The sequence below is a fragment of the Choloepus didactylus genome, chromosome 11, assembly GCF_015220235.1.
Source record: "Choloepus didactylus isolate mChoDid1 chromosome 11, mChoDid1.pri, whole genome shotgun sequence".
NCBI lineage: Eukaryota > Metazoa > Chordata > Mammalia > Pilosa > Megalonychidae > Choloepus > Choloepus didactylus.
In genome coordinates this window covers 15,675,171-15,801,299 of record NC_051317.1, presented here as the reverse complement: position 1 = coordinate 15,801,299, position 126,129 = coordinate 15,675,171, and the positions used below count along the sequence as shown (strand labels likewise).

Below are 126,129 nucleotides of genomic sequence, written 5' to 3'. Positions count from 1 at the left end.
ATTTTTCCTAAATTGCAAGTACACATTAAAATAAATATATGGCTACTGAAATTTAAAAGTGTGTCTCCATACTACCTGCAAATGCCTCACATGCCAACAGTGATCAATGTACTTTGTGTTTACAAACATGGATATAATCTGTGTGTATGCTATTTAATACACACAGTTCTGTAATAAGATAATCACATCAGCAAAAACAGTATTATAAAACAATCCCCTTAAGTGGGAAGAGTTGGGGTCAGTGACTGGAGGGTTTCACACTCAGGGCGATGAAATTATTATACTTGCAAGAATTTCAACACCAAAGGTCTTTCTAATAGCCATAAATGTGTAGATATAAAACCTAATCCTTGAAAAAAATTCCAGGATTTAATTTACATCTAGCTTTTGTTCAAGAGTCAAGGCTTTTATTTGCAGTCACCACTGACACTATCATTAACATGGTGCTTCTTACACATCTTTATCATTATCACCAGATTTATGATAAACAAAGCACAGATATGCAAAGCAGATGTGTTGACTGCACAACATCTTTGTTCCCCTCCAATTGGGAGCCAGTTCACACTAATCTCCCTGGTTGGCCAGTTCCTTATGGAGAAAAAAAATATAACACATGGTAGCGTTGGTAATAAAAATGTATTCTATAAATAATTGAGCATGTTACATCCAATCCAGTTATGAAAATGTGTACTGGAGGACAAATACACATGCAAAGACATGCACACACACTTGAGCCTCTCAGGGGTGAGAGATGGCCTGGCCACTTGCATTACTTAAAGCTTCCGGTACATGGAAAAGTAAAGAAATGTTGAAGAAGAGTTGTTAAAGTTATGGTATATTTTTAAAAATTCCAGTTGCACTATGGACAGCTCTCAAGTGTCTCTGTGACTGGATGTGTGGCTTCATTTAGAGGGAAAGCTGCAAGCCTGTACGTGGGGTCTTTCGTGGAGGTGAGGTCCAAAGAGCAATCCTTCCCCACCTCCATATCAGAGACATGAGCCCTGCTGGGGAGGATTGACTTAGAGCATAAGACAGAGCATAACATTTTAGCCATGTGGAAACAAAACGTCAGCTACAGTATGGAAGTGTTGGAAGCTGAATAGCTTTCACTTTCCTTCTTGTGTCTCCCTTACCTTGCAGATTCTTGCCGCAACCACTCCTGTCATTTCAGCACTGCTTCAGTTATCCCACTTTTATAGCTTTCTCATCGTCCTTGGAGAGCTGCTAATTGGTAGCAAGAGGGCCAGACCATTTTATAAGTGCCAGTAGACTTACCCAGATCAGAAAATCAAAATATTAAGAAGTGAGAAAATAGTTACAGCTTTTCTCCCATCGCAAATGGCCTGATGAGTACTTTAGCTACAAGTACTACTTCAAATAACTGCCCACACACAGTCACACACACAAACACACTCACTCACACACACACAGTTGGGAACAGGTAAAGGGCTCCATGCCATTATCATCTACAAAATTCTTATTGTGCAATATTTGCCAGAATAGTAAGATTGTGTATTCTGAGAGTGTTGTGCATGTATTTAAATAAAATAGTATTAAAATAGTATTTAATTGAAATAGAAAAATAATCTATTATAACTCTGTCTGTATGTTTTTGTTCTAAGACTGATGCCTAATTGTGATCTTTGCCTCTTAGTGCAGAAAGCAATTAGTTAATTTGATATTCTGGGTGAGTAATCTGGGTCTGATGCCAAGGCCTCTTCTCTATGATTGCCAGGTCCAATTACACCTCAGCGGGCCCTCTCACCCTCCTCTCCCCCTTTCACCAGAACCAATCTGAGCACATCTGTTGCTCCTTGAAAAGTATTTTGGCAGCACCTGCCCTCCCTGTGCTGGGAGTCATCTGTACTGACTGGCTTAGAACTGTTTTCACATACTTTATTTAAATATATACATATACACATGCATTTATATATTAATCTATATATGTGTCCATTTTAATAGGGATACCAAAGTTATGCCCTCAAACCAAGTATGATATAGAGAAGGCAACTTCAAAAAGATTGGGAGACACTGTTTTAAACCTTCACATGTCAGAGAAAGAGATTAGAAGGACTCCGAATATCTCTTTCCCACTCTACCTTTCATTTTTCCTTCCTAGATATAACCCTCAGCGATTATACCTCAAATCCAGGCTCTCATGAACTGAGTGAATATTCAAAATTCAGTACTTACATTTCATCTTGAAAAATATTAAGCAAGGACCTAGCAGAACCATCTGAGGCCATAGGGATCGTACTGGGAAGAAACAAACTTGGGGCTGCATCCTGCACAGGAGTGCTGAGTCACAGCAGCCCGAGTTACCTAATTGAGGCCTCAGCTCTTGGGGCAGCTGGAACCCCGGGGTCAGTTACCTCCAGGCTCAAGCATCAACAGCTTCATCTGAGTCCTTCACGGGTAACCAAATGGAGCAACATATGGAGGTATGGCCCACATCCTGGAACATCAAACCTGATGAGCCTGATGGCATCCAGGTCATTATCCTCCAGGCTGATGAGCTGAGCAGCAGCTAAGAAGTTGCCCCAGGTCCAGAAGCCAACAGTAGTGTATTCAAGGGCCCATGACTGCTACTGAAGGAGTTCGTGTTCCTAGTGCCCAAGATGCCAGGACCTGCTACATGATCTACAGGGTACAGTGCAAAATGAAAATGTGGGGCCCTTTGTCCAAACATTAGTAAGAATTTCAAGATGGCCACAGCAGAGAATTAAACCAGGCATGTTGTCCTTCTAAGCGTAGGGCCCTCTGCAACTGCACAGGGCATGGGCCCTGAAGGCCAGGCCTGGGAGAAGCACAGCACCAGGCCGAAGTGGGTCCCTTGGCTGTGCAAGGAGAGGTCCTGGCAGGCAGCAGGCTGAGTCTGCCTTCATGTATATTGGCTCCTTCCCTCTGTTTATGGCTGACATGCCCATTTAGTGGTGTCCAAGTGGGCTGTGCCCTCTCACAATGCATTTGTGGTCTATGAATTAGAGCATCATAATTATTTTGAAAAACCTTATTGGAGAAAGTGCCATTAAATTTGAAATCCATTCACAAAATCACAAGGAATTTTGACATTGCAATTGTCAATGAAAGAAAAGGAAGAGCTATCAGATCCTTTATATATGATGAAAATGTGTAAAGTTTGGAATGGTTTCAAATATGTTCTAATTTTTTATATCACTTGTGTTAACAAAGTTTATTGTTAGTGATGACCATCAAGTGATAACTGGTAGAGAGTCTCTGTTTGGAGTGATGGAAAAGTTTTGGTAATGGATGGTTGTGATGGAGCACAATGTTGTGAATGTAATTAACTCCACTGAATTATGTATCAGAATATGGTTAAAAGGGGAAATTTCAAGTTGTACATATGTTACCGGAATAAAATTTTAAAACACCATAAACAGTGAACCCTAATGTAAACTATGGACTATAGTATAATTACAATATTATTGTTTCATCAATTGTAACAAAGGTACCACACTAATGCAAAGTGTTATTAAAAGGAAAACTGTGTCGTGGTGCAGGGAGGATATACTAGAGAACTCTATTTTCTCCATGATTTTTTTGTAAACCTACAACTTCTGTAATAATACCTATTTTTTTAATTTTTAGAGCTTATCATTAAAACATCTTGATTAGATTTAAAGTCTTGATCAGGAATTGCTATTTCAAGCATAAAATCTGATATTAAAAAGTTATATTCATAAAAGCAAATGCAATCTCATTAAAAATTGAAAAGATTATTTTTTGAAAATTTTACACAAACTCAGCATTAGTACCTTCCCTAAAATTTGAATTTTATTTTCTTACAATTATGTAATATAAAGAAAGAGCCTTGAAGACTTTTGTCAAACCCCATACAGATGCCCCCAATCCCCTTCAGTTTTACCCAGGTGTGTACCTTAAAATATTATCATATTTTAGAGCTGTTATGATGTGAAAAACGTGGGAAGCAGTAATCTAGCATGGAATCTGAGGATTACGAGGCAACTCATCTCCTTTTTCCCACTGGCGGAAGAAGAAGCTACTGAGATTTGACTTGAGGAATCAAGCAACAGCTGAAACAGAATTCAATCAGGGGAACAAAAGTACTTCACAGAGCTGTTAGAATGATTGCAAGAGATATTGCAAGTGATGTGCACAGAACAATGCCTGGCTTATAGGAAACACTTAGATAGTTAATCAATTGACAAATTCTCTTAATTTAGGATCTTATCACCACTCACCTGGACAATTATATCAGCTTCTTAATTTGGCTTTCAGCTTCCAGTATATTGACCTGTCTGGTTCAATTAAGATACTTTAGGTTGCAAGTAAGAGAATTCCCAACTAAATTTTATTATTTCATATATCAAGGCATCCAAAGTCAGGAGGTGACAGAGTTAGTTCAGAGACTCCACAATATCAGGACTTATTTAGGGAATTTAGGGAGTGTGTGATTTTTGTTTTATTATTATTAATATTATCATTATTATTATTTGCCTTACCCTCATGATCTCAATATGGCTTCAGCGCCAAGTATCATTTCCACTCTCAATGACATCCAAAGGCAGGGAGGAAAAGAGTATTCTCTTTTTGTATCTCTTTATATCGGGGAGGAAAATTCTTCCAAGAAGCCTCTCACAGTTCCTCAGAACTCATTCACTTTAAACCAATCACAGGCAAAGGGGAATGGGATTACAATAATTGGTTTAGACTTTTCGTTCATTTATTCCTGGGCCTGGGTCTACATTCCCTGAGCATAGTCCTAAATCCAAACAGAATTGGGGTTCTGGCAACCAGGAAGAAGCAATGGCTATGGCATAAACAACCAACAATTTCTGCCAGTCCTTCCTATACCCCACATCAGACTCATCAAGATATCTTCTGCTTGAACAAAGTGTCCTCCACAGCCCTCTGAGTGAAGTCCCAGTTCCTTCGCCTGGAATTAAGTAGTCAGTCCCTTATCTACCAGACTACGTCAGCTCTCCCCAGCAGAATCCTCTTGGAGCATCCTATGCTTCATAGCCCACTGTCACCTTTTCATAACTGTAAGTGAATTTGGCGGACTATGTGACTTGTGTCTTGGTCCTCTCCAGAATGTAGATTCCGTTAGGCCAGGGACCGTTCTGTTTTGTTCACTCTTTGTTCACCATTACACCCAACACCTAGCGCAGTACTTAGACATAGCAGGTATTCATAAACCTTTGTTGAACAGACGAATGTACATACCTGTCAAAGGGAGCAAGTAGAAGCTTCAACAGTTAGATATTTAATTTGGCAAAAGCAGGTTTCTCCATGGCTGTCAAAAGAAGTTGAAAGAATTGGGTACCTCCACGTCATCAACATTTTGTTAAAAGACTAATTGCCAAGCCCCATGTGCACGTGGGACCATTAGTAATTCTGTAGCTATGCAAATTAAAATGGTGATGTATGATTTATAGCTTTAATAACATTCTGAAGGCTCTTAAATTTTAATCACTTGCAACATCCTTTTTAATATTCAATTACTTTATTAACTAATTAGGTCACTTGCTGAAAAAGCACATAAGGCTGGTGCTATTTTAGTATCAGCTGAGCCTCACAAAATACCTTTGAAATGGTGTAAATGGTTTATTTATTTTAAACAGATCATTAAGACGTTATAATTAATAAACCAATTACGAAAAGAAAAGGCCTGATAGTGATGGATGCACAAGTACGATAGCAGTGTCCGATGGATTCGTTATTCTTATATACATACATCAAGGGGCAAAACTTAAATGAAAACCCGCGGTAAAAAGTGCTTTCCTAAATAATTAATTTGTGCAATGACTGATAACCCTATCACGGCAAACCTAACTTGAGGCTTGTTCATTACGCAAACCTGTAATGTGTACTTCGTTTCATCTAATGACACTCAGGAAGGAAAATCCGCAGCAAGCTCAACTCGGTGTTTCTTGATTACTTACAAGGGCCTTAATTTGCAGATGGAGCTGGGCACTTTACTACTCATCAGTGCGTTGAAGTGAGGCGAGGCTCCCAGAGGAGAATCCGAAAGAGACACATAAAGGGTCAGCAGCATTCCTGCTTATTGATTTCTCAGTGCCGCGCTGAGGTCTCCAAAGCAAACAATGTGAACAAAGAAAGCAGAGGCCAATCCTGTAGGGGTTTTCACCCAATATTCTCAAAGGAGACTGGGGATCACAGCCTTAACCCTGCAATGCTAATGCTCAGAGGTTGGGACTGTGACTGGGGGCGGGGTGGGGGGGGGCAGCTCTCAGCTGGAAGTAGAATTTTATTTCTGGGATCACAGTGAGGCAAGAGGAACTGAATCCTTTTGCTTGGCTGGGAAAGAACACTGTCATATCCTGAGGCTGGGTAATTTTTTCTGGCTATCAATAACATAATAAAAACATAATAACCACCATTTATTAAGTGCTTACCATATACTAGACACTGTGTTGATTGCCTTCGTTATCTCTTTGAAAATGCTTACAAATATCAGATGGACCAAATAATTCACTCTAGGGGTCCTGCCAGCTCTAAATTCTGTAATTTTATCTGCTCTCCCCTTCTTTTCTAGGTCTTATATAGTTCAGACCTTTTTTTCTAGGTCTTATATAGTTAGTTGACATTTATTTGGCTGAGCAACTTCTAGGAGCACTGGGGATCCTGAGTGAACAGGGCAGACGTTTCCTGCTGTCACCGTGTTTACATATTATTGGGGGCGATACACAATCACAAGGAAACAAAATGAATGCAAGAACTTTAGACAACGCAAAGTACCATGAAAAAAATAAAGCAGGAGAACGTGATGGAGAGTCACTGGGGCAGGTTTTTGTAATTAAGTCATCAGGGAAGGTAGACAAGTGACGTTTTTAGTAGCTCTTTTAATATGTAAGATACATAATTTCCAGATTTAACTTCTGAGAGTTTAACAATAATTTTCTCCTTCAATAATAGCTATTCAGTTTTTTCCCTGATATGAAACAATATATACTACAGTACGAGAGCTTCTGTTGTAATAGAATTCTTTGGTAAGTCTAGAAAGTACTAATATTGCATATAAGTTGAAATAAATGATTATTGTTCCTTTTTTGATCACTCTGTTTTTATAAGCTTCACATGCAGAATACTTATGCATTATTATTCTCAATCAATATTTTCTTTGAAAGCAAAAAGCGATCCTATATAAAGTGATTTTTTTACCGGACACCAAAACATCATTTGTTTTTTCAACATTTATGATACATAAAACAGCAAGAAATAAAATAATTCGAATACAACATTCTCATCATAATTAATGAAGACAGTTAAAGAAGCTCATACCAGTATGACTGTAGACAACATCAGTAATACAAAGAATGTTCCATTTCTTTTTCAATTTTTCCACTAGCTGTCCAACATCATTGCTGGTATACTTTTTATTAGGCCTTGGAAAGGCAGGATTTACTTCTAACTGATTAGCCAGGTAGTAGCATGACCTAGATAGTCCAAGAGTCTGCAATGGGGTAAAAATAATCATGTTTTAACCCCGATTCCATTGCAACCCTAAGACTGCTTTCCCACTCATCAAAGGGGCCCAAACCCTTAGCTAAAAATGGAGGTAACAGAGTCCGAGGATAAGGTGATTATCAGCACCAACACCTAAGACAGGCTGCACAGCTCGGTAACCTCCACCACTCTTCCAGTGCCTTGAAGGAAGTAATACTTGAAACGATCCAGCTTGTTGAAGACTGAGTTTACAGTATTTATCAGATTCATCGTTTCTTTCTGTTGGACTTTCCCATTCCAGGGAACGGAATTTTTCTCGATTACATGTTTCTCCAGGAAATGGATAACTTGTATACACGGTGACTGCTTTCCCCTGTAAGGTTGGGCCTAATCGGAACTGTAGTTCAAACCCTCGTTCACGTCTGAAGAGGATTTGAAATCTTCCAGAAGAATTAAAGGAACTCCGAAAGCGAATGAGTTGCCCAACAAACAAAGTATACGTGCGGCTTCCGGGACACCGCTGGACCCGGAACACCGGTGCTAGAGGAGCGGGAGGGAAGAGAAGGGAAGCAAAAGCGGAAAGGCGCGCTGCCCAGGGGCGGACAGGAGGCCCAGCCTGGGGAGGAGCGGCGCGGGCCGGGGCGGGAGGAGCGGGGCGGGAGGAGCGGGGCGGGCCGGGGCGGGAGGAGCGGGGCGGGAGGAGCGGGGCGGGCCGGGGCGGGCGCGGGCGGGCGAGGACGGCGGGCGTGGGGGGGCGCTGCTTCGCCGCTGCGCCTCGCGGAGGAGGGGTGGGAGCGGACGCGTCCTCTCGCCCGCGTCCTCGTTTTTCGTTTGTTGCTGTTGTGTGTGTTTTTTGTTTGTTTGTTTGTTTGTTTTAGAAAAGCGTGCATAAAGCAGTTATTTTCTGGTTTGTGTCTTTTTCAAGTAGAGGTAAATGGGAGAGGGTGCAAGAGTGGCAGGTAAGAGGCTCAAGGAAAATGGTAGATGGCGTTACTTTATTGCCATCATTATCTTTATTATTTCGAAAGTGTGGGTGTTTCTTTGCAATCGGACTATAATATGAACTTATTTTGTTATGTGTGCATTGGCAGGTGAAAACTGCGGAGAATTGTTTGTCTTACCTTACTTCTTCCTGCTACCGTCATGCCCTGCAAGTGGTTACATCTATGTTTTTATGTTTTATGTATTTCGCATAGGTTTCAGCACCTTTATGATGTGTGATGGACCTTTAAAATATTCATATATTTCCACACTGTCCCATGGGAGCTGAGATCTTTGTAAGGAGCAACCCAGCCCAGACAATAAATCTGATATGGGTGCAGCTCAAATCCATGGACAAAAAAAATATCATGTCACCTGGGTTCCTAAGAGGGGACAGCAGAAAGGGCCCCCATAATCTCTTCATTGTGAACAAAACAGCACTCCAACAAAATGTGGCCCTTTCCTTTTTGGACCCCTTCTCTAGTGGATAAAAGGAATTTTGTTTATACTTGCAGGGATTGATGATATATACCCAATTTCCAGCAACAAGCTGAATTCTCTCTCATAAGTGTATTGAAGACATTCTTTTGAATTAGAGAAGAAAAGGTTAAATGTAAGCAGACCCTTATATTAACAAATAACTACTTTAGTGAATGAAATTCCATTGAAGTCAAATAAACAGTTGTGCTTTCAGTCTTCACCAATCCAAAATGGATCCTAATCATGAATGTAAGTGAAACAAGTGTACAAGTCATACTCTAGAATTCAGAGCTGTAAGATTTGCAATGAGTTTGAATGAGAAAAAGCTATTTCTATCTATCTTTAATATTTTTGAAGCAGACTAGAAGTCCTTTTCAGTCTTCACAAAAGTCTCTATTTCTCATTCTCCTAGCTTTCTCTAAGTACCACATGGTTCGAAATATACTGTTCCTAACTTGATTTTTTTTTCAGTTCTTCACTAGTATTGTAACAGCATTATAATATGTAAGTTTTCAGTGCAAATGTCTATTCCTGCTACATTGAGAATTAAATAGTTCCTGTCTTAGAAAATAACTGCTGTAAAACATTTTTTATAGGAAAATAAATTCTGAGTTATAAATGACTACTAAAAACATTTTGGGACACTTTTTGTGTCACATCTTACCTTTTATAAAATTTGGAACTGATCAAGATGGTTGGGTTTTGAGATCTTCAAAGGAGTGTAAAAAATGGGCTGTGGTCCTTCAGATCTGAGTGGATTCTTCAGGGCTTTTTGCCCTCCTTCACTTGATCCTGTCAGGCATAGAGAGGGTGAGAAAGAGCAAATGTGGCTGGAGCAAACAGCCCTCAAACCTACCGATAGTGCACGGCCAGGACCTTACCAACCCCTTTCTCACACCTAGTAGTAACCAAACTTTTTGGTTGAACATCTTATTGGTTAAAAGTTGTTTTTGTGTGCCACCCCAAAATGTGTATATTTGTAAAATAGATACCTGTGCTCAATCTGTATATTAATTATTAGTAAAATTTAATTAACTTTATATTTTAGATAAAATAAATTTGAATGGACATTCAATTATTTTCGTGCCTCAGTGGATCATCTGGCCATCCCCCAGGGCTTGTATGGACCTACCTCTGAGGATCACTCTTTGAACAGCTGAAGTGATGTGACAGGAACATGGTTTCCTGCAGAAATGTGCCCCACAGATGGAACAGGTCTTATCCTAAGAGCACCTTAGGAGCACTTTGGGTCTTACTTGGAGTGATCTGGATGGAAAATGCACTAAAGAGAATGGCCTGGCCTGTGTCTATCTTTGGACCTTCCCTAGTACTCCTCTTGTGAACACTGGTCCAAGCTTTCCAAGAGATGTGCAGTCCTTTCAGATGCCAGCGTTTCCCCCAAAGTCTACCCCTCTCATGGCACCATCACAATTTTTACCATGTCAGAGTACTTCTAGTATTGTTATTGCAGAAATATTTTTCTTTATATTTTCTCATTTTTACTTAAATTAATATATTTCAAAAGGAACCTTTATATCACTGCCATTAATGGAATGCCAGCATCACTTGTTTAAATAGAAAGCAATAAAAATAAATTGTGTGTAGTTTTTAAATGTAAAAGCATTTATCTACGCGCTAGCAAAGCCAAACCAAAAAACAAACAAAAACCAAAATATTATACTTTGGGATATATTGCCTTAAGCTTTTTACAAACTAACAGTGCATTTGCTAGAGCTTGCTTTAATGGGTTTCACTAGCTGACTTGATGCCCATAAACAAGCAGCATATTATAGCCTCGGCTCCATTACATGCTTTCCGTTTCCATTCTGGAGGCCGTAAAATTTACAGGACCCAGCATTCTCTCCCAGGATGCCAGGCTCTGGCCTAGCCCTGCCTTGACTGACCTACTGTGTGGGGCAGGGCCTCAGTTCCCCCCACCCAACAACTCATCTGTAAGCATCGCAATTACTGAGAAGTCAAGGTGTTATTCTCAGGCCTGGCAAATACCAATGGGCTCTTCCCACATCATAGGTTCTGTTTTGTCTTAGGAAAAATGATCCCATTTGGTGTTGGTGGTACTGAATTTTTGAGAATTTACTTTTATATTCTTTGGAAATACTCTTCCCCTGGCTTTATCAGCCATGTTATAGGGCCTCTACTTCTCCTTCTGGAAGATGAGGCTAACATACTGTTTAGTCTGGAAACATGGTGGGCAGAAGAGTCCACTTTTTTAAGAAGAGAAAAAGTATGCTTCCTGAAAACAGAAGAAACAATCTGTGTAATCCCCAGTCAGCCCACTCACCACATTTCCTCAGCAGATATGCATTGAGTACTGGGGCTGGCAAAGGATGGACTCAGTGACAGAGACAGTAGGGCCTCCAGGCTCCACAAGTGTACTGTCTTGGAGGCAAGACACACAGATGAACTACAATTGGAGGCAGCATGTGGTAAGTGGCATTCATGTGCAACCAGAAAGGGCCATGCCTTCAGCAGGATGGGTAACAGCATGAACCTGGAGTGTGACAAGCCCAGTGCACGTGCTGGTACTGCCAGGACCCGGGGCTGTGCTCCTTAACACCCTGCACCCCACTTGGCTCCAGAGGTGTAAAATGGGACCTGCGCCACAGAGTCACGTAGAATTTGAGTCTCGGTTAAATACTGCCAGCTCTTCCACAGCCCCTTCTCCTTCATGCCTGTTACGCCGGAAGGAAATGATGGGAGACCCGAGCCTGCTGTTTCCTCAGTTGGGTTCAGTTGCCACCTGCTCTCATAATGCGAGCTTTGAGTATATCCTAGTGTTTGAAGACTCAGTGCCACAAAATTATACTTCACTTAGATATGCTTGATCATATTTTGTATGTAACCTTATATGTTTACACATACATGTTTTTTAAGTAGGGTTATGTACACAAAACCATGTGCAATTAAGGGAGTTTCAAGGGCAATTCTGTCCCTACCCAACCTTTTAGCTACTTAAAAGAATCAGACTTCCACAGAAGTTATAACTTCACTATCACCCCAGCTCACGGGTTCTCAGGAGAATTTGACGCCATCAGGTATGTAAACTTCTTAGCACAGTGCCTGGCACATAGCTGATAATAAAGGTTAATATAACCTTATTCTTATATTATTCTTATTTTTATTATTGTTTTCCATTCAGAGAGGGAACTATCAGCAATTAGTGCCTGCTCTGCAGTTATTATTAATATAATTATCCAAGCAGAGGGAATTAGAGATGAAGAGAGAGGTGTTGGTTCCCCGGCTGCTCAGTCTTTATAGAGAATGGCTGAACCTGAGTCTGAGTCTGGGTGAAGGTCCCCAGGGTGCTGGGGGGTGGGAGGCACTGCCCTGGATGAGATTGGGGAGGAGAAACAGGCACTGAGTGAGCCAGTTGGAAGGAGTTTGGTTAGGTTGGCACAGGTGGGAGGGGACAAGGGATAAAAGTTTGGAGAGGTAGCTGTTGGTTAAGAGGGTGTTGAATACCTGGACTTTGTTCAGTTGGGAATGGGGAGCCATTGATAATTTTTGAGCAGGGGAGAGATGAACAAGACATATGCAATTAAGGAGAGGCTAGAAACATAGAGACCAGTTAAGAAGCTGTTACATTTTGTGAAGAGTCATTTTGAGATCAAACGAGAGTGGTAGTAGAAGGAAAGGAAAAGATATTTGTTGATTTAGGGCAATGATAATCCTGTGTATTTTCTGAGCAGATCTTGTATATTTTATTGTTCTTTCTTATTACAGAGTATGTTCCTCTCTTTTCAAAAAAGGTTTTTATATGTTCTTTACCACTCAGCAAGGAATTTACAAAATCCTTTTCAAATATAAGATGCAGAATTTTGAGGTTACAACTCATAGGGATTTAAGTAATGACTTAAAGTTAGTGCAGAATTCGCAAACCACAGCACTGATGGCTGACTCCTGAAAATGCAACTGCTATAGGAAGTCCATGGAAAAACCATCAACATGGAGCCTGGGACCTAATGACCTGTATTATTTTGAAGTATTTCCTCAATGCTAATCTAGTAAATGGCATTTTACAATTGCTGGCAGCAAACGGGATATAGTTTGTCATCACCTGTTCTTACACAAATCTGGCCATAGCTGTCCCTATTGTTATCACTTTATTTATTGTTATCAGCATTTAGTTGAATTGTCATTTAAGCTGTCTTCAAAAAGTTATGCAATTAATTAGCAATTAAAATGAAAAGTTATTTTTTATGCAGAAAAGACCAAAAACAGAACAGCAGGACATGAATTTGATTAAACAAATACCTGTCTTTGAAGAAATGAAAACATGACCATAATCTCATATTTTCCTGCAAAGTAATACTCCAGTGCTTTACAGGAGCTAAGAAAGGATGTTGTGGCTGAAGCTATTACACTTTATTACTGAAATATCTGCAAAAGAGTTACCAAGTGCATGCAAAGCAAGAAGGTGCTAGCATCGAAACTTGCCCACTGGGTTTTAATGGCTGGAAAGAAAATCCAGGAGACAATAATGAATACATTTCTAACAAATGCTGTATCACCAACCCTCTTGATCACACAGAGGATAGAACTGTATGGACAAACAGAGACATTGATTGGTGACACTTAGTTGAAATGTTTTTCAGAATAATTGCACTATGAATGTGAAGAGGTTCTAAAAATTCCTCAACCAAATGATTTCACTTATATTTCCCTTTTTGCATATTATCCAAAGGTGATATTTAATAAAAATCTATTCATAAATAAGTCTAAATGGGCTCTTTTAAAAAGTACTACATAAAAATTTTAAGGAATGAGAAGGCATCAGTTTAATCAGCAACAGTTTTGTTTTCATTTTTCCTTAGTGTTACAAAAAACAATGGTGCCTCTCAAAATTGATGGCATTTTAGATTCAACAGAATTCAATAGTTCTTAAGTAAGGTAGATCAAGTTGTTAAATGCCTTTCCAAGAGATCACTTCCTGTTTTTGCCCCACCAAAAAGAACATGTAATGCCTATCTATCTAAAAAAATCTTTGCTTGAGAATCATGCTTGCTATTTAGATTTTACGAAGGATTCAGCTACCAGCTTCTCAGGGACCTAGATGTGGTAGGAGACTCATGTCTGGACATCATCCTGGGCTCACAAGTTCTTTTTCAAAGGAAATAATGGCAGGGGTCTCCTTACTGGGGTAGGTTCACTGAGACTTGGCTGCAAGGTTTGGGCCTCTCAAAACCTGGAGGTGGTGGACTGGCTTTGGTGCCCAGGACTTTCAGATTGAAGACTCCCACGTTCCGGCAGACGGCAGCAGCAGCATGAGGAACACCTCAGTATTGTTTGTCACTGCTTTTAATACGGGACAAAGAGAGCAAAATCCTTTGTGCCAGCTTCATATTGTCCTGTAATTTTCCTCCCATTATAATAAATGGATTAAAAAACCGTGTTGTCCACATCCCAAAGTAATTTGGGCAGATAATAAAAATATATATGCAGCCCCCCCACCCCCACCCCACCTCAAGGAGCTGGGGGAAAATGCGGAGGTGTTGGACTTCCTCACCTGGGTTGTTGCTGATGTTCTCACAGACATTGAGGACTGATGGTTTGGTGTGCAGAGCCCTCTATCTTGGGGCTTGCCCTTACGAACCTCGTTACTGCAAAGGAGACTAAACCAGCTTATAATTGTGCCTAAGAGCCTCCCCCTGAGTGCCTCTTTGTTGCTCGGATGTGGCCCTCTCTTTCTAGCTAAGCCAACTCAGCAGGTGAACTCACTGCCCTCCCCCTACGTGAGACCGGACTCCTAGGGGTGTAAATCTCCCTGACAACATGGGCTATGACTCCCGAGAATGAATCTGGATCCAGCATCGTGGGATTGAGAACATCTTCTTGATCAAAAGGGGGATGGGCAATGAAACAAAATAAAGTTTCAGAGGCTGAGAGATTTCAAATGGAGTCAAGAAGTCACTCTGGTGGACATTCTTATGCACTACATAGATAACTCTTTTTAGGTTTTAATGCATTGGAATAGCTAGAAGTAAATACCTGAAACTATCAAACTGCAACCCAGTAGCCTTGACTCTTGAAGATGATTGTATAACAATGTAGCTTACAAGGGGTGACAGTGTGATTGTGAAAACCTTGTGGATCACACTCCCTTTATCCAGTGTATGTGTGTATGGATGAGTAGAAAAATGGAGACAAAAACTAAATGAAAAATAGGGTGGGATGGGGGGGATGATTTGGGTGTTCATTTTTACTTTTATTTTTTTATTCTTTTTCTTACTCTTTCTGGTGTAAGGAAAATGTTCAAAAATAGACTGGGGTGATAAATGCATAACTATATGATGGTACTGTGAACAGTAGATTGTACACCATGGATGATTGTATGGTATGTGAATATATCTCAATAAAACTGAATTTAATAAAAAAGATTAAATGAAACAAACAAAAAAGTGTCCAAAAGGAGGAAACATCCCTAATTTTGGCAATTACTACAACAGCCACACCCTTCACAATTGCCATATGGTTTACCAGCCCACAAAATCTTTGTACCCAAGCTTCACTTCTCTCTCAATCTCTCTCTCTCTCTTTTTTTTTTTTTTTTGCATCAGTCTCATTCCCAACCTTCTCAGTTCACAGATGAAGATAAAACGGACGACATCTCCCTTATAAGTCTCTTGGCAGAACGTTTTAGGTGACTGTGTTCATCCTGTTATCTGAACCCATTAGCTCAGTGTCTGGGCCCTAAAGACAGGGCTAACAAACCCACAGTTCTAGTTTTGACTCTGTTAAGTTTTTTAATGTCATCCATTCATACCCCAAGGTCGGTTAACCTCGGACACAGAAAAAGGCCATGGTCCCAGATTGTATTCCCAACCTAAATGGACAGAACCTGCTTCAAATTAATTTTGGAGCTTGGAATGTGTGTAAATCAATAATAAAAGGAAGTTGGTTTGCAAATATGTTACAAGGGGTGAATGAAGGTATTATTCACATTACCTGGGTTTAAGCCATGTATTTGCTGGTCTCTAAGCTATCTAGGTGTAAAAGATGCATGCCAACTTTATGAGAAATTTCTTTTCATAAAAAAGAACAATTAGCTTTTCAACATACTTGTATTGAAAATGATACAAGTTCTAGTGTCTGCCTGAGTATGGCATTGGAATTCTTCCAGATAAATATCTTCCCGCTCACCCAGGGGTAGTAGACTTTTATTGCATTGATAAATATATAATTTCTACTGAATTATTGTACAGACTATTACCATATTTATATGCACAATATATGCTGTCCTTCCTGACAAAACCACTTCCCTCTGTCATTGAGAGCCAATCCATCATTTCAAGCTTCTGGTGTTTGACCTTCCATTTGTAATATGAACATATTAGATGGAGTAGTGGTCTTGATGGTAATTTTTATACAGTTTTGGGGGAAAAATAGATCTTATTCTCCCACAAATAAAGTAATAATATGTGTAGGAATTCAAGGTGATGTTTTCTTTTCTTTAACAAAGGAGTTGCTCCCACAACTGAGAGCTCACATGCTTTCACGTATGCATTCAATACTGTGGATTTTTTCAAAGACCAATTTGAAATTGGTCTTTGAAATTTCCAATTCCCATGGTGTGCATTTTCATTTATTTTCCAGCTATAAAATGAGGGGGAAAATTGAAATAAAAAGAATAAAGTTTAAGATCTCATTGGGCTTTCTCCTTGAAAAGGCTGAGGGGAAAAAACAAAGTGTGATCGAGGGCCCTGGTTCAAGGTAAGCAGAACAGGAACCCAAAGTGAACCAAATGAAATACAGAAGGTAGTTTAAAGAACTCCCCCAACAATTGAATTTCCTGGTCTTTGTCCTTGCCCTTAATATTCCCCCCAAACATATTTGCAAGCACTATGATAAGAGCAGAGTGATGGGTACGTGTTTGGCTGTGAGAGTGCAGGCTCTTGTAGGTCCAGTCTCCACCGGCCTAGGATATAATCTCCAACAAGTCTCCTCTGATTACGTCCCGCAAGACATCTCAACCAATAAACCATGGGAAGTGTGTTCCCGAACACACACCTGCTGCAGGAGTGCACAGTTTACTGGAGGGTCCCATTTAGAATGGTTCTTAACACAGGATTCACTGGCTGCCAGGGGAGAAAGAGGTGCCCCAGATGGACTCAACAAATAATGTTCCCAAGTTTCCTGCAGACACAAAATTCATTCTAGGAATTTTCTCATTCACTTCAAGTCCATCTCGCATAATTTGATCCTGCTATTTCCAGCCTTTCCCATCTGTAGATGACTGCTTTGTTTCAAAGAACCTTGGCAAACACATGATTTAGTGGGACAAAATGGAAGCCATTTTTGAAACACAGACATTGTAAGCCTCACATCAGGCTCCAGAAAGAAATGTACATGAGAAATGCGGCCACCAGTTTAGGAAGAATGTTAGCAGAGGTGTAGAGATAAAAAGACATGAGTAGCTAACAGTCGACTGTTAACCTCCGAAACGCGATTCAATGTGACAGTGACACTTCACAGCACATTGCACCCAATCTCATTTGAAGCTGACAAAGATTGCTTCTGCTTTACATCTATTGGTTTATTAATGGTCTACAGCCTCTTAAGCAGATGCATATTCATTAGGTAGCCAGCTGTTAGGAGGTTCCCAGATGTCGAATGTAACTCTGTCTTGGAACATATTTTTTTTTTCCCTCACCATGAAACAAAGTAATTGAGGCCTTATTAAAGAACCCGTTAATTACTAAAGCAGCACCTTATGGCACCCTTTTTATCATTCAGATCTGAGAACTCTTGGGGCAGCTAAAAAATTTGGTGAAGAGACAGTATTTAAGAGCCAACCTTTATTATGTATTTACATATATAGACAGATCCCGTATGTGTGGTTATATGCATATACATACTCACATGTTGGAAGAATTAAAGACATGCAAAAAGTTAACCACTGACAGATTTCTCAGCTACAGTATCCTTTCCTTGGTTCATTATAGGAATTAGGTCCAACAGACAAACTCATAAACCTAATTAAAATGAAAGGCACTTCAATAATATTTCTTTTATCTAATCTTATCACTTTCTTCTAAAAGATGACTTGAAAAATGGTTCTTTGTGTAACCTGTGCCTCAAACCTAGTTTTATATTTTCTATTAAAATAGTACTTTTTCCCATTAAAAACAAAGAAGTTCAAATATTGGCAATGGAAGTAGGGTTTTTGAAATGCCAGTTATTTGTAAATGCCCTCTGGAAACCTATTCTAAAGATATCAATTCAAATATTCCCTTAAGGACACCTTAAATCTAGAAATTCTATTTCTACATTTATTTGGTGGCCTGGCATCTCAATTCTGTTTCTCAAATGTGTGAATCACAAGGGCAAAAGGAAAAAAAAAATTCAAGAGCACACAACTCTAGAAAACACTGCAGTCCATTTTCTGAAATGACACCTAACTAGCACTCCTAGGTCTTTAGCCCATGGTTTATCTGAACATATCTTTTAATCACCGGATTTGCCTTTGTATTATGCTTCTCCAAATCGGCTGGATTTTTTGGCTTTCAGAATATGGCTAATGTCTTATGCTAAATTATGTCAACATTACTACAAAACAAACAAAAAGGTTTACCTTTCAAAAGAGCTAAGTTTTTGTTTGCTCCGTGGCTCATCTCCCCACTGGTGACCTTTAGGAAATACAAATAGATTACAAAAACATTTCAGCGATTCCCTAAAAGACATATTAGTTAACAACCACGTACTAGTTGCCTACTATGTGTGGAACATTATATGGTAACTGGTCAGAAATGGGGGATATACGAGAAAAGGCTGACAGGTTATCTGTACGACACATACAATCTTTAAATTAAAAGGTCTCATATAGTAATAGAGGAGTAATGAGGGAAGTGGAATGAAATTGGATTTGGATTCCAAAGACTGTCCTAAGAAACCTGGCTTCACTACTTATCCTTGATCCCTCTGAGCCTCAGTTTCCTCAACTGTAAGGAGGGGATAACTGTCTTACCTTCTTAGCTTAGAGTTACTGTGAGCACCTGGGAGGAAATGAGTGTGAGTTCACTCTGTAAAATAAAATATGCAAATGCAAGTTATCACTATTTGAAATACTCCACTTGCATTTATAAATGGCCCCTTGGATATTTAAAAAACCCCACATCTTTCACATATAAATTAATTATTAATGAGTGTATTGAGGATCACATAAATATCAAATTATAGCCAGTTTTCCACTTCTCAATCACCAAAAAATGAATCAAGGAAAACAATATCAAAACAGTCCGTTCTGAGGGCCCATTTGCTACAGAACGTTCAAGGAGAGTGAAGTCATTACTCCTCCCAGCACCCCAAACACCAATTATTACATATCCTCTCCAATTCTCTCTCCAGTTTGACTCCTTTTACGTTAAGCTACAGCCACACTAACTCAACTTCTGACAGTTCCAAAACCATCCTAAGTTTTTTCTCCACTTGGGATCCTCACATGTGCAGTTCTCCATGGGTGAATGACTTTTCTGGCCCAGCAGGGCTAGCTCCTTCCCCTCATTCTTCAGACTCTGCTTAAAAGCTACCTTCTCTGAGAGGCCTTCTGGGTCACTCTACCTACATCAGGTCTTCTCCCCCTCTTCTCTATCACAGCTCTCTGATTGTCTCCTTCTTAACACACATGCACACAATGCCACACGGTGATCTTATGGGTAAACTTCTGTTGTAATTACAACAGCACATAACAAAAGGTTGTGCAGGCAGTAGGTACATGATAAACATAAACACATTAAAGGAAATTTGGGTAGTGGTCCTCTCTCCTTTGCAGCTGAATCTCATTTCCTACCTTGGAAGATTATGATTGTTTTGATATTGTTTTCCTTGATTCATTTTTTGATGATTGAGAAGTGAAAAATACCATGAAGAAAAACCTATGAATACTGGAACTCAGGCCAGTACTTATATTTAATTGCATTTTTAAAAGTTTAATAAAACTGGATTATAAATTATTAGAGACCTAAGGTCACGTCTTTTATGTTTCATTCATTAACAAAAATTAATTTTGTGCCTACTATGTGCTCTTGTTTTTGAAGTGAAGCTCTTGAGATGAGGACTTCTGCCTGGGATTTCCTTCCTCTTTCCTTGGTTACAACCCTGCCAAATGGACATCCTGAGGTCCATTATACACTGGTGACTAGTTACTGGAAACGAACCAAGTCTCCATTTTGGGGACCCTGCACAATATTCTCAAAGCTACCTTTGCCCATTTTATCTGACTCTTCTGCTCTGCACCTATAAGAAGGAGGTCATTGTTTTTCATAGGTTATGAGAATTAAGCAAGTTGATGTTCACAAGATTTCCAGTACAGAGCTTGGTACTGCTGTTTCCATGAAACGGATAGAAAACTTGCCAGATTATCCCCCCAATCTCAGGGATCATATTTATCTAGGATTACATAAATACTGTGAATATGGATGTACTATTTCTATAGCAACATCCTCCCGTAAAGTGTTTGTCAGAAAAATACAAAGTATACAGTGTCCAGACCCCTTGCAAACAAGTCAAAAGCCTTCAGGTTTGACTCATTTTAATCTCACCTCTCAAAGGACCTAAAACGAATTTTGAAAGATTCACAACTCACCAAGTGTTCAAGACCCAGTCCATTTTCCAAAAGAAACCAAAGTGGGTAAGAAACTTACTTCTTCACAATTATAAAGGCTAAGAAGCATGCACTGTGTATCAAAAGAAATAACCTTGAAGACTGAGAAAAATCTATGGTGTCTTTTTTTTTTTTTTTTTTTAATATTCATCGAGAGAGCAATTTCATATGACAGGCAGTTTGTTTTTGCCTGAAGTGAAAGGCAAAACTAAATTCTTTGTATCTTATGCAGATCGCCTTGTATCCAAAATAAACCAAGTAAATGGACACACAATAATCTAGGAAACATCCAATCATATATCTTAATTCTCTACAGCAGTGGTTTGCAAAGGGCGGTCTAAGGACCACCAGGGAGCCCCAAGACCCTTTCAGGAAACCTGGAAGTTTCTCCCCTTTCCAGCCACTTATCCCTGCCAGACAGTTTTCATATAATTTCATCAAAACCATGTATCACAGCAGACTGAATGCAGAAGCAGGTAGAACAATCCATTAGTATTCTATTAATTCAGATATTAAAGAAATTTATAAACATATAGTTTTTAAATAAAATTACAAATTACAATTTATATTAACATGTAATGAGTTTGCAATTCTAAAATCATAAACTAATATTTTTAAAGTTACTCAGTTTCCATGTCTAACACAGTAAATACTGATAGCTATAACCCACAGAGGATCCTCAATAACTTTTAAGGATGTAAAGGGGTCCTGAGATAAAATGTCTCCATATTACCAACTCTAAGCATTCTTACCTCACTACAAAATTAAAAAAAAGTGCAAGACATACAGTTAAGAAACATCAAGTGAAGAAATAATGTAGGGCTTTGACAGTCCAAAACTCAATTATTTAAAAATAATGACACTTATTTTAGAGTTGTAACAAATGAAGCCCATTTTTGCCCACCAGGAATTTCCAATCTCTCCAAAATCCCTAAGAAGGTGAGCATCTGAACTGACCACCTGATTCTCCACTCACTCAGGCAAGTACACTTCAAGCAAAGGTGCCAGGAGCTACCTTATTAGGTCTGAGAGAGAACAATGACTTGGCAACACTGTCATTACTAAAGAAGGAAGACAAGAATTAAACTAAACAGCAACAAAAAGTCTTATTTCATGGATTATTTTTGTTAGTCTTTATATCTGATTGCTTACCCGGGTATTAGAACAATAGCAAGATCTTAGTTGACAAAATTGCAAGAAGTTAATGAATAAATAAAAACAAAAAACAAAAACAAAAACAAAAACCAGTGATCCCTACTGCTTCTAAAAGCTGAGAACAACCTAATGAGGGTTATTTGTGGGGCAAACACTGAACCAAGAGGATCACACTTCCCTTCACATCTGCACCAATGTGGTAAGAAGTCAATCAATATATTCACAAAACAGCACATTTACAATTTCCCTGCCCATTTAAAAAAAAGTGTGGAGTTAAATTCAGACAGATAAAATCCTCAATTAGAAGCCAATTAAGTGGAACCATTTCTCAAATTTTCTTAGCTATACGCTGCTTTGGGAATAAAGCAGGGATACTAAATTTTGGGTTTGCTGCCTGTATTAAAAGACATCCAGGGACTGGCATAAATAAAGTTCTCAATAGGCCAGCACATTTACATAAATAAACATAAGAGGCAGAGAAACATTTCTAGCATGTTAGTGTGGGTCAGTCTCATCATTTTATTTATCTCAACACTTCAAGATTTTTTAAGTTCGTTTCTGAAAAAAAAATTTATTAGGGCCCAGAGAGGTCAGGTAAATTGACCAAGGTCACACAGAAAGTGAGTGGTTGAAATGGCATTAGATCTGCTTCCAAGCCCATGCTCTTTCCACAATGCAATGCTGTCTCCCAGGAGAGCTGAAGTACAAAGCTAGATTATTTCAGAAGTCCACTTAATATATGGACTGCTCTGTGCTTATTTGTCTTCTTTCCTAATATCATAACATGCACCATGACTGATCTTCATGATGAGACAATTTAAAGTCCTGAATCAAGGAAGGATTTGGGATTAATTCACCTGCTAAGGAAGGAAAACTACTGTGTTTCATAAATATTTGAGAAAAAAAATTAACCCTTTCCTTCAAATATAAGTAATTATACGCTTCGGCTTACTAGCAACTACCCCCAAACCAACAGCATTAAGGATATTATCATTCAAGCAATTTATTTTCACCATAACAGGAAACATCCAACCAAAGTACTGGACAACAAAACACTGTGTATTTAGGGTTGCTGAAGATCTTACCAGAAGTAAAAATTAAGAGAAGGGAAACAAAAATGAATCTGGATTGGCTGTGAGTCTACATTACCATATATACATTGCTAAAACTGACTTATTTTGGCCCCCACCTGCCTGACATTAGGCAGTGTGAAATACAGATTCAAGCATAGAAGCTTGGGTTTAAAAAGGAAAGTGGTATAGGATGAACAGAAGGGCCACAAATAGGTTATAAAAGAAACAAGGAGTATTTTCTTGTCAATTCCAAACGTTTTCAGGGTATTTGTGCCTTTCTTCAAAGTATCACTTAGTAACCCTTTCAGACAGAGCAAATTAAATTGGACAGACCTCCAAGTGCGGCGATTCTTGTTTTTTCTTTCACAGGCAAAACAAAAAATACAGAAAAGACAGCAAACTGTATGTTGGGGTTCAATTAAAACGGAGACGGGAGCTCCCTTGTATTCTCAGAAATACCACATAGGAAGGCATGGTATGGAAAACACCTTAGAGATATAGTCCAATTTTATTTTTAAAAGTTCCTCAAGCACAGAGGTTCAAAAACAAAATATCAGTGAAGATATTCTATGCCACCACCAGAGCTCGGTTTGATTGCTCTGAAGTAACAACATTTGAAAGCTCCTATACTTTGAAACTAATTTAAACACACTGAATTGCTGAAAGATTAAAAACTGCAGTCAGCTAATTACACTCTCTCATCTCTTATTCAGCAAATGAATCACTTTTCATTACCACTTAGCTGAAGTACATGAATTTCCGCCTAATTAGAAATGTTGTAGATGGAACATTAGCAAGAATGGAGCAGGTCAGGATATCTTTGCTGCTTCATTTTTAATTCCTAACAGTAGATTCTGATAGGAAAGAATAGAGAAGTCATTAAACAACTTTAAATTATTTATAAAAATTACTTTGCCCAAATTATAATTATTTTTTCCCCAAACGGTCTGAAATGTCTAACAGAATGAAAGGAAGAGCAGTTCAATATTGATTTTAATGAACATTTTAATGTTATGTATAACAGAACATTATGAATACAATGGAAACAAAGTTTTATCAATTTAATAAAAAATTTTCAACATAAAATCAGGAGGTAATAATTTGATATCTATATTATAGTATTTGTTTTAAAAAATATTCCCAGCTTGAGGGAGAAACAATTAATTTTGCATTCCAAACTCTAGAATCATGATTTCCATGTGAGCTTAATGAAGAATTACAGCAGGAAAACAAAAACATTTTAATTAATTTCCTTTATTTTTCATTAAATCAATAAAATCTTTGACTGCTACAGGTCTCCTTTAATAATATATATTTAAGTCCTCTCTAGTGGAACCATAGCTTGCTAATGCCATATTATATACACTCAAAACCAAAACAAAACAAATACTGCGAAAAATTTAAAACCCAACATTGTTGACTTTTAATATTTATATTTAACTTAAGGTTTTAGTGGATTTCTATGTTTTCAATTTTTTGAAAATACACCAAAATAAAAAATAAATATTTTTCTTTTTTGACTGGCATTGACTATTAAAACGATGGCTACAGGGATAATCACCAAAGGAAGCTTTGCCAAGTTAATCACTGCAAATTATAAATAATGGCTGCTAAAAAACAAACAAAAAATACTGGAGGTTTCATTTTTTTTTTATTTTTATTCATTTTTTTAAAGGAAACCATACAGCAGTCCTGAAAAAAATATTTTTCCTACTTCTGCACAAGATAATTATAGCAGAAGATGTGGGAAAAGCCCCCTAGCTATCACCAATTGTTTAAAGAGGTTTTGTTACAATAAAAATTTGGATAATACAACAGCAGTGTTGCTGGAACATTAGCAAAAGTATATACATTCCAGTTACCTTTGATTTAGCCATAATCACATATGTATGCCTTTTTGGACAAAAATATATATATATATTTTTTTATAAAAAACTGATCATCCAACTTTAATGATTTCATATATGGATTCAAGAGTGGTAGTAAAAGGAATAGACCTGATTGTGACAAGGCAATTCAGGGACAGAAAAATCAAGTTCCTCAGAAAACAAAAAGTACAAAATTAGAGATTCAAACACATTTATTCAGCCCTATACCAGTCTTCCCACAAATGATGTTAAAGCGGGCTCTTCAATTTATAAAGGCTTTCAATGGTCTCACTACACCATCTGTGGTCTATTCTCACTGGGAAAAATGATTTGGACTGCCTTATCTAAAGTGCCCTTGCCTGTCCATCTGGAATACTACGCTTTTCACTTTCATAAAACAGCCTTTTTGGTTCTTATGTAGGTTTATTTTAATTAATTGATAAAAGAAAGGGGAGTTGATTAGCTTCTTCCATCCCAGCATCACCTATCTGCACAGCTAAAAATCCTTCATTCAATCTGTTTCATTACAATCTCTTATTTGCTAAAGTTGGCGAAATTTGCAAAGGCATCTTGCTTGGGTTGCACAGTTCCAGAAGACATGGCTACGTTGGGCATGCCCATTCCCATCGTGCTGGTCAGGCCCATCCCAGCAGTTGACATCCCGATGTTCATGTTCACGCCCATCATGCCCTGATTCATCATCGGAGCATTTCCAAGAGGGGCCATTCCCATGGTGCCAGTCATCACACTGGGCATGCTCAGAGGCACGGCTCCCGTCATCAAAGGGTTGGTTTGGGGCCGGACAGGAAGCATGTTCGATGGAGAACTGAGGTTCACAGCTCCAAAATTTTGCGTCATCACATTCATAGGCTGTTGCAGACCTACCAGAAGAGAAAAGAACTTAACCACACTGAATGCTTAGACTCACAGAGCAGAACTATAGCATAATCTTTCTGACCACCAATAACTTCTGGCCCCAATAAAATTCCTTTATAGGAATTTTATAGGATAAGTCAATTAACTTGCACTGATTACTCGAGAAATACGGAGTGACTGCTAATCCAAGTTTCCCAGACAGATACAGAAACAGTAAGAGGAGTGGGGTAGGAAAAAACATGAGACACTTTTAAGTCATTCCTACAAAATCTATTGTTGACTCCTACCTAACAAGTTGTTAAGAACTATTGTGTATCAAAAGCCTTAAAAAAGTTTATACCTATGACTCAGTAACTCTATTTTAAGAACATTATAATAACAAAAAATTTAAGGGCAACGATTTACACAAAATCATGGAATTATTTATAATAATAAAAAACTGGAAACAATTTAAATAACAATGGCAGAATTGTACTTTAATATGATAGAATACTATACAGATCTGAAAGTCAGCTTTTTCCTAAAAATATCCAATACAGGAAAAATGCTCATAATTTAATGCTGAATGAGAATAGCAAGAAACAAAACTATATGGACAGAATGATCCCAAGTATTACAATTGTGCTTAGAAAAGACAGAAATATGTATTAATAGTGATTATTTCTGGATTGTGGAATTCAGATTTCTTTCTTCATCATATTTACCTATATTTAAAAGAATTTTTGGAACGAATATATTTTATTTTAGTAGCAAAGACAGCTCCCCAAACTCACAATACAATAAACATTACCATGCCAAGAGTAGAATACAGAATAATTTAATGTGCCAGAAGAAACTGTCAAGTGAGTATTATGTGAAAAGATCTTAAGTGAACGCACACTCAACTTCACTACTGTTTATGTTATGTAATTTTATTTCATGGCTTGTAGTAGTCCTGTCATCAGGGCAAAAAATTACAAGTACACAAAGAAATGGGATGTCTTGCAGTAACTTACTCTGTTGTTGAATCATTGTATTAAGCGATGGCTGCTGGGGTTTGGAAGGCTGCATACCAGGGAGTAAGTTGTCTAGGCTGATGTTTACACTGGGGTCAGACCAAGTGGAGGGCAGGGTTTTGCTGACTGATTTCTGGACCATATCTGTATTCTGATTATAGAGAGGATTAGGCTTCTGCAGCACTGTGCTAACATTTTGCAAAGGCTGGAAAATACAAAAATGTTCTAAAAATTAAGCATCTATTCACGTTATCAGTCGATGAAGATTACAGATGGCAAATTAATCACAATAATTCCAATTATATACTAGACTGTGCAATGAACTCCTAAAACCAAAAAGAAATGCAAATGGTCTACACTAATGTCTTTAACAATCTGAATCACTAGTTTCTCAAAGAGGTTCCTCTGAATTCGAAATCATGTTTGGGTGGGAAAAAAACCAACACACCTACATTACCAATTATTCTGCCATCACCCATAGTCTAGAAGTCACCATTTCTGGCAAATGTTATCCTTTGTCCCAAATTATTTAGTGGTATAAAGAATGCCCAAGGTTAGTACCAACTCCAGCTTCAAGGAAATACATAAGTGGAAACTGATTCTTACAAAACAGAATTCAGGTTATAACATGTTATAAAAGGGGGAAAAACATTAGACAGTAAATTATTATTATATATACCTTGACTGGCATTTCCCTGCTCTGTGTATACTACTACTGCCTACAGTGAGCAACATTTGTAGAAACTGATATGTGGACCAACTGAGGACAAAGAAGAAATTCAGGAGAAAGAAGCAGAGGTGCCTGGTGGTTACTGGGAACAACCATGAAAGGGACAGAAAAAGGAGTAAGAAAAACAGGAGTAGGAAGAATAATTTAAAATATACCACTGAAAGAATTGCAACACCGTTACAATTAAGACAGCAAATAAAGCAGACTGTGGCTTTATGGTTCAGTCACATAAAAGATACTCAAAGAATAAACTGGCTTGTTCAGAGCTGCACAGTCCAATTTATTGGTGGGGGTATATGTTTCATGTCCTTTTTCTTAACGGACATTCTAACATCCGTTATACAGAACAGTTCCTTTCTGCTTCTTTCTTCTCTTCTTTTATCCTAACACCCAAAAGAGGAGAATCTACACATTAAAGTTAGTAATTAGCAATATAAACAAATATTCTCAATCGTTTGAGTCAAAAAGTAGTAAGTTCCTGGTAAAACTCAAACACCTATATTTAACCCCTGCCTTACCTGAATTCTAAGTTAATATTAGGTAATTAACTATAAAAAAGTGAATTAAAAACCTCCCATTTTAGTTGTTTTCCTTAGGAAAATGACAGAGTTGAAAGAATACATAGCCATACAATGTTTATATAATGTAGAGCAGGCCCAGAATAGGGAAAAACATTCACCATTTGAGAGAAGGATTTTCTACATTACCAGTAAGAATGCTATAAAGACATGACCAGAGATTTTACTGAGTGAATGTTTGCCATGGGTGAAGCAGTACCTCTATTCCTTAAGAGAACTTTTTTTTCTTTTTTATTATTATTAAATACCAGTTTTGTCACAATTCAATAAATTTTCAACATGTGCCTCCTCTGTGCAAGGCACCATGTTTGGCTTTGCAGGAACTACAAGGAAGACAGGAAGACCTTGCTCCACAGAAACCCAAATGACTATACTAGGGAAGAGTGAGGTTAATGCAATGTGAAAAAATAACATACATAGAAATTGCTTGTTTTTTTTCTCTGCATTATGCTAATCTACCATTAGATTATTTAGAATATCTCAAAGATCAAGAACCATAATTTCCAAGGAAGTAAGTGGACAACTTACCTGTGATCTTGACATGGGCAAACCAAGTCCTACAGCATTAGTGCTCATCATAGAGAAATTCATACTCTGGGAAGATGTCATGGTTGCTTGGGATGTGCCCATAAGATCAAATAGGTCTGAAGAATTTGAGGCAGCTGGAGGTGGTCCTAAAGCTGGTTGTGAGCCACTGAAGAGTTCTATAGCTGGCTGTGAGGCACTACCAAAGAGCTCGCCACTAGAAGCCACAGGGCCTGATGGGGCTTGGTTGAAGGCACTCCAGTCACCAAAGTCTCCATTTCCACTTGTTGCCACTGCTAAGAAAGAAAAAACTAAAAGGGTAGCAGACTTTCCAAAATACACAGAACCTATGAACTGAAACAAATTAGAGCTGATCTGTTTCCATCCAGATTAACATCTGTAGGTACCATCTCCATCTGGACATCATTCTTTCTCATGAATATTACATAAGTGTTAACAAGATGACAAGAAAAAAATAAAACTCCCATATAAAAACTAAAATCCATCTCTTGGCCAGTCTGCAGGTGACACGCAGAAATTACAATCAAAACTTCCCTTCAACCAACTTTGCATATCAAATATGATTCCAGCTAAACAACTATGGTCTAGCCTGGGACTCTGAGAAGCAAGAAGGAAACTCTAAATTGGTTATACTTCTTGCTGGGAGCCCTGGAATTCTCAAATCAAGAGAATGCTCTGAGCTCACTTTTAGTTCATTTTTGGAACAGTTAAATAAAAATCAAACTACAGTCTATACTCTCCTAAGTAAAATTTAAGTAAAAATCCAAAATTTATGAGATTAAATTTATTAAAAAAAAAAAAGTCACACAGACTAGCATAGAGGAAAATAGCCAATAATATTAAGAGTAGAGCTAGTAAATTTCTGTATGAACTTTTTACTCATTTGGCCATGCTTTTATTGACAAAAGAAGTGCTATATTCACAACATCACCTTAGTACAATGTTTGCTTCAATTGGGATTGTTCAAGCTATTTATTTAAGTAAAAGGGGGCAGGATATTGTTTTAAGAGAGGAACTCATGCTAATAAAATAAAAACTGCATACACAAACAAAACCCCATCACTACACTTGAAAGTGTAATTTTAACAAGTTTAAGGTTGAATGCATTCAATAATATAAAACTGATAACAGTTTTATTAAGAGTACAGTGGTCAAGAGCATGGATTTTATACCTTACTAGCTGTGTGACCCTGGGTAAGTTACTTAACCTCTCTATGCCTCATTATTTTTTAATTGTGCCATTTAAGATTTGCTATTGTTACTTTGGGTTAACTGTGAAAGTACAGGTGAGAGTCAAGGCACTGTACTTTCTTTCCTTTAGGTATGCTACATAAAAGTTTAAATCATGCCCTTGGGGAGACTGCTGCTGCAAAGGAGAAGCTAGGCCTCCCCATAATTGTGCCTAAGAGCCTCCTCCCAAATGTTTCTCTCTTGCTCAGATGTGGCCCTCTCTCTCTAGCTAAGCCAACTTGGCAGGTGACATCACTGCCCTCCCCTCTATGTGGGATCAGACACCTGGGGGAGTGAATCTCCCTGGCAACATGGAATATGACTCCCGGGGATGAATCTGGACCTGACATCGTGGGATGGAGAACATCTTCTTGACCAAAAAGGGGATGTGAAAGGAAATGAAATAAGCTACAGAGGCAGAGAGATTCCAAAAGGAGCCAAGAGGTCACTCTGGTGGGCACTCTTACGCACAATTTAGACAACCCTTTTTAGGTTCTAGTGAATTGGAGTAGCTAGCAGTAAAAACCTGAAACTATCAAACTACAACCCAGAACCCATGAATCTCGAAGACGATTGTATAAAAATGTAGCTCATGAGGGGTGATAATGTGATTGGAAAAGCCATATGGACCACACTCCCCTTTGTCTAGTTTATGGATGGATGCGTAGAAAAATGGGGGAAGGAAACAAACAAACAAACAAACAAACAAAGGCACCCAGTGCTCTTTTTTACTTTAATTGCTCTTTTTCACTTTAATTATTATTCTTGTTATTTTTGTGTGTGTGGTAATGAAGGTGTCAGGGATTGATTTTGGTGATGAACGCACAACTATGTAATCGTACTGTGAACAATCGAATGTATGCTTTGTTTTGTATGACTGCATGGTATGTGAATATTTATCTCAATAAAATAAATAAAAAAAAAGTTTAAGTCAAGCTTCTGTAAATCCTGCATTAAAGCATATTAACAATTTACAACACAATGAATATAAAAGCCAGAGATTCTTTTTCATTCCAGGCCATACGTGAATCTAAGCAAATAAACCTTTCCTTAAGAAAAGTATAAACAGATGAATATGAGTTAATGGAACCGAGAATACAAAGGTGAAGAAAGAGCTACACATAAACTGTCATTAGAAAGCAAATAATATGCATTTCCAAGTTAATTAACACCATCTCTTTGCACCATGTTCACTTGTAGCCTGGAAATACATTTGTCTAGCCTAAAAGGCAACCAACCACTGCAATACCGTATCCCATTATGCTAAATATCAAAAGAGAACAATAATGTGAGTCTTTAAAATTATATGCTTCTATTACCATACTAAAATGCAAGCACCCTCAAAAGAGAAAATAATTCATTTACAAACATCAAGCTCTCCCAATAATTTAATACAAGAACTAGGCTAATATGTATTACCTCAGGGTTTCACTAAAACATGTCTTGGACTGTCTTTACAGAAGAGACTGCTTTAAGAGTTTTTGAATTAGTTCTATACATTAAACAATTTAAACTCAGTTTAAGTAAGCCTCCTGGGTAAAGGTAAGCTTTATGATTATTTTCTATTTGTTTGATCTATATAAAATAGAACACGAATGGAAACTGGGGCAAGATGTGTTGCCCCATCTGAAGACTTTATCTGAGATGATTAATCATGGGAGGAAGAGATTTCTAGTGGGTACATATTGTTCAGAAATGATTAATCAGTCTTGCAACAGTTTCAACCCTTTGTATAATGGCGATCAGGTTATATTAATCACAATGCATACAGATAAAGAGATGGATTACTTAAGCAATATTAACATATTTGAATTATTTGCATAGTAGGCAACTTCATATACATAAAACTTTGATTTACCTAAAGTAAGATATTAACCCTTAGGAGGTGTAATTGCATTTCCAAAATGAAGTAGTACTCAACATTTCTGGTTTCTAGGAAATACTTGGAATTTACAAGTAGGCTGTCAAAATAACCCCAAACCACATTAAGAACTATGCCATCTTTCTTCCTAATTCCTCACAAGCCTAAACCAGACATTACTAAATGTATATTTTAATCTAGTTTAATAAAACACCAATAGTTAACTCTACTTGAAATAAGACTAAATCAGTTAAATTTTATCCTTCCTCCCTGCCTCATTTTAAGATTTTTTACAGCTAACTTCTTATATTATCTCTCAAACTCCCACTGACCAGCATTTTATAAAACACCACATCCCCTTCACAACCTGAAAAAGATTAAAAAAAAAAAAAAAAAGGGACAATGCACTTAATTACTCCCTGTTCTACACACTTCTATAGAAATTATTTCATTCTTATTGTAAAAAACCATGGTAAGAAACATTATTCCTAATTTTAGAAAGTCGAAGACTCAGAGACTTTCCCAAAGTTAAACCACTTACCATAGTATATGGCAGAGATAATAAGATAAAATTACTAAAACAATAATGAAGAAACAATAATGAAGAAAGCCCTTACACATCAATCCTTAACGTTTATGCCTTTATTCTGCCTGATGTTGTTATTTCTTTATTTCTAATCCAACACAGAATGAGCTAGCTTTGCCTGAGATCCAGCCACTCACTATTTTAGGATGTGTCACAAGGAATTTCAGTTATTTTTCACAGAAAAAAAATGTTCTTAAGACATCTAAATAATAAATGAATGAATTTTATCCAATCCCAATGGCCCTGAGTTCCATTTATGAAAATCATATAAGCTAAACATAAATCAGAATATTCTTGTTGCTAAAATAAGATTATTTATATTTATTCATACCCACTCAGCCCCCATCCCCAACCCCAAAGTTGCACAACAGTCCACTTACGAATAAGTGCAATTTTCTTTAGGTGAACCTGAGTAGTTTGCAACCAAATTAATTCATTTGGCAACTTTTAAGACAATGACCTAATAAAATTCCTTTGTGAATAAATTCTTTAGGAATTAAGAACCGCAAACACAAGGAGAAAAACACCAAAAAGAAGCTGATCTGGGAAGAGGAGGGAGTTGTTTTGTTTTGGTAACCTTTTCATTTGCCTCTAGATACCTGGCCAATCAAATCGAATCATACCTTGGGAAGGGAAACTGCCTGATGCAGCAGCTGAGCTAAAGTCAGCAAATCCTCCGAATAAATCAGCTGATCCTCCTAGAAATTAGGTATGAGGAAAAAAATACTTTCAGAATCACAGAACAATTGATAGCAATTTCAGGAAGTCATTTTAACCCCCTATATAAAAAATACCCAACATTAGAGCCCTCAGATCCATCACAAAAGCTAATTTGTTGACCTAGGTTTTCATGTTACCATGTTCCCTTTAAGCTACCAGACTCTTCCATTCCTCAGGCCTATTTCTAGTAAGATACATGACACTACATCTGTAAAGTTATCCCTCACTTATATTTGTGAACATAAGGTGGGCATGCAGTTTATACAGCCAAATGTACTGTTATTAATGTCAAGGTTCAGACTGAACATATTTAAAAATTCATGATTTCATACTGATAAGACAAAAAACTTTAAGTGGAGTTAGGGAGAAAAGAGAAGAATACCAATTAATAAATTTGTAATTGACAGGATCAGAAAGTCACCATGAATCTACACCTATGCTAAAATCTGGGTAAAATTTTGCTGGGGGATATTATAATCACATAATCTCAAAATATCACCCCACAGATTACTTGTTAATTACAAAGGGATAAATCTACTTTTACAATGGAGAAGCCTGGTAGATACAATAGTGCTTTAAGCCAGTGATCAAACTTAATACTACTAATAACAGGAAAAAATTACTATTTGGGTCTTCTAATGTGAGAGACTGAAAAGGACTCCACCACCCATGTAGAAATTACTGCCAAAAAAATTTAACATGAATCTAATCAGGAGAAATTAATCAACAAATACAAATTAAGGGACATGCTGCAGAAGAACTCTCTGGACTCTGCTACAACAAAACTGACATAAAAGAAACATGACAAGTAAAGGTAATGTGTGATCCTTGACTGGACCCTAGATTTTTTAAAAATGCTATGCTGAAACAACAGAATTGAGACAATTGGGGAAGTCTGAATGTAGACTCTATATTAGACAGTAATATTGTTTTAATGTTGAATTTTCCAAATAGGAAAATTATATTGGGATTATATAGGGGAATGTCCTTGTTCTAAGGAGATATATGTTGAAGCAGGTTCAGGGCAAAACGTCAATGTCTTTTGTAACTTCCTCTAAAATGGTATGATTAAATGAACCGATGTGTATGTGTGGGTTTAAAAGAACTAGACAGCAAGACAAAGAAAATGAGACAAACTTTATAGGTTTGAATTTTTTTTTAAAATAGAAAATTAGGGAAAAAAACGTGAAGTTTACTTGTACAAAAATCAAGTCTTGACAGATACAGGGAGAAGAAGCAATGCGATTATTTCAGCGGACTACTTTTTTCTATTGTTTACTTCATGTACAAGTATTTTTTTTTTTTTACATTTTTTATTGTGAAATATAACATATATACAGAAAAGCGATAACTTTCAAAGTACAATTTAACAAGTAGTTAGCAAATTTCAAAGAATGTTATGGGTTACAGTTCCACAATTTCAGCTATTTCCTTATTGTGTACGTATATTTTTAATGCCTGGAAAAAACAGCTTTTTGCTACTTCTAGATAGCTGTTTTTAAAGGGGTGAGATTCAAATCATAAGTATGCAAATCAATCTCTGTATGCATAACACCACTTTCCCATAAATTCTTATTTGTAACAATATTAGTAAGAAGATTCACTTTATCTACAATTTGACCATTATTTCAAGTTCTAATACTTGATTTCTCTCCAATTCAGTTATCAGTTAAATAGCTGAAGGATCTAAAAACTTAAGTAGTTGTCCTTATTTTTGTTTGTCTTTAAAGATTTCACCTCTTAAAAGTCACAACCTTAGAAGTCTAGAGCAGCAGCAGTTCAATTATGGTGCTTCTAGCGTTATGCGAACATTATATAGGTTACATCACAGCTGCTTGGCCTGCAGTGCTTAGAAACTAGCCAGGTGGGACTGGAACATCTGGGCTGCACTCAAACACCACAAGGGATGCTTCCAACATCTGGTGTCATTTCTGAATTGTCTTATCGCTGTAAGACATTCTGTCCTATCTGCCACACTCAACTAGGTTAATTAAAGTAGAACCATCTCCCCTTAATAAATGGCCAGCACTAATAAAAGGAACAAATCGGTTTCTGATATGTGTGTACTTGGTACTTCTTTTTAATGCACATTTACTGTAGTCAACTATTAGCAGGCATAACTAATTCCTTATTCCTTCCCCCATTACAGATGCACATACTCAGATATACTCTCAATATTATCAGCAACTCCCATGAAAACCAAGGTCCTCCACTCCTAACCAATACTACATCTCATCGGTCCATTTTTTATTTCATCATGGGATATCACAGTGATTTGGGTTTCTCTTCCTTAAAGGTACAGACATCATAATAAAATGTGATGAGACACATGAAAGATCAATGAACTATATTTTAAACTATATAAACCAGCATATATATTAAAAAAGATGAACAGGGAAATGAATGTTGCAAGCAGTTGCTGCTTAATAGTCATAAGTTTGCTTTCTGTAGTGTTTATGTTCACAATGTTGATTAAAGTATACTGATGGGTAACAGAATGACAGTTAATCACTTACTATAACATTAAAGATTTGAAAAGTGGGGATTATTTTAATTTGGTTCATCCAAGTTGCAAATAAACATCATTAAACAAGTTAAGGATTTTTCAAATCTTATCCAGTATGGGCTACAAAAGAAAATTCATGTTAAGGGTAAAAACACTGAATCATGTAGATTACTGACTCCAACATTGGGAAATATCTTATTTTTGCCACATCCTGAGTTTGAAATTTCAGATAACTACCTAATTTGATTATTCTGCTGCTCTAACCTTTCACCACTTAAATGGAAATTATCCCATGTCCTAACTTACCTACTGTAAATAGTATCCCTCTCCATCCATACTAGATTTCAATAGGGCTAAATTAAGAATACTGAGTATAAGAAAGGAAACAAACACATAGACATTTTACAAATAGAAGCCACCTTTCTTTTAAAAGGATCTAACTTTTCTCTAATCTTTTTTCCCTCTAATCTTTTGACATGCCACAGATTATACTTCTACTTGTACACAATGTGATCTTCAACTGAAAACTGTCTCAAAAATTAAAAATTTATTTAGGAAGTTTCTCTCTCCTAGGTGAGACTACCTATATACCTATTTGTATGATGTCATTCATCCTAGTGCCTTAAATTCAACAAAACTTTTCTATACTTAAGCATTTTCCTAGATAACTTCTATCTAAGGGAATTTAAATAAAACAATCTACCAAAAATTGCTGCATATGGAAGAACGCTAAGTCTCACAATGAGCTATCCTTCAAGATTCCCACATGAGAGCTGTCATTATAAATGAACCATTTCCATCTGCCTTTTCAGGGCAGCAAGGAGGTTATTTACAACCACCAGCTGGGAATATGTATTTTCCAAAGCAATACTGTGAACAGGAAAAATACAGCAAAACTAGACATCGCTTAAACTATAAAATGGAAATTATCACCAATAAAAAATTAATCTAGATTACATTAAAACAAACTTTTGCATAAGAAAACCTTACACAGAATTAAAAGAATTGACAAAATACAGAAAAATATTTGCAAATACATGACAGTTAAGATCTATAAGGAATTTTTAAAAATCAATGAACAATGAATACCCCCACAGACAAAAATGAACAGAGAGCATGAAAAGACAAAAGAAATACAAACGGCCTATAAAAATACGAAATATTCAAACTCATGTAAAATAAAATGGAATACTCTTTTCTCCTAATCCAACCAGAAGATTTTGAAAGATACTACTTCCCTACTTTAAAATAAGAGAAAAATTTGGAAAAACAAAACAATGTCCAAAATGTCCAAAAATAAGGGACAAATCGGTTACCTACACTACATCAAAAGAATGTAAGAGTATAAATCAATGAAAAGTTTTGTAAAAGAATACCAACAATAAAAAAGAAATGGCTATGAGATGTTGTACGAAAAGTAGTTTACCAAAAACAAATCAACAATATTTGGAAATCTGAAAAATATTTGCCATAGAAAGGTGATTAGAGAAAGGTACTGACTGAATGTACAGAAAAAAGTATCAAAAAAAAGAATTCACCAAAATTAATAGTTAAATTTATGTAATTCAATTATGGTGGCTCATCTGTTTTGTTTTCCACAAAAAGCATGTATTACATTTAATGATCAGTGAAAAGGAGAATATGTTAAATTTTTTTAATTTTATTAAACTTGCCTTTAAAGTAGAGACTTCTCCAGATTCTCATATATAAATTATTATACTGAAGATGTAACAAGATGAATCATATTCATGTAAATGTCTTCAATTTTAGTTAACTAGGTTGACAGCAACAAGTTCGAATATAATGAAAATTTTGGTTTTCATAAACCTTAATCTTCAAAAAAATTTTACTAAAAACAAAGTAAAATCTGTTTTTAAACAGATTGCAAGTCATGTAAGGTATTTATGTGTAGACTAGTGTATTTTGTCTTGAATCTCATTTACTGTACTAAAACTATCTTGTGTAATAAATAGTATCTTAATCAATACCTAAATTCCTCAGGGACAAAAGAGGCAATTTGGACTTCTTTTTAAAGAGGTGAGATACATTAAAAAATGAAACAATGATTTTCAGCACTCTATTTCTAACTGGCTTATTTTCTAATACTTTAAATCATTATTCAGTTCTTAAAACGTTTACTTAGAAATGTGCTGTATGTAAAAGCCACCAAAATATCATTTGAATATAGATTTTAAAAGAATATCAACTAATGAATGATGTTGATGGTAGCACAACACTGTGAATGCAATTAACACAGCTTAAGTGGTTAAAATGGGAAATTTTATGTTGTATATATATTACTGCAATGTTTTAAAAAAAACATACAGCTGTACAACAAAAAGTGAATCAACGTAATCTATGTAATCTTGATGAGTGGTCAAGTTCCACGTGCATATTTTTAAACTTGGCAAAATAGTCTACAGTAATTTTACCACATATACTTTTGAAGACACTAACAAGAAGGATGTAATACATAAAAAAATCTGAGCATCTAAAAAATCAGAGGAGGTATTTATCTGTTGAGCAGTACAGATGTCATATCTGTTTAGCTTTATAGTTCATATCCATATTAGTTGCATGATGGTATTATTACAAATATGGGCACATGTGGTAAATGGCACCCAAATGGTATTTCAAATTGCAGTGTTAATACGGCAGTATCTTATACTTTCTCATGTGTACATGGTAAAGATTTAATATCTAATTTTCTTTCACTGCTGAATTCAATTTAAAATATATCATTAAAATATTTAAATACAGAGTCAGGATAACTAAATTTATGTACTGATTGAAGGGGGTGGTCCATGTAAACTGGTTTCAACATACTGTTTCGAATAGGCGATAACTTTAAAAAATAATTCTGATCACTACCTACATACAGTTTCTTTTTAAAAAAGAATATTAGGATAAAATATACATTGAGGCAAGAAACCTTCCAGATTTTATTCAGACTCTTCTCTCAATCACTGTATTAAGATTAACTGCTACTTATATTTAATTAGCCAACCTCCTGTTTGCACTGGAGAAGGAAAACCCTCAAAGGTTTTTTTTACCAAGTAAAGGAAGCATGTTTGTATTTACTAATCCTCTCTGTTCATAGCAATCTTGATATATAACCAAGAAAAAAAGTTGCATCCACTCATCTAAGCTTCCTAGTTAATCCTTCTCTGATTGTTCCATTAAACTTTTCACAGATGCATGAAAGGTGCTATTTAATGTTTCATGCCAGGAAATCCAAAATGGCTGATATTCTGTGACAATAAGTCTGCATTATGTAACTAAATGCTAACTGCCAGTTAAAATTACAATTCAAATCTTAAACTAAAACAAGACAGCAAATAAACTGTTAACTGACTAATGTAGCTGTTTATAACCTTGGGCATGATGGTCCAACAAAGCATAAAGCATAATTTTAGGAAGAGTTACAGTTACAAAAAAAGGAAAAGGAATTGAAGAACCTCATTAACTAGGTGGAAAGAGATACCTATGAAGTTCAGTTCCCAGTCCAAGAATTTTACGATAGTAGGCAAGGAGAAGGAGAAAATAATGGAGGACTTCATATTAACTACATGTACTAAACTAATTTTATCAATGAAAAGTAGTATTTATTGCAAATTTCTACTTAAATACTAATGTAAAAGTTTTAAAACAATTTAGCTTTGAAAAATCGTTACACACAACTAGGAATAATAGATTTACTTAGCATATTAATTATATACCAATCTTACTGTCTACATTTTAATGTGAAATGAGTTGTATTTCCTGAGCTGGTTTGACTTGTAACAGTTTATTAAAACTCCATAATTGTCAAATGCAACCCTATAAAGTGTCAAATTTCTTGAAAATATGAGGAATTACTCAAAGAAAATCTAGTGTGTGCACATACACAAACAAAATCTAGCACATACTGGAAATCAAACTGAAGGAATCATCAATCCCACCTATGAGAAAATCTTGGTAAACTGACTCCCACTCTGCCACAGCCCTCTCTCTTTTCTTTTAATTAGAGAAGTTGTAGGTTTACAGAAAAATCATGCATAAAATACAGAGTTCCCACGTACCACCCAATTATTTACACCTTGCATTAGTGTGCTACATTTGTTACAATTTATGAAGGAAAATTTTTGTAACTGTTCTGTTAACTATAGCTCATCATTTACAACAGGGTTCTTTGTGTTGTACAATCCTGTTTTCTTTATAAAAAATTTTTTTATTCTAGTAACATATAAACAACCTAAAATTTCCCCTTTTCAGTCCTCTTAAAACGAGTCAGGTAAATGTTTACACACTTTCATAAATGCACTTTTCCTCCAAAGTACTCTTTATATTTGTAACTAGGTAACTATTTGTGACTCCTTGGTTAATGATTACTTTTCCCACTTGACCCTCCCATGAGGGCAAGAACTCTGTCTTCCTAAGCATTCATTATACCTCCAAGCATCCAGACCAAAATCTGGTTCAATAAAATATTTGTTGAATAAATGAATGAAAAGTTAAATGAAGTTTAGGCAAGATTTAGGGAAAGACAGTAAAATGAGCAGAACAATACAGTTTGTGTATAAAGAAAACAAAGGATCCCAGATACTCAGGTAGTTTTAATTTACATTATTAATAGTATCTTCTTCGTATTTCTCCAGATAAATTTTTTTTTAAATTAAAAATCTTTGATCATGCCAGCCATTTGATGCTGAAGGACTACATAATGTTTAGGATTGATTGCATAGATCCAAAAATAGATAGCATAATACTGTGTGATGGTAGCACGGTATTGTAAGCACACTGAACAAAGATGTCTGTGAGTAAAGCTGAAAGATGTGGGATAGGAGAATGTATGACACCAGAGGTAAAGACAGATGATAAAGACTGGGACTGTATAACGTGGCAAAAACTGGAGTGGCCAATGACTGCTACTAAATATACAAATATAAAAATGTTTTTGCATGTGGGAAAGCAAATGAATGTCAACCATGTAGAAATTTGAAAAAGGGATGGTATTCAGGAAACAACATAATCAAAGCAAACTGGAGTCTATGGTCAACAGTAACATTGTAATATACCTCCATTAAATGTAACAAAGGCAATATGCCAATGCTAAATGTATATGAGAGGGGGATATAGGGGAGTAATATGGGATTCTTGGTAGTGGTGTTATTTGCTGTCCTTAGTAGTATATTGTATTGTATGACATGTTATTTTTCTTTTTATCATTTTTTCTTATTGCTAAAAAAAAACAAAACAAAACAATTTTTCTTGTAGTAATCAGTATGTTCAAGTGCTGATTGTGGTGACAAATGTACAACTTTATGATGATACCATGAACAACTGATTGTACACTGTGGATAAATGTATGGTATGTGAACATAACTCTATAAAATTGTAGGAAAATATATATATAGGAGTAAAAGTGTTGGAGAAAACATGGTGAGAGGGATGATGCCTCACCAATATGGACTAACTACAATGTGTAAACTCAGAATTGAATCTTAGAACACAGCCTAACGTGGACACAATAATTGTAATAGTCCCTAGATTGTAAGCTCTTACAGCCGTTAACTCTATCCCTGAATTGTAATGCCTATCTCTAAACTCTGAGATGCTGATCCCCTAGCGTATAACCTGATTGGTCTCTGGAACAATGCATATCTCTGAGACACCTGAAACTCAGAGCTAGAGCTCAGCAGATATGAATGTCAGTATTAGTGCATACAGCCACTGTCAAAAAAAAAAAAAAAAAAAAAAGCTGAAAAAGAGCCCAGACTTTAATTAGTGATATGAATGAAGCAGGTCTGGTTAAGACCAGGGCAAGCCAGGCCAAAGGGTAAAGGTTGAAACTGATTGTGTTTTAAAACTTCAACTTTCATATGAGACCAAGGGAATAGATATCTATTTGGTACAGGATCTAAATTTTCTAAACGGTACAACTCTACAGTCGATTTGTTCAAACACCACAATTGCATGGAACTTTGAATAGGAAGTGAGATACGGTAGGTTAGTATAGGCTGGAGTGAAATAGTGACACATCCCAGAGAAATTTGGGCAGATAATAAAAAATATATTTACTGCCTCCCCCTCCCCAGCCCCGAGGACCTGGGGGAAGGTGCAGATGTGTTGGACATCCTCACGTGGACTGCTGTTGATGTTGTCACAAACATTGGGACTGGCGGTTTGATGTGCTGAGCCCTCGAGCATGGGACTTGCCCTTATGAAGCTCATTACCACAAAGGAGAGTCTAAACTTGTATGTAATGGTGCCTCAGAGTCTCCCCCTGAGTACCTCTTTGTTGCTCAGATGTGGCCCTCTCTCTCTCTAACTGAGCCATCTCGACAGGTGAACTCGCTGCCCTCCCCCTACGTGGGACCCGACTCCCAGGGGTGTAAATCTCCCTGGCAACGCAGAATATGACTCCCTGGGATGAATGTGGACCCAGCATCGTGGGACTGAGAGTATCTTCTTGACCAAAAGGGGGATGCAAAATGAGACGAAATAGTTTCAGTGGCTGAGAGATTCCAAATGGAGTCGAGAGGTCACTCTGGTGGACATTCTTACGCACTATATAGATAACACCTCTTAGGCTTTAATGTATTGGAATAGCTAGAGGTAAATACCTGAAACTACCAAACTCCAACCCAGCAGTCTGGACTCCTGAAGACAATTATATAATAATGTAGATTACAAGGGGTGACAGTGTGATTGTGAAGACCTTGTGGATCACACCCCCTTTATCTAGTGTATGGATGAGTGGAGGAATGGGGATAAAAACTAAAGGACAAATGGGGTGGGACGGGGGGATGATTTGGGTGTTCTTTTTTCACTTTTATTTTTTATTCTTGTTCTGGTTCTTTCTGATGTAAGGAAAATGTTCAGAGATAGACTGTGGTGATGAACGCACAACTATTTTATACTGTGGACAGTAGATTGTATATCATGGATGATTGTATGGTGTGTGAATGTATTTCAATAAAACTGAATTTAATAAAAAAAATGTATACAAAAAAAAATCTTTGATCATGGAAAATTTCAGAACGCACTGAAATACCATTTATTATTGATTGGGGGGGGTGAACCACTATATTAGATAGAGTGAGCCATTAAAATACAATTCTTATAGTGATTTAAGGATAGTATTATTACTGGCCAGTTGTTACTGATGAGCTACCACAGATAATGTTTTGCAAGGTCTGAGGGTCAGAAAAAGGTGTGAAACGGTGTATTTCTTTTAAAGGATAATTGGGTAAATGGAGCATGTAGAAAAGGATAAACAATAATAACAATATGGTAATTGTAATGAGTGGTAAAGGCCATAGGTGCTAAAGAAATTTAACAAGATGGAGATATTATGAAATTATCAGCCAAATATTTAAGCACTCTTCTTCCTTATTTTAACCAATTAAACAATTCCTCCCAATAATGTTCCAGACTAATTTCACATTTAAAATATATTAGTGCAAATAAATAGCAATTTTCTTTTTCATTCTTTCTTTCACTTGGCATTTTTAAACAATTGTGAAACTAAGATTATCAAAAAGAAAAAGCCAGTGTGGAAGCTTACCTGTCGACTGGCTGGTGCCATCAAAGAGATCAACAAGGTCACCAGATGACTTGGTGCTAGGCACTGAAGTCTAAAAACAAACACAAAAGTAGTAAGCTTAGAAAACACATTTCTACTATTTCTTCTAAAAGTCTTCAATGAGAAGAAATTGACTTGTAAATTTTAATCTGCTTTACCCATCTCTAATTCCCAACTTAGATACAAATACCTATAATTATCTTAAGCACAGATTCAATTCCCTTAAAAAAAACAAACAAACAGTAGTGACCTTGAATCCTTATGAAAAGACAGTATGTTTAAGTAATTATATTTCCAGCACTGTAAACATCCCTAACATGCACACCCTATTTTTTCTAATTCACTTTTTTTTATAGTGCATTTCCCTCTGGAAAACATACCTTTCAAATCCCCCCTCAAGTCTTAATGCTAGGTATCAAATCATTTGTGTGACCTATAAAATTAATATGCCTTAACTCAATCACAAAAAAACTGATTAATAATTGTCCAGGATGGGGATTTAGCCTGTATAATCTTTTCGAGCTCCACAGCTAATTCTAATACATAACAAGGATTTAGCTCCTCTGCACTAGAGGTCAAGATCCTATCCAACTTTAAAACCCTATGACTCTATGAACTTTGGCACCATGTATTCTTTGTTTACCACACATAACAGTATAATTCCATGTTGTCTGACATACTTTTATTTCCAAAAGTTTTATAAATAGTTCCCAAACTGAATTGTGGGGCTTGGACTCATAATGCTAAGCATCCTGATGCCTATGTCCTGTATGTTCAATATATACATGCTAAATTAGAAGTGCACTGCTAGGCCAACAGGAGACACTACAATTTCCTAGGCATATTAATTTGACTTTCTTTAAAGATAAATACTATACTGTGGCTCAAAACAGCCTTGTGACTGAAAAACATCAGATGTAGCTGGGTAACTCTTCAAGAACCTCAGCCTTCTAGATATTTAATAATAGAAAACAAAAACAAAAAGCTTAAAACAAAAATATAAAATATTTATGCATACTGCAGTACTACAAAATGCTATTTAATATCCCTTTAATGAGGATACAAGTCTCAAATTATTGTAAAAATAAAAACAATTATACAGTTTTGATGATTTTCCTCACGAAACCTTAAATGAGTTACCCATATGACAGCTATCATGAATTTGAGTTCTAAATTCATTATTTTGACTATCTGTAGATTCCTAAACAGCCTTCAGTAAGATAACTGTATCCACAGTAGGGGAAATCTAAGAACATAAAGAAATGACAGCCACTTCCTCTCTTTAACTACAAATAAATCTGAGTTATAATTTTGAGGTTTTCATCAAAACTAAAAAGAGCACAAGATGGGTGAAATTATACACCAGTTCAGAAGATAGTTGGCAAAAGTTAACACAGTGCTTGTCCTTGCCATGAACTAGGAATAGGTCTACTTCTAGAGTTACCTACCATTTGCAAGACACATTAAAAAAAAAAATGTTTTCCCCAGCTTTTAGCTACTTCTGATGCAAAGATATAAGTTTGGTAAACACTAGTGGGGGCAAGTGACAAAAACAGCAGTTTAGTCTTCGTGGCAAATACCCCTCTTTGTCAGGTTTGTCTGAAAGATTAGCTTGTGACCAGGTCCCCAGTAGGTAAATTTCATTTCTATGAATAAAAATAAATTAGGAAGGTATGAGAAGCAGTGCTTCCTATACTGATTGGCAGTGATCACCTGGCAAGTAAGACTCCCTTTATTGGCATCATCTTCACGTTAAATGAGGTTATTTCCCTCATATATGGACTTAGTCCCTCTTTTGTCATTTCTAGGAACTTCCAAATACTCCTCTATTTTTCTTATTGAATCAAGTTGTGTTTGGTAACTAGTGGTGGTTTCTAGAAGGAAACAGATGCTGTCACTACCTTCTGATTCACAACCTTTTCCAAATCAACTACTGTCATAAAAAGTACACAGAAAATTATTCAGAAGTTGGACAGATTCCTTCCCCCAAAGAGATTTCTTATTACTAATGACTATGAGTAATACATGCCAGATAACCTGTATTACTTCCAAGAACTTCCCAAGTTTACTAAGGCAGGAATTCTTAAATTAGTTTGTAGGATTAAAACCATGCATAATGTGTAAACTCGTGCCATTCCCACCTTAACAGAAGACTGAGGTGTATGGGTTGAAGCATTCTGATCGGGACTTGCTTTGTCCCCTGTGTAATGTGCTGCTGCTCCTAGATCAATGGTTTTGGAAGGATTTGCTGTGCGCTTGTGTCTGGTTGTGGTAGTCTCTGTGGCCTGTGTGATATGGATATGCTTTGTTGTCACAGTCTCCTCTTCATCTTTGAATTCACCTTTGGGAGATCTGCCTCTTCTTGCTTTCTTTTCCTCATCGCTGTCACTAAAAGATATTAAAAATGAAGCAAAATAAAAAAGATTCGGAATTATTTTAAAATGGAGTCCTTAGTGATTTGAACTAAAGAATTTCAAATGCAGTAACTCCAAAATTCCATACTTCGACTATTTACATAAATGTGTACAAATAAAAAATGTCTGAAACAACTCGAATCTATTTATTATAGATTTAAAGCTTAATTAAAAAAATTAAAATAGGAGGATTACTGTCATATCATAATCAACCAATAAGACCCTGGTATTTCAAATATCTGCATTTTATGATCCTTTTCTTGAACTGGATCATATGCAAAGGGCTACAGTTCCGTTTATATAATGTAAGTCTGTTATCAACTCTCATGTTCTAATGCACATACACAGTAATATACTATAATTTCAATGGCTATCTTTTATATATTATTCTGTCTTAATTCAAATGATTAAACTCACCTATAGATGCAGAAAAATGTGACAGAATATACTTTACAACAACTGTGCTCTATTTTACTATTAGTATCAGGAGATGAAAACTGTATATAACTATGGAAATTGCTTTATATAAAACAAAACTATATTTAAAGTGTTTCTGAAATAATTCCCGTTAGGGTACACTAAAAAATTATTTGTCTTAAAGAAAAAGCCCTAATGGGCAAAAAATTGGGTTTTTCACATGTTGGGAATGAAAATGTCAGCACTACTCTGTTCTCCAGAAAGAAGGCATTGGTTTTCTTCTGGTTCAAGAAGGACAAAGAGAGAGAAATTACCTGGAATAGACTCCATTACTTAATTTTAGAGTAGGTTGTTTAATTTGTAAATATCCTGGGATAAAATGCTTAAAATTCTCCTTTAAACTATGACCATTATCACTGATGCAATTTAACTTAGACTAATCTAAAGCAATTTTTACTTAAATATAAACCAATTTGGAACTTGCATAAATCAAGCATTAAGAAGAATAGCTTCTTGCATAGAGCAAAGGGGCTAAATGTATTTTTATACTCAAGCATTTTAAGGAACCTATAAGTTCTGGTAAGTGTTTGACAGCCCTCGCCACTTACTAGTTTCTCAACAAGAAATGATCTAAAGATTACCACTATCAGTTCTATAAGTAAAACTGAAATTCCTTACCTTTTTGCTATCCAATTTCATTTTAGTGAAAGAAAATTTCTTTTACAACTTGAGAATATAAACCTGCTTAGCACACAATGAAACAGAAGCTTTGTATCTGATCAATGTTTAAAAAATCCTGAATCTAAAAATGAACTAGTAAGTCCAAAATTCTGGCATCATGCCAGAAAAGTCATATGCAACTTGGTCTCAAAATCTATTCTATTCTCACAAATTCTCCAAGATGTAAAGTCTCCTGTGTACCCTTTAGTTACTATGATAAATCGCATTCTACTCTTGCAGATCCTGTCCCTGAAGTAACATAGGGAAAAAAAAAAATCAAGGGAGAAACAGACAGAAAGGAAAACAAGAGTAGAAAGATAAGGCAAGGAAAGAAAATCTGAGGAGGGAAGGGCAAAAGAGAAGTAACAATACAAGAATGTACATAGTTAGATCTCTAACCAGACTATATACCTGATTCCCACACTTCTTCAGGAAGTACTGTCAGAATACATGGCCACCATGTTTTCCAAACCAAACCCAAAACTTATACAGACTGGCCACATTAATGAGGGGAAAATAGTACAGAATATCTGAAGTTAAGCACCATTTCCCAAAGTTAAGTATTCATAATTATAATATGCATACCACTTCAAAATAAAGGAACTAGAAATATAATTACAAAATAATTTATACAAAGTACTAAATAAATTCTGGCTTTTAAGAGATCACACTCCAGAAGTATTCTTGAAATAGATAGCATTTCCAGGATTTTGGAAACATACTGAAAAGACAATTCACAAATATTTCAAAACCTGAATAGGTTCAATTAGCTTATATTTTTATTTGTATTTCTTTTTAATGACCATTAAATCTGAACTATTAAGATATTTTTCTAGGTAGGAAAAAAAGAAATGGTACTTATAAGAACTCACTTGAAGTCATCAACTACATTGCTTAAGGCAAGTTCCACATAGTCTGATTGAGCATCAGGGTTTTACTTTTGAAAAATAAGGGTAAAATCGTTGCTCTACCAAATCTAATAGGGACACTGTAAGGCACAAATGAAAAAAACTTTGTAAAATTTCCTTTGCAAATTAATTGCTAAATGCATCCCCCTTTCTATAGGCAGAGAAACTACACATGCCATATTGGTAACTAAGAACAAAAAGTAGATGCTACAAAGTTTTAAGACACTGTTCTTTGTAAAATGAAATATAAATACTCTACTGTCAGAAAATGTAGTTTATGAAAATATAGGTCTATACTCTCAAAAACTTCTTGGTCCAAAAATCCACTTGGATTTTTTTTTTTCTGGTACACGATGACACAGAATCATAACGAAATAACATACGAAGACTTAAATTCCAAATCTTTTAACTTTTGTTTATACTTAATATATTATGTATAATAATGAATTTCATTATCCCTCAGCAATACCTTAAAAATCCCTGGATCATCTGATATCCAAAAGCAAAATAAGCTGTAAAAGTTTATACTGGGGAAAAAAATATTCCAATGGATAAGTAGCCTGAATAAAAATATAGAGGAAACACGATCAACTTTAGAAATGAATTGACATAGACAACATGGAAAGTGCATCAATACTAATTATATACCATGTTTGACCTAGCATTTTAAAAAGAACTACAAAATGTAGCACCCATTCCAAGAGACCCAGGAGACAAAGTGTTAATACCTGCATCTTTCTGGAGAGTCTTCTCTATCTTTCCTCCGGAATTTGCTGATGGTGTCATCAATTGTGCTTCCAATTTTATCACTCAGTTCACCTAATTTATCACTGAATGGAAAAGCACTCTTGTTTTTATCCCACTCTTCATCCCATTTTGATTTGGGCTCAGGATCGTATCTTTCACCTATATAAAGCATTAAAAAGAGAAGCAACTCTAAGGTCATTAAATTCAAAGGATGTCTCCAGCTCTTACTTCTGAAGCTTTCCTCATAATAAAATAGTTTTCAAAGGAAAACAAAAAGCTCCTACAGTGCTGAATCAACACAATTACAGCAAGGCACAGCATGTAATGCCAGTCATTAAGTGCCAGGAACGCAGATTCAAAAGCTTTTGTTTATGAAAACTCACACAACCTTAATGCTAAGCATAGCATTTCAGAAGTTCTTAAATGCTTTTGAAAGGAGTAGCAGAAAAACACAAAAACCAACCCAAGCTACATAAGGCGAAAGAGAAATGGCAATCTTTTTGTTTTCACAAAAGTCACTTAGTGCATTATATTTATTTCCAGTCTCTTAACGGCTTTTTAATTATTAGAAAAGTATTGGAAAGTAACAGTCTCTTAACAAACACAAACTAAAAGAAACTACTCTGAATGCTGCATGCCCCAATAAGCTGAAAGGACCCTGTAATCATCTTTCTTTAATATCAAACTAGAAAAATAACTCGATAGATTTTTACAGCATGTAAAGGCATTTTGAAATTACTGTAAAAAGAAAAGTATAGTCGAACTAACATACTAGACTAACAAAGTATGCTCAGATAGTTCAGAATAGTGATAACTTATTCTATCAAGTCCTATGCTTAAACTGGTGGAACCCAAGGAGCCTGTTGGAATTTAAAAATGAAGAGAATAGAGCATGGAAGTGAACAAATCTCAAACCAAAATGTCAAGATTTGTTTTAGTCCCTGCCCTTGGGGACCTAATGTAGTGATAGGAATTATGGGCACTAAATGGAACCCTTCTATTTCCATGTCTAAATGCAACACAAGAGTGAGCATGGAAGTTATAGAGAAATTACATGAAGTTTAAAAAAAACAAAAGGTAACACTGAAAACTGAGGCAGGTTGGAGAGAAAAGAGCAACGAGAAACAGTAAACAATCAAAACGGGCCAACCAAGCTTTTGTTTTGAGTTTCTGTTAACAAGTTGTGATAATATGGAAGCCCTTTGGTGACTGAACAAAATCATTTTGCTGAATTGCCTAAGAAAACTGTATGAATAAAATTTTCTGCAAGATTTTAAGGATTTTAACACCATACTAAATTAGTGCTTAAGATACTGGATATTGGTAAGACATCTTGTCGAAATAGAAAAACCACACAACATAGCTAGTTGATTAGTTTAAGTGCCTGAATAATTAAAAAAAACAGTAAAAATAATTTAGCAAAGAATGTGATGCAAATACACAGCTGGTCAACTCTACCTCTAATGCAGATCCTGCAAGTAGTTCACTGTGACTGAGTCTGAAAACTTACTCAATATTCTAAATGTATCTGATGTAATTATATACTGTGCTGGTAAAAAAAAAATGGATGCAAATAAGTAGAATGAGAAAATGAGTTTTAAACAGCAATTTCTACCAAAAACACATTAAATTGCTATAACTATGTTGAAAAAGTGAAGAAATAAAATAATTACTTAGTCAAATAGTTCAAAACCTCTTGCTCCACCCAACAAAAAACTCCAAAACTTATTTAAAAACTTTAAGAAAAATCAGTGTTACCCAATTCAAGAACTGACTTTCACGTGATACTGAGACATTCAGAAATTAACTTTTCAGCTATTAGAAGCACCCTTCAACAGTAAATAAAGTGCAATATTTTTTTCTTTGAGGGAGGAAAGCAGAGGAGTGAGGATATTAAGATATATTACAAGTAATCACAAAAAGGAAATCAAAGATTTTTACATGGTTCCAAAGAAGGAGTATAATTCATACATAAACAAACTTAGATACGGGTGGGGGGTGCTATAGAGCCCCACATGCACCTGCTAAGATACACTGGACTGGCCTGTCTATCTATACACAAAGCTACCAGAAGATTGTCAGAGCTCACAGGAAGACAGAACAACTCTGTGAAAGAAATACTCCTTATTTCTGTACTATTTCAAGCACTAAGTGTCCTATTTTAGGGAAACCACATTATACTATTACATTCAAAGTGAACATGAAAAATGAATGTTCTAGGTGTAGTATTAGGAATAATAAAAATATATTAGGAATTACCAAAAAAATAGGCCTAGATGAAAAACTGATGGTATCATTAGTCATCTTTCTCTATGTCAAGGTAACACTTTACACATTGATTAATTAAGGGAAAAGAGACTGGGATTGGACAGACTTACAGAAAGCTTATCTATTTCTAGACAAAAATAAGGCTATTGTGATTTAAATTAGGAAGATGAATCTCTTCATCAGACTTTTTATTTTTATGTTCTAAACTGTGAGTTCAAAAACTTATCTTTTTTTTTTTAAGAATGGTAACCCTAAGAGAAGAGGGTATATATTTGTTTTATTCTGTATGTCAACTCAAAGTTTGCAGTCATTTAATTAATCATTAGGGGTTAAATCATATTCCTGAGCTCACAAAAATAAAAAGTAGACAGGAATATTCCTAAGATCCATGCAGTAGGAGCAAAAATGAGTATTACATATATTTTAGTATTCTATGTATTCCTGGAAAAAAAAAAATGGCATTTTGGTCTTTAATATTCCCGAAGTAGCTAAACTGATGTTTAGGTGGCAGGCTGTCTTTGATACTCACTGTATCTGAATCCTCCAACACTATCTGAGGAAACCCCAACATATTTGTCTTTGTTCTTCTTTGCTTTCTTTCGCTCTTCACGAAGCCTGTCGTCATCCTGAGCAAATTCAACCAATTCTTTCACCTTCTGGCGAATATTTATACCTTGGTCCTTGCCATGCTCATCTGCGACAATGGTAAGGGGAAAGAAACCTTAAGAATTCACTTAACATGTATCAAACCCCTTAAGACCGAAAAAAAAAAAAGCATATTAAAGTTTCCACATTATAAGAAACCAACTTTAATGTTTTCAAAAATAATAAAGAGGTAAATTGTGTTATTTAACTTTGTCATCTACTCTTCAGCAAATTGTAAAGTCTGGCTTATAAATTCTACAGAGCTAAAAAGGAATACAGATAATGGTAATAATATGCAAGGTCAATTAAAGATCCACTGAAAAGGGTTACTGATGATGACCATAAAAAACACTCATATCCATAAAAGTTTTCTTTTCTACTGTATTTCAATAAAACAAAACAAAAACTAATGTTTTCTGAGTGAAAGGCACCTACATGCCTTGGTTTCACCAACAGAAGTATGGAAACACTAATTATCAGGGTTTAGTGTGGCTGAAAAACTGAATTTTTAAAGTGCTTTCAACTTGGGGTATGCTACAAAATGAAATGTGCTTCATTCTCTAGCCTCTTTCACATTCAAAACACACTCTGGCCTTGCTGCCTTTGTACAGTAAATATTATTTGGTGGGAGGAAAAAAAACCCCAGCTTCAAACAGATGTGTGTGTTTTGGAGCTCTAACCTTTTCTTCCCATATGATTAAAGCTATTCCTTTATGGACACCACAGGGGACCAGTCTCCAGTGCATATTTTAATATAAACCCGAACACTCATGTTGTGTTGGTTCTGTTGTTATTAGCCAGTCTTTTCTGCAAGTTCTTGTCTTCACTAATTAATACTCTAGGGCCCCATGTCTTGGATTCTGCGCTCGTCACACAACCAGCAACAGTCACATTCTAATTAGAGCAGAGAAGCTTCTAAGCTGGTTCAGGTGACTGACAACTCCAACTACTGTTTTAATTTGCTTATAAGGTTTTCTATTGCTCACCTACAAAGTGGTAATTTTCCAGGGATCGCAAATCATAAATGTGTTCTCTGGCACTTGTAACAACACGCTCTGATCCGTTCCTTATGAGGTAAGCTAGGAGCAGCAACGACTGTTAAAATACAAAGCACCAAATGATTTCACTAAAGAAATTCTGGTAGAGCTTTGGTAAGTGCTTAAAAAATAACTCCAACATTAACAAATAAATAATCTTCATGTGGGTGGGGAGGGGCACTTTCTTTACCTTACACTAGACTTTACACACATAGTATAGAACTTATTATCAATTTGAAGCTCTTCTTATACCAAGTATAATAAACAATCATAAACTATCCACTGGATACCATGTGGTAAAAGCTTAAACAAAAAATCAGAAATTCTGAAGTTCAAAAATATCTGAATATCTGAAAATGAAGAATAAGCCTGGAGAAACTGGCTCGGTTTTGAATTTTCATTTGGGCATTAAGGAACCATGAATTCCTAGAAATATCAGTTATTAAAGAGAACATTTGGTAATAATATGATACCATGGTATTTTTCCAGTTAAATATTTAGTTTCTGAGGTAAATTATATAACTTTTGTTTCAAAAACTTGCTGTCAACAAACAAGAAAAAAAAATTGGCATTTAAGAAAATTTTGCTAAGATAAACGTAGAACAACTGCTAAAATAAGATGTCTTTTTGGGGTGATAAATATTCTGGAACTTTGTGAATATGCTAAAAACCAATGAATTGTACATTTTAACAGGTGAATTTATAGTATATGAGTAACATCTCAATTTTTAAAAATTACGTACCCATAGAGTAAAAAAATAAAAAGACTTAACCTTACTTGGAACAAACATCCCCCTTTTAAACACGATTATATACATGAAAATCTAAGGATGGTTGGTAAAACTGAGGGGCACAAAACCTCATCCTAATAGAAATATTTTCTTTAAAAAAGTAGTTTACAACTCACTGTCCTCCCCGCTACGTGGGACATGACTCCCAGGAGTATACATCTCCCTGGCAACGTGGGACATGACTTCCAGGGATGAGCCTGGAGCCAGCACTGTGGGATTGAGAGAGTCTTCTTGACCAAAAGGGGGAAGAGAAATGAAACAAAACCAAGTCTCAGTGGCTGAGAGATTTCAAATGGAGTCAAGAGGTCATTTGGAGGGTATTATTACGTGCTATATAGATATTTCTTTGCAGTTTTCAGTGTATCGGAATAGCCAGAAGGAAATACCTGAAACTGTTGAACTGCAACCCAGTAGCCGTGATTCTTAAAGACAACTGTATAAACTATATAGCTTAAACGGTGTGACTGTGTGATTGTGAAAACCCTGTGACTCATACTCCCTTTATCCAGTGTATGGACAGATGAGTAGAAAAATGGGACAAAAATTAAACGAAAAGTAGGGTGGCATGGCGGGATGGGATGTTTTAGGTGTTATTTTTTACTTTTATTTTTATTCTTATTTTTTTTTTTTTGGAGTAATGAAAATGTTTAAAAATTGACTGTGGTGATGAATACACAACTACATGATGGTACTGTGAACAACTGCTTGTACACTGTGGATGACTACATGGTATGTGAATATATCTCAATAGTTACCTTGTTTTAGAATTTGAATATGAGATGAGAATAAAATGAAAGGAATCTGATAAAAACTACCTATTTGCAAACTTAAAACATTAGAATTTAAATGTTTTAGAATCCCTAATTACTGTATTTTAAACTAATATGTCAAATATTTTTTTTTTGGTTCAGAATAACTGTGATAATAAGAAGCTACAAATTAGGCAAATAATATGTAGAGATGACAAACCACATTAGACTGGGGTTTTCATGTTAATTGCTCATAGATTAAATATGCATATCATAGATCCATCATATTTTTATATATACAAATTATATTTAGTAGGAAAAATTTTTAACAAAAGCACAATATTCAGAATTCAGAAGTATTACTAATATTAATTTTAAACACCTTACATTAAACATAAATAGCTGTTTATTTTGACTAGAAAAACAGAACACAAATAGGAATTCTACTTCTTGTACCTGTACTAGAATATTCTAAGATTTAATGTGCTTCAAAATCATTTATTTACATACAACTTAAGTTTCAAACGTGTTTTCAAGCATTCGTGTCAAATAAAAACAGACTTATGTCCATACCTTATAAACTCTTCTCCAATTCTTTTTGTTGTCTTTTAACATTCGTGACCAAAGCATGTTCATCAGTTCTGGAAACTGTTCATACATAAATGTAGCCCTGAAAAAAATACATTACTTAAGAATTTGCAATATGTTAATTTTGACAGTAGATGGCAGGCTGGTGCTAAGTAACTCTTTTCCCAAAGAGCTTAAAAAAAGTTAATAAGTTTAATTCAAAAAAAATTTAGATGATACACTTCCTTAAAAATGTTTTTTCCTATATTTTGCATAATACTTTAGCACATTTAAAGCTCCACTATAATTTATATCATGCTTTACAAGCCCTATATCTACTCACACAATGGTCCAGATGTTCATCAGGAAAAAAATATTCATAACTTTACTTCAAGTTATTTCATATGCATTCACCAAGCTACAGTTAAGTCTAAACTTCATTGAAAAACAAAAATTTTGTTTTACTTTTTTAGAGATGATCTTTAAAGGGAATATCCTTATCTGAATGATTACGCAAAATTCATATCTGTCAGCTGAACAGTTTAAAACCGAAAGCAAATGTCATGTTTCTGGGTAAAGATACTTGGATTCTTTCTGCACTGCTGCGTCAAATTATCACTTACTTGGCAATGTCTCCCATGAGTTGCCCAGAAGGTCCCCAAGGATCATCATTCGTTGCTTCTCGAACCTTAGACTCGATCTCTGAATAATTCATAACCACATTGGTGCTGCAGAGGAAAAAAATGTACACACATACGCACAAAGATTAGCATCAAAACTGAGAAACACATGAAAACTTAATAATGATACTACTGGGTGCTCTAATGAGATACCTCTACAGGGTGGGAACAAAACATCTTTCGTGCACAGGCTACCCTGAGGATACTATATCATACATTTAAGTTATCTTTAAGAAGATTTTATTATTCCATTAGCCTTCAAGAATACAGATGAGAGATGACATTAGAACTGGCATAAGTCCAGAAAAAAATGGCTTTGGGTTAAATTAAAAAGGCAACTGAACTGACCAGATCTGGTTTACACATTTTTGTTTCCTGTTGATAAAAATCCTGTAAATTAATGAACAAAATTATGTAACAGATGAATTCTCTAAAGATGTTTAGAACCACTATGAACATTTAATTGTAATTTCTTAAATCTTTTTTTCATTTATTATATCATACACATTTTTCCATGTCATTACATAGTTACTATAATCCTCATTTTTATCCACTTGATGGATAACATTCCATCAAGAGACTGTATTTAACATTTCCTTAAGAGTCCAACAATGGTCAAGAACATGGGACAAAGAATCAAAAAGATCTGACTCCAATCACTTACCTTGTGACCTTTTCCAAAATTATTTCAATTATCTGAATCTCGGCTTCCTCAAACGTAAAATGGGAATAAGTAGGAATACCTATATCTCAAAGGATTTTACAGTATATCGAATGATACTTAGCACAGTGCCTGACATATAAGAAGTGCTCAATAAATGTTACCTATTATTAATATTAAAGATAATAACCATCTATTATGAGAATTTTAAAGGTTAAATAATGTGTTTCTAAGAAATAATTTGCTTTGGAAAAATACTTTAAAATAAAGACATGAGACGGCAAAAAATTTGGTTGTTAAAACTGAATTTCTTGTGCCTACAGGAATTTAAGAATTTGAAGACATTCTGAGAAAGAATAAAGAAATACTGTGAAAATGTGACATACTCCAGGAATATTCATTTGATTTCTAATGCTCCAATTACTACCAAACAATTGTTATCACAGATGCCTATGAATACGGTAATTCAAATCTTCCACCTAAAATTAAGTCTTAGAAATAGTGAAAAATCACAATTTGGAAACTATTACTCATACACACATACATACACTTTTGTGTATGGTTTTTCAGTCATCAAAAAGTTCTACTTTTTTTAAATAAGGACGGTTTGGCTGAAATTGTCATGCAAATCACGAAAAATACAAAATATAAATTCCAAATTTAGTGCAAACACTACAATTTCTTTACGTAGGAAGAGATCAATAAACAGTTTTGAGTCAAATTTTAGAAGAAGCATTATGCATATAAGTGTGACTTGCCAAAATGTCAAATAAATCTGGGACCTAGGTTTATATATTCAGAATACAGTCCTACTAAGGAAGAAAAGTGAAATCCTATTTGCTCTCAAATCATGAAGAGAGCTGCCTCCTAAAATATCAACCAGATTGATAAAATAAATTCAAATTTTTTCCCTGGGATTAAAATAAACCCCAAATCACCACTGCCTCCTGCAAATTTTAACTGTTAATGAATGAATTTTCATAAAAATTCAGTAAAAATTCTACTGGCAACTCTAAGTATAAATATAGAAGAAAAATAACTTTTTTTTCTAATTTTGTCAACAACAGAAGCAAAGTAAAACCAACGCAGCCAATGTCAGGTCTGCAATTTAAGATGCCACAAAATGATGGATTTCAGAATGCTTTTGTTTATCCTGGTGGCTGAAGAATGTGTGGTTTAGGCAGTTAAAAATGTCAAAATGAACAATAGCAATTGGGATTATAATTCACCCAACCATTTCATTACCAAGAATGCACTTGAAAACTGTTTTCATTGTTTCATTTGGTGGAGAACAACATGAAAGGAGTTAGTCTCCAATCCATGTACATGAAATATTTTTACTAGAACCTTCATAAAGCTATAGCTTTCAGAACACTACTTTCCTTATTCAAGCTACAAGGCCCATGGGGTCAAATAAGAAAGATCCTGTTTCCATAACCATTCACAGGATTCTTAGTTGAAGGCCCGTGTATTTGAGTGTTGTACGTTTAGAGGGAGAAGTGGCAGAGAGCCAATAATTTTTAAATCTCCTTAATTCCTTGGTTGAAAAACAATGGGGACTATGTAAAATGACAATATGCCATTACACATACTCACAATAAAGTTATAAAATACATCTACAGAAGAATCTGGCAACTATAATAACAAAAAGTAACAAAAAGTAACAAAATTAGAACACTTAAATGAAGACAATCAAGCTCTATTTTAAAGCCATTTTCCAACAAAATTGACTAGAAAGAATGCTCTCAAAATGAGATCTGATGGCATCAAGAATTCCAAAACAAAGTATTTTTAAGCTGCACTTAATTCAGAAACAAATGCAAACTAAAACAAAAACAAAATATGCTGTACAGTTTGGTTGTATTCCAGGTCATTTAAAAATAACTTTCTAAAAAGGTAGAAACGGCATTTTGATCCTTCCTTTCCCATGTTTTCTTCTGCCCTCATTCCATGCCCTACCCATAATTCAGGTGACCTTTTTAAAAAAAGAAAACAAACAAAAAGAAAAGAAAAATATAAAATTTATGTCCAGATGTGAAAGGAACAACTAATTTAATTCCTAAAATTTCCTATGATTGACATAAATGGTTAAAGACAGTCTATTTCCGACGCTAGAGGGGGCTCTCTCATCAGTTCAGTTTATTTAAAAGACATAAAATTCAGACAAAGGTCTAGGATCTGTTCTGCAAAGAAAATCATAGGAAAATATCAAGTTTCCTATCATTTGGAGTAACACTATAATCTAACAAGTAACTTCAGGAGTTTCACCAATCCTAAATTGAAACTCGTAACTTAAAAAAAATTTTTTTTTTAAATGATCTCTTTGCACTCAGTTTTAAAAGAAAAGTACAGAGCAATCATGACCTTATGTTATTGGATATAGGCTTTTTCTACTTCTATTTCATTTCATGCAATTAGTATCACACTTAGAGAAGCCAACAAGAATACTCTTGATGACACTGAAAAATTTTTCTGAATACTATTTTAAACCAGCTTGGCAGTAATATCAAAAGAAAGCTATGAATCCACAAAAACTTCCAACAATTGTTAATATTTCTGTTGATCACCAATAACTGCTTTCAATATCCAGGTTTTTACCTGTACTTAATTTCCTCAAACATATACAGACATGAAAATGTAATAATGAAGGAAAGAAAGGAAAAGAATGAAAGTAAATTTAAGAAATGTAGCAGTATTTTTGGAATTTTTTCTATTTCTTTGCTAGCATTAAAAATTATCTATAATTTTGAGAACAATCAACAGTCAACAGAAAGCTTGGTCCTCCTCACATGTGTCCTAGTTTACTCATTATGTTAACTTTCTCTTTGCTTAAGATGGTGAAAAGAGGTGACTAGAAGTAGGCATCTCTGCTCTGACAAAGACAGATAATGAAGATCACAATGTGTAAATGAAACAGTACCTATTACTGGACAGTTCAGCAATACAACTGCTAACACCACCATTTAGGCCAAAAAGAATAAAATAAAGAAAAGAAAGAAGGAAGAAAGGAAGGAAACCAAAGAACAAAGAAAATAAGCTGCTCACATTTTGAAAAACAATTGTTAGCCACTGCTTTTTCAAAGGATAAAATCTACAAATGCAAACAGTATTTATATTTGTAAAATTGTTCCACAGTGCTTTTTACCAATTTCTACACTTGCTTCTCTTGGCACCCCAGCAAAAGGTAGGACAGGACTAAGAGATTGTCCAATGAGAATACTTTACTCTGGACAGACCAGCACGCTTTTCACTGGATCTTTAATGTCAATTGCTAAATGTTCCTATCCTCAAGTTCTGTAAACATGCTTCTATGGCTGTGTGAATGTAAACAACATTCATTTAGTCAAGGGTTGATTATTCGATTTGCAATTATCAATGTCCATTATTGCCTACCTCTTTCTCCCCATTTTCTAGCTTATTTCATCACTTGCTACTGATGAACTACCAAGCTATTTTACTTGGTAAGTTTGGGCCCAGCTTTTAGAGGAAAAATCAATTCAATAAAAAAGCTAAAATGGGGCTTTTACTTACAGATGGTCAGTGCTGCTTTTCTTTTTTCTTCTTCTTTTCTTTTCCCTTTATTAGAGAAGCTGTAGGTTTACAGAACCATCATGCATAAAATACAGGAGTCCCATACACCATCCCACCACCAACACCTGTACTAGTGTGGAACATTTGTTACAACTGATGAAAGCACATTTTTATAATTGTACTATTAACTAAAGTCCATGGTTTAACTTAGGGTTCACTACATAGTGTAGTTCCATGGATTTTTATTTTTATTCTGTTACCATCTATACAATCTAACATTTCCCCTTTTAATCACATTCAGGTATATATTTCAGTGCTGTTAACTGCATTCACAATGTTGTGCTGGTCAATGCTTCTTCTAATATGCATTAAGAATAATAAGTAAAATGAGTGACAGGAAAAAAACTTTAAGAGCCTCTTTTTACTGATATTTTTTCCTGCCAAAAATTCAAGAATACGCTTTGCTAAATAAAACAAAATATAGGTTTAGTGTCAAGTATAAGTATAATCCAGGATAAATGCCAACTAAGGAATAAGGAAATTGAAACAAAGATCAACGTAATTTTTCCCACTTTGCCTCTTTAATTTTATTCTTTTTTCAAATAGTGACATGCATCTAAAATTTTTATATGGTTTCCTTCTTTCTGTTTAAGCGTATTACAAAGATTTCCCTCACCCTGAGAGCAGTAAAATATTTGCCAGTATTTTCTTTTAGACCTTTAAAAGTGTGTTTTGTCATATGCACACATACATACACCCACACTCAGACACAGACAGAAAGAGAAATAGTCAGAGGCAACAAGAAACAGAAACAAAGATAATGTTCACAGTAATGGCTTTAAAATAATGGTATATTTTTCTTTATACCTTCCTGTATTTTCCAAATTCTTTCCCATGAACATTATACTGTAACCAAGGGAAACACATTAAATGCCATTAAAAATATAAATCAAGTACTATATCAACATTAGCTATATTTTAACTATTTATAAGCATCTATTTATAACAATTTAAGCATCATGGTAGACCACATGAGTATTATTTGTACTTTCAACATCTTGTTTTATCAAGGTATTAAGTGCAACAAATGAGTAACTAAAATATATGTATACATTTCAAAATATGTATACCAATTGCTATGTATGTAAAACCAGAGGAAACAATTTAAGTACCTAATAGTGGAATTAACATTATTTTTAGAAACTGTATTAGGGAGAATGATTTCCAACATCAAAATCTATATTTAAAAGTCACCTCTTGTCAACGCCACAAGATATGAGAAAAGACACTTTTAAAATGAAGGTAAAACTAGTACGCTCCCTGCAAAATAGCAATCTTCAAAAAAAAAAAGTTTTAACTATAAAATACCTATAAAGCAAATACTGAAAAAGAAAGTTTCCTCAGGTAACAAGTCACTTAAACCAGGAAAATCTGTTCCTTCTTTATGTTTGTAGCCAAAACATAAGGAAAAGAATTTTTAAAATACTTGCTCTAAAAGTTTGATAATGAACCATGTGATGTGCATTTTTCATCAGGGATGGATGGCCTCTATCATATTATTCTTATTTGCAAGCTTACCAATTGATAGGTTTGATATTCATATTTTAAAACCAAGTTACTTCTTATTACATCTTGTGAATGGTATCAAATTTACAGATGGTCAAAAACCAAAATGTCTAGTATTCCCAAATTCAATAGATACATAATTTTCATTGCTAAACAGAAAACTGTAGGCACTATAGGAATGGTGTGGGCAGGTGGAAAAAATGATTAGTCCACCTATCAAAAAATATTTTTTTCTTGATCTAAAAACAAAACACAGAGCAATGAGAAAATATCTTAATCCAAGCAATAATGTGGAAGAGTTAATATTCCTGGTGCAAATATTATATTTGATTTTATAGTATCTCAGCAATAAAATAGCTACAGAGCTAAGCCAAAAAATAAAACTACAGTACTCCCTCTACAACATAAAAAGGAAACCAATATAGCAAGTGCTGGATAGTACAGAACAAACATAACAACCCTAACACTGGCTACTTTCTCTCTAACAATTTTTAAAATTAATAGAATAAAATAAAATAAAATAAAAAATTGAGTGATGAGAAAGGAAAACTATTATAATAGCAACATGTTAGCAAAGAAATGAAATTAAATAAACTCACTGAGGATGGTAAAATTAGTAATGGCAATAAATGTTCAAATTTGGTTAGATTTTCCAATTCCAAAGCCTGTTTTCTATTATGCCATAATGCACTGAAATCAAAAGAATTAGTAATATTATCTAGACAAAATGAAAAAAGCCAGTATTACCTATCAGTTACTATATAAGATACTAAATGCACCATTACAAACTATGCCACTAAAAGAACTATATAATGAAATAACATTTTAAAAAGATATAATCTGAGTTAGGGAAACTGCATTTTCTTTGGTTTTAGCAAATATTAAATACAAATATCCAACTGAAATGGGGCAGGGGGAGGGACAAGGTACTTTCCACTAACACCACCACCTCCCCGTCAAACCCAGCCACACACATACTCTTAAAAGCAGAGTAAAGAAAAGACCCTAGTTTTGAATAGGGAAAAACTGAAATCAGAGACATGTAAAATCAGAGGCTTTCTTATCCACTCTTCTTCAAGTAACAAAATTTCAGAAAGAGTGATCTGGTTACTTAAAAAATGTATACCCTATTTCAATCCAAGGATATCATATGCATATGGGATGCTTATGCGCATTTTATTTATGACTTCAACTATTACACAGAGGATTATGCTGGATTACGCACCTTCTGTTTTCCTCTTTACTTTTCAAGAGGGAACATTAAAATGCTAAATGCTGAAACATAACACTTTCTGCTTATAAAAATAACCATCAAGAATTTGCGCTGAAATATTATACCTCAATTTCTAGCTATCTCAGTCAAAAATTAAAGAATATTAAATAAATAAAAAAGCAACTTACTGCCAGGTTTTACAGGGGAAGAGGAGAAGCCCAATAGTTCTTTTTAAAGCTTCTACTTCTAAGAATAATTCTGGATACTCAAAAAAGATCAAGTTAGGTAACTATAACTGGATACCTAAAATATTTTTTTACATGTAGTACAGACAGAAAAACTGCGTTAAGTCCAAACTGAGGCTACCTAATGTTAAAACCACAGAAAATATTGTCTATTGTTCAAAATACCATTTCCAATTGTTCCCTTCCCATATGATGTAAGACAACAGAAAAGTACCCCTAACTGGTACAACTATTTTTTAAACTCTTAATTGTTTTAAGTTATATCAGAAAATTAAGGACTACAGTCTTTCCTAAACCAAAAGCTATCCTAACTCCAATTTTTCTATCAAATCCTTTATTTATTACTAACTGAGACTGGCCTTCAATTTCAGTAACAGTTTACCTACCACTTTCAATATTATCATGGAGGTAGGAGGTTGAACTACAGAATTAATCAATCTTGATGTTTTCCCACTACCGAACATTGCTGACTGATATGGCTCAATGATCTTGGAATCCCAACTCAGATTTTTATACTGCATTTGTACTACTTACAGATAATGTGAAAATATTAATATTGTAAAAGTATGCTTCAGTATTTTTGTAGGGGGACGGAGGAAAGAAGGGGACCAAACGAAACACAGAACAATACTCTGTAGGTGGCAAAAATAAAGCTCTGTGAACAAAGACCTAACATTCTTGAAAGGTTAGTCGAAGACCCTTCTGTAGCTTCAAAATTATGAAGATGAAAGTGTTTGTACAGACTCCTGATAATCTCCCAGAGTTGACCAGGAGTTAAAAGTATCCTGTGCATATTTCCTCACCACAGGATAACTATATCTCGAAGTTTTATTTCTCAGGTAAGAAATTTCTGCATGGCAGAACACTTTTCATACTTTTTTTTCCCCAAGTCCACACAGATTTGATTGTGTCACTCATCGAAGCCATCACCAAACCCAACGTGCTCCTTTTTAAATATAGGTAAAACTTCTATTTTCTGTCAGTGACATATCATTTTCTTAGACTCTGCCACATTCACTATCAGGACAGGGGTTTTGGCTTTCTTTGAGTTGCTTTTTTTTTTTTTTAAACAAAGAAATAAGTTGTTACCACAGTTCCAGAACTGAAGAATAACAAAGGTGAACTGTGAGGTAGATGCTAGTACCTGGATTAGGACTAAATGACCTGCTCCCACGCATGCAAGTCAAATTTGGATCATAACAAAATTATTCACTATTACCTGTTACAAACCTTCTGCATCTGTTTTTAAAAAGTCAAAACTTGGAGCAGAAAAACTTATCAAATAATCTACCACAATTCAGAAAGAAAAACAGTTACATGGTAGGAAATGAAATACAAAAAAAATGTAATCTCAGAACTTTTATCAGTAACCAACATTAACCAATTCACATCATACTTTCCTAATCTCTAAAAATATCCATTATAGATGATTGGTTTTCCAAATAAAAATCTTTTACTGAAAAATCTGAAGCTTAAACACCAGCATTGCAAATGCCCATTAAACAAATACCTGGCCCCTTGCTTATAGAAGTGTTACTCTAACATTCCTTGAAAATTTCCAGCATCAATTCACTATATATTTGGATGGGGTAAAACTAACCAGACTCACATCTAAAATTTCTGAGATTCCTCACAACTGCTTTGCTGTTTGTCATTTAAGTATAAAGTTGTCCCAAAATATAACTAGCAGAAGTAATATATCATATTGTGATTTTCCACTAAGAGAAACCACAAAAAAATTTATGGTTTACATAGTATTCAAGTATGGAAGAAGTTAACATTCCAAATTTAGTTTCAAATGGCAAACTGACAAGGTACTAGACTGTAATGTATACATAAACTGATATTTGAAAAGATATAAACTTACAGAAGCAGGAACTAAAATACCTCATTTTATATAAAAGGTCATTAAATGTTTATAGTCCAACAAAAAGTCTTCTGGGAGACACTAGAAACCACTTATAATTATTTTAATGCTTCAAAAAATGTAGGAATTGATCCAAAACAAAAAATACTTAAATCAGGATGGTAGTGGGATTTCTGCCCCTCAAAGACTGTTATTTAATTCCTCTTTCCAAAAGCTACTGACTTCTTGATTGTCATTAAGTGTGACAAACTGGCAACTTTCAAGGAAATAGTTTAGTAATTTAAGTAACACATATGTAAGGAATATGTGAATGAGATACATGAATGAGATAAGCCAAGAAAAACATCCTGATGTCCTCAACTAAATTATGAACTGTGGGAGGAACAAACTATAAAACTATTACCCTTTCTTTACAATTTCAGTGGTTAGCTATACCAAACAAAGTAACCCATTTGACAGCAGCCCAATTTCAGACATTAAAATGGGCCTTGACTTCAGGAATTACTCCAAAACACTGGGCTTATGCTAAAGATTTATTTCCATTTATGTCTTTCCACAATCTTTTTCATCTTTCATGCCTATCTTGTGTAAAAGCCAAGTAATATGTATATTAGTTGAACAACAATTTATTAGAGATACTGGGCCTAAATCTTGTCTCTGACATATACTGTCTGTTTCTCTGCAAAAAGCAACCACTCTGTGCCCTAGTTTCCTCTGAAAAGTAGTTCCTATGTATTATTATTTTGGAAATTAATATATGTAAAGGATTTAGCACATGGAGTTACTAGTTTTCTGCTATTAATTATTTTTAGGTTGAAGATACTCTTTATATGGCCCTTTTTAAGCGGATTGGCATAATACTTAACTGCTTACCAGTATCCCATGCATTGTTGCAGAAAGTCATTGTAACCAGCTGTTTTTCTGACCCACAGTGCAGACACTGAAATTAAGATTTTAGGGAGAAAACTATTTTCTATAGTAAAGCAGAAACCCACTCTACTCCTTAAGAAATGACCAAAGAGTAGGAAATGAGTATCACTAAAGACAAAATAGGTATTTATTAATATAAATCCCACAACAGAAGAGCTGCTATCTTATGCTGAAGAGAGCTTTTATTTTGAAGTTTATGCTCCTTAATAATCTGGAGCACCACAAACTGTAAACTAGGCTTTTATTTTACATTAAGTAGCAATTTCTCCCTTAGTGGTAAACTACATCCCTGATGAAAAAAAAAAAAAGTCCATAACTTTATTGGACTCGCCATACTAAATCATACCATACTTAATCAATCTTGATGTTTTCCTATTACTGAACATTGCTGACTGATATGGCTCAGTGATCTTGGAATCCCAACTCAGACCCAAAGTCACACATCCCAAAGCAAATTCTGCCAAAAAATAAGACTTTTAAGCCATAAAAATAAGCATGAAGTATGTATTTAAACCTTAGAATTCTGAAAATACAAAATGACGAAAATATGGCCCACATATTCACTACATGAGGTATCTCACTGAACAATGAAGGGCCATGCTATCTAGTTCCGTATCCTGTTTTCTCTAAAAGAACCCAAATTCTAGAAATTTTAGGAAATGCCTTAAGGTTCATTGGGTTTTTTTTTTGCTTTATATGGAAGCCTTCCCACTCCCTCTCTAGTGCCGGTGCTGCTGTTGTGATGACTTGTGCAGCAGGTGACAGGCCTACAGGAAAGCTGCCCCCAAACAGGCTAGGACCATGATGCTAAGGAGTTATTTTCCAGAGAGGCACTCTGGAGGCAATAAGATCTGGGGGTAGGGGTGTTCTATGGTTAGCAAAAACAATGAGTAAGCTAGGTTTTTTCAGGGAAGTGGGATGAATAGTAACTTCCAAAATGTGGCAGCAATTGTTCTTGGAACAATGTAGCAGAAAGAACAAGCAGAGGCAGCCATTACTAGAAAATTCTACATGTAAAGTCACAGAAAAAAAAAGCTTGCACAGCACAAAATTGTATGAACAATGTAACAACCATATAAAAACACGTGGACAAAGCCTAGAAAGGGAAAAAAAAAAAAACTATGAAAACGGTTGTGTTAGGATGGTAATAACTACAGTGGAAGAGATGGAGTATTTGTTTAATTTTTTCTTTAATATTTATTCATACAATGAAAAAAAGAGACCTTTTTTATTCTTAAAGAAAAAAAATAGCTCTTGTATACAAAACTTCTTTTCACTTGTTAGTGACGTAACCCGCTGCCGCTGGGGATTTAATTGTGCTAGGGCTCATCCCCCATTCCCTTGGCTCACCAGTCTGTGTTGTATCAGTGCAGATAAAAGCTGCAGTCAGCTTTGGAAAGAGGGCCAGAAGGGAAGCATGTCAAGTTGCTCTCTACCCTTTGGCTACGTGCAGAACTTTGTTGCTTCAACAGGAGACTATTCCCAAGGAATGTCAGTCCCAACCCCAAACTATTTTGTTTCCAGCCTACCCCCCACCCCACCCTTTTTCACGTATTCCTGTAACTTTCAAAACTTTCTGAGTGTTTTGTGAAAAATACTATGTTTGGGAGATCTTAGTAGGTATCATGTGAGAAAAGTGTCGTATGGTGAGGTCCGGGAAATGTTAGGTTAAACAAGAGCAACTTTAATACTGCAACACTTCTCAAAGACTTCACTATTCTAATGCGCTTTGTGAATCTCTAAGAGGGGATTGTATCATACATTTCTAAAACTTCTGGACAACATATCTCTTTTCCTGGAACACCTTGCTAGTGTTCCCAAGAAATCCACAATGGTATATGCTATTCTAAAATACTGCCTTTAAAAAAGAAATTGCTTTTTTCCAAACCTCCAAAAGTACTGTCAGTTTATACTTTTCATCTCATCATTCTTGTTTTTAGAATCTGTGATTTCTTTTTTTTAACCTCATGGATAGCTTTTCCTTTAATTTTTATGTTTTTAACCTCTTACCTTGTTGGCTGGCTTTCAGCCTTTTATCTTGTTTTAGATCTCATCTACTTTTTAGTATTAAAAAAAAAAACTCTTTGCTTCATCTTTAGTGTTGATTTTAGTTTCCTATTTTATTTAAAATCTCATCTTACTATTTTCATACCCTTTTTTACAATGGGTTCAAAAACTATTCCAATCCTTTCAAATTCCTCACTTCACTTATTTTTAGCGTTGTTTTATTTTCTTACTCCTCATTTAATAACCTTATTTTAACATCTTTCTCTTTTTTTTCTTCACATTTTACTAAAGAGGGCAAACAGCTCAGGATAAAAACCAAACAGATGGGTGGCCTCTCCCAATTGTCCCCTACTCTCAGACATGCAGCTGCTTACTGGGCTTCCTCATACAAAGGCAGAATTTTTTGGAAGTGCAAATTAAACACATATATAACATACTCAAAAAGAGTATTAGCTTTACTGAGTCCTAAAGGTGAAAAATGATTATTCTTACAAATAATTGGAGCTACTTTTTAATTAATAAAGTGTTTCTATGTATTATTTGAGAAGTAGCAACATCAAGATCACTTTACTATCTTTCATCTTTAAAAATTATCTCAGGGGGTGTCGGGCAAGATGGCGGCATAGAGAGGAGTGGAAGCTAAGTAGTCCCCCTGGAACAACTACAAAAAACCAGAAACAACTAGTAAATAATCCAGAATAACTGTGGGGGGACAAACAAGACCATCCACTCATCATACACCAACCTGAATTGGGAGGAATGCCCGAGAACACAGCATAAAATCTGTAAGTAAAACGTGCGGAACCAGGTCGGGAGACCCCCTCCCCCATAGCCCGAGCTGCGGAACCGCGTGGTGCCACAGAGAAGCTCTCTCCCAGCAAGCGAATACAGCTCAGCTGAGCTCCAACTGGGGTTTTAAGTAGTGAGTGTGAACTGCTCACTACAGGGACGCAGCCCCAAAAAACAGACAGAGGCTTTGGGTGACGACTGACCTGGGAGAGCTGGAGGGTTGCCTTGGACTGGGTCTGAATGGGACTATCTGTTTCTTTTTTGGCTCAGTGGAGAAAACCCCAGTCATTTTCAGTTTCCAGGGCTGTGACTCTGGGAAGAGTGGAGACACCACAAGCAGAGAGCCAGACCATTGAAATGCTACTGACCTCCACCTGAGGGGTCTGTCTCCTCTAGGAGGAAATGGGTGGGGCCCTTTCCATTCAGAACCAGACCCCAGAGCCTGGGGGAACACGGCCATACCTCCTCACACCAGTCAAGAATTACAGGCTAACAGGCATCACCTGCTGGGCAGAAAAGCACAGTGACCTGAGGCATCAAAGGGTGGAGCAATTTTCTAAGACACACCCTCAGGGAAACCAGATACTGAATATTTCTTCCCTCTGGGACCTGAACCTGTTCTGGTCTGAGAAAACCTGATTCGGATAACCAAGGAAACCATGCCTAGACAACAGAAAATTACAACCTACACTAAGAAAAACAAAGTTATGGCCCAGTCAAAGGAACAAACGTACACTTCAACTGAGATACAGGAATTTAAACAACTAATGCTAAATCAATTCAAAAAGTTTAGAGAAGATATTGCAAAAGAGATAGAGGCTGTAAAGGAAGAACTGGACATGTATACGGCAGAAATCAAAAGTTCAAAAAACCTACTAGTAGAATCTATGGAAATGAAAGGCAGACACAAGAGATGAAAGACACAATGGAAACATACAACAGCAGATCTCAAGAGGCAGAAGAAAACACTCAGGAACTGGAGAACAAAACACCTGAAAGCCTACACGCAAAGGAGCAGATGGAGAAAAGAATGAAAAAATATGAGCAACGTCTCCAGGAACTCAAGGATGAAACAAAGTACAATAATGTACGTATCATTGGTGTCCCAGAAGGAGAAGAGAAGGGAAAGGGGGCAGAAGCAATAATAGAGGAAATAATTAATGAAAATTTCCCATCTCTTATGAAAGACATAAAATTACAGATCCAAGAAGCGCAGCGTACTCCAAACAGAAGAGATATGAAGAGGCCTACACCAAGACACTTAATAATCAGATTATCAAATGTCGGAGACAAAGAGAGAATCCTGAAAGCAGCAAGAGAAAAGCAATCCATTACATACAAAGGAAGCTTAATAAGACTATGTGCGGATCTCTCAGCAGAAACCATGGAGGCAAGAAGGAAGTGGTGTGATATATTTAAGATACTGAAAGAGAAAAACCACCAACCAAGAATCCTGTATCCAGCAAAGCTGTCCTTCAAATATGAGGGAGAGCTCAAAATATTTTCTGACAAACAGACAATGAGAGACTTTGTGAACAAGACACCTGCCCTACAGGAAATACTAAAGGGAGCACTACAGGGTGACAGAAGACAGGAGTGTGTGGTTTGGAACACAATTTTGGGAGACAGTAGCACAACAATGTAAGTACACTGAACAAAGGTAACTATGAATACAGTTGAGAGAGAAAGATGGGGAGCATGTGAGACACCACAAGAAAGAAGGAAAGATAACGACTGAGACTGTGTAACTTGGTGAAATCTAGAGTATTCAACAATTGTGATAAAATGTACAAATATGTTCTTTTACGAGGGAGAACAAGCAAATGTCAACCTTGCAAGGTGTTAAAAATGGGGAGGCATCGGGGGAGGGATGCAATCAGCATAAACTAGAGACTGTAACTAATAGAATCATTGTATTATGCTTCCTTTAATGTAACAAAGGTGATATACCAAGGTGAATGCAGATAAGAGGGGGGGAGAGGGGAGGCATGTTAGACACTTGACATTGGTGGTATTGTCTGATTCTTTATTCTACTTTAAGGTTATTTTTCCTTTTGCTGCTTCCTAGCTGTCATTTTTTTTGTTTCCTCTTTCTTTTGCCTCTCTACCTTCGACTCTCCCTCCTGCCTTGTGGAAGAAATGTAGATGCCCTTATATAGATAGTGGTGAAGGTGGTGAACATATAAATATGTGACCATGTAGAGAACCATCGATTGTTTACTTAGGATGGAATGTATGGTGTGTGAACAAAACCATCTTAAAAGAAAAAAATGGGTTGATGACAAAACCTCAAGGGCAATATTCTGAGTGAAATAAGCCAGACACATAAGGACAAATATTGCAGGGTCTCACTGGTAAGAACTAATTATAATATGTAAACTCATAGACATGAAATATAAGGTACCAAGATACAGGACAAGGCTTGAGAATGGGGAGCAGTTGCTTAGTATGAGCAGAATGTTCAACTAGGATGAACTTAAATGTTTGGAAATGAACAAGGTGTCGGTAACAAGACGTGAGAATAACTAACAGTGCTGAATGGTGTGTGAATGAGGCGGAAAGGGGAAGCTCAGAGTCATATATGTCACCAGAAGGAAAGTTGGAGGTCAAAAGATGGAAATGTATAAAACTGAATCCTATCGTGGGCAATGTCCGTGATTAACTGTACAAATATTAGAAAACTCTTCCATGAACCAGAACAAATGTATGACAATACAACTAGAAGTTAATAATAGAGGGGCATATAGGGAAGAAATATTTACCTATTGCAAACTGTATACTACCATTAGTAGTATTTCAACATTTTTTCATAAACAGTAACAAATGTACTATATCAATACTAGGAGTCAACAATTGAAGGGAGTTGGTTAGGGATAGAGGAGGATTAGAGTTTCCTTTTCTTTTTTTCTTTTTTCATCTTTCACTTTATTTCTTGTCTGGAGTAATGAAAAGTTTCTAAAAATTGAACAAAAATTAAGTGTGATGGATGCACAGCTGTATGAGTGTACCCAGGGGCAAGTGATTGTACACTTTGGATCTTTGGATAATTGTATGGTATCTGAACAATCTCAATAAAAATGGAAAAAAAAAATTATCTCAGGGCACATAATAAAGCTGGGACAGGCTGTGGGCAGTCCTTGGAATAGTTGGAGTTATTTGGGGGAGTTTTTCATTTCTGGTGCCTACTTCCTCTTAGTTTTCAAAACCTGGTAATTATGAATTAAAAATAGAGGCACTCACCTCTAGCTTAACAAATCTCTCCATTTCTGGTATATCCTCCTCCTTCCTTCATTCACCTTCCAAATCATGGCCAGATTCATCTTCCTACTATTTCATGTTAGCCATGTTAGTCTACCACAAATTCATTACCACCTTCTCCCAAATGTTTTCCTCCTCCTTTATCAGTGGACAGTACCAATATAAGCTAGGACTTGCGCATCCTCCAATCCAACATTCAATCCATTCCCAGGCTTTTTAAGTATCTCTCAAAAACGTCCATCCACTTCTCTACGCCCCCCCACCACTACCTTAGTCCAGGGTCCCCACCATTTCTTGCCTGTTTATTGCTAATAGCTTTGTAACTAGTCTTCTTCTTCCAATCTATCACACACAAAGCTAGAGCCAACAGTGAGCTCTTGCTGAAACAAAATCCTAATTGAGGCCTCATTTTACATCCAGCAAAAGCTCCTTATTGCCTTCAAGATAAAGCACAAATTCCTTAATATGATATAAAAGGCCTTCATATGAGATACAAATTACTTCCTCAGCCCCATCTCTGCATCATTCCCACCTCCAGACCTTTCCCTACCAATCACTGCCTCGTTGCAAACTCCACCTCATCATCAGGTTTTAGCTTGAAAGTCACTTCCTCTAAGAAATCCTCCTTTAACTCCCAAAACTGAGTTGGGGGTGTTCTTCATAGTCCCTGCACTTTCCACTATCTTGAACTAAAACTAAAACCAGTGTACTGTAACAGGGATTTTTGCTTGCTTGTCTGTCTCTCCTCTGGACAGGGAACACAAAATATCTTGGTCTGAGATCCCTAGTGCCTGGCACAGACTTGGTGACAGCAGATGTTCAATTAATATTTATTGAGTAATTGAACATACGAACTAAAACTCCCTGATTACAAAAGTCACAAATGAATTAGTGAAGGACCAGCACGATCTGGCCTCAACCTATCTGTCTAGCCTTTACTCCAACCACTTATGTTTCATTTTCTTTATGAGATAATCATACTTCATTACTAGCTGAAATTTAAACACCCCCTTTACTCTGTTCATTCCTGGAATCCCCACTCCTCCTCCTTTCAGTTAAACTGTGATTAACTGTACAAATATAAAAAAGTTCTTCTGTGAACTAGAGCAAATGTATGACGCTATTACAAGGAGTTAATAACAGAGTGATACATGGGGCGAAATGTACCTATTGCAAACTATGGACTATAGTTAAAAGTGATATCTTAATAGTCTTTCATCAACAGTAACAAAGGTACCACACCAATACTAGGGGGTCAATAATAGGGGAGGATAAGGAGTTTGGAACGTTTTGGGTTTTCCTTTTGCTTTTTCTTTTTTTAGGAATAACAAAAACGTTCTAAAATTTTTTCGTGGTGATGAATGCACAACTATGTGATGATACTATGAGCCATTGACTGTATACTTTGGATGGACTGTATGGTGTGTGAATATATCTCAATAAAATTGCATTTTAAAAAAATCAGCCTTCCTGATTCTTTGTGATCCATGATCTCTCCCTTCCCCTATGATCAAATCTAGCCCTAAATTCATGACTCATGTATTATATTCTACCTTGTAAAATGGCTATGTGTGAATTTCTTAATTCCCTTAATACAATGCATTTAATTATCCAAAGTAAAGCTAATGGCAGAGGCAACTGAGCACATTTTATACCACTTAAACACTCTATTCCATGACACAGCCATACATGCTTATTTATTAGTTTTTAGTATTTACATAATTCTTTGGGCCAGGCATTTTCCTAAGCCCTTCACAAGCAATTAATTTAATTCTCCTAACAACCCCATGAGCTAGATATCTTATTATTATCCCCATTTTACAGACGAGGAAACTGAACTCAGAGAGGTTAAATATCTCTGTCACTCAAGGCCACACAAGTCTCAAGTGGTGTACTCAGGATGTGAACCCAGGCAGTCTGGCTCCAGAGATAAAGATCCAGTGATCATGCCTCTAACTGCTATGTTGTGATCCTGATTTTAACCCTTTACTCCTTCTTGTCCCCTCTTCAGTCCATTATCCAACTCAGCACCAAGGGTGAGCTACATAAATGGGATCATTTCACTCCCTTGCTTATCAAAATTCCTCACTGGCTTCTTATTATACTTGGAAAAAATCCAAATCCCAAACAAGGGTCTACAAATCCCTTTTAAACTATCCCTCTTCTTCCATGCTCTTGCCATACCACTCTCCCACTTTTCCACAATCTTTTGCCCACTCAAGGCCTTCTGCTCATTCGGTAGTATCTTCTCCTGAATAAGATATTCTCCTGAATACTTTACTCTCTGTACAGCTAGCTACTTTTAATTCTTTAAATCTTAACTGCCACATTCTCAGAAAGGCCTTCCTTGACCACCCTATTTAAAGAACCCTCTTCATCATTCTCTACCTCAACCCCATTTCTTCATAACACTTAAAGAATTTATACGTATTTTGTTTATTTATCTTTCTCTACCAAAACTTGTTTGTAACTGTATTTCATCTATCTAAAATAATCTGATGATCAATAATTATTCATTAAATGAATAAGCCAGGCTATTCTGTAGCTTACTGTACTCCCTGGTGCCACAGCTTATTCCCCTTGGGATACAAGTACCTTACATGAGAAATATATTTACAATTTGAGTCTACTTTATCAGTGATTATATAAACATTAAGAATATAATTAAACTTGTTCACTAAAAGATGATTATCATCTATTGTAAGAACTCCTACTTGAGAAACGCATCAGTTTAAAAGGGAATGTTAATTATCATTTTCAAATTACTCCTTATAAAGCCCAAAAGGATCAAAGGGATAGTACCTATGTTAAATGCAAATACTAGTATTGTATGTGTAGCAAATTTCATGTTCATATTCCAAATGATTCATATATTTGGTGTGGTTTGGGGGTAAAGTAGGTGCAAGTCTACACTTAAGACATATACCTTTAAATTATCTAGATAACTGATCTCAATACTTCTTTCTACAAATTTTGCAAACATAGGTATTTTACACTTCTCTCTGCTAAACAGACAAGTGCCAACATTCAGCATTCTAATTAGAATACTGTTAGCATAATTAAGTGAGAATCTTAAATTACTCAATAATCAGCTGCTAGTATAAACAATTAAAAGCCAAACCTGGATTGTAGTAAGACAGAAGTATGTAAATTAAGGGTAGAAGACTATAACAGGAAAAACCATTAGGAAGAACACATTCTTATGAGAGCATTTTATTGACATTATCAGAATAACTATCTACAATACATACATTTGTATAGCATACACTTTGCTTTGTCTGTCCTTAACTGATTTAAGGAAAACAAATTACACTGATGGAAGTGGAAAACCAAGAACAGCAATGTAGGATTTTCCATAAATTTTGTTCTCTTAAAATTAAAAATAAAAAACAAAATCTTAAATTTTAATTATCCAAAAGAAACACACCCCACCAAACTTTCCCAAAGGAGGTTTCTAAGTCCTCTGTCCCATGTGCCAACTCTTTGTACTGCATAAGTTCTAGCAACATCTTAATTGCCACTATATATTAAAATGTACTCACACAGCTGGATAATCCATGGAGGGTGCAATAAGTTTCTAAAACCAGCTGAAATTTAAAGGTGATTGTCTTAATTTTATCCTTCCATGAACTCTTTACCTAAATAACAACTTCCTAAGAGTAACAAGTGCACTGCAATCAAAATACTCAAATAACAATGACCCAGTGAACTCTTAGTTCCTTGCATTTGTGCATGAAAGGGCAATAATAAAAAAAAAAAAATCCTAGACTCTTACAGTCAATCAGGAGTTTATAGTTCATCTAATCCTAAACCCTTGTGGAAACTGAAGTCTAGAGATGGAAAGTGGTATTTCTGAGGTCACTTGACTAGATACTGAAATAACAAGAACTAGCTTTGGTTTCCTAATCCACAAAGTACGGTCTTCCTACAAACTGTTTTTTCAGTATATACAGACATTCAATCCTTGATACCGTGTGCACAAATATATAACTCAACGGACCTGGTACACATACCCCTATTTACCAAGGGCAATTTAAAAGATAATTAACATACACAGTTAAAGAAATTTTAAAAATAAATACCCTTAGGGGATTATTTAAGATTTGTAAACAAAGCATTCAAATAAAATACAGATGCAAGGTATCTGATTTTATGTGTTATACTATAAAACTTTGTACATATGATCCAGTTCTCTAAATGTGGCCTGCAGATGCCTGGGGGTTCCTGAGACCCTTTCTGAAGTTCATTTAAAGGCAAAACTATTTTCATGATAATATTGAAATAATACTTTCTGCCCTTTTCATTACTGATATTTGTACTTACGGTACAAAAGCAATGGTGAGTAAAAACTCATGGCACCTTTGCCCAAATCAAGGCAGTAGAACATAAATATACTAGTAGTCATTGTGTTCTTTGCTATCATGCACTCATAGTTTTAAAAATAGTGTTTCAATTAAGAGTGCCTTTGATGAAGCAGAAAAAATTAATTTTAATAAGTATCTATCCTTGAGTAGCAGTAGTCTTTTTAATATACTGCATGATAAGATGAAAAATACCCAAAGCATCTCTGCTCCATACTGAAGAATTATAGCTGTCTTGAAAAGTACTTCTGGAGAGGCGGGGCAAGATGGCAGACTGGTGAGCTGTATGTTTTAGTTACTCCTCCAGGAAAGTAGGTAAAAAGCCAGGAACTGCGTGGACTGGACACCACAGAGCAATCTGTCTTTGGGCATACTTCATACAACACTCATGAAAACGTGGAACTGCTGAGATCAGCGAAATCTGTAAGTTTTTGCGGCCAGGGGACCCGCGCCCCTCCCTGCCAGGCTCAGTCCCGGGGGAGGAGGGGCTGTCAGCTCCAGGAAGGAGAAGGGAGAATTGCAGTGGCTGCTCTTACCGGAAACTCATTCTACTGATTCAAACTCCAACCATAGATAGACTGAGGCCAGACACCAGAGACTCTGAGAGCAGCCAGCCCAGCAGAGAGGAGACGGGCATAGAAGGAAAACAACACGAGAAGCTCCAAAGTAAAAGCAGAGGATTTTTGGAGTTCTGGTGAACACAGAAAGGGGAAGGGCGGAGATCAGGCCTTGAGGCGCATATGCAAATCCCGAAGCAAGGCTGATCTCTCTGCCCAGGGCACCTTTCCTTAATGGCCCTGGTTGCTTTGTCTATTAGCATTTCAATAACCCATTAGATCTCTGAGGAGGGCCGTTTTTTTTTTTTTTTTTTTTAAATCCTTTTTGCTTTTTCTAAAACAATTACTCTAAGAAGCTCAATACAGAAAGCTTCAAAGAATTGAAATTTGGGCACGTCAAGTCAAGAGCAGAACTAAGAGAGCTCTGAGACAAAAGGCAATAATCCAGTGGCTGAGAAAATTCACTAAACAACACAACTTCCCAAGAAAAGGGGGGTGTCCGCTCACAGCCACCATCCTGGTGGACAGGAAACACTCCTGCCCATCGCCAGCCCCATAGCCCAGAGCTGCCCCAGACAACCCAGTGTGACGGAAGTGCTTCAAATAACAGGCACAAACCACAAAACTGGGCGTGGACATTAGCCTTCCCTGCAACCTCAGCTGAATGTCCCAGAGCTGGGAAGGGGGAGCAATGTGAATTAACAGAGCCCCATTCAGCCATCATTTGAGCAGACTGGGAGCCTCCCAACACAGCCCAGCAGCCCAGAACTGCCCTGGGGGGACGGCACTCACCTGTGACATAGCACAGTCATCCCTCAACAGAGGACCCGGGGTGCACAGCCTGGAAGAGGGGCCCACTTGCAAGTCTCAGGAGCCATACGCCAATACCAAAGACTTGTGGGTCAGTGGCAGAGACAAACTGTGGCAGGACTGAACTGAAGGATTAGACTATTGCAGTAGCTTTAAAACTCTAGGATCATCAGGGAGATTTGATTGTTAGGGCCACCCCCCCTCCCCGACTGCCCAGAAACACGCCCCACATACAGGGCAGGCAACACCAACTACACACGCAAGCTTGGGACACCAATTGGGCCCCACAAGACTCACTCCCCCACTCACCAAAAAGGCTAAGCAGGGGAGATCTGGCTTGTGGAGAACAGGTGGCTCGTGGACGCCACCTGCTGGTTAGTTAGAGAAAGTGTACTCCACGAAGCTGTAGATCTGATAAATTAGAGATAAGGACTTCAACTGGTCTACAAACCCTAAAAGAACCCTATCAAGGACAGCAAATGCCACGAGGCCAAAAACAACAGAAAATTATAAAGCATATGAAAAAACCAGACGATATGGATAACCCAAGCCCAAGCACCCAAATCAAAAGACCAGAAGAGACACACCTAGAGCAGCTACTCAAAGAACTAAAGATGAACAATGAGACCCTAGTACGGGATATGAAGGAAATCAAGAAGACCCTAGAAGAGCATAAAGAAGACATTGCAAGACTAAATAAAAAAATGGATGATCTTATGGAAATTAAAGAAACTGTTGACCAAATTAAAAAGATTCTGGACACCCATAGTACAAGACTAGAGGAAGTTGAACAACGAATCAGTGACCTGGAAGATGACAGAATGGAAAATGAAAGCATAAAAGAAAGAATGGGGAAAAAAATTGAAAAACTCGAAATGGACCTCAGGGATATGATAGATAATATGAAACGTCCGAATATAAGACTCATTGGTGTCCCAGAAGGGGAAGAAAAGGGTAAAGGTCTAGGAAGAGTATTCAAAGAAATTGTTGGGGAAAACTTCCCAAATCTTCTAAACAACATAAATACACAAATCATAAATGCTCAGCGAACTCCAAATAGAATAAATCCAAAAAAACCCACTCCGAGACATATACTGATCACACTGTCAAACATAGAAGAGAAGGAGCAAGTTCTGAAAGCAGCAAGAGAAAAGCAATTCACCACATACAAAGGAAACAGCATAAGACTAAGTAGTGACTACTCAGCAGCCACCATGGAGGCGAGAAGGCAATGGCACGATATATTTAAAATTCTGAGAGAGAGGAATTTCCAGCCAAGAATACTTTATCCAGCAAAGCTCTCCTTCAAATTTGAGGGAGAGCTTAAATTTTTCACAGACAAAGAAATGCTGAGAGAATTTGCTAACAAGAGACCTGCCCTACTGGAGATACTAAAGGGAGCCCTACAGACAGAGAAACAAAGACAGGACAGAGAGACTTGGAGAAAGGTTCAGTACTAAAGAGATTCGGTATGGGTACAATAAAGGATATTAATAGAGAGAGGGAAAAATATGGCAAACATAATCCAAAGGATAAGATGGCCGATTCAAGAAATGCCTTCACGGTTTTAACGTTGAATGTAAATGGATTAAACTCCCCAATTAAAAGATATAGATTCGCAGAATGGATCAAAAAAAATGAACCATCAATATGTTGCATACAAGAGACTCATCTTAGACACAGGGACACAAAGAAATTGAAAGTGAAAGGATGGAAAAAAATATTTCATGCAAGCTACAGCCAAAAGAAAGCAGGTGTAGCAATATTAATCTCAGATAAAATAGACTTCAAATGCAGGGATGTTTTGAGAGACAAAGAAGGCCACTACATACTAATAAAAGGGGCAATTCAGCAAGAAGAAATAACAATCGTAAATGTCTATGCACCCAATCAAGGTGCCACAAAATACATGAGAGAAACATTGGCAAAACTAAAGGAAGCAATTGATGTTTCCACAATAATTGTGGGAGACTTCAACACATCACTCTCTCCTATAGATAGATCAACCAGACAGAAGACCAATAAGGAAATTGAAAACCTAAACAATCTGATAAATGAATTAGATTTAACAGACATCTACAGGACATTACATCCCAAATCACCAGGATACACATACTTTTCTAGTGCTCACGGAACTTTCTCCAGAATAGATCATATGCTGGGACATAAAACAAGCCTCAATAAATTTAAAAAGATTGAAATTATTCAAAGCACATTCTCTGACCACAATGGAATACAATTAGAAGTCAATAACCATCAGAGACTTAGAAAATTCACAAATACCTGGAGGTTAAACAACACACTCCTAAACAATCAGTGGGTTAAAGAAGAAATAGCAAGAGAAATTGCTAAATATATAGAGACGAATGAAAATGAGAACACAACATACCAAAACCTATGGGATGCAGCAAAAGCAGTGCTAAGGGGGAAATTTATAGCACTAAACGCATATATTAAAAAGGAAGAAAGAGCCAAAATCAAAGAACTAATGGATCAACTGAAGAAGCTAGAAAATGAACAGCAAACCAATCCTAAACCAAGTACAAGAAAAGAAATAACAAGGATTAAAGCAGAAATAAATGACATAGAGAACAAAAAAACAATAGAAAGGATAAATATCACCAAAAGTTGGTTCTTTGAGAAGATCAACAAGATTGACAAGCCCCTAGCTAGACTGACAAAATCAAAAAGAGAGAAGACCCATATAAACAAAATAATGAATGAAAAAGGTGACATAACTGCAGATCCTGAAGAAATTAAAAAAATTATAAGAGGATATTATGAACAACTGTATGGCAACAAACTGGATAATGTAGAAGAAATGGACAATTTCCTGGAAACATATGAACAACCTAGACTGACCAGAGAAGAAATAGAAGACCTCAACCAACCCATCACAAGCAAAGAGATCCAATCAGTCATCAAAAATCTTCCCACAAATAAATGCCCAGGGCCAGATGGCTTCACAGGGGAATTCTACCAAACTTTCCAGAAAGAACTGACACCAATCTTACTCAAACTCTTTCAAAACATTGAAAAAAATGGAACACTACCTAACTCATTTTATGAAGCTAACATCAATCTAATACCAAAACCAGGCAAAGATGCTACAAAAAAGGAAAACTACCGGCCAATCTCCCTAATGAATATAGATGCAAAAATCCTCAACAAAATACTTGCAAATCGAATCCAAAGGCACATTAAAAAAATCATACACCATGACCAAGTGGGGTTCATTCCAGGCATGCAAGGATGGTTCAACATCAGAAAAACAATCAATGTATTACAACACATTAAAAACTCGAAAGGGAAAAATCAATTGATCATCTCAATAGATGCTGAAAAAGCATTTGACAAAATCCAACATCCCTTTTTGATAAAAACACTTCAAAAGGTAGGAATTGAAGGAAACTTCCTCAACATGATAAAGAGCATATATGAAAAACCCACAGCCAGCATAGTACTCAATGGTGAGAGACTGAAAGCCTTCCCTCTAAGATCAGGAACAAGACAAGGATGCCCGCTGTCACCACTGTTATTCAACATTGTGCTGGAAGTGCTAGCCAGGGCAATCCGGCAAGACAAAGAAATAAAAGGCATCCAAATTGGAAAAGAAGAAGTAAAACTGTCATTGTTTGCAGATGATATGATCTTATATCTAGAAAACCCTGAGAAATCAACGATACACCTACTAGAGCTAATAAACAAATTTAGCAAAGTAGCGGGATACAAGATTAATGCACATAAGTCAGTAATGTTTCTATATGCTAGAAATGAACAAACTGAAGAGACACTCAAGAAAAAGATACCATTTTCAATAGCAACTAAAAAAATCAAGTACCTAGGAATCAACTTAACCAAAGATGTAAAAGACCTATACAAAGAAAACTACATAACTCTACTAAAAGAAATAGAAGGGGACCTTAAAAGATGGAAAAATATTCCATGTTCATGGATAGGAAGGCTAAATGTCATTAAGATGTCAAATCTACCCAAACTCATCTACAGATTCAATGCAATCCCAATCAAAATTCCAACAACCTACTTTGCAGACTTGGAAAAGCTAGTTATCAAATTTATTTGGAAAGGGAAGATGCCTCGAATTGCTAAAGACACTCTAAAAAAGAAAAACGAAGTGGGAGGACTTACACTCCCTGACTTTGAAGCTTATTATAAAGCCACAGTTGCCAAGACAGCATGGTACTGGCACAAAGATAGACATATAGATCAATGGAATCGAATTGAGAATTCAGAGATAGACCCTCAGATCTATGGCCGACTGATCTTTGATAAGGCCCCCAAAGTCACCGAACTGAGCCATAATGGTCTTTTCAACAAATGGGGCTGGGAGAGTTGGATATCCATATCCAAAAGAATGAAAGAGGACCCCTACCTCACCCCCTACACAAAAATTAACTCAAAATGGACCAAAGATCTCAATATAAAAGAAAGTACCATAAAACTCCTAGAAGATAATGTAGGAAAACATCTTCAAGACCTTGTATTAGGAGGCCACTTCCTAGACTTTACACCCAAAGCACAAGCAACAAAAGAGAAAATAGATAAATGGGAACTCCTCAAGCTTAGAAGTTTCTGCACCTCAAAGGAATTTCTCAAAAAGGTAAAGAGGCAGCCAACTCAATGGGAAAAAATTTTTGGAAACCATGTATCTGACAAAAGACTGATATCTTGCATATACAAAGAAATCCTACAACTCAATGACAATAGTACAGACAGCCCAATTATAAAATGGGCAAAAGATATGAAAAGACAGTTCTCTGAAGAGGAAATACAAATGACCAAGAAACACATGAAAAAATGTTCAGCTTCACTAGCTATTAGAGAGATGCAAATTAAGACCACAATGAGATACCATCTAACACCGGTTAGAATGGCTGCCATTAAACAAACAGGAAACTACAAATGCTGGAGGGGATGTGGAGAAATTGGAACTCTTATTCATTGTTGGTGGGACTGTATAATGGTTCAGCCACTCTGGAAGTCAGTCTGGCAGTTCCTTAGAAAACTAGATATAGAGCTACCATTCGATCCAGCGATTGCACTTCTCGGTATATACCCGGAAGATCGGAAAGCAGTGACACGAACAGATATCTGCACGCCAATGTTCATAGCAGCATTATTCACAATTGCCAAGAGATGGAAACAACCCAAATGTCCTTCAACAGATGAGTGGATAAATAAAATGTGGTATATACACACGATGGAATACTACGCGGCAGTAAGAAGGAACGATCTGGTGAAACATATGACAACATGGATGAACCTTGAAGACATAATGCTGAGCGAAATAAGCCAGGCACAAAAAGAGAAATATTATATGCTACCACTAATGTGAACTTTGAAAAATGTAAAACAAATGGTTTATAATGTAGAATGTAGGGGAACTAGCAGTAGAGAGCAATTAAGGAAGGGGCAACAATAATCCAGGAAGAACAGATAAGCTATTTAACGTTCTGGGGATGCCCAGAAATGACTATGGTCTGTTAATTTCTGATGGTTGTAGTAGGAACAAGTTCACTGAAATGTTGCTATATTATGTAACTTTCTTGGGGTAAAGTAGGAACATGTTGGAAGTTAAGCAGTTATCTTAGGTTAGTTGTCTTTTCCTTACTCCCTTGCTATGGTCTCTTTGAAATGCTCTTTTATTGTATGTTTGTTTTCTTTTTAACTTTTTTTTTCATACAGGTGATTTGAAAAAAGAAGGGAAAGTTAAAAAAAAAAAAAAAAGAAAAAAAAGAAAAAAGACAAACAAGGGAAAAAAAAAAAAAAAAAAAAAAAAAAGATGTAGTGCCCCCTTGAGGAGCCTGTGGAGAATGCAGGGGTATTCGCCTACCCCACCTCCATGGTTGCTAACATGACCACAGGCATAGGGGACTGGTGGTTTGATGGGTTGAGCCCTCTACCATAAGTTTTACCCTTGGGAAGACGGTTGCTGCAAAGGAGAGGCTAGGCCTCCCTGTATTTGTGCCTAAGAGTCTCCTCCTGAATGCCTCTTTGTTGCTCAGATGTGGCCCTCTCTCTCTGGCTAAGCCAACTTGAAAGGTGAAATCACTGCCCTCCCCCCTACGTGGGATCAGACACCCAGGGAAGTGAATCTCCCTGGCAACGTGGAATATGACTCCCAGGGAGGAATGTAGACCTGGCACCGTGGGACGGAGAACATCTTCTTGACCAAAAGGGGGATGTGAAAGGAAATGAAATAAGCTTCAGTGGCAGAGAGATTCCAAAAGGAGCCGAGAAGTCACTCTGGTGGGCACTCTTATGCACACTTTAGACAACCCTTTTTAGGTTCTAAAGAATTGGGGTAGCTGGTGGTGGATACCTGAAACTATCAAACTACAACCCAGAACCCATGAATCTCGAAGACAGTTGTATAAAAATGTAGCTTATGAGGGGTGACAATGGGATTGGGAAAGCCATAAGGACCAAACACCACTTTGTCTAGTTTATGGATGGATGTGTAGAAAAGTAGGGGAAGGAAACAAAGAGACAAAGGTACCCAGTGTTCTTTTTTACTTCAATTGCTCTTTTTCACTCTAATTATTATTCTTGTTATTTTTGTGTGTGTGCTAATGAAGGTGTCAGGGATTGATTTAGGTGATGAATGTACAACTATGTAATGGTACTGTAAACAATCGAAAGTACAATTTGTTTTGTATGACTGCGTGGTATGTGAATATATCTCAATAAAATGATGATAAAAAAAAAAAAAAAAGAAAAAAAAAAAATCACTTGAAAAAAAAAAAAAAAAAAAAAGAAAAGTACTTCTGCTGCTGTTTGAGTTGTGAGCTGAACAAGCTACTTTTTTTTCAAGAAACACTATTTTTACTTGAAAGAGTAATTGATACTACAGTTATGCTTATGTACCTGCCACTGTGAGCTTGACACATTTCCAATATTTAGACATTTTTTTTTATGAGAATGGTGCTGATATTAATGAGTTTGATTTTTTTTATATTTTATAATGAAAGTTGTCAACATCTGGAACATGTGCACAACTCAGGGAACTAGTATTTTCCAAATGACCAATGCATGATGTTACAAAATCATGCAAAGGTAAAAAAAAATTCTCTCAAAGTACAAGATAGATCAATGGATTTTAATGTAACAGTTTGAGAAAAATTCACTGATATCATTTCTGATTCCGAATGACAACTAGCTCTTAAGAAAATATCACTTGAGTTCGGTGCATAATCAGAGAATATCCACAATAATCTCACATATACTTAAACCAAAGCAACATATAGCAACAAACTAAATGCAGAATCAGATATGAGAATCGTGTCTTCTATTAGCTAAACATGAAAGAGATCTGCGAAAAGATAAAACAAAATTTCCCATTGTAACCATGAAGTATGCAACTGAGTGGCATTAATTACATTTAGTGTTGTGCTACCATCACCACCCTTCCTTAAAAAAAGTGTGATTTATGTTAACATGTAATGGATCTTTTTAACAAATTAATAAACATATATTGAAAACATTTAAAGTTTTAATTTCTAAAACATAAAATATCAATAGCTATAATCTACATAAATAAAAGCTCTTTGGGGCCCTTGATTTTTTTTTTTTTTTTTTTTTTATTTTAAAGAATCAACTTGCTATTAAAGAAGGTACCTAATGAATTCAGTTCATGTGTACTGTCAAATTCATCTGATTCTAGCTTTAAAGAAAAGTATTTGTTAATTGCTCATGAAAAGTCATTTTTGCAGTTGTGGAAGATAGAACAGTAAGAGACATAATTTTGGCCCCGAGAAGATTACAATATATGAGATGAGACTCATTATCCCAAAAGATAGCCAATGGGGGACACCTTACCCACAGCTCTGGGCACACCTCATTCTTTAGTCTCATGGAGCCCTCAATTTTTCAGTGTAAAGGAGTCCTGAGGCCAAAGTTTGAGAACTCTTGTCCTATGGTATAGATTGCTATGACTATCTCTGTTTAACTAAAATTAAAACCAGAAATTGAAGGGGAATATTTAAAATTTTGCACGAGGTCAGAAAAAATGTATTAGCTCAGTTTTCAATAGAATGTTTAGCTCAGGAAGCCATGCTGTTTCCCAAGATCACTCTATAAGTTCCCTTAGTGCTCAAAGGCATGACAGAGTTATACAGGAAAATCCCCAAAACTCAGGGTGCAAAACTGATGCTATTATATTTAATCTTATTCTACTTGCAACTTTGAGCAGCATTATAATTATTTCCACACATATTTGTTGGGGGAGAAAAATCTCTCAATCAAGTTCTCAAATAATTTATTAATGGAGCTCAAATAATTATTTTGTACCTGAAAATCTGCTTGGAAAAGTTGCTAAGTTAGCAATCTCATAAAAATAATTTTTGATGCATTTCATTCAACTATCTAAAAGAATTTCAGAATTTTCTGAAGGTTTGAAACTACAGTTTTAAATCTGTCTCACCATTAAAAGGAAATAAAATCAGAGGTCCTTGAAGAAATGGCTGATTCCAGGGCTGAAGCAGTAAAAGTATGGAATGGGCCTGAAATATCTTGTGCCAGAAATGAGAAAGTGCTAAAAAAAGAAAATTGTACAGCATGTCAAAAGGATACTGGCCATCTAGTGGGTACTCTTATGCACTATATAGATACCCCTTTTTAGGTTTTAGTGTATCGGAATAGCTAGGAGTAAATACATGAAACTATCAAACTGCAACAATTGTATAACTATGTAGCTTACATGGAATGACAGTGTGACTGTGAAACCCTTGTGGATCACACTCTCTTTATCCAGTATATGGATGGATGAGTAGAAAACTGGGGACAAAAACTAAATGAAAAATAGGGTGGGATGAGGGGGGTGATTTGGGTGTACTTTTTTACTTTCATTTTTTATTCCTATTTTTATTTTTTCTGATGTAAGGAAAATGTTCAAAAATAGACTGGGGTAATGAATGCACAACTGTATGATGGTACCATGAACAGCTGATTGTACACCATGGATGATTGTATGGTACGTGAATATACCTCCATAAATGTACACCATGGATGATTGTATGGTACGTGAATATACCTCCATAAAACTGATTATTACAAAAAAAGGACACAGGCAGCTTGAAGGGGCTCCCAATAAAACTGAATATATAAAAAAGGACACAGGCAGCTAAGGGACTCCCACTGGCCAAATTTGTGACAACTTGGTATCAAAATAAATAAGGACACTAATGGATTACAACCCACTGAATAAAATAAAAATTCATGTGTCCATATGGGAGGAAAGGAAGAAGGGAGGGGGGAAGAATAAGTGACTAATAGGTCTTCCTTACAGTTTTCCGATATGGAGAGAGTGGTGGAGTTGGAAAAGTTGGGAGTTCATGCAAAAAGCATCAGTTGATGCTAAATTGGGGGGCGGGGGGCAGTTTGATGAGGAGAGGTCTCAAAAGTATTTCCCTACAGTTTGCTTATTAACTTCAATTAGAAAAATAGTAATAACAGGGAGGAACCAGATAACACACTGATTAGATGATCAAAATTAACATCATCCATGAGGGGCATACAGTCATCATGTTCATTGTGTTCCTCAAAAGAACACTCTACTACTAAATGTATTCCAACTCAGAATACATAACCTGAGGAAATATCAGATAAACCCAAATTAGGAAACATTCTATAAAATAACAGGTCTCTAGTCTTCAAAAATGCCAATGTCATGAAAAACAAAGAAAAGCTAAAAAACTGTTCACAAAAGGAGACTGAAGAATCACATAAATTAAATGTCATATAAGATCTTGGACAGAATCCTGTAATCAAGTGGGGCAACTGACAAAATCGGAATACGGACTATAGATAAAAATAGTGTTTCAATGTTAAATTTCCTGAATTTGATAATTACACTATAGTTACATAGGAGAAAAATAATCCTTCTTAGGAAATATAAACTGAAGTATTAAGAGGCAAAGGAGCATATATGCTTTTAAATGAATCTGAAAATAATGTGGGTGTGCATGCAAACACAGAGAGAAAAAGACAGAAGGGGAAGTAAGAGAGACAAGTAAATATGGTAAAATCTTAAAAATTAGTGAAACTGGGTAACGGGATACAATAGCATTCTCTACTTCTCTTAAAACTTATCACAAAATAAAGTTTTTTAAAACTCTGCCTCACTGAACAACATTGTGAATACAGTACACTGAATCATACACTTAAAAAAGGTTAATTCTATGTTATGTCATAATCTGCCTCAACAAGTAACACACACAACTTGGAACAAAGTCAAACTTAAGGAAAAGGATTGCTTGGTTTATTTTCTTTTTATCTTGAGCTGTCATTTTCTTGATCCTACAATCTGGAGAACATTTATTTCAAAGTCAAACTAGGCAATAGCTAGGTCTCCTACATGTCATCATTCCCCCATGAAAGTTAAGATGCAAAGTGAACATCATGCTTTTAGATAACAAAAGACTTAAGTTTTACAGTAAAGGAAAGCTTATCAGAGTAAAAACACATTACAAAATTTAGGCTTACCTGACTTTATAATTAGCATGATTTTAATTTTACATTTATATTACTGTAAAAGAAACAGTCGGTAGTGTAAGCTACAGAGATTTTATTCTTTGGAGACACCTAAGCCCTGGTTCATGTTATCATGCCAGTCTTAGTATTTATGAATAAGAAAAATTTAAAGGTCAGTCCACTCAACTAATAAATGGGGCAAAAAATACCCTCATGAAATTTAAGTTTGCAAAGCTCTTATGATTGTTCTGGTTACAAAGTTTTCATGTGACAAAGTAACCTATTTAATGACAAAAAATATATTTAATGACAAAAGTTAATAAAAGCTAGCAAAATGTTATTTTTAGACATAATGGTAGTAGAATATATATGGCTCTAAATAACTATCCCCACTTACTAGAGTACGTTTTAACCAAATACTTAGCATAAAATATTTATTTTAAAGTTGCTTTGCAAACACTAGCATTACAAATGTATATCCTGTGGTATACACTATCAATTCAAGTACAAGATCCTCAAATGTAATGGAAAGCTTAAGCTTCCTAATGGGTACAGTGTTTCTGTTCGGGGTAATGCAGAAATTCTGGTAACAGATGGTGGTGGTGGTAACACAACACTATGAATGCAGTTAACATCAATGAACTGTATACTTGAAAGTGGTTAAAATGGGAAATGTTATGGTATATACACATTACCACAATACAATTAACAACAAAAAAAGTCCAAGTTTTAAAATATACTATTCCTATACAACAACCAAACAAACTCCTACTCTGCAAAGCAGCTTCAGACTAGCATTGCTTACACGAGAAAGCCTGTGAAATATTCTTTCCTATGGCTAATAGTTTCTGAAGGTCACTTGCATAAGTTAATTGCTTCAGTAATGCTTTTTTCTTTTTTTAAAGAAAGGACAGTATGATGTTTTTCTTGCTAAGTGATATCATATATTAAACTGGTTTCACTAGCAGTTCAAATATCCAAGTTATTTAAAAATGAGTACAAGTGTAAGAGTTTTAATTGCAGTATAGATTCCAATCCTAGTTTTTACAGACATGATAAAATAGCCACTTAATTTTAATAGAAAAATTTTCCTGTTAATGGGTTTAAAAGTTTATAAAATACATTTTAAAACTTTTTTATTCCTATTAATTAGAACTAATCTAAGGAATAACAGTATTTGTTCACCTATAACTTAGTACTGGGTTACAACTTTTAAAGATGTGTCACAATGGCAAAACTAGAGTACAGAAACAAAATTAAAGAACTAGAATTTATTGAACACAATGGTAAACGTTTTTGCTGATTTAATTCTAACAGTTCTGGAAAGTAAACCACACCTCCACTTTATATAGAGGAAGCAGATGAAATATCTGACTCATATTTTCTCCCCTTTAATTACACCTCTCTCTCCTCTCATTTAGAAATGAAAGAGAAACCCAACTTCAATTGAAATCCAATTCTGGCATCTCATGACCAGTTAGTTATCCTTTTAAATAGGTGGCACACAAGATACTCTAGGTAAGGTAGTTTTACCAAATGCATTATCTTAATCTTTCAGAGAAAAATCTAAAAGAAAGTACTGAAATTAGTTAACTTTTAAAAAATATATAAAATTCATCCAAGAGAATGATAAACTAGGACACTGTGAAAATTACATCTTTGTAGACACAAATGCTTGGATACTGTTTAGTTTGATTACAGCACTTATTTTTTTCACTGCTGCTTTTAAATTCAGATGCAACAGCAAATATCAACCTCTAAGAGAAAGCACTAACATAACGCTAAATAAAACATAAAAATTCCTATCAAGAGAATGATAAAATGAGAAATCCCATACTTCAGTGGTAAATTTATAAAAGCACCTCTTTGAGACCTCAAATACTTATTCTGTTAAATTAAGTTGACAAAGCTCTTATGATTGTTCTGGTTACAAAGTTTTCATGTGACAAAGTAACCTATTTAATGACAAAAAAAACATATTTAATGACAAAAGTTAATAAAAGCTTGCAAAATGTTATTTTTAGACATAATGGTAATAGAAAAAGAAAAGTACTGAAATTTGTTAACTTTCTTGTCCCCAGAGAAAAAGGTTTTTCATTTTCAAATTGTGATTAAACTTTTTTTTTGGTTTTCAATTGTGATTAAACATAGATGTGTTACCAAATCCCCAAAACTAGAAAATTTTTCTGACACACACACACACACACAAATACTTTCAAAACCTCACCACTCCTCAATATTGAGGCTTGCTTGGGAGAAGCTTACGGCTGTAAAGAGGAGGCTGCGTCCACCTTTAATTATGCCTGGGAGTAAACTGTAGAGAACCTCTTTTGTTGCTCAAACGTGGACTTCCTCTTTCTAAGCCTAACTTGGCAAATAAATTCATCACCCTCCCCCTGATGTGAGACAGAACCCCCAAGATGAATGAGCCTTCCTGGTGATGTGGGACATGAATTCCAGGAATGAGCCTGACCCTGGCATCGAGGGATTGAGAATGCCTTTTGACCAAAAGGGGAAAAAAAAAGGCAACAAAATAAGGTTTTAGTGGCTAAGAGAATTCAAATAGCCAAGAGGTTGTCCTGGAGGTTACTCCTAAGCAAGCTTCACCAAGATATGCCAAATGGCCACAATATGGTAAGCCCAAGTCAACAGTAGTCCTGAAAACCTTAAGGAATACCTGGATCCCTATCTGAGATTCTGTAAGTTTCACTCACTAAGTTTATTTGTCAGAAACGTAAATCCTTCAGAGTGCTCCTATGTCAACTAAGTTCCAAAATCCAGAGGCAATAGCCTCTTCAAGACCATCAACTAGATGTGTCCTCTTTGCTCATAAAGTTGACACCACTTTTTAACATGAACTTAGGGTAGTCACTACCTAGACATCCCTGAAGATCGGGAAAGTAATTAAACTAGAGGAAGGGGTAGCAACAGACAAGGTGGAATTTAACAAAGCATTATGAAAACTGAATTTTTATATAATTTTCTTTTTCTTAGTTGCTAGGGTATTAGAAGAGCTACAAGGAAAGAAATGAAATGGTGGAACTGTAACCCATAGCATCCTTTGAAATTTGTTCTATAGCTGCTTGTTAAATTTTAATTTGAAAGCTAGACCTTTATGTATGTATGTTAGATTTCACAATAAGGAAATAACTGCAACTACGGTACTATAACTCATAATAACTTTGGAAATTTCCTATATATCTACTTGTCAAATCATACTTTGAAAGATATTACCTTTTTGTATATATGCTATATTTAATAAGGAAATAACTGAAACTGTGGAATTGTAACCTATAATATTCTTTGAAATTTTCTCTTTAACTGCTTGTTAAATTGCATTTGGAAAATTATCATTTATGTACATATGTTATATCCTACAATAAAAAATATGATAAACAAAACAAAACCTCACCACTGAAGATACAATTTTTAAGACTTTACAATCTATCTTCCCTCAAGCTCTCCTCCAAAAAACACTGATACTTCATATTATTAATTTGGATTATTTGATTAACACTAAGAAGAGATCTCCTTTGTTTTTCATCAGAACAGTTTCTCAGAAAGTATTCACTGATGTAGCCATCCTATGCTGAGAACCATTTGGGTTCTTACCAGTGTGCCTACATCATTTAAACTGTGTTTCAAATTTTTCACTCCACACTTAACAGCTTATTTGGCTTCACCTTCTTCACAGCAAAAACATATTTTTTAAGTACCAGGATCGAGAATCTCCTTCATGAAGCTTATGCCCTACCTTAATTGTCCTTTCCATTCTTTGAATTTCTACAATCTATACCCCAAACTCAGATATCACATCATCATGTACTATTCTCTATTTCTTTTTCATCTGTTTTTCTGGAGAATCTGCTCAACAGAACCATGAGCTGCCCACTGGAACTACAAAGTCTGTCTCATAGTAGGTGTCCAACAAATGCTCACTGAAGGACCATTGGAAGGTAAAGCTAAGGTTAACATGAATATCAGCAAAGTATTTTGAACTACTGCATAACACTGAAATATTTACAACCCATTCCTAAAATACAGTATTTGGGTAGGTACATAATGGACTAACGAAAAATATTCATAAGTTATCCAGTTTGAACATAAGAAAAACTGGAAAAAGTTGTGCATAAATAACATAGACTAACATGACATAATACTACAGTATATCAAAGTGACCACAATATAAAGATTACAAGGTAATGTGAAACTTATTAAAGCTGTGGAATTTCATGAGAGGACCACTGATTCTGAAGCATACAATATAGCTTATTTATGTCTTGACATTTTTTTAGGGTTGAATTACAGTAAGCACCTTCATAACAATAGCTAAGACTTTCTTTTTAATCTACAGAAGTTTTGCTTGCTTCCCTTCCACTGAAGAGCAACTTACAGACATTACACAGCGTACAGAAAGAGGCCAGAAATATTCTCTTCTATGACAGATGTGTACAGGAAAAAAAGAATAAAAACTCTCACTGAATTTAGTTCAGAAACTTAAGCACTGTGATTTTTTTCCAAGAAAGTTTTAATTTGCATGAGGTATGTGAAAATAATTCACTTTTATGATACTGAAATATTACAGGATATTATTTAAACAAAACAACTGTTAAAGATTAGCAAAAACGATTACATAAATATCACATATCAATGAATCGTGAGGACATTATGTTGAGTGAAATAAGCCAAAAATGAAGGGACAAATATTGTAAAGCCTCACCAATATAAACTAACTATAATGGGCAAACACTGAGAATTGAATTCAAGGGCATAGGTTATCTGAGGATAGAACAGGAGCAGAGATTGGGCAATCGATGACTGAGGAGTACAGGATGTTCAATAAGGCTTATTGTAAAGGTTCCTAGATTACAGCCGTCACATCTATTCCTGAGTTTTGACTATTATTTCTAGATTGTGAGATGCTGTGCTCTTTGTGTATAAACTGGTTGTTCCCTGGAAATGTGGGTATCTATGTGATACCTGAGATTCAGAGTTAGAGTTCTATAGTGCTGTAAGTCAGCATTACTCCACACAGCAACTGTTAAAGAAGCTGAAAGAGTTCAGACTACAATCAGGGATATGAATGGAATGGACTTGGTTATGACCAAGATAAATTAATATAATTTAATTTATAAAAGTATAAAATTTATGTTTTCTATAGCACACTATCTAATTTAACCTGTCTGGTCAGTTTACATGGAACAGTAATTACATGGAACCTAGAACAGGGAATGAGTTCTTGTTATTCTGTACAGGCTAATGTAATATCTCAATACATCCCAGAATATTTTGAGCAAAAAATAAAAAAGTATTTGCAAAGTTCCCTTGAGGGACTGGGGGGAAATGTGAAAATATTAAACTTCCCCACCTGGGGAATTCCTGATAGTGTCTTAAGTAATAGGCGGCTCCCAATTTAATAAGCCAAGCCCTCAATCTGGAGGCTTGCTCTTATGAAACTTCTCTCTCCAACAGCAAACATAAGCCTACCTATAACTATGCTTATGTCACCCCCAGAGGACCTTCTTTTGCTCAGATATGGCCTGTATCTCTAAGCCAACTCTGCAAATTAACTCAGTACCCGCCAACCTAAGTGGGACATGACTCCCAGGGATGAGCCTGCCCTGGTATAGTGGGATTGCAAATGCCTTCTTCATCAAAAGGGGGAAAAGAAATTAACAAAATAAAGTTTCAGTGGCTGAGAAATTTCAAATACAGTCGAGAGATCATTCTGGAGGTTATTCTTATATATTATACAGCTATTCCTTTTCAGTTTCTAGTGTATTATAATGGCCAGAAGGAAATCCCAGGAACTTTTGAACTGTAATGCAGTAACCTTGATTTTTCAATGATAACTATATAACCATATAACTTCTATTGTGTGACCATGTGTGCCAGTTTGGATGTATTATGTCCCCCAAAATGCCATGTTCTTTCATGCAATCTTGTGGGGGCAGACATATTAGTGTTGATTAGGTTGGAACCTACTGAATGTTTCCATGGAGATGTGACACACCCAACTGTGGGTAATACCTTTGATTAAATTATTTCCATGGAGGTGCGGCTCTGCCCATTCAGGGTGGGTCTTGACTGATTTACTGGAGTACTTTAAGAAGAGTCAAGCAGGCCCAGATGCTGCTGTAGCTTACAGCAATTGATGACTGAGGAGTACAGGATATTCAATAAGGCTTATTGTAAAGGTTCCTAGATTGTAAGCTCTTACAGCCATCACACCTATTCCTGAGTTTTAACTGTTATTTCTAGATTTTGAAGACGGCCATTGAAAGCTGATGCTAACCTTTTGGAGAATGCTATTTTGAAACACAACCTGGGAGCAAGCAGACGCCAGCCATGTGCCTTCCCAGCTAACAGAGGTTTTCCAGATGCCAGTGGCCTTTCTCCAGTGAAGGTACCCTATTGATGCCTCACCTTGGACACTTTTACAGCCTTAAGACTATAACTCTGTAACCAAATAAACCCCCTTTTTAAAAGCCAATCCATTTCTGGTATTTTGCTAACAGCAGCATTAGCAAACCAGAACACCACGTGATCATGAAAACCTTGTGACTGACACTTCCTGGATTCAATGTACGAGCAGATGAGTAATAAAATAAAGACAAAATATATATAAAAAATAGGGGTGATAAGAGATATGGGATATTTTGGATGTTTTTATTTTAATTTTTATTTTATTTTTTGGAGTAATGAAGATGTTCCAAGAGTGACTGTGGTGATGAATGCACAACTATATGATAATACTATGAACAGCTGATTGTACACTTTGAAGGAGACTATATGTTATGTGAATAGATCTCAATAAAATTGCATTTAAATTATACACACACACACAAATCACATATGCTTTGAAAACAGACTAAATTTAGATTAAATCTATCTCGAGATTTAAATCTAGATCCTCATTTTCTAGATGTGGTACCTTCAGTAAGTTCTCAGTGCCCAAGTCTCCCCATCAGTAAACTGATGATAATAATAGTGCTGTCACCATTGTTCTTGGCACACAGTAAATGATCAACTACCAGCTTTTATTATTAGAAATATCTGAACTTAAAGGATTTCCTCTATAATAAAAATCTTACCAAATTTAACATAATCATTCAAAATATTTTACTGAGCATCTACTATGTGTTGTGCACTGTTCTAGAAAGTATTAATAGTAAATAAAACAGTCTCTGTCCTCAAAGAGCTTACAACTCAGACGCAGCAAATACACGCAAATAAATGAAGGAAGCAATCAGGCAGGCACACAGAGGGAAAGAGTGACGTGAGTGCATGCATGCTATTTTATATAAAAGGCCAGGTGACAGGAACACAGTGAGAGTGAGGGAGAGTGGTGGAAGACGAAGTCAAAGGGGGTTTGGAGTGCCAGGTCACATAGAGACTTATAAGAAGAAAGATAAAAAGCTATTGGAATATTTTGAGCAGATCAGACCCAGTCTTGCTGCTGTGTTGAGAACAGATAATAGGGTTAAAAATTATATTTGTCTTTAAGAGAAATGACCCACACTTCAAATGCCATTCAGTTAACTATATTACCCAGAAGGTTAAAAATAATTGTATAGTTGAGACTGAAAGGAACAAACTCTGTATAAGAACAATGAAAAGTACTAAAAGTACTTTGGATGAGTATCTGGTATGTGAATATATCTCAATGAAACTGCATTAAAAAAATTTTTTTTAAGCATGTAAGTACAATTAAAAAAAAATACTAAAAATGTACTTTGAATCTATGCCTCGCTCCCCCCAAAAAAATCCAGATTTGGATTTCCTTTAGTGGCTGGACCTAATTATTAATACAGAAAATAGAGGGTAGAGGAACATCTAAATAAGACAATGAGGATGCAATTAGCACAATCCAGACTGAGGGAAATGCTACAATACAAATAACCCAGTTGTTTCAATAAATAAACTGCAAGGGGGGAGAAAGAAAGATAGAAGGTGAACCTAAAGATTAGAAGAAATAAGAGATATATCTACCAGTCAGCAACATCAGAAAGCAATTATGAGGCAATTAAGAAATATGAATACTGACTAGACATTCGACAATATTAAGGAATCATCTTTTTGTTTTTTAAGGTACGGTAATGGTATCATGGTTATGATTAAAAAAAAAACAACTTCTTACCTTTTAGAAATTGATATATTTACAGATGAAATTATATGCTGTCTGGGATTTGCTTCAAAATAACATGGAGCGAGGGCAGTGGCTGGGGTACTGTTGATAACTGTTGAAGCTGGGTCATGTGTACACAATAGGGGTTCATTTTAATAGTCCCTCTATTTTTGGATATATTTGAGATTTTCTGCAATAAAAGCTAAAAAGTAAGTTGCAGGTAGATAGTAATTTCCAAAAGACTGAAAGTTAAGCTACTATATTTTCTTTTTTCTTAAAGGAAATATTATACAGACATTGGAAATAAATAGGAAAACAATACGAGAATATAGAAAAAGTGTTAGATGATTCAACTAAGGAGCCATACTATTTAAAACTACGAGTACTAGTAAGTGGAACTTGAAATTAAAAACGCTAAGTACTTTTAGTGGACATAGTAAACAGAGGAAAAAGTTACTTGTAAGCTAATAAAAGGTAACAGAAAAACGTAAGAGGTAGAAAAGCACCCTGACAGCAGTGATACACAGATTAATTTAAACTACAGAAAATTACCACTAAGAAATGCTAGAAGATAAATTAAACTCATCTTTGTTTGGAACTAAATACTTAATATCTACTTCTGTTCAGTTACTAGAAGAGAGGAAGGATACCTAATTCACTGTTTCAGCAATAACAATTACCTACCAGTGGTTCAAAGAAAAGTTGATACAGGAAGAATAGAAAGCTGTTTTCATCATCTTTGTTTTCAAGTTCTAAGAAGCAAACTGAACAGAGATTTTACTGGGTAAGAGAGAGAAAATAAGGGCGAAAAACATCTGAGGACTGAAAGAAAAGCAAAACCACTGATAAATTCAAGCTGCGGCTTTATTAGATATTTGCAGTGGCAAGTTTCTTGAAAGTAAGTTTTCTACTTTTCAAGTTCAGAGAACACAGTACTGATCTGATAAATAATAAATTATCTTTCAAAAGAGCTGAATGACCTATTGTCCATAAAAGCAAAAGGTTCTCCCCCTGGGGTCAGCTAGACTAGAACAATCTAAAGCTCTATTATCTAAACATTTAGGAACTAAAAACAAATAGTAACACCTACAAAATTCAACTTATGGGAAATGCAAGTTATGCTTAAGAGAAAAACTTAATATGGACTATCTATAGCAGTTGCCTTAGGACCTTAGCCAGAGCTGTTTGAATCACTATCTTAAAAAAAAAAAAAAAAAAAGCCACTGATGTCATCGTTTTACGATTAATACTACTCCCTGCAATGAAAGCAAAGGGTTAGCTGAAATTGACAGTAAGTAGCAGTTTTGATCTACCATGACTGTGTCGCCATCACTACATTTCTCAAATTTAAAGATAAAATTTAACAGAACTCTAGAATATTTAAATTTGTACCATTTTTCAAATGACAAAATATAATGTATCTCATTTTATTACAGCCCCAAATAGAGGGAGGCAGGTCGTGGGATGATATGCTTTCATGCCATAGAGGCCTTTTATGCAACTTGCCTAAAAGTGGGAAGGAAACTGACACTTCAAGCTCAAGACGGCCTAAGGCTTTATCTGCCTTTCCACAGTTCCAGAATGTTCTGCGAAATAGATCCATTTAATGCCACCAGGAGGCGCAATAACTGTGGCAAATATGACCCCCACCCTCCAGAAAACTCTTCAAGGTCTCAAAAGCCCATGTTTGAAATATATCACCATACTTAAGAACTGCCACCATACTGGATTTAAAAGAAGCTCCAAGAAACACACTTCGGAAGAATACATTTTTCTTTCTGAAGTAAACCTCACTGGGTGGGACACACACTAAAAAGTCCTGGTTTCCCTAAGCTATGGTTGCACTTACTTATTGCACAAAGTATTTAAATATAACACAATGATAACCATATCAATAAATTTATTATTTTTTTAAAAAATTTCCCTTTTCAGCCTAAATTGTCTCTGGAAGATAAGGATTTTCTAAAATTTATCTGCAACTGTGAAATACCAGTTCCGATTTTTCTTCCTTGGAGGAAATTCACTTCTCCAAATAGTCATAGAATTTGGAAAAGTCTTATTCTAGCCAAATTCCCTCATTTTACAGAAAAGATAATTTTGGTCTGGAGACATGTTTTCTGCCTCAAATCATACATGCTGCCAATCAGAGGCAGTAGTAGAATTTGAACCCAGTTCTCAAACTCCTTACCATCCTATCATATAAGTCCTCATTCTATTAATTTCAGCCTTCCTTACAATCTTTCCTGATTTGCAAGTTCCATCTTCTTCTTAGTCCCTTGACAATCAGAGCAGCCATTCAATGTATGGATTTGCTTCACCTCCATAATGGCACTTTAAGGTGCACAGTCTAATTGAACACAGTGCCACAGGTACATGGTTCCGTAGAATGTTTACATTTTTAGGAATGATTTCTTCTCTTCCTGCCACTGAAAGATAAAAACTAAATCCTGAGTATTCATCAGTAAAATAACCTCATGTTCTAATCTTAATATCATGTATCAGACACCCATGAAAGTTTTAAAAAGTCCTCAGTGGCAACATTCTTATTTCTTGAATAAGTTGGTACAAGTCTCCATTCTAAATTGGTTAGCAAAAAGGAGGACAGAAATTATTTTTTGACAATAGCTCTTCCATTCAATGACTTGGTAACTACTTACATGGCAAACTTAACCTGAAGCACTAGAAAATTAGTACATAGGTGGTAAAGATGAACAAACACGAAAGGAAAAACAGCAGAAATATTTCTGACTCCGAAAAGTGTACAACTTCTTCAAATTTCTGGATACCATAAATTTAGGCCTCTAAGATAAGAAGGTGTTTCTTAGTGGTTTTCTTCTGCTGTCCACTGGCTTAGAAATGAAGAGACTTTCTTTTGGACTTTTAAAAACCATTTAATACTTAGAATAAGGAAATTCATGAAGACAGCAGAATAGTGGTACCCAGAGGAAGGGGGAAGGGGAAATAGGGAGTTATCGCTTAATGGGTACAAGTTTCTGTTTGGGAAGATGAAAATGTTCTGGAAATACATAGTGGTAAAGGTTACACAAAATTGTCAATGTGCTTAATGTAACAGAACTGCCCATTTAAAAGTGGTTAAAATGATTTTGTTACACATATTTTACGATAAAAACATTAAAAAAAAAAACTATTTAAGTGGGTGTCCTCTTCTTTGTACAATATATTTAAAAACCACCAATGAACCTGGAACTATTATTTTATTTGATCTTTGGTAAGAACAGGGTAAATAAATAGCAAAATACGCCCAAAAGAAATGAGGTCTTAGTGGTCAAGTGAATAGTTGAAAAGGGAAATGATTAAAGTAAATCACTTTTCAAACACAGAGCCTCTCTGTTAAAGAAGTTTATTTAACTCTCATGCCAGAACATCTGCTATGGTTATCAAAAGCATACTGATCTACACGTGTTGTGCTAAGGGCTTCATACACAATCCAAGTTGTTAGCCTTTAATCCTCACAACAACATTTTAAGGTATGTATTTATCATTATTTTCATTTTGCACCAACTGGGGCACAAGGTTAAGGTTAGAGAGTCTGAACCCCAGAGCAGCAGGTTCTGAAACCTGTATTCCTTACGCACTCTAGCGCCTCCTTAGTAGCATTCAAAATTTAGAAATATAGTCAAACAGATCTATGCATTATCCAAGCCACTGTAAATTATTTTGTTTTCTGGCGTCAAGAAAAGCCAATAGGTTGCCATTCATACTTCCTGATTTTAAGATGGGTAGGTGGCACAAATGAACTGTTTTCTCACCGCTCTTATTGCATAATCACTAACACCCAAAAGGAAGGGGACTGGTTTAATTCTTAAACTTTACTTCCTGCTGACCTAGAATATCTTACTTAACCACTGTTGTTTATCAGAGTGTTGTGTTAAGGTTTTCCAAGTGCACCAAGACACTAAAGGTATCATTTGAGTCTTCAAGGAAATCACTTGTGTATTAGTCATTTTACCTGTCAGGGAAGTTAAAAGCAGAGCAAACGGAATACAAACGATGTTGCTTTCTTCTTCAGGGGAAATTTCTTAATGATTCCTTAATTAAAACGAATGGTGTAAGTGACCCACAAGAAGTGAAGTGTGGGGAAACGGAAGTAGAGGAAAAGAATCACCAGTTACATGTTGATCTGCTTTCACTAGTGTTAGAAAAGCAAAGGATAAGTGTCCTCTTAAGTAACTTCAGCCTCGCCACAATGGCCACTTGTTACACCTAGCACCCACTCCAACATTTCTAGGTTTATGAGGAATTAAAAGCAACCCAGGGAGGTAAAGGAGATATCCCGACTAGGCCTGCAGTCTCCATACCACATCCTGAGGAACACAGAGTACCAGTGCGCTGCTACCCCCACCCCCAAGCCTTTCGGCTGCCCAGAAGGCAAAGCCCACAGCCTAGGGGCAAGAGAGCCCCAAGGCAGAGCAGTGACCCAGCTCTGGGCAACCCCGCCCCCTCCCCTGGCCAAAACGACTGCGACCCGGAGGTGGGTGGCGGTAGAGGCAGGAAGACCAGGACAGGAAAGAAGGAGGCTAAGGCGAGTTCTGAAACGAGGGAGGGTCTCTTTCCAGCTCTGCCACGGGGACTAAGGCCACAGAGGGAGCGGGCAGCCGCCATGATGGGGCTGGCCGAGCCGGGGGGCGTGACGCCGGTGGCCCCGCGTGCAGGGCCGGCTCCCCTCCCCCGACCTCCCCTCCTGGGGTGGGCCTCAGCCACAACTACCCCCAGATACTCACGCTTTGTCCACCAGCTCCCGCACCTTCCACATGTTCAACATCGTGCCCCACGCGGGCCAGGCCGCCGCCTCCCTTTCCTGCTGCCCACGGATCCCGGAGTACTTCTGTGCCGGGACAAGTCCAGGATGGGGTCGCCGCCGCCTCCTGCCGCCTCGAACTCCCCCAGTCGGCTCTTTCCCTTGCCACGGCCGCGGCGCCGCCGGTGACACGTCGGGACGCGGTGGCAAAGGCGCTGCGTGGAGCGGAAATGTCCGGCTTTCCTCTCTCTGCGCGCAGGGCACGCCGGGACTTGTAGTTTTATCTGCGCGCCGAGCAGGACCGGCCAAGTTGTGGCTTTGGCTATTTGCAGTTGGAGGAGAGCTGGTGTACCAAGATTGGGGTGGTTTCTCCCCGCGAGGCAATTAGAAATCCCTGGGACGAAGAAAAAGGCACAATTTACCTACAATTCATCTTCTATTTATACATTCAACAAATATTCACTGAACGTCTTTTCTGAGGTTGCACTGTTGCAGGTACTAGGGACCCAACAGCCAACAAAGCAGAGGAAAATCCTTGCCTTCGTCGAGCTTAGGTTCTAGACAAGAAGATAGCAATAAACAAAGGCTAAAAAGTGAACTGCAGCTGTATATCAGAAACTGTTAAGTGCCATGGGGAAAAATAAAACAAGAAAATAACTCCTTTCTTAAAAACTTGGAGCACTCACAACAGTACTAGAAATAGCTAACATAGAGGACTTATTATACTTGTCCTCATTTGTGAAGCCAGGCACTTTACTAAGCCCTTACCACAGATGATCTCTTTAATCTGCACAATTTACTTCATGCCACACACAGACCTCTACTTTACCCAGATTATCTTATTTATTCTCACTTTTCAAAAAGAAAAGAAGGGGAAAACTTTGAAAGTTTGCACAAATGCATATAGTTTGTTAAAAGATGGAGGTAATAATCAAACCCAAGTGGCAGAATGCCAGAGCTTTAGCGTCTAATTCCTCTGCGTGGCAATCAACATGCTATAAACTGGTGTCAGAACTGAACTTTTCATAGACACCACGTGTTAAAAGCGGACAATAGCAGCATCTTTTGCAAAATGCCATCCAACATTGGAAGGCATCCCTTAAAAGACAATGATCTCTTCTCACCTGAATCAGAGTTTGGACAGCCCCTCATGAGAGACAGAGAGAGCAGTCCTCTGCAAAACTGTATGTATATGACATGCCAGTTTAGACAAAATGGTCCACAAAACATTGGGATTCCATATCACATTCCCTGTTAACAAATTCATCAGGGCACAAGAGACAGAGCAGCAGCCGAGAGCCAGCAGCACTGAGGAAGGGCAAGCAGAAAATTTCTATATCTCCCTAGGGCCTTTTGACCAAGAAAAAGGAAGGCCCATACTTTCAGGCATGTTCTAGTCAGTTAAGAGTATAGGAGTTTCCTGGCTTCCAAGAAATGCAAAAAACCTCCCCAAGAAGGTGAGAGGGTACCGCACATTGGGATGTCAGGAAATCTGGATACCAATCCTAGTTCAGTTCCTTATGAGTCATGTGATGTTGGGCAAGTTATTTAGTCTCTTAGTCACTAAATGTCCTCATTTGTGAAGTGAGAATAATCATCCTTGCCGTATCACCATACAGGTGTGCATTCCAGTGCAGATCAAATGACATAATGGATTGGATAGTGTGGGGCAGCGGTTGTCAATGTGTGGACCCATGACCAGCAGCATCAACATCCCCTGGAAACTTGTTAGAAATGCAGATTATGGGGTCCCTCTTCAGAATAAGAAATTCTAGGGGTGATGCCTAGCAGTCTGTGGTGTAATGAGTCTGATGCATGCTCAAGTTTTAGAACCACTGGTGTAAGATCTAATCACATTCAAACAAGTTTTTCAAATCTGAATTGAAGTATTGGCTTGTGGAGAAAGATGGCAGCAGCCTGGAGGTTATCCCTAATGGCCCCGGCGCTGAGAGCAGTCACTCCCTGGGCGAAGAGCAGGCTGCCCCCAGCCTTTCACCAGCCTCAGGCTTTTCAGGAAGCATCGTCCTCCAATCCTGAGGCCAGCAAAGGGCAGATCCGCCTCACCCACAGCTGCATCCAGAGGCAGGGAGGGTCAGAATTCCTTAGACTGCAGTTGGAGAGAGGTGAATGCTCCAGATTCCAGTACGGATTTTCACTGGATACAGTTATCAACCCCGAGGACAGGGTATTTGAACAGGGAGGGGCAAGAGTGGTGGCTCTGATAGCTTGGCCTTTGTGAAAGGGGCCCAGGTGGACTTCAGCCAAGAACTAATCCGAATTTTATTTCAAATGTTGAACAATCCTCAAGTGCATTAAGGCTGCTTCTGTGGGTTGTCCTTCTCTGTCAAACTCGGATGAGTGACCCAGAGATTGCACCAGGCCTATCAGTTTGAGACACTTGGAGTTAGTAGAATTCTAGGGGTTTCCTTCTAATCACAGTCCTCTCTGAATTTTATTTCCTCAACCCAGGAGTGTTATGTTTTGACATTATTATTTTCAGAAGTTGAAGCATTTACTCTTGGCCTTATTTTCCCCTCAAAATTCTGAGGCCAAGCCCCCAGATGCTTTAACCTCAGGTTTAATCACTGGTTGAAACCCAGTATAATCAATCTATAGAGCCTCCAAAGCTCCAGAATTTGGAGCTACTTTCCTGACTTTCAGAGCTGCATGTACATATGTGTATAGTTGTGTATAAAGGCTTAATTAAAAAAAAAAAAACTGAAGTATTACCATATTATTAATAATGATTATAAAGAAGTGTGATTGGTATATATATTCTTCATTGACAGACACATCACTGTATTTGGTTCCAAATGTCCAAATATGCTTAACTCTCTGGGCTTCAGTTTTCTTCCTTGTAAATTGAAGAGGCTGTATTCTAAAATCACTTCCACTATAATTCTTTGATACAGTTGGTTTTATATTTAGGTGGTGTGATGGTTAGTTTTATGTGTGAACTTGACTAAGCTATCTATAGTACTTAGCTATTCAATCAAATACTAATGTAGGTGTTGCTGTGGAGATATTTTGTAGATGTGGTTAACACCTACAATCAGTTGACTAAGTAAAGGAGATTATCTTCCATAACCTGAATGGGCCTCTCCCAATCATTTGGAAGCTTTAAGAGCAGAACTGAAGTTTCCATCTGAGAACTGCAGCCCAGTTCTTTTCTGAGTTGAGTTTCCAGCCTGCCAGACTGCTCTGCAAATTTGGGGCTTGTCAACCTTCACAACTTACAATACAATCCTTGAAATATGTGTGTGTAAATATCCTACTGGTTCTGTTTCTCTGGTAGAATGCTGACTAATGCAGGTAGCTACCTGATCTGTTTGTTAGATACTTTATTATAAAGCTCAGAAACTCAGTTCACAATCCATTAAAACTATCTATAGAAAGATAACACCATATATATATATATACACACACACACATATATATATACACACACACACATATATATATACATATACATATATGGCACCCCCAAGAACTTGGCATGTTTCTGTTCTTAAAGCCTGAGTATGCATACATACTCCTTTCAGTATTCTCTTGCAATGGTTGTCATCACTTCATTTCTCACTTATTCATCTTTCTCATTGTTCATGTTAAAGCCGCAAGTGACTTTCAATCCATTTGATCCAAATGCCTACATCTTTAGTAAATTCTACAAATGTGTATTGACTACCTATGTGCCTGGAATGGGGGATACAGCTGGGAATAAGACAGACAAGGTTCTGGCTTTCTTGAAGCTTAAAGGTAGTTGGAGAAAACAGACAATAGTCAAGGAAACATTGACGATAAATGCAGATAGTAAGTGCCTGAAGAAAATAGAATAGGATAATGTGACAGAAAATGATATTAGAATAGACTAACACTAGGGAATAATTGGTTCTTTTCAAGGATGTGATATTCAAGCTACAATTTGAATGGTTAAAAAAAAAAAAAAAAAAGAGCTAGATGTTCCAACCCAGATTAACCCCAAGAACAAAGAAGACTCCTGGCATGGAGTTACCGTGAGTTTAATTAGGGACTTACAAAACAGGAGACGATTTTTCTCTATGGCAGCAGGTTGGGAGAGTAAAGTCAGTGTTCCTCCATTCCACAGAAAGAGAGGAGTGCTAAGGGTGGGGGGCTGCTTATAAAGGTTTGTGACAATGGAGTTTCTCACGAGATTTGGTTACAGCAATGTCTCTCGAGTTTTGGTTACTAACAGGAATGGGGGGGTTCAGTGTGTTCCCCTTTATGGGGGTAGATCCTTTTGCCTGGTCATGTAGGCGGCTGCAAGTGTATCTCAGTAATGGAGTAGGGGGCAGGGCCCCGCGCCCTGGTTTCTCACACTGACCATAAAAAGATCTGCAAGAGAAGAGTCCTTGGTGGAGGAAAAAGTTGGAGGATCCGATAAACAAAGGAGAAGTGAAATTGATTGCTCCTAGTCAGGGAGCTAGAAAGCAACAAAACCAAATCGAGAACCCAGAACTCAGGCAAATCACCTCTTCGTATTGCATGCATTTAATTATGGAGGCAATTTTGAAAGGAGTTTCAATAAGGCTTTGGAATTAAGGCCCCAGAGAAACAAATTGTAGGAATTGCCAGACAGAAAAGAACAGAGTAGAAATCAGGACAAAGCAATCTCAGAGCTTTGTCAAGATGGGAGTGCTTGGGCAGTATACAAAGCAAGTTGGAGAGGTGGGTGGGGAGGGTCTGGTAAAGATGAGCAGAGATAGGTAGAGGAGTGGGGCTTTCAAATAAGTTTAGGTTTCATGTTGAAAGGACTGCCTAGCCCAGATTCAAAGGATGGAATGTGGCCAGAAGAGATAAGAAAGAGAAACTACTTTGCATAAACTAGGGCTCAGTGAGTTAACTTTCAAACCAAAGGGTCCAGGGTACACCTGCAGAATGGGCCTGGCACAAAAACAAACACCTCCCCCATCCTGGGCCTGTTTGCATGTTCACAGCAATTCACAGTCAGCTTCGCCAGTAACCTAGAGAGTACGATATCATTATCTACTTTGCTTGTTCCAGCACCAATTTTGGGTGTGTGCAGATTTATTCCAGATTTGTTGTCTGTGGTGTTTTCATAGTCATCCTGAGCCATCTAGAATGTAGCACACACAAAAACATCCTGCCTGTCCACTCTTTGTTTAAGAGAGCCCCGAATAGACACAGGAGAACTAGGCAAAGGGAGTTTGTTCAAAAGTGGACTCCAAAGATGAACCATTTGCGTGTCAACAAAGTGTTCCATTTTTACCTTTTGTCTTGCAGGTTTGGGGAGCAGTTTCCATAGTAACTTCTTTGTGGCAATTTAAATATGTCTCTGGTAGAAAAACAAGTGAGAAAATGCCCCATCCACCCCTCTTCAGGAAAATATTTTTCACTAAATGTTTAACACTTTGCATAAGGCTAAACCAACTCATGTTTTGAAAGAAAATATACTCAGCTGTGTTATTGTTTGTGAGGAGTAGTTGTAGACAATGAATACTGAGTGCTTATCTCAGGTAGCTGGTATTTCCTTGGGGTAGGGGTAAATTGTTGGTACACAGGCATGGTAGCCATCAGAAGGTGCTGCTCAGCTTTCCTTTCTAGAGTACCAGCTGTGAGGAGTGTGGTTGGCTGACAGCTACCAGTGGCCACTCCTCTGGGATCTGCCACAGCATTTATGCCAAGGCCATGCTCTCCCTGGGCTTCTCCCAGCCAATGTCTGAGCAAAGTGTACTGGATCCAGGCCATTTCTACCCAATTCAGGACTCTTCTACTGGGCAGTCATTGCTCTGGGCTCCCCATTGGCCTGGCCCAGATTAACTCAGCTTTGCTGCAATATGAGGCTTTTCCTCCCAGTGCCAGTTTGAGTGTATTATGTCTCCCAAAATGCCTTTATCTTTGATGCAGTCTTGTGTGGGCAGATGTATTAGTGTTGATTAGATTTTAATTCTTTGAGTGTTTCCATGGAGATGCGCCCTACCCAACTGTACGTGATAACTCTGATTGGATAATTTCCATGGAGATGTGGCCCTGCCCATTCAGTGTGGGCCTTGATTAGTTTACTAGAGCACTATATAAGCTCAGACAGAAGAAGCGAGCTTGCTACAGCCAAGAGGGACACTTTGAAGAATGCACAGGAGCTGAGAGAGGAGCTGCAGCTTACAGAGACATTTGGAGACAGCCTTTGAAAGCAGACTTTTGCTCCAGAGAAGCTAAGAGAGGACAAATGCCCCAAAAGCAACTAATAGTGACATTTTTGAGGAGCTGCAGCCTGGAGAGGAACGTCCTGGGAAAAAGCCATTTTGAAATCAGAACTCTGGAGCAGTTGCCAGCCATGTGCCTTCCCAGCTAACAGAGGTTTTCTGGACACCATTGGCCATCCTCCAGTGAAGGTACCCAATTGTTGATGTGTTACCTTGGACACTTTATGGCCTTAAGACTATAACTGTGTAATCAAATAAACCCCTTTTATAAAAGCCAATCCATTTCTGGTGTTTTGCATTCTGGCAGCATTAGCAAACCAGAACACTCCCAATCCTTCTTCCTTCCCTCTCTCCCTTGACAGATGTCAGAGCTTCATTGTGATCTGAGGTTCTCCCACTTACTCATGCTCCCTCTCCTCTTTATACTTCATAGGCATTTCCCCCAATAAATCTCTTACATTAATTCCATCTTGGCTTCTGCAATACCCAAACCGACACAAAAGACAAATATTTGTACCTCAAAGTTTGAGGTACCTCAGAGTCAATATTGGGGCCCGTGAGTCTTGTTTCTGATCCAGCCCAAATACTCCTCTCTAGAAGTCAAATTTGTTATTAAATTTGGGTTTTAATCATATCAGTGGGGGCTGCCATGGATAGCCACAGATTATACATTACATAACTCCAGAGGGCTCATTATGTTGTCTACTGTGAACTGCCAGACAATTAATCACAGAAGGGAAGTACTGGATAGTGGTTAAAGAGGGCAGACTCTGGAGTCAGAAAGACCTAGGGCCCAAATTTTGCACCTGTTATTCAGTGGCTTTATCATTCTAGATAAGTTAATTAAACCAGTATAGCTTAGAAGTTATAAATTGGGACCTGGAGCCAGATTGCCTGGCTTTGAATATGTAGCTGCATCACCGTGGGCAAATTACTTGTCATTGCTGTGCCTGTTTTCTCATCTGTAATGGAAGATAATAGAAACTTATCTTATCAGTTTTTTTCAGAGGAATAAATGAGATAATATTTTAAAGGAACTTAGAACATCACCTAGCACAAAATAAACACTAAGTGTTAGCGATCCAACTAACTACTTCTACTAAATTTCTATTAATCTGTAACCTTTTTTCATTATGCAACAAATATGTAGTAAGCGACTACTCGGTTACAGGTGCTGTGCTAGATATATAGTTGTCAATAAAACAGACATAGTAACAAGTGAACATAGTAGACATAGTAAACTCAAAGGGATGTGCTGAGGATCCAATGAAATAGTGTGTGTCACTTTACATTGGTCCTGCATGTAGTAAATTCTACCTCATTATTATTATCAAATCCGTTAATTTGGATCTCTGCTTTTTTTTCTTGTAAACTGAGGGGTTGGTCTATTAGAGTATCCTAGACCTAACCATGCATCAGAAATTCCTGGACATCTTTAATAAATGCCCCTTGAGTTCCTGCTTCAGTAGATGTATTATGTCCTACATTTTTGGTTGCAACAGAAATTCATTTAAAACTAGCTTAAGCAAAATGAGGGAATTTATTAACACAGGCGACTAGGGAATTCAGTGATAGGTGACTAGGAGTTCAGAGAATTGCCTCAGGGAATTAGCAAATATTGTCAGAACTCTCTCTCCAATTCTTTTCTCTTATTGCAGACAGGTTTCTCCTAGAATCAGGGAATAGTGCTTACCCCTTTCAATTTGCCTTACCAGAGGGAAGAGAGACTTGTTTTCCGTGGGCTGAGTCTAATATTGCAGGGAATGACTCTGATTAGCCAGTTTGGATCTCCGGGCCAGTCACCTTTAGGGAGGCATTACAGAATTGGTAGCCCAAGTAGTACCAAATGGAGTCAGAAAAGACTAGTTACCTAAAGAAAGCATGCCCCAGCAGACAAAAGCAACAGTTGCTTAAGACTGTAGGGCCAAGGTGGGGTCTAGGAATCTTTTTTTTTAAAAAGAACTTAAGTGATTTTGCCAGGATTTGGGATAATCTGAGCTAGCTGACATAAGATCCATTCCGACTCATACACTGTATTTTTTAAAAAAATCTGAAGTAGCTGGGCTGGGGAGAGCCAAAAAAAGAAGAATACCATGGGGAAATAATACAAAAGAAAAGGAAGCCGTGAAGGAGAGAGGAGTTAAGTGGTTTGAGGCTGCTGCGAGCTGCCCGCATTGTGTGGCAGGTAAACAGATCACAGGGCATGCCCTTGCCAACTCTGTTCTGCCAACTGTTGGGCTCTTCTTGGCTGAAATTCAGTCCCCTTTCAGGGCTGTCAGCAGGGCTCAGGCGGGTCTATTCAGTGAGCCTGGTAGGTGCTCTAAAAGGCTAATGCATTCTCAGTCCTTCTGTGAGAATGTGTGGGCCTGGGCAGCAGGGAGAGACGGAGGCAGCGGTGCTATTGGAGTATTTCCTGCATCCCTGATGCACTCTCTCCTTCTGTCTCCGGACCACAAGCAAGCCCAGAGTGGACTTGCTCTCCTAGTGTCTAGGCCTCTGAAAACTCTATCGCCAGGAAGCCAATTGTCTTTAGTGGAGCAACTGCATAGCTTATGACTGTGGGAAACGACCTTGCACACCCAAGTCAGATTCAGGGGTGAATGGGATGCATGACAGAAAGGTTAAGAGCCGGCTGGCATCTGAGACAGGGTCTTTCTGGATAGCGTCATGCGTCCTGGGAAAGCCCCCAGGTGTTCAGAGTTCACACTGAGGCTCTGCCTGTCCCGAAACTCTATCAGAGAAAGAAGAATTGGACTGCAGAGAAAGAACTCACTGCCTTGAAGCTCAAAAGAATCCAATGGACAGACCTGCTCCTTAATAATCAGAATGCATGTGGCTCAAGACTGGGGGGTCAGTCAGCACAAGGCATGCTTGCTGGTGAAAAAGAACCAACATTCGACATTAATGGAGCACCTACAATGTGCAGTGGGATTAAATAAATGACTAAAATCTTGTCCCTACTGCAAGATGTTTATAGTTTAACATGAAAGACAGGCATATGCACAAAACAAACAGAAGCCACTGAGAGATATTAGAGGAGCCAGTGCAGTGGAGAGGCAGGGGGAAGTTTACAAGTCCCAGCTATGGTGCCAGCAGGACCTTGGTTCACACCCAGGCCCCACCACATAATTGCTGTGTGATCTTGGGCTAAATGGATTGACCTCTCAGGTCTCAGCTCCCTTATTGGAAAAATGGGGCTGACAAGAGTCCCTGTTTCAAAGGGTTATTGTGAAGAAGAAATGAGATAACAGAGGTTAAACATCTAACATGGTGCCTGGCATGTCACAAGAACCCATTAAATAGGGTCTATTATCATTGCTAAACTTTAACATCCGGAAGTCGCAGGAGATTGTGGAAAGAGAGGGTTAGAGCAGGTTCATTAAGCCTTGGCAAGGTACTTGCCCCTTGCAAGAACTGTATGTGAAAAACAGACCCAATTCCTGTCACCATGAATTCCAATTTGATGGAGAAGACAGACATTTAAAAAATACCTCCATCATAAATTTATTATTGCAAATGATCCTGAATGCTATGGAAGAAAAGAATGGGGTGCTATGAAAGAATATAACCATGGCATTTCATTTAGATCAGGTAGAGAAAAGGGCCCAGAAAGGCCTCTCTAGGAAAGGGACATTTAAAGTGAGGGTGGACGGTTAATTATGAATTAATAAACGAGGTGATGGAAGAGGGGAAGAGCATTCCAGATAGAAAGAACAACCTATGCCAAGGCCCTGAGGTAGGATGGAGCTTGGCATGTTCTAGGACCTGAAAGAAGGCCCCGTGTGGCCAGCGGGAGAGGAGGAGCAGGGTCAGAGCTGAGTCTGGGAGGTGAGCAAGGAGGTACTAGTTATTTGCCTGCCCAGTTCAATCCCCATCCTTCTCTGTCCTGCTCCGTGCCCTCATGACATCTATGGACTTCATTACCTGCCTTCCAGCTTCCACTTGGGTTCAGTCAATTTTGTGCAGCACTGATGGGCATCAGAAGTAGAGGAGAGAAAGTATTGCTAGTTCTTCCATCCTCCTCCCTACTTTCCACCATGGTCTGTCATAGCTGAGCTGCTCTCTTCCCCCTTCCTTGGCTCCAGCTTTTCTCTCCAGGCCTTGTGGTAGCAATGTCCTCATCTTGATGCTAACCTCAGGTGCCTCCTCAAACATAATCGTTTCCCTTATCCTGCCTGCACTGCCATGAACTGTCACATCATTACACTCTCTTCACCCAAACCCTCTGAGTGTGCCAGTATTTCCTGCCAGGACCCTGACTGTGAGAAGGCATTCCCAACTTGGAGGGACTTGTGCATCAAGTTAAGGACATGGCATTTGGATTTAATCTTAAGTACAATGAAAAGCTACAAACATGCTATAGTCACTTTCTTGTCATCATGGGACGGAGAACATCTTCTTGACCAAAAGGGGGATGTGAAAGGAAATGAAATAAGCTTCAGTGGCAGAGAGATTCCAAAAGGAGCCGAGAGGTCACTCTGGTGGGCACTCTTACGCACACTTTAGACAACCCTTTTTAGGTTCTAAAGAATTGGGGTAGCTGGTGGTGGATACCTGAAACTATCAAACTACAACCCAGAACCCATGAATCTCAAAGACAATTGTATAAAAATGTAGCTTATGAGGGGTGACAATGGGATTGGGAAAGCCATAAGGACCACACTCCACTTTGTCTAGTTTATGGATGGATGAGAAGAAAAATAGGGGAAGGAAACAAACAAACAAATAGACAAAGGTACCCAGTGTTCTTTTTTACTTCAATTGCTCTTTTTCACTTTAATTATTATTCTTGTTATTTTTGTGTGTGTGCTAATGAAGGTGTCAGGGATTGATTTAGGTGATGAATGTACAACTATGTAATGGTACTGTGAACAATCGAATGTACGATTTGTTTTATATGACTGCGTGGTATGTGAATATATCTCAATAAAATGAAGATAAAAAAAAAAGAAAAGCTACAAGCATGCTATAGTCACTTTCTTGTCACTTCATCTTCTAGCTACAGCCCCAGTTCCTTGTTCCCCTTAAAAGAAAGTTGTCTTCTTCACAAACAAGCTTCTCTACATAATTCCTCATTCACTTCTCAAGCCATAGTTGACCATTTCCTTCTCAAAGCTCTCTGCTGCCTTAGCCTTCTTGACCCTACAGTTTTCTGGTTCTTCCTATATTTCATGATCCTTGGAAACCTTTTTTTTTTTCCTCTCCTTGGCTTCCAGATGTTGAGGCAGGGGTCTCTGGGGCTCTCTTCTCTTTTGTCTCCACACTCACTCTCTGGGTCATTTCATTCAGTTCAAGGTTTTAAATACTATCTACCCAATAATGACTCCCTAATTTATATTTTGTCCAGATCTCTCCTCTGAGCTTCAGTCATCTATCCAGTTGTTCACTTAGTATCTCCACTTGAATCTCTAATAGATATCTTAAACTTAAATGTCCCTAAACTGACCTCTTACTTTTTTCCCCAGATCTGTCCCTCTTTCTACCTTCCTCACCTCAGTAAATGGTCCACCAATCACCCAGTTACCCATGCCAGAAACCTGGAGGCAATCCTTTCTTATTTCCTCTCCCTCACTCCCCAAATCCAATCTCTCACCAAGCCTAGTCAGTTCTATTTCCTAAACATATTTAATCCCATCCACTCTTCTCCTTCTCCTTTGCCAAACCATAATCATTTATCAGCTAAACTACTGCAAATGCCTTCTAATTAGTTGCTCCAAGATGTTTTAGAATCATAAATCAGATCACGTTACTACCTAAGTGATATCCCTCAATAGCTTACCAGGACACTAGATTCCAAACTGATCTACAGGTATCCTCCCTGGTTTAATCAGCTGTAGCCAGGAAGAAAGTGTGATACTGTAACCCTGCTACGGGGAGAACTCAAGGACAGTTCTCAGAAAAAGAAGGGTGGTAAGTTATGAAGCTAGCAGGTACCCCCCAAAATCAGCAGGTACCCCCCAAATCTGTCATTGACAGCATTGCAGTACACTTTTCTTTTACATCCCATTTGTATCCAGCCAATCCTCCCTAAGAATAGGCCTTCATGGCGTTGATTGGACTTCTGTAGCATCTTGGGTTCTCGGTTTAGATTTGGAAGTTACCAAAGTTTGGTTCCCAGTTTGCTTACAAAAGCTCCCCGGGGTGAGGTTACTTCTGCTACTCTCAATCTTAATTTGACTAGTTTCAGAACACACTCTTCTTCTTTTTTTAAATGCCGTCTCTATTCTGATGACACCCTGTTATCACAGAGTACAAGTGTCATGAGTTTTGTTTGTTTTGTTTGCAGTGGTTTTCCACTTGTGGAGCTGCCTTTCCTTTGTGCTAGCTGTTTTCTTGACTTACGTCTTTAGTCTTACGGCTTCTGGTGGGTGGTAGCTAAACGTAATTCTGGTTGGGCAGGGTTAGGATTAGAATTTCCCAGTCTTTGGTGAGTCATTCTGAAAAATGGTAGGTCACTGATCTGGCCTGGGAAGCCTAAGATCTGACAGACCCAAAAGCCTATCAAGAGGGGAGTGGGTTGGGAAGAAAATATAGCAAGTGTTATTATTTTTTTAAGTAAAGCTTTACTTTCTTTCTTTAAAATATTCTTTAAAATCTTCTTATTAGGGTTTTTTTTTTAATTACAAAAAGGATGTATAATAGATTTATACATTGTCATACATCTACCCTTTGAACTAACAATTCTATTCTTCGGTATTTATCTGAGATAAATGAAAATCTATGTCCAAAAGAAGACTTATGAGAGAATGTTGATTGCCAATAACTGGAATATTCACAATAGCCAAAAACTGGAAACAATCAAAATGTCAGTCAATAGGAAATGGATAAACAAATTGTGGTTTATCATTACAATGGAATACTACCCACCAATAACAAGGAAGGAACTACTAACATATGCAACAACATGGATGACTATCATAGACAAAATACTGAGCAAACGAAACTGATACACAAAAACACCTACCTTATGACTCCATTTATATGACATTCTAGAAAAGGCATAGCTAATCAAAAGTGAAAAAATTAAAACCATGATTGCCTGGGGTAAAGTAGGGGGATAGGGGCCAGAGGATTAAAAATAAAAGTAGTATACATTCATTTTAACAAGTGAAACAATCAAAAAATGCATAAAGTAAAAGTAAATTTTCTCCATTTATTGTCACCCTTCTATGCTAATCCTGTTAAAAACTCTATATGTATTTCTCTGCACCCTATCCATACTCATACAAATATAAACAAATATGCACATATGCAGTTTTTGCCTTGGAATCATGCTATATATATGTATTACTCTGTAACTTACATTTTTAAACTACTGCATAATATATCATGACCTCCATGTCATTACATCTAGAAGTAACCCACTTAAAAAAAATAATTCCTTAATGTGAATATGCTATAATTCTCCTATTGTGAAGAGTCAAGTTATTTCTACTTTTTGTTTCTTCCACTGTAAACATTGTTGCAATAAAATAAGCCTTTGAACATATAGATTCCCAAAAGGGAAGGATTTTGGTAATTATTATACCAAAGAAGTTACAACATTCTCATTCCTGCCAAATAATATATTTAAAAGCACATTTTGTCACATCCTTGCCTGCTGTTAGATGTTATTGCTCTTTTGAATTTTTTCCAGTTGGATTGGTGAAAATATGTTGCCCTAATTTCAAATACTTCTGATTGAGTAAAACCTATGGTTACATACCTGGTATAAAAGTTCCTTTTAACAACTACCCTATTTTTCAGTCCTAGTTCTCCTGGTTATTATGGCTTAAAACCCTCAAAATTTCACCTTCAGGTGTTTGGGAGATGGAAGGTAGACACTGGCAGGGAAAGAGCCATTCCAATACTTGCTTTTCTTTTACTTTAAATATTAACCCTAATAAATTGAAATGAGCAATATGTCTAGAGATACAAAAGCAGTTTCAAGCCCTAGTTCTGTGGTCATGGCAGACAGACTTGAAAAAGAGTGACTAGTATCTGAAGTGGATTCTCAGCTCAGTTTGCTACCCCCTCACTTCTTCTAGCATCCACCTCTTTGCTGCTGATGTTAATTGGCTTAGGCAGAGTTAGTCGGAAGGGTCTTCCCCAACCACCCTGTTTGAAGCTGGTTCTCTCTACCATTCCTTATCACAGCAGCCTTTTTATTTCATCATGGTACCAACAAGGATATGTGATTTTTTGTTTATATATTTATTTACTTGTTATATGAGGCAGGTCACAGCAGAAAACAGAACTCAAAGTGTTTAACTGAAGAAAATGAAGTGATGGAACCACTTATGGAGGTGAGGTCAGGGTTAAGGGTACTTAACAAGGGATGTCGAGGCATCTAGGATTAGCAGTGGTGAGAAGCCACTACCACCCATGTCAGTTATCTGTGCTGCATAACAAACTGCCCCCAAACTTAATGACTTACAAAAACAACTATCATATATTTGCTCACAGTTCTTCACTTGAGCAGGGCTTGATGGAAATGGCTCATCTTGACCCTGCATTTCATGGAGTTGGTTAGGGGTTATTCAACTGGAGCTGGGTTCTCTCACATGTCTGGTGACTCTGTTGGGGTGGCTGGAATGGCTAGGGTCTGGCTGGGCTTTTCTCTCTTTCTCTCCATGCTGTCTCTCATTATTTAATAGTTTATCTTGGTCTCTTTATAGATGGCTGGATCCCAAGAGAGTCAAAGTTGAAGCTCTCTTAAAGACTAGTCCCAGATTGACACAGCATCATATTTTCCCCCATTCTATTGGTCAAGGCAAGTCACAAAACAAGTGCAGATTCAAGGGGAGGAGAAAGTGATACAAGTTTTTAAGGAGGAGCAGCATGTGCATACAAGAATGGAATGAATTGATAGTGGCCATCTTTGCAGATAATCTACCATACATGCTTAGGTATGAAAAGACAAAGGGAGGAAACGGAATTACCAATGAGAACTGGAGCTATGAATGCAGAGCTATTCTGTAGGAGTTGTGGGGGTTGACAGCTACTGCCAGAACTGAAGTGCTGAAACAGGGGTGGGATGACAGAAACACTACCCTGACTTCTCTCCTATCTTCCACCAACACAAGGGAGCCTGGGTGACACAGTTCGTATTTGTCAACCTTGCCACCCTGGGACACAGAAGAGGTTGGAAGAGGCCAAAGAATGGATAAGGAGTGGTGAGCAGTTGGAAAAGAACTGCTTTCTCACTTTCTCGATTTGTGTCCTTTGAAGCACAAAAGTTTTTAATGTTGATGAAATCCAATTTATCTATTTTTTCTTGGTTGCTTGTGCTTTTATTGGCTTATCTATAAAACAATTCCTAATATGAGCTCATGATGATTTACCCCTATATTTTCTCCTGAGGGTTATAGTTTTAACTTTCAGCTCTTTTAATCCATTTTGAGTTAATTTTTATATATGATGTGAGGCAGGGGTCCAACATCATTTTTTGTCATGTGGATATGCAGTTGTCCCAGAACCATTTATTAAAAAGATTATTCTTTCTCTCGATGAATTGTCTTAGCAATCTTGTTGAAGTCAATTGATCAAAAATGTTGGAAGATATCCCTAATGTCAGTAATAATGACTAGAATTATTTTTGGCTCCTGGTTTATAGCAAAAGCTGTATCTCCATTCCAAAGTAATTTAGGCAGAGAATAAAAATATATGTGCAGGGCCCTCCTGAGGAGCTGGGGGAAAACGCAAAGGTGTTGGATTTCCTCACCTGGATTGTTGCTGATGTTCTCACAAACATTGAGGACTGGTGGTTGGTGTGCGGAGCCCTCTATCTTGGGGCTTGCCTTTATGAAGCTTCTTACTGCAAAGGAGAGGCTAAACCTGCTTACAATTGTGCCTAAGAGTCTCCCCCTGAGTACCTCTTTGTTGCTCAGATGTGGCCCTCTCTCTAGCTAAGCCGACTCGGCAGGTGAACTCACTGCCCTCCCCTCTATGTGGGACCTGACTCCCAGGGGTGTAAATCTCCCTGGCAATGCAGGATGTGACTCCCAGGGATGAATCTGGACCCAGCATCATGGAATTGAGAACATGTTCTTGATCAAAAGGGGGATGCAAAATGAAACGAAATATAGTTTCAGTGATTGAGAGATTTCAAATGGAGTTGAGAGGTCACTCTAGTGAACATTCTTATGCACTATATAGATAACACTTTTTAGGTTTTAATGTATTGGAGTAGCTAGAAGTAAATACCTGAAACTATCAAACTGCAACCCAGTAGCCTTGACTCTTGAAGACGATTGTATAACAATGTAGTTACAAGGGGTGACAGTGTGATTGTAAAAACCTTGTGGATCACACTCCCTTTATCCAGTGTATGTGTGTATGGATGAGTAGAAAAATGGGGACAAAAACTAAATGAAAAATAGGGTGGGAATTGGGGGGATGATTTGGGTGTTCTCTGTTACTTTTATTTTTTATTCTTATTCTTATTCTTTCTGGTGTAAGGAAAATGTTCAAAAATAGATTGGGGTGATGAATGCACAACTATATGATGGTACTGTGAACAGTTGATTGTACACAATGGATGACTGTATGGTATCTGAATATATCTCAATAAAGCTGGATTTAATTAAAAAAACAAAAACAAAAACCTGTGTCTCTTCCCCCTTGAACACTTTGGTTTCAGAGATCATTCTGGGATCTCAAACTTGTATTCTTGACGAACACAACACTGAATCTACTAAGGTGCTGGAAGGGCACACCATCTATGATTATGTAAGGACAAGTGGGTAAATAACTTTGCAAAACTTCCTTATCTATAAAATGGAGATAATAAGAGTACTTACACACTGAATGGTTATGGGGCTTAAACAAGTTTAGAAAGATGCCTTTGGAACTATGCATTAGCGAGAATAACTGTGAGATGCTTTACACATAAAAAGAGGACAAACTTCAAAGCTTTGGCAAGAGTTGCACTAGGATGCCTGAAAGCAAGCTTTGCTTTGTGGTTAACTAGCTGGATGACCTTGCCCAATCACTTAAACTCTCAAGTCTCAATTTCCTGGTCTAGAGAATGTAGGAATGATGCCAAGTCTAATAATCTCTCTGGGTTATTGGGAGATTGAAACAACGTAGTGTCTGTAAAAATGCTTTGCAGAACTTAGCTTGTTATTTTGGGCTTTGGGAACAATTCATAGAGAATTGCTTGCTTTCATTCTAAAAATTGGCTTTGGATTGTTTATAGTGTCCCAAGTAATGTTTACCACAATAAAACATTAACATGTGATTTCTTGCCACCTAGCTGAGTGAGGGTCAGGCCTGGTACTTGGCTCAAAGAAAGTAGTTATTCAGTGTATTAACAACCAGGCCCTCAGGGAGCTTTCAGTAAATACTTTTGGTTCTAGGGTAGAATGATACCAAAAGGTATCAACCACAGCATTTTACAGATCACTTTGTATTAGAGGAAGTGTGTTTTATAAAGCTCAGATGACCTTGTTTACATTTTGGTGGCCTTGGAAGACGAAAGCCTTCTTACCTTCACACATACCACCTCCCATCCCCAGGCATTTTGGGGAAGAAGACGAATTGCCCAAGGGAATCCAATTTGAGGGGGTTAATGAGACCAATGAACTGAACAAAATATTTCAAAGTACTAATTCCATTGTCGAGGAGGACACATTTGCAAATTATGGGGGTATTTAGGGATGTTTCTGTACATCCTCATGGGTTGGTTTAGACTCAGCTGCCTCTGACAGTTAATGATTAATGATTCAACAGTTATTGATAGAATAAAGATCTCTAACTGTCCCTTGCCATGCCAGAAAGACAAGGAAGGGGCTCTTGGAGTACCAATAACTGCCCCATCCCTTGTTATGCTTGCCTGAGTAACACAGACATTGAGATTTTTCACCTTTGGGGAACACATACCACCTGGTGGGGGAAGGGGGGTGGTTCCTGAGGCAAGAATAGCCCTTGTGAGGAATTTTCCAGAGTGTAGGGATGAGGGAGGTTCTCTCACAGAATGAGAACATGAAGCTCAGGAAACAAGATTGGGATCTGGGAGCTTCCAGCAAGGAAACCCTTTTTATGAAGGGTTTAACCTCTTTTGTGCTTTTCCCTTTAATCACAAAAAGTTACATTTAGTAGATAAGTATATAGTATATAGTTTTAAATTATTTCCCACATACTCTGTAATTCCCTTTTGTTTCTTCCAAACTTCCAATAAAGGGTGATATACAGCTACTTACCAGCTGTGCCTCAGTTTCTTTACTCGTAAAACAGAGATAATACTCACTCATAGGGTTGTGGAGAGGATTGAAGGAATTGGTACAGGTTAAATGTGCCAATTAATGTGAGTTAAATTTGGACGTGTGCCAGTGCCAGGCATGTAACAGTGCTCAGGATATGTTAATTGTCGCTGTTACTGTTATTATCACACCACTCTCTCTTCCTCTTGCTCTTATCAAGGTCTCTCAGACATTGAGAGAGGCCAGGGTCACTTCCATTTTTTTTTAAGCTAACAGCATATTTAAAAAAAAGGAAATTACCAAAAAAAAAAAAAAAAAAAAAAAAAGAGAGATTGCAAAATATTGTGGTATGCTTGAAATATTTATATTAGCAAATTAATACTTTACAACACTCACAAAAAATACAAGCAATGAACTGTGCTTTCCACAGGGTAAATACACAGTGGACAAACTGTGCCGCAGACCGTGCAGCACAAGGATGCAATCCTAAAACTGAGATATGAGCATCAACATCGTCTAGTTCTGTCAGCCAATCTTCTTATTTTTATATAAGGCCTCATTTGGAAATAACTTTAAAGGCAGGTTTTAGTCCTTTCATGAATGTAAGGGCAGACCAAAAGACTCTTTAGCATCTCTCTACCCCAATCCCTTTGGCCTGAGGCATATTTGAAAAGGCAAATAAGGTTTACTGCAGGGACTCTGACCTCCAGACCCCTGTCCACCACATTTGCAGAAGGAGGAATGGCCAGAGAACAAGCAGCTTGAAAGAGCAGTGTGAAGAGGATGATTCTGGAAGGGTCAAATCATTAATGCCCACCCCTACCATGAACCTTTCCCTAACATTCATGAGGGAGGTGCACATCTGAGGTGGAGGGGCGGGACGGGGGCATAAGGGAGAGAAAAACTATCAGGTAGTTTGAGTCATCCCTGGTGGTAGGGCATTGCAGGCCTTTATGGGCTGAAACTGTCATTTTTATAGCAATCTTTCTAAAATAGAGTTTACTCCTCTACCTTATTAAAGAGTTCACAGTGAAAATTAAAAAAACAGAACCATAATATACTTTCCAAACAAGAAAGAGTGATGCTATTTTATTTGAGATTTCATCTGCATGTGAATCATGTCTGAAGAGTTTCATTTTGCCGTGGAGGAATATCTAGACACTCATAGCAGAAGACAAGGAGCTGCACACATATTTTTCCACACTGTCTGTTTCCTTTACGTTTTCATGACCATGTTTAACTCAGCATAGTGTAAACAAGAAGTTAGGATTGAAGGATTGATGATGATTACTGAATCATTGTACAGCTCTTCCTTTTTACTTTCTGGTGTATTAGAGTAGACAGAGGGAAATACCTGACCTGAACTGTAATCCAGCTGTCTTGATCTCTGATAATGATGGTGTAGCCTTTACCTTGTGCCCTTGTGATTGTAAAAACCTTGTGACTAACCTTCACTCATACCCATTTATCCAGTTGTTCGACTTCAGAGTCTTATGATCACTGAAGACAGCCCCTAATGTTTATTAATGAAGGGTCTAGGGTCAGCCCAGAACTAACCCACCCCAAGTCCAAAGTCATCTTGATAACTGAAGCTGGATCTAACCAAAATGGGCCAGCTGACATGTGCAGTAGCTTAGACTTTAACCTACAAGTCACCTATACCTCATTATAATACTAAAAATCACGCCCATCGTCATATTAAGGCTGCCATTTTCTTGTATACATTCTGTGAGTAAGCATGTAATCAATCTGTGCATGGTCAATAATTAGATCACCTCTAATTGCATAATCTGGGGCCACTGTACTTATTATCCTAAAGCCTGCCCATCATTTGATACTATAAAACTATCAGAATTACTGAAGTTTGGGGAGACAGATTTTGGACTCTCTTCTCCTGCTTCACACCTAGCAATAAAACTCTTTCTCTCTTTGAAACCCCAGTGTCACAGGAATTGGTCATTTGTATGCATCAGGCAAAAGAATCCACTGCCTTGGTCTGGTAACAACTGGTCATCACAGGGATAAAGAGAAAGTCTGGAATTTATTACAGTAAAAATGAACCTGCACACCAAAGGGCAAGTATTGTATGATTCTGCTTATGTGAAATATCTAAATAGGCAAATTCATAGAGACAGAAAGTAGATTAGAGGTTACCAGGGGCTGAGGGGAGGGAGAGTGGAGAGTTATTGCTTAATGGGCACAGTGTGCCTGCTTGAGGTGATGAAAAAGTTTTGGAAATAGCGGTAATGGTTGCACAACATTGTGAATGTAATTAATGCCACTGGGTAGTACTCTTAAAAATGGTTAAAATTTTATGTTATATATATTTTACCACAATAAAAATGTAAAGATATATATGTATCCATTTTTTCAAAAGAGAGTGACCTTGCAGAAGAAAAGTGACTACAAGTACTTTTGTTCAGTAAAGACCATTTTTAACTTGTTTTTCTTAATGAAGAACACTAAAAGAAGACTAATAAACTAAGGTAAGAACATAAAACAAGTTTTACAAAAAAAAAAAAAAATAAAAGAAAGAAAAAAGTAAAAAAGAAAACCAAAAAGGTAATTTCCAGATTGTGGTCACTCTCTCTTGACTCAAGATTACTGCCTTTATCTCTTTTCCTTTTGGACCCCAGAGAAAGAATGGGGTAATGGAAAGGCATAAAAGTTGTAGGTCAAAGTCCTGGGTACTTGTCTGTCCCCGGGTGCTTACCAGTTTGTTGGTTTAGGCATTGCCTTAGTTTGTCAGAGCTGCTATGGCAAATGCCTCACATTAGATTGGCTTAAACAGCAATTTACTGTCTCATGGTTTTGATAGCTAGAAGACCAAAATCAAGACATCAGCAAGGCCATGATTGTTCCCTACGGTGGATAATGTTCTGGCGCTCGCAGCCCTCCATCACAGGGCCGTCTCTACCCCCTCTCTGGCTTCTTCTAACTTCTGGCTCCTTCTGACACACAGGGTCTGAATTTCCCCTCTATCAGGCCTCCAGTCATATGGATTAAGACCCATCCTGATTCAATTTGGCCACACCTTAACTGATAATAACATCCTCAAAGGATTACAAATGGTTCCCACTCACAGGAACGTGGACTAAGCTTTGAACATGTCTTTGGTAGGGGACATGATTCAATCCCTAACAGGCATCTCTGATCTTGGTTTCCCCGTTTGTGAAATATGGATGACCCCACTTCTCCCCTGGTCTACAGATGTTTGTAAAGATGAAATGCAGTATAGATTTGAGACTATAAATATAGATGGAAAATGTTGCCTAGCACCTGTCCTGGAATCTAACTGGTAATCCACAAAGGGTAGCAACAATTATTTATTAGCCACATTTTATTTCAAATTGTGTGCTTAGTACATTAATCTCTGTTCTTCTCTCAGTACTTTTGTTCTAACTCAATGCAATGCGTGGCATGACCACTCTTTATTTACTTAAAATATGTTTATTTTGGAAGACTTCAAACCAGCATAAAAGTAGGGAGAATGGTATAATATACGTCAGTATACTCATCATTCAGAAACAATCATTAACTAGCTGATTGCCACTCTTGTTTCATTTATACTCTCTCTGCCTTCTTTCCCATTGGATTAGTTTGAAGGAAATGTCTGACATCATATCATTCATCTATAAATATTTCAACATGAATCTCTTGAATATAAGGATTGTTTTTAAAATCATAACCACAATGTCTTTATTACACCTAAAAATAACAATAGTTCTTTAACATCACAAATTCAGAATCAATTTTCAAATTTCCCAATTTTCTCACAAATGTGTCTTTTTTAAAAATTAGAGCAGTTGTAGGTTTATAGAAAAACTATGCAGATAGAACAGTTTTCACATATACTGCCTCACAGTTTTCCCTATGATTAACATTTTGCATGATTGTGGTAAACTGGTTACAATTGATGAAACTATGTTATAACTATGCTATTAACTATAGTCCAAGGTTTACATTAGGGTTCACACTGTTGTACAGTTCTATGTTTTTGTTGTTTTTTTTTTAATTTTATTCTGGGAATTTATATATAACCTAAATTTTCCCATTTTATCCACTTTCAATTATACAACTCAGTGGTGTTAATTACATTCACAGTGTATCACTTTCACCGGCATCACCCCAAACATAAATGTGTCTTAAAATTATTTTGTTTGTTTATTTTAATTGGGATTCAAACAGGGTCCACACATGGCATTTTGGCTCATTAACCTCTTAAGTGTCTTCTAAGAGATTCTATGGGTTCTCCCTCCCTCTTTTCTTTTGTCCTTGCAATTTGTTGGTAGCAGAACTGATCAGTTGTCTGGAAGAGTTTCTCAAATTCTGGATTTTGCCATTTGCATTCCGCTTGTGTTGTTTCACATGTTTCTCTCCTTCCTGTATTCCCTGTAAGCTGGTATTTTGATCTGGAGGCTTGATCTGACTCAGGTTCTGTTCTTTGGAAAGATATTCCCATGAGTGGTATTGGGAATGTCCATCAGGACCCACACAGGCCCAGGTTATCTCTCTCTCGGGGTTAACATCAGCAGCCATTGATGATGATTGTTAGGTCCATTATTTCATTTCAGGTTTGCAAAATGGTCATGTTCTAATTCTGTCATTCCTTCATTTCTTTAACTGAAATTCTTCTATAATGGGAAATTTTCCCTCACCAACTATTTGGATACTCTAAGAAAAAGGATATATGCTTGATCCTTCTTTTTATTTGCCAGTATTCAGAATAATGAGTTGGTTCCCTAGTATTTTTCAAAAGTGAGCTATTGTGTTTTTTTAATCAACTCATGGAGTTTAATGTATTTGACCTGTTTCATTTATGATTGCAGTTATGATTTTTTTTTAATTCATTTTATTGAGATATATTCACATACCATGCAGTCATACAAAACAAAGCGTACATTCAATTGTTCACAGTATCACCACATAGTTGTGCATTCATCACCAAAATCAATCCCTGACACCTTCATTACCACACACACACAAATAACAAGAATAAAAATTAAAGTATAAAAGAGCAATTAAACTAAAAAAGAACACTGGGTACCTTTTTTGTTTGTTTGTTTGTTTTTTTCCTTCCCCTGTTTTTCTACTCATCCATCCATAAACTAGACAAAGTGGAGTGTGGTCCATATGGCTTTCCCAATCACATTGTCACCCCTCATAAGCTATGTTTTTATACAATCATCTTCAAGATTCATGGGTTCTGAGTTGTGGTTTGATAGTTTCAGGTATTTACTGCTAGCTACTCCAATTCACTAGAACCTAAAAAGGGTTGTCTATATTGTGTTTAAGAGTGCCCACCAGAGTGACCTCTCGGCTCCTTTTGGAATCTCTCTGCCACTGAGGCTTATTTCATTTCCTTTCACTTCCTCTTTTTGGTCAAGAAGATGTTCTCTATCCCACGATGCCGGGTCTAGATTCCTCCTCGGGAGTCATATTCCACGTTGCCAGGGAGATTCACTCCCCTGGATGTCTTATCCCATGTAGGGGGGAGGGCAGTGATTTCACCTTTCAAGTTGGCTTAGCTAGAGAGAGAGGGCCACAAGTTATGATTGTTTTTGATGTTCAAATTATCCCAACTTTCGCCAGTGGGAACCTTTTCTCTATGGTACTGAGTCCTTTCAGTGCAACCTCAGTCTTCTTTATTTGCTTCCTTGCTTTTTATTGTGACAAGATATCTAAGTTCAATTACATTTCCTGCCCCAACCTAGAGTCGGCCATTTCTCCAAGGAAGTGGTATTTAGAGGTCAAGATCCGGGTATTAGCAGCTTACTACTGAATTTTATTTATTTTTCCTTGGACTTTTCAGTGGGAAGTGCTTGGAAATACTTTTATTTCAAAAAGAAAACACATTCTGAGTTCATAATGATTCAAAATTTATTATTAGAGGGTATTACTTAATTTTGATTTTTATGTTTGCATTTCTTTTCTTGTATTCTGAAAATCTTGGTTCCTAACAATATTAACAATTGCTTGTTTGCTTTATCCTGTGATGAGGATAATAGTTTCAGAATAATAATGCCAATATTATTACTTAAAATATTATTACAGAAAATTGTTTAAGATTGTATTTGTAGTTCTTTTGTCCTTAGAGTGTATTCCGCTAGGGATATACAGTCAAATTACTGTGTTTTAAAGTCATGTGAAATAATTCCTTTCAATATACTGTTAGATTTTTTGTTTGTTTTGTTTTGCTGTTGGTTCTTATGGAGTGCTTTTATTTTTATATATGTTAGATAATTATTTAAACTACTCTATGGTTGAAGTCAAATCTACAAAACAAATTATACTCAGAAGTCTAGTTTCTTGATTTATTCCCTCTACTCTGTTCCCTCCCTCCTCAACAGGCAACATTAAATATGCATACATATATATAATGTGCATATAAGCATATATGTGTTTAAACAGTAGCTTACTAATATAACTTTTCTCTGCCTCACTTGTTTTCTTCCTCATGGTTATACACTGTAGATCACTTGATAGCATTTATATTTCTAGAGAACTCCTTTGTGTGCTTGTCCTATTATATATTCAGCCAGTCCCCTAATGAAGAACATTAGGTTGCTTTCATTCTTTTACTATTCCAAATAATGCCAACTTATACCCTTGTGCAAACAACTTTTCATATTTTTGCAGGTGTTTCTTTGGGGTATGTGCCGGTTTGAGTGTATTGTGTCCCCCAAATGCCATTATCTTTGTGGTCTTGTGTGGGGCAGAAGTTTTGGTGCTGGTTGGATTTGCTTGGAATGTGCCCCACCCAGCTGTGGGTGATGACTCTGATGAGATATTCCCATGGAGGCATGGCCCCGCCCATTCAGGGTGGGCCTTGATCCGTGGAGCTATATAAATGAGCTGACTTGGGTGGAGGAAACCAAGTGCAGCTGGGAGTGATGTTTTGAAGAGGAGCAAGCTTGCTAGAGAGGAACGTCCTGGGAGAAAGCCGTTTTGAGGCTGGAACTTTGGAGCAGACGCCAGCTGCCTTCCTAGCTAGCAGAGGTTTTCCGGACGCCGTTGGCCATCCTCCGGTGAAGGTACCCGATTGCTGAGGTGTTACCTTGGATGCTTTGTGGCCTTAAGACTGTAACTGTGTAGCGAAATAAACCCCCGTTTTATAAAAGCCTATCCATCTCTGGTGTTTTGCGTTCTGCAGCATTAGCAAACTAGAACAGGGTAAATACTTGGAAGTGGGATATCTGTGCCAAAGAAAAAGTGCAAATAAAAGTTTTCTAGATACTGCCAATTCTCCTCTATAGTTTTGCCGTTTTGCCTTCCCACCATCAATGAATAAGAGGATCTGTTTCCCCAGAGTTGCAACACAGAATATATTGTCAATCTTTTGGATTTTTTGCCAATCTAATAGAAGGGAAATGGTGTCTCAGTGTGGTTTTAATCACATTTCTCTTATAGTGAGCAAGATTGAACATCCATCTTTTCGTATGTTTGAATCATTTGCATTTCTTTTTCTATGAACTGTGTTCATATCTCTTGTCCATTTTTCTGTAGGGTTGGTCTTTTCCTCTACATATTAGGTCTTTATATGTTAATGATGAACAAACCATGGCACACCATAAGCAGCTTTATGGAGTGGCTTTCCTGGCTCTTCCCTTTCTGTGATCTCCCAGTACTTTTCCAGGTTAAGTCCTCAGGCCTTTAGTTAACCCACTCTGCTGAGCACTTCCTACAATTGCCCTGCATTGGGGGTCATGGGGTGGGAGGACAGGCAGAGAATAAAAAGAAATGGGGTGCTTGCCTTATGTTTTTGGGACCTCAGCTCCTGGGACCTATGGCCCCGCTGCTGCTGCTGCCACTGTCATTTCTAATG

At 36.9% G+C, this 126,129-nt stretch overlaps 1 protein-coding gene and 1 pseudogene across 4 annotated transcripts; one reads left to right on the top strand and one right to left on the bottom strand.

The window, feature by feature from the left end:
* Positions 1–24,371: 24,371 nt before the first annotated feature.
* Positions 24,372–100,140, bottom strand: CLINT1 (clathrin interactor 1). 4 transcript variants are annotated; one of them, XM_037798843.1, is made up of 12 exons: positions 99,924–100,140; positions 54,711–54,815; positions 54,094–54,190; positions 51,930–52,038; positions 50,828–50,992; positions 48,012–48,189; positions 44,966–45,212; positions 42,807–42,876; positions 32,655–32,729; positions 28,337–28,629; positions 26,501–26,705; positions 24,372–25,510 (listed from the first exon to the last, which is right to left on the bottom strand). In XM_037798843.1, exons 1-12 carry the CDS (start codon positions 99,962–99,964, stop codon positions 25,164–25,166), a joined length of 1,932 nt encoding a protein of 643 aa, XP_037654771.1. In that variant the 5' UTR covers positions 99,965–100,140; the 3' UTR covers positions 24,372–25,163. The 4 variants fall into 4 exon arrangements, with proteins under 4 accessions (XP_037654771.1, XP_037654772.1, XP_037654773.1 ...); XM_037798844.1 differs by having other exon boundaries at positions 26,501–26,651; XM_037798845.1 differs by lacking the exon at positions 32,655–32,729.
* Positions 100,141–101,846: 1,706 nt separating this feature from the next.
* On the top strand, positions 101,847–102,298 carry LOC119506547 (annotated as a pseudogene).
* Positions 102,299–126,129: the final 23,831 nt, after the last annotated feature.

Coding starts and splice junctions, on each gene's coding strand:
- CLINT1 (XM_037798843.1), bottom strand. CDS start 99,964: ATGTTGAACATGTGGAAGGTGCGGGAGCTGGTGGACAAAGC. Junction 48,190..50,827: donor TGTTGGAGGATTCAGATACA/GTGAGTATCAAA, acceptor TGCTTTATATAG/GTGAAAGATACGATCCTGAG. Junction 25,511..26,500: donor TACAATGATTCAACAACAGA/GTAAGTTACTGC, acceptor CTCTTCTGGTAG/GTCTGCAACAGCCTATGAAT.